This window comes from Aphelocoma coerulescens, chromosome 1 (assembly GCF_041296385.1).
Source record: "Aphelocoma coerulescens isolate FSJ_1873_10779 chromosome 1, UR_Acoe_1.0, whole genome shotgun sequence".
NCBI lineage: Eukaryota > Metazoa > Chordata > Aves > Passeriformes > Corvidae > Aphelocoma > Aphelocoma coerulescens.
In genome coordinates this window covers 64,096,112-64,236,519 of record NC_091013.1, presented here as the reverse complement: position 1 = coordinate 64,236,519, position 140,408 = coordinate 64,096,112, and the positions used below count along the sequence as shown (strand labels likewise).

The following is a 140,408-nucleotide window of genomic DNA, read 5'->3' as shown; positions in this document are numbered from 1 at the left end:
CACCACACTGAGTGCCACGTCCAGTCTTTCCTTAAACACCTCCAGGGACACTGACTCCACCACCTCCCTGCGCAGCCCATTCCAATGTCTAGTGATCCTTTCTGAGAAGACATTCCCCCTTATGTCCAACCTAAACCTCCCCTGGTACAGCCTGAGGCTTTGTCCTCTCATCCTGCCGCTGGTTTCCAGGGAGAAGAGATCGACCCCACCTGGCCACACCCTCCTTTCAGGCAGTTTTAGAAATGATAAGGTCTACCCTGAGCCACTTTTCTCCAGGCTGAACAACCCCAGCTCCCTCAGCTGCCCCTCCTCATAGGACTTGTGCTCAAGACCCTTCATCAGATCCATTGCCCTTTCCTGGACACACTTCAGCACCTCAATATCCTTCCCAAAGTGTGGGGTCCAGAACTGGACATAGCACCTGAAGTGCAGCTTCACCAGTGCTGAGTCCAGGGGCACAATCACTGCCCTGCTCCTGCTGGCCACACTGTTGCTGATACAGGCCAGGATGCCATTGGCCTTCTCAGGCACCTGGGCACAGCTGGCTCATGTTCAGACACTGTTGACCAGCACACCCCCAGGTCCTTTGCTGCTGGGTCACTTTCCAGCTACTCTGCCCCTGGTAGCACTGCAGGGAGTGTTGTGGCCGAAGTGTAGGACCCACACTTGGTCTGGTTGAAGCTCCAGGCAGAGGCAGTCCCGCTGCACTCCCAGACAGGGACTACCCCATCCACAGCTCTCCCAGGGACACCAGTAGTCAGTCTGGAAGCTGACTCATTCCTTCCATTCCCCAGAGCTTTCGTTCCTGAGGCAGCAGAGGCCATTAGCTTTGGTTTGTTTTTAGTTTTTGTGAACTTAAATCTTTTATCCTAACTAAAGCACATCAGAATTAAAGAGGTTGAAAAGAACTGGAGGTAGTCACTGCAATAGTCTCAACTGAGGTCCTGAACTATTATTTCACTATTTTGTTGCCGTTTAAATAGTTAATTTCAGTCCCCCTTGTCCTACCCCTCTCCAGCTTCCCCACAGATTAACTGGTACAGTGCAGTTTCTGTCACTCCAAACTGGTAGCTTCCTCATCCCTCTCAGAGTTAGTCCAGCATATGTGTTCTACCACACATGATCTCCAGAAAGCCACTCTGGTTACAAGTGTGATAAACTTACTCTGTTGCTACACAAAACTAAGCTGATTAATCTGTTTCAGACCAAGCAGTTTCTGTAACAGAGAGGGAAAATGGTCTTGCTGTTTAAGATATGCCAAAGAACAGCAAAAAACCTATGGCCAGTGCCTGTTATTCAGCCACAAGTGACAGAAACACAAGCTTTTAACTACAGCAACTGTAGGTACAAAAATGCTACTAGCAAGGATTTTCTTGTTATTTTCTAAGTCCGTGAGAGACTTTTCTCTCTCACAGAAGAGGTAGCAGGGAATGTAAACAACCAAGCCACCTGCAACCTTGAAAAGTCTTGTTTATGGTGTAGTAGAAAAATATTTTGACAATGGCTGTTTTAGGATTTTAGCCAATCACCCCCAAGGGGTGGCTGGTCCTTTGTCCAATTAAGACTATGAAGAAAAAAGTCTATAAAAGAGTTTGTAAAATAATTAAATGGATCAATCTTGCTGCACAATTCCTGCCTGCTGGATCTTCTCCTCCTCCCTATGGCTGCAGGACATGGTGATATACCCTAGGAACCAGGCCTGCGGTAATAAGCAACTTTAGTGTGCCTTGGCCAAATAACCACTAACATGGGACAGCTCAATGCCAGCAACAGCTTTCCTTTGTTAATCACCTTGAAGTATTTGAAACTTCCCACCACTGTTTGAAAATCAGAAACTGAAAGCAATTCTAGAGTCATCACACTTTACATTTTAATACTTTTAATAGGCTTGAAAATGTAAAACATATACTTTGCTTACATAGTGTACAAAAGTATTTACAGATTTTTTTAATGAAAGCACAGAAACAGTTGTAAGGGAAAACACTGCACATCAGCGTAACCCTATATATAGAAAACATTGTACCTTAGGACAGAAAGTGCCTTGTGCATTTAAAAAATCCATTTGTGAACTAAAAATTACTAATTCTAAGTGATTATAGCAATTTTGAAATCACAATGAAAGTGGAATGCATGATTCTATGAAAAATGTGTAAAAGATTAACACAAGGCCACAAAAATCCAAAGCTATGCATCCTCCTTTGCTGCCCTCTGTAAACACAGAGGATCCATCCTACAACTTGCATCTCACACATTCCTTTTTCCTGGAATTCAACGGCAGCACTTAATAATAATCTTGATGTAACTGTTTAGTTAATGGCCCTGAAGTTTTGATATACCTTTAAGCCTAAAGGTAACATTTATAGAAGCTGTGTTTGATTTCTACATCAAGTGTTTCCTTGCATGTAAGAGCAACTTGAGCCTCTTCGGTATATGAAAAGCGTTCACTAGTTCTGAACTTGGGTATCTTTTTAGAGAAGGAAAGCAGTATTTATAGTAGATTAACTCTTGGGGCCGTTGGCTCTTGTCACACAGGCACCTATGTGACAGAGCCTGACTGCTCAGTGTAAGACTTGCACCTTTCAGATGACACCTAACAGCCAGTAACCAGTAGTTCTTCCCAAGGACTGAAGAGGCATGGGAAGTTTCTCTGCAAGATCAGCAGATGGGCATGAACTTGTTTGAACTTCATTCCTACTTGCAATTTACATATGAATATGTTGAAGAATCACTTATGCTGAAATCAAGAATTATACATTGGAAGAAAAAAAAAAAACCCAAAAACTTTCTTTAAGCTATGCAAAGCTGTCAACTGTAGCAACCACACTTGCTAATGAAGCTGGATTATTCCCAGCAAATTATGCAGACATCTCAGGACTTAGAACACAGGAAAGCTTCAAAACCAGAAGCAGATTTTATACTGCAGTAGTTATTCTGCCAACCTGAAAACCAGCAAAGATGTCTTGTGACACTTCCAGTTAACTGGAAGCTTTAAGCTGTTACAATCAAATTGTGTACATTTCTGAAAGCAGGAAAAGCCCAGCTCCTTGGTTCTGCTTATCTTCCCTTACAAAAATATTTTTTCCTTTTTAGAAATCTTTTTTCTTTCCTTCCTTTACAGAAATCTATGGAAATACAGAAGAAAAAACCTGTTTACATAACACTGTGCTTTGAGACTCAGATGCACGAAGTTGCAATAAAGATCTTTACATTCAAGAACATCGAAACAGTTGACAGAAGGTATTCCACCATGTTTGGTTCAGTCTGAAAAACAGTGCACATCATCCACTGAATCGTGTGCACAAGCCATGGTTACAGGAGCCAGTTTGCCTTGAAATCACTTCCAGGTTCTTCTCACTCAGTCTTGCAGTGACCTCTTCCTTTGGCCAGCAGTTCAGACAATAATGAGCAAGTACTCAAGACAAATTGCACATTGCTCAGACAGTACATTAACAGAATTCTGTACACAGCTCAGCATGTCAGGCATCCAATTTCTTCAGCTGTTCATATGTCAGAAAGAACTGACACAGCTGTTAAGGAAAACTGCTTCCTGTTCAAGCAGTGAAAACTGGTCACTTCACTACTGAAGGTCAGCTGCATCTGTGTGAAACTGTGTTCCACTCCTTGTTCCTTCCTATGCCATGCTGCATACTTTTTTACACAATACTAGGCAGAACAATGAAACTTGCTTTAAGGCTGGTGATACAACTCACTATCCTATCCCTTTTCCTCAGGATCTTAAACCCAGGACTGAGGAGGCAGGACAATGCTGCAAAAGCACTTAAGAGTCTTTACACACTTAGCTTTGATGGGCTAAAGAATGTTTGTTTATTGTAAAAAAATTACTACCAACCCACTTCCCAGGGCTCTGATCAGCTGGCTCTTGAAACAAAGCCAAAATTGTGAGACTAAGATAAACACAAAGATTGCATCAGTAACTGCTTACAGTTTCCTCAGTTCTGGAAATAGCCACCATTCCTAACTCACCTGGTCAATTCTGTTTAAAACCAGGCTCAACACAAAGGAAATTGGTAGGTATAAAATTGGAAGAACAGAAGATTATTTTGCAAGATCATATTTTTTTATTCACCCTGTGTGAATCATAAATTCAAGCAGCTGACTAAAAAAAAATCCAAAAAACTGACAACTGCACAATTTTCCATTCATAAAAAAAAAGGGAATATCTGTGCTGATATGACATTTCCCACACTGAGTAATTCTGTAAAAAACAATACTTGCTGTTGTATGGCTAACTTAGTTTTGCACACCTGTGGAAAGGATACAATAATATTCCAAGGACCAAGTCTTAACCAGTTTGGCCAAAACCCTTTATACAGAGCAAAAAAGCCTTCATTCTTCCATGTCTAGAAAAACAAACAAACAAACCAACCCACAAGACAAGAATACACTTACGTAATTCTATTTTAGTGAGAAATTCAGACAGCATCTCAGCTAATAAGACAAGGGGGTAGCTTAGTCCTGTAACCTTAATTTAAACTTATTCTCTGACAGGACAAAAACCGCATTTCACTAGATAAAACCAAGATTAGTAATGCCTGCAGCATTACCTGGCAGGTAAAGCTGCAGTCTGTATCACTCAGTACTCAACATAGATTGATCCAAATTGCATTTCTGGACTTGCCCCCACTCCCCCCCCTCCAAAAAAACACCAAACCAAAACACCACACCAAAAAAACCAAACACAACCCCAAAAAAGCCTTGCAAAGTGCTGCCTGTAAACCTGCAGTTCACATTTGGCAGCCCCTTGAAATTTGCTGCATGTAAACCTGTAGCTAACATTAAGCAGTCCCTTGAGATATTTCAGTCTGCTTTATGGACCTCACAATTTCACTGGACAATGTGACTTGGACTGCTCAGTTAACAGTTGGACACCAATAGCTTACTATCCATTCTTCTCCATGTAGAAGGCCATCATGGTCCCACCTCATACCAAATTTAGAGACTTAAGAAACCAAATCAAAGTTATCAAAATCAGAGGCTGACCTTGCCTCTGGCTGCACTAGCCCTTCCATTATGCAGTAAGCAACACAGAAAACCATCTGTTCCAGACGATCTTGTTCCTCAAGGACTGACCTATGAAATGATAATATCCTGTCAGCCTGACATAGTATAAAGCTGAGCAAGAGAGAGTGCTGCTGAGAGCCTTCCTCTCCTCATCCAAGGCCCCAAAGGAAGTAAGGTTTTGCAGGAGACACTAACTTTCTTCCTGCCTTTCTGTCAAGATAGTTGATACTTTTCACACCGAGTGCATTACTGACAGCATAGTCCTTTTGAGCATTATGGAAAAAAGCATATTGAAGTTCTTAGGGAAAACAGAACAATTTTGGGCTCTACAGCAAAACCACTGCTGGTGGCAGCAGTTTCCATTTATGATGGAATTTTATTTTCCATTTATGAACTACTTACCTGTAACAAGCAATCCAAAGTGCCCTTGTAGACTGAGTGTCCCCCATGTTGTTGGCTTTTCTGATTCATCATGCGTGTTCTTACAACATCAACTGGGTTGGATGCAAGGGCTCCAGCTAACCCACAAAGAAAACTGGAACTAATAAAAGAAGGGTTTAATGAAATCTGATCTAACACACAGAGATGCACAAGAATTTCCCCTTCCCAGGAAACACACAATAATAATGACTGTTTAATGCTTTTAGAAAGAATTAAATCAGCTAATGGATGCAGAAAGTTACTTTTCATTTACTATAAAAGCATAATTTTGAAGATTTGCTATACAGCCCTTATATACAGTATGCTTGAAAAGATGTTTGTGCCCCTGGGGATAATATCTGACAAACTTTCATCTAACCTTAATTTGCACAGTTGAATGATTCAGTCCACCCACAAAACAAGTTTCCATATTTCAAAAGAACATTAAATCCAAATGCTAAATAAAATTAGCTTCCATGCTACCATTTGAGATATTACATTAAAAATTATAAACACATCAAAAGTATATTTACATCTAGACATATTTACATGATAGCAAAATCAAAATACTCATCTCCCCTATTGCAAGAACTAACCAATGAGCTATACAACCAGTTAAAAAAACTTACAGGAAGTGAGTATATACTGTATCTCCCATATATCCAGACATAATTATGTGCTTTTTGGTAAGGTCATACACTGGCAGTTCCACTCCAACAACAATAGCAGCCCTCTGTGCTGTCAATGATACTCCCTGGCAAAAGAAAGGATATAGCTGAAGTTTAAAGTCAACCTGTGTGCACTGTTAGAAAAGCCAAGCTCTTAAAATACAAAGCAAAACACCACAAATGCGTTAAGAACATTGCAAATTCAAGTGAGGCTAATTAGTACAAGTCTTAGAAGCATGAGCTCCAAAACCACAAATTTGAAATAACAGATAAATCACTTCTCCACACAAAATGGCAACTTCAGATCCTTTATTTTCTATCTCTGCTTAACATCTCAATTCTTGCATCAACAGTCAGCTAAAACCTCAAAACCAGTGTTCCTTTGCTGCTAGCTGAAAAACCGACAAAGTAAGAAGGATGAACAGAAAACTGGAGATCAAGAAACTTTGTGAGAAAAGCACACTAATAGAAAAGCATTCCTATTTTCCAGCTGTTTCAAAACAAGTGTCCATTTTGGGTCTTCAGTTGTTATGCAGTCATTGACTGTAACTGGCCCAAGAGACAACCTGTAAGACTGAGTAAGAGAATTCCTGAGCTAGAGGGGATGCTCTTTATCTCCTCTGCTTCCAAGTGTTCTTTAGGATATGTTTTAAAACAGACAGAGCATACAGTTAGAGAGGTGTCATGCCATTGAGAGGTTCAACAAAGGGTTGTTGAACTATTCCTAGAGACAGTCATCCTAATTGAAGCCTACATTTGTCTTCCCTCTCCTAAGTGGCAGCTAATCCATGCACACAAGACTTCACCAAAAAGCACTAAGACACCAGCAGTGAAGCAGTCATGACAAGTGACAGACATCATTACATCCTCCATATTTCAGCTGAGAACACTGTAGGAATACATGAAATTCTGAGCAAGGAAGTGTAGTTGAAGTGTAAGACACAGTCCAAAAAATACTTGCCTTCCATAATCCTTTAGTGCCTTCCTTTTGGTAGATCTGTATGAAGTTACCCATCATTCCTCCTTGAATCATATTACCTTGGGCTTGCATTCTGATCTGAGATTCATTTGAAGACACAATTAAAACATAAATACAACCAATAAAATAATAAAACTATATTAAACTACTAAGTTACAACTGCAAGTAGTGAAGTCAATTTCTCTTTGAATACAAAGCAAGAGCTGACATTATCAGAACCATGGTGCAATCTTTTTGCCTTAACTATCCAAATGCAGCTGCTAATTTTGAACAAGTATGTGGTACAATTCTTAGCTGCATTAAGTCACTTCTATTTCTGTATTGGGTACACTCCTCCATTTAGATAAGACTGGCAGATGGGTTCTGCAGGATGTTCTTTGCAGTGCTCTCACAGGAACATACTGACATGAAAGGTTAAAAAGATTAATGTTTCAGCCACTGAGAACCACAGTTTTCAACCCTGTAGATTTATAAGAACATCCTTAGGAACCTGCCAAGGTAACTTCCAAATACAAGTTGTCAACAACCAACTTGCCACGGGGACATAATTTTAGGAAGTAACTAATTGAAGCCACACTTGAAATAGCAGCTTATGTTTGAAAAGCCACTACATAACCACACTAGCACTATGAAGGATTAAGCTTTTTAGTAGCTTCAGAAAAACAGAGAGGGTTTTCTTGACTTCCTTTTCATTAGGAGCAGCTGTGTAAGTCACAAGCTCCAGTTTTGTAAGATTAATACCATCAACCCTTCCAAGTAGCCTACTATCATTAAGCTAACAGATTCTTGAAGAGGTGGTTGTTTCACTAATTCACTTTAAATGACTGATGCTGGAATGCCATTTCCTTGGAACACAGATTTGCAAAGCCTCTCTACAGTGTTAAGGAATCATACAGTACAAGTAGCATTCACTGGAACTTCCCTCTGAATTGATCTTCACCTATTTTGAGCTCTAGAAACATCCTAGTGTAATAGTGTTACCAAGAAGTACAGATGAAATATGCAGTGTGGCTTCCACACAAACACTACAGCAGGAAAGTTATTCTCTCCCCACATTCAGAAAACTGTGGATCCAACTACCTCCCCAACCTTCACTTTCCTCATGCGTACTTCCAAATAATTAGTACGGACCAGAAGGAGGTTCCAAGAATTCAGGATGTTACTGATTTTTTAGAAGTTAAGAGATAAGAATAAATATGGTTACAAAACAAATCCTGTATTCATCAGGAGACTGTTTTTATTTCAGGAGAGAACAAAAACTAAAAAGACAAGCTCTACATAATTACCTTTAAGACATCTGTAGGGTTGGCAATAGAGGACGAGATTACTCCCGAAAGAATGCCACACAGAACATTCATCATGAGGGTTTCATCTATTTCACAAACAAAGAGTTTAGCTGCAGATTTACAAAGCATAAGATGCATATGACAGGATGATGCCTCCCCTCATTTAACCTGAGAGTGCCAGTTACAGAAGCCATAAAACCTGTTCTGACGAGTTATCCTTGCTGACTCACTTTGTTGTAACTGGTATAAGCAATGTTTTCTCAGTAGCCTTGTTCAAATGCTACAGTAAGATACCAAATGGAAACAGTCAGCTTCAAGCAAATCAGTCCTCAATTAAATGGAAAATAACCACTCACCTTCTGGATGCTCAACAAACATTCTTTTTAAGCTCTGGTAAGTGCCTATTTTTATAGTTCCATATGAAGCTTGCCGTAGCATTGCAGGTGCAATCCTGTGAAAAACAAGCAGCAATAATGTTTATGCTCAAGATCTCAAAAACTCATGAGAAAATTCTTCCTGGTGCAGAAATATCTAGCAGAGAAAGGTTTGTTCATTTAAATCAACAATTTAAACTCACTGCAAACAAAACAAGCTTTAGAGCTTTTTAGGTTTTGGTTTAAATAGAGCCTGCAAGAACATGAATGAACTGTGAAGGGATTACTGTTAGACCATGCTTCAACTTATGATCTATAAAATAGCTTGCAGGCATGTCTGAAATGTAATTCCTCCACCATCCTGCATGTTTTGAAGAAAAGCGTGCTCATTTATAAACAAAGGTTAATTCAGTTTTAATTCTGAGAGATGGAACAACCATAGCAGCACTGTAGAGAATAACCTTATGATTAGCTATTTTGTTTCAAGTAGGTTTTGTTGTATGATGGGGGTTTTTTTTAAACATGAAATGCTATTGCAGTGTGCAACACTGAAGGTGTCTAAGCTTGGTCTTCCAACTTCCAGATTAAGGCTAGTCAAATACCTTGTAATCCTGAAACCCAAAAATTCACATACAATGGGCTTATACTTATCCACAGACTGTTCAAAAGCCATTGCTGCAGCCCAGTTAATCTTACCCACAGTATAAGGCTTTCAATCCTTCTTCTCTGCATATTCTGACCAGTGCATGAACCATTCCACGGTAGCGGATCTCTTTGTATTTGGCATCATTAACTTGACCTTGAACCTGGAGACGTGTTTTGGTCAGATCAATGGGGAAAGTACCTTAAAGGAAAATGAGTGAGAAAATTAATGAAGTACCTACCTAATCAAAGACAACAGAGCACATCATACAAGAACCAGGAACATTGATTATATATCATAACATATACAAGTACTCCCATAGGAAAGAAGTCCTTCTTACCAAGACTCTCTTTTAAAGAACTTATTCACCTTCTATCACCTTGGTTCTTCTAAAGGCCTGTCAGAGGCCCTGCCTACTTCTGGTGTTTACATTTCACATTCACTGTATTTTCAAGCAACATGGCATTGCCTGGTTATAATCAGCCACACTGAACAGGACTCTGCAATCCCACTCAGGTACTGAGTTTGCATGTGTATTCTGCCAACACCTTTAAAGAGGATGTCACTGAAGGCAAATAAATTCTATAGGACCCGCTACACAGACTCTGGCCTAGTATCTTAAAAAGCAGTAGCAGCAGTACCTATTTCTGTTACTGCTTTCCTGTAGCCCACTGCTATGTTATGTTCAGTTCATACTCTCCATACTCCCCTTATGAAAAGATTCAGAAAGTATATCCATCCAAGAAAAGGACCACCTCAACATCCATACTCACCTAAGCATGAACAGCAGTCAGGATTAACTACACCTGTTCAAATGAGGCTTACCAGACAAGCAAAGCTTTCGTAAATTGTTTGTCTTCCTTACAAAGCTTTTGGCATTATTGGCCATATTCAGTCAAGTCAAATAAGAGAGGTTTCAAAATCAAGTTTGCACAAGTTTCGTATCTAGAAATCCTTCCCATCCCTGGAATCATTCAAAGTCAGACTTGACAAGGCTTTGAGCAACCTGATTTAATTAAAGATGTCCCTGCTCAAAGCAGGGGGGTTGGACCAGATGACCTTCCAACCCAAATTATTCTATGAAAACAAAATAGTAGTTTTAAGTGTAACTTTATATTGCATCTACTTTTCTAGACAGGCCTTGCATGCAAGCCCACCACATGCCAAATCATCTTCTGCTTCAATGAAAACTTCCTTTATTTTCATGTACATGCATTTCAGATACGACTTTATAAGGACGTTGATATTTTAGGGTTGCCTTTAGAGCAGGCCTAGAACATCAGATGCACTGTCTCACTACAGCAATTATTCTGTGTTGCTCACTATTGAAATTAAGTGTTCAAATCTAAGCAGCCACTTACACTCAAGAAAAGGTAATTAAACTGCAACATAGATACTCAGGAAAGCTAAGAGAAAAATTTGCAAGTTAAGAGCTTAACTTGCCTACTGCAGCAAAGCAGAAGCTGTATCTACTTACAACCACTGTCTAGGAACACATCAAACAAACACCAAATAATAAAGCACAAAGGCAAAATATGTATAAAAGCAAGACTCACCAGGGATGAGAGTTTACAGACACAAGTGTTCTGACATTGCAACAGAGATCAGAGCAACTCTTCAGTCAGCATTAAACAAAAAATTCTATGCAATAGACCACTATATACTACTGTGTCACTGGCAGCATGGAACCAAACTTGTTTTACATAGAGACTATCCAAGTCAAGAAAATCACATCAACAGTTAAAGCAAATGCTTACCACATTCTGCAGTGATTGATGCTAAACCTCCATAGATAAAGGGCTTCCAGTTCAGTGCTGGCATTACTGGTTCCTCTTTCTGTGAAAGAGGAATATTTAACACTTATATAAGTACATGTCATATATATACATGCTAACACCTAGGAAAAACTTGGTGCCTGGTCCATTTAAAATGGGCCTTTCAAACATGCTAAGAGTAAAAAAATATTTAATACCTTTGACAATCAGAAGAAAGACAGGAGTACCATAGAAAGGAATCTGGGTTCAAATCAGTGTCTACTCTGTATTTTGGCCACCACTCTCCTCACCATGAAAGGTTAAAGCAGTTTGTCTCCCAGGCACAATTTAAGGAGCACTGCAGTGAATAACCTCCAAGGATTTTCACCAAGCTAAACTAGTTTGACTACATCCTGCAGTTGAATGGAACTTTTAGGACAGTCATTACAAAACTTCCTTTCTTCCAGTTACCGACATTAATTAGCATGAGCTACGCTGGTACACTTGGACAGAAAATAAGGGTGCATACACCATTTTGCTTCCATTAAGACTTATTTCTGCCACCAGGGTTCACAATATTCATTCTTGTGAATGTTACATGAAAATTGTGTCAATTAAGTGAATTTGACAAAGTGACCACAATTCACAATATACTATGGCATATGCTTTGCAGCATGTTACAGTAATCCAATTATATTAGAAAAGAGGTAAGAACTTCAAACTAATCCAGCCAATACAAGATTGCCCTTCCCAAAACCAAGCAGGTCTCTCCATAGCTTATTTTTCCCCTTCTTCACAATATAAATACTTTTCATTCCCCAGTTTCTGTAACATCCCCCTAAACATTGCATTCTAGTCATTTTTTGCCCATTAATTTTATGGGAAAATTTTACTTGAAAGTACTTCGCTTGGCACTTACACTCCCTGTTATTCTCCTGTGTTTAATCACCCAGAGTGCCCAACTGGAAAATATCACAAATACACCAGTTACTTAGCCCTGCCTTTTGTACAGGTGAACCTTCTTCAGTCATTTCCTCTAGAAATGCCAATAATCCAGCACCTAAATGAAGTTTCAGAGTTGCAGACACTCAGCAGGGCTGAATAGTTTCTGCAGCCCTAGTTTTCCTTTTATTGTCTTTACTTAATGATGAGCTACCTGGTATTCTGACACACAAGGAAACAAAAGAAGCTAAAAATCACATAGTTCCATATACTCAACACCTACATGCACAGAAGTCCATTTACGTTTTTAGACTGCTGCAAAGAACACCATTGATGGAGAAAAAAAATGCACAACAAAAAAATCCAAGGAAAAGGCAAAAAGGACACCCCACTATACTGCCAAGAAGAGTGAAGTACAGAGCTCTGGGCACACAGGCTTAGACCATGCCAGCTTTTCAACACAAATGAGGCAGAGCCACATGGATATGACACTGTATGAGAGGGAGGCCAGTTCCAGCTCCAAGTGCCTCATAATCCTGTTCTGCCATGATTAATGGCACATCATTTAATTAACAGAGACAAAGCTAAGCTCAGTTTGCCCACTATCAGCCACACACCTGATCGTTGCTCCTGAGAAACTCATCAAAACTTACAGTTAAGACCCCCCAACATATCAAAACAAATTTTCATCTATCACAAATACCGTAACAGTAATAAAACTATAATATATCATTTTTCTGTTTGTTTCATATTTCACTCTAGGCAATGAAGGCCTTTTCTATGTAATTCTGAACATGGCCAAATAGAGTTTTCAGTTTGCACACAGATTTACAAATATTAGTTGAAGCTTCAGTATATACATAGGATATCCTAATGCAAAAATTTTATAGCACACTCTTCCTTTGACAGATCCCAAGGTGAAGGTCAAGGTCTGTACATCTGAAAGGCTTTCAAGTCTCATCTCCTGCCAGTATGCCAAACTAACAGTATGAATCTTTCCACTTCTAATCTCCAGCCCTCCTTCTAGATTTCCATACTTTAGGAAGAAGTATGAAGAAGAAGAAAAAATGAGAGCAAAGAGGGAAAGTTTTTCTCAGAAAAAAAAACAAAACAATCAAAAAGACACACCAGCCAGTAATTTCGCCCCATGATCTCAGCTGTCTCATTTTCTGCTCATATTCTGAATTCTTGGTTTGCTTCTTACTCAGAACTTCTTCCCTGTATCAATAAAAATAGTTAGCGTCTCCTCAGAACAGTTCTGTGTCAATTAAGTGGCAAACTAGTCAAAAAGAGAATCCAGCCATCATTATAGAAAAAGTTGATGTTTCCACTTTTACTAGAAAAATATTGCTTTTACGAAATATACATTGTTGTACTCTGAACATCAGTGATGACAGAGGGGATGCTTGACCTTAAAGAACATTGGGTTTAATTATTACAGAGATTCATCTATGCACTTTCTGCAGAGGTCAGAAGAGACTCTTCTTTCTTTTAACCACAGCGTGACCAGAGCAAACCCAAAAGCCCAGGTTCCATAAAAGAACGAATCACTTAAATAGCCCGATAGTTCCCTGATGGGGAACAGGCTTGAAAAGTCACACATCGAATCGTATATTGGTGAAAAATATCGCTAGTGTATTAAGCACACAGTATACTCGAGTTCATAGTGGTTTTAACTATTTAAAACGGATTCGGGTCTAGGAAGGCAACAACAACTGTATAAACTACACATGAAAGATGGGCTCCCACCCCCCCAAGACCTGAGAGCAGCAGCGGCCGCCACCTCCCCACTCACCACAGAGCCCTACCCGAGTCCCGCCGTGCCGCTCCCACTGCTCCCAAACCCCAGCGTCGCTTTCCGCGGCCGCGACGGCTTTTGGGGAACGCGGGGCTCCGCCCCGGGGCGGGCTGGCCCGAGGGGCCGAGCCAGGAGTGGGGTGTGGAAGGGGTGGGTGTAGAGCTGCGGTTGGTTTGAAGGGCCCTTCGAGCAGGCTGTAATTACCTGGGAAAAGATTAACCACGCTGACCTTGCAGTCAGAGGTCTCCCCTCGCCGCTGGCCTTGGGAAGCAGCTGGGCTGGTGGGGCAGGCTGGCATTTTCCATTAGCATTCCTGCCCCAGCAGAGTGGAGCGGCTGTCGGGTGTTTCAGCGCTTCCCGGTTAACGAGCAGGTCGCTCGCCCCGCAGGGTTTCTCCCCATCATTACCTATAAGGACCTTGATTTTGCCCCTCGGTTTACGATCCTATGGGCGCCAGCGACAACTCAGCAGTACCTGGGCTAAGCTTTCCTCAGGCAGCTCAGGAAACTACTACGCAGCTACCTGCTGCGTGGAGGAGCAGAAAGGGGCTTAAATAGCTACTTTGCTCTTTAAAACACCCTCTTGAATATTTTTGGCAGAACGGTTACACAGGTGACTCAGTAGTAGTAGTATTACACAGTTCTGTGCCATTCTAATTGTTTCTTTGCATTACCAGTGCAGAAATCATGGATTCAGCACATAACCTTTACATTGCTTTGTAAACACATATCCAGTGCCTGTCCAGAAGGAAAGGGGCTGTCCAGAAGGAAAGGGGCTATCCAAAAGGGCAGGTTTCAGCCGCTATACAGGTGTCAGTGAACACTGGATGAGAACCAGAACTAGTCTGGTCCAGAGCCCAGGGCTCCCTGTGAAATAGTTGGAATCAGCTCTTTTGCTGCCCCTAAAGGCAGAGTGTTCTGGCAACTCGGTGCTTTCTGTTCCTGACTGAAGAGCTGCCAGGAGTGCTTGTAAGGACCTACCCCACGGTGCAGCCCTGCTGCCGCTGTCAGTCCGCTGCCTTGCAAGCGAATGGCATGCCTTACCCCGGAAAGGGCAAAACTCCTGCGGGATCGCTCCCTCGCTAATCTCAGGGCAAGGCTGGAGGCTGAAAGCCTTTATTTAAGCTTACGGGATGGTAGAGAAAGGGGGTAACACCCGCTCAGTTCTCATTAAGAAGCTGGATGTGGCTTTGCATGCAACCCTCGATAAAGCATAAGGAATCCAAAATCTGGGTTCCAATGTGCTGTAAGTGCTTCATACAATGAAAAGAGTTCTCTAAAGGAATCCAAGTCCATTACAGACTTCCCAGAAATTTTGACATTACAGCTGTTAAAGGATGGGCAGCCCACAAAGCTCATGCTCTAATCACAGTGTTGCAAAGTTGTCTTTTCAGGTGGGCCATACAGAAGGTAGCTACAAACTCCCACCTCAGAACTGGTATTCATGTTCTGACCCCCTCCTGCAACTCCTAGTAACTGGCTAGTACTTTACAGGTTTTATGTCTACAACAAGTAGTAGTACGAGCTTACTTGACATAAGCTTTGAATGGCTCCTTTCATTTTGCAGCGATCATTTGGACTGATTCTAACATTGAGTGATTTTGCACTTTGATGCAGCCACTTAGGTTTTCTGACTTCTCAAATTTCTGCCTCCTTTTAAGAAGGACTTTAGTTCCACTCTGATCTTGAGTTGAGCAGCTCCTTCTGCAGGCAGATGGGGTTTATTGTCTCTGATGAAAGTCAGTTCCTGCTCACTTGTTTTATCTTGCACCCAATCACATTTCTTAAGTATCTGCTAGTTCTCAACTGTGTACTTCTGAAAACAGAGGAATTCAGGTTAACTTTTGTTACTGCTGGTGACTTTTGCATGGGTCCTCTAAAAAACGTGTGCTGTTGTATTCTCACCCCAATTCGTACTACGTATGAGATACGTAATGCTTTTGTCAACAGCCAGTGGACTACTTCTGGCAAGCTGTCTCGAGCCTGGCATCTGCGTCACAGCAGCACTGACTTAGGTACTCAGCATCTTTCCACATGTCTCTGAACAATCCATGTGCTACTGATTACACAGTCTTACAACAGCTTTTCCAAGCGCCAGTTCTTTCCCAATGGGCTGTGTAGGGCTACAGTTTAATTAATTAATTCCCAGACTCCTGAACTTACTGCTCCTGAATTTCCTCACACATTTTTTGTTTCTTTTTTTTTTTAAGCAAAAGAAGACTGCCCTCAAACCATTTTACCAGGGACCTCTGCTTTCTGTGCATTCATTCCTGTTTCACTATTTCCACTGTTGCTTAAAATGGAAAATCATTTCACTTCTGGTCTCTCCAGTGGTGAACACAGTTTTGCCAAGTCTCCTGCTGCTTAAATGAATGGTTAGTGAAGAGACACAGATGGCTACAGGTATTGTTCAAACTGCCTTGCCGTTTTGTCACTAGCTGTAACCACTGTATAGTTACCTTTTTTCCTTGGAAGCTTTCACAATTATTAGTTGCATAATTGATTTGCATTTTTCATGTTCCATTGGCTGCATGCTGAAAGCAAGCCTAGGATATGGGAGTCAAGAGCTCCCTGCCTTGGCACAGCCTCCTCACCTTTGGTGTTTGCATTTTCTCTCTGAAGAGCATTTGATCTGACCCTCAATCATACAGCAGATGACTTTGTTGGAAAAACAGACACTCTGACACAGATCCGTGCCGTAATCAAATCTCTCCTGATGGGAGAGAGTTTTTAAAGTCCTTGCCAGGAGTTAATTTGAGAGACAAATGGAGACTTTCAGCTTTCACTGCTGCTAGAGAGTTGTGTATTAAGTCTTATCAGAGAAACAGAGTCACTAGCGTGACCCAGACACAGCACAGAGCAGAGAATGCAGGAGAAAGACCAATTATCAAGATTTACACAGCCTTTTAAAGATAATTTAACCAATGGTTACTAAAAATGTATATTATTTTCACTTTCCTACCAATTATTCAGTAACACAACCAGGAACTGTGGAATTCTCTATCCAATCATTACACACTACTTTTACTGCAGAACATGGAGTAGTAGAAGAAGAAGAAGGAGGTTTGGAGAACAACAACAATCCTCCATTTTGGTATTTCTTGCTCTTATCTATTTACAAAGAGAAGCCCAAAACCTCTAGATTTTTCACCCTGTGACAATCTTACATAGTAGTCTATCACCTAATTCACGCCACTGTATTTTCTAGTTCTTGTCTAATCGTAGGCAGTTTTTTCCAAGGTTGGAGGTCAAAACAGTGTTGTTCAGGGGGGTAAAACCCCTTCAAAATAGGCAGAGAAATATTCTCAGCACTCTGGGTTCCTACACACTCACTGCACTATTGGCATGTGTAAAAATGTAAGACATAATAAATAGTAACTTCTGTTGTGTTTGCCAGGGGCAAAGCCTCAGCTTGGAGCACCTCATCCAGCTATGTATGGTGCATGTCAGGAGGGCTGTAGAGAAGAGTTAGGAAAATAAGGCTAGGAATACAAATCTGTAAGGAAAAATTGAAAGAAATAGACTTCCAAAAAAAAAAAAAATTGAAGAATGAGGATAACATAATCTTCAAGACTGAAAGTTATCCATAAAGAGGAACTCAATTATCTGTTCTCTACCATTTCTATTATACATTGAACAGACTTTCTAATGGTGTGGATAGTACTAGATGAGACTGACTGTGGAGTTTTCAGTACCTTCATCATCACCACAAACTTTTAAGAACTGTTAAGCTGCTGTTTTTGAGACATAATTATGATCTGGATTACCCAGCCCAAGCATTGGGATGGACTCAAGGATCTTTCCAACCCTTTTTTTTCCTGTAATTATTCAATAACATTTCCTCCTCCAGCTGCTAGCATATGTCATGTACAATGACAAAACAATTGAAGTTTCTAACTTAGTAACAAACACTACTGTGCAGAGGTCAAGGAGAAAGGAAAGTGAAATCAGGAGTAACAGTAAATGTTATTTTGTACCCTTTTTTAATAAATATTTTTTTATAATCTGATTTGGGCTCTGGCATTGGCAGGAGCCAAAGGTCTTTACCGTGTCATTGTTTTGTGGATATAAAAGGGTCATGTTATTTGTTTTTAATGGGTAAAGGGTGAAGGAACAGAGGGCAGGTCCAGGCTTTGAGGGTGAAGTAACTTAGGACAGTTCTAGGCTTTGAGTGGATGAGAGTCACACAGGATAAGGTCCCAGCAAGGCAGTTCTAGTAAATACAAACTTGTAAACTAAACAAAATTTTCTGAAAGTGTTGCAATCTTGCAGCAGGTCCTGGGAAATTGATTTCTCTTCTTTTCTGAGACTCCATACAGAGGTAATAACTCCTATGGACGTCACAGTGTTGGGTTTGATGTCATTTGAATGAGCAAATGAAAAGCTGCTAAAGTTGCTCAGATAGGAAGGCACTATAGGAGGCTTTTCACTACTACAAAATACTTTCCAACATCAACAGGTGATCTTCCAGATCCTTGCTAAATAAAGATCAGTCACAGTTGCTTCACAGAGGCTTTTGTCCAACATGGCACTGCACTAAACAAAGTAGCAACTGGAAGAAACAATGCCAGTTTAAACGCTGGTAGATGAAACACAAAGGAGAGCAAACATTTTTATATGTCCTACTAAAAACAAGGCAGAATATGGTATAAGATACAGCCTAATCTTTTCCACAAGGGAGATGATTCAATGTTGAATGAATGACAGAGAGGTTGACATGACACCAAATAACATCTCACATATGGTATGTTTTCTGCCACTTTCAGTACCCCCCTTACTGGCAGTACTCAATATCCAGGGATAGTAGGGAGCATCTGTTGGGGGAAACATATATTTGTGGTGGCATCTGCTGGGGAAAATACATATTTGGACTAGATTATCCTGTGAAAGTGGAGTTGCAGTTGAAGTAGTTCTACAGTACCAGAAATGTGACTCAAACAAGACAATGGTCAGAGAGATGTCCTGGCAGGTGAGCCCAAGCCACGTCCTTCACAGTGCAGGATTTAGGCTGATCAGAACACAGCACTGCCTACACAGAAAAATTTCAAGCTTTCAGTGCTATTACTTCTTAAAGGAGCCCCACTATTCTCTTTCCTGATTCTCAAGTTTTGATGATTTTCTTCTAGTGTTTACAGAATGCCTTGCATTAAATCATTACCCAAATAATCCAGCTTTTCTTCTGGTTACCCCAGCCTGGCTTTGGGTAACCTAGCTTTTGGTATCAGCACTTGAATACCATTTCCTTCCTTTTAAATTTAAAAATGTACTTTATAAAATTTTGTAAAATTAAGCATTTAAGTAACTTTTTATTTTCTTAATTAAAAGTTCTGAAAAGGCAGGATGCTTTCTGGAGAAGTATTCTCTTGCTTTGCAGGCCTGCTGATCCACAGGATGACAACACCAGAAGTAACACCATGTTTGGCTGAGATGAGCTGACTGCTGTTAACCTTGGGCAAGATGGGTTATTCTGCACAGCAGGGGAAAACAGCTGTAGGATTTTGTCCTTGTGGTAGTTGTCTGTCACAAAAAACACATCCTGAACAAGTCTCTCAGGACCTTTAATATGCAGTGGGATTCCTTGCTGATGCTGCAAAGCAGTGGTCATGGGTAGGAACACACATCTCCACTGGCTCCTAGTAACAAAGCCTGGCAGAGTGGGAAAACAATTGTTTTCCAGAGGCTAAAGAAGCACAGCCTGCAGTGACAGACGTCCTGGGTTTCCACGAATCATGGCAGCTGACACGTTCATGTCCCTCTATTTCCCACAGCTATCCTTCCCTACACTTGGTTCAGTGGATGCCAGATTTTGGATGGCTCATGCCTTAGGAGGCAGCACCAGGGAGCAGAGCAATGTGCCTCACAGCTGTAACAAAGGGCTTTGTTCTGCAGCAAGGCAGCACTGATGTAGCAGCTCCCTGCCACAAAGGCAGATGCTCACTTACCTTCCAACATTCCCCTCCCATTCCCAGATGCAGTTCTGGCCCTTTGCTCAGTCTGGTGATTGCTCTCATCTGACTCATGAGTGGGTTCAACTCACTAACTACAGAATGCACCCACCAAGCCCCAGGCTTCTGCCAGCTGATGGAGCTGAACTTCCTTCCCACTGACAGCAGCACCAATGTAACAGAAGCAGCGGGAGTGCATGACTTGAAGTGGCTTCATCCTGTTGGAAGCGTTGAAATATTAGAATGTCTCAGCATCTCAGAGGATTTAGCCACAAGTACCTGGGAGAGCAAAAACTCTTGAGGGGTTGCAGTATGCATCCTGCCTTTAACACCCACTCCATCCTAATTCCTCTGGCCTCCTGTCTTGCTCGAAGCAAGAGCAGGAGGTGGCACTAATGCCTGGACTTCACACAGTGTGCTAACAACTTTTTCTGACCTTCAAGGCCAGAGAACAGAGGCAAGGCAGAGCCACCTTGCAGCCTGCAGGCTGCCAGCTGGATCATTTGTAAATCCTCATTGAAGAACTTTGGATGGACTCCTACAATACAGCTAAAAATGCAGAGTCTAATTCATGCCAAAGCCGGGTTGGCCTTGTTTCAGCTCTAGGGCCATGGGGAATCCAGTCCTGCCTAATCAAAGAACCAGCCTACAAACTTCCTTGCTTTTCATTTCAAATGCAAAGCCAGAAAGAAGACAGGGAGAGACAAAAAAAGCAATTAAAAGGAACAAAGATGAACAAGAGAAGATAGTGCAAATGAAGGCTGAGACAAAGAGACCTGAGGAGAACAGGCCTGTATAAATTGTGCAGAAGGTTTTACTGGTGCTAGACTGTCTGAAATGACAAGAGGGTTTTTTGTAAGTGAAAAAAGTAAGTGATGCTTTGAAAACAGATGGGCTGCCACTTCAGTAATAGTTGCCACGAGGCCTAAGACATCTAGGTAGCTTGTTCCAGAGAAAAGCTTTACAGGTGAAAGCTACGCTTTCAGGATTCTGAGAGAAGAAATGTTCCAAGGAAGGTGTCTGGAGATTGAGTGATTGTTTCCACCTTTGGAGGAGGTGTTGAGGGATCCTGGAAGATCACAGCACTATGCAGTCACACATCAGGACACCCAGCATGGCCATCCTTCCAGGCTGCTTGGAGCACAGGACTTAGCAATAGATGATATGCTTCCCCCTGGATGGAGTTAAACTTTGTGGGTTTGTAATATCTGTAAATTTTATAGGAAACTAGCCCACCTCCTGTAGATCTTACACATCCTGGATTTTATGTGATTTCAAAAGATCCACTGTTTTTATTATTTCTATATCTTAAATTAGAGTCCCTACCTGAAAGGCTTCTATAATGGAGGTAATTGTATGTGTATGAAAATGAGGTAACTATAGAAGCTACACAACTTTTTCCCAGATGTATCTCAGCAATATATAAATGACAGCACTTTCTTCTGATGTTGATTTTCACTGCAGACTCCATTGTAACATTGAATTTTGGAGATTATAAACAGGCTATTCTGTATTTCTAAAACCTTGAAGTACAAAAGCAGTTCCAGAAATAGGGTAACCCCAGAAAATGGCTTTTGATCAGTAAGTATACAGCATCTGAAAGCAATGGGAGAGGTGAAAGAGTGAGTACAGTAGAGATGATCTTACTCACTCCATACAATCCAGCACAAGGTAGAGGCATTTAAATGGTGTAGTTAAAGACTCGATGGGGAAAATAACAATGGTGTGCAGACTCCTGCAGCTCCATCTGGTTTATCTGAACAGAGCTCATTCAATTAGCTCAGTAAGTCTCTAATCAGCAAAAACGATCTTAGTTTAAGCAGTGCCCACGTCACCAGTGCAGAAGGAATTAGCTCCCAAACAGAGCTCACCTGACCATGTTAGCACATAGTTATGTGTCTGTCTTTTCCATGTAAAAGTTAACACGCCTGACTTCATGGGTTTCAAGTATCAGATTAGTTGTGTCCCAAAAGCCCTCTAAACTTAGCCAAACACAGGCTTCTGGATACGAGCTCAGAAACAGTTCTAAGAATTTTCTTAAACTCTGCATTGTGCTGTAATCCCCTAACAATTGTGATAGGAGACAGAGCTGCTGCAGCAGCAGAGACCCTCAAAACTTCCTTTACATGCTGCAGGAAGACAGCATTAGGAATGAATTCTAGGCATGCTGTCAGAAGTGCAGGACTTCTTGCAGCAGAAAAATCAGAATCAGGACTCTTAAAATCAAAGCTGTTCTGCCAGTGCCACAGATTTTTTGTTTTGCTGTTTTGTATTAGAAACAATGAGCAACATTTTTGCATTTTCATAATAAACATTCTTGGTCAAAAAATCAGTTTACCCAGAAAGCTCAACTGAATAGCTTTTTGTTTTTTTCTTGTTAAATCTTCTAAACCCACTGCAAAATACATCAGTTTTCTGGAAAACAATTGTTCAGACAGGCCACAGCATTCTTGCTCCCATCCACTCTCTCAACAGTTCCAGCAACCCCAGAGTGCATTTCCAAGGTTTGGAGGTATTTGCCATTTGCTGAAAAGTGGCAATGGCATCAGGCCCTGGAGTTTCTCACTGACATTCAGTTCTTTCTCCTTTATTTTCCCTGTTTTGTTTACTTCAAATGCACTGAAATAAATGGCCATATAGATGTTAATGAATTACAGGCTCATTAATCAGACCTAGGTTTGCCTCCAAGTTTCAGCTGATCTCTCTTAGCCTTGTGAGCAATGTACTATGAAAATTCTTGAAAAGCCAGAAATTCAGTCTCAGAGGGTGGTGGTGGGAGGCAAATTATTATTTTGTAATGTTATCAGGCCATTACTTTTTTGTAGCAAAAATGGGGGGAAAAGCCTTGAATGAAAATCAAGAGCAAAATGTTCTTGCAAGGGGACCGAGTGCTCATCCTAAACCAAGGGTCTGATCTTCCAATATTAGGCTAGATACAGTAATGTCAAAATACTCTATGTGCACTAGCACTTAAGGTGCTGCTGCAAAAGATGCGGCTGAATTTATGAAGCAGATGATCCTCTCTAGTGTACATTGCACCTAAAGACATCTTGTGACACTGACAGTCGGGATAGCACTGTAAATACAGAGATGTGTGTTCCAGCAGTGCTCTGAGCTCACAGAGACTCTGCTCTGCTGATTCAAGTTGACTGTGGCCATTGGGGTGAGGAGTCAATGGTGCAAGGCACAGCTGTAGTCACTCCAAATTTTTGGTGACTGAGATTGGCTGGTTTTACTCATACATAAACATTGATCCAGCTTGGCTCCAGTATGTCTCAATTTTAAAATCTTCTGGAGCATTGACTAAAATGTTTTCCATCGCAGAACACCCACACAAATATAGATACTCTCCACCCCACTCCCAACCTTACTTCATATTTGAAGAGGTGCTTGCAAACATGAACCTTAAAAAGTACAGCCGAAAGGGCAGTCAGGAGCTCTGTGGGACAAGAGCTCCTGGACAAGGTAAAAAGATTATAATAAATCTCCTCTGTCAGAACTGCATCTTAGTTCTCACTGCCTCTGTTTTTAAACCCAGATTTGAATGTCTGAACTTTCCCCCAAGTAGCACATGACAGAGCCAGATTGTGCCAGGTTCCAAAACCAGCTCCCAGAGACCTTTCCTGACCACAGACAGGAGCCAGTGCAGGCAGTGTGACCTTACTGAGGGGTCACTCTGCACCCATGTATTAAAATATAATTATTTTCTTTTCTGCCTTTCATTTCTGCAATTACATTAATGTTTCATTTCCTCTTAATATTCACTATTAACATAAGAATTGGTGTTTGAACTAAGTCAGAACAAAGCTATGATGTCACTTGCCAGAGCATGGAAAATAAAACATTGCATTGAAAATCACAGCGCTTGTCTTACAAACTACATGATTAAAAAATGTAACAACTACAGCCATGTCAATACTACTACTGTATCACACACCAGGCAAAACCAGAACACATGTATTCAACAGTCTTTAGCTCTCAGATATCTACTGGACATTTGTATTAAAATACTAAAGTACTTTCTCCATGAGTTCAATATGCACCTCCAGGTATGCAGTATATACAGTCTGTAAATTTCATATTTTTCATATAAAAATTATTATATTAGCTAACAGTAGTTAACATTGTGTGCATTTTTATATAATTTTTAATCTTGGAGATATATATATAGATGATAATATATTGTTTAAATGTTGTGGTGATATGACAAGTCTGTCTTTCTCCTCTCTGTGCCTTTCTGGTAAATTCGTGGCTATTCCTTGTTACATTTTTTAAGCTACTAGGTCCTTCACATTAATGGTATAAAAGAGCAAATAAAGGACTTCAGAACTCTGAATATGACTGAAATTGCACTGACTGTGAAAAAAGGCTGTAACAGCGCCTGAAGCTGTTCACATCTCTGCAACTAGGCTTGAACAAGGGGGTGCAATTCTTACATGCTTTGTAATACTCAGCCTTTTTCCTGGAGGCCTTAAAGGGATCTCATCCCATAGACTGCACTTCTGAGCTGTTAGCAATGACTCTTCAGGGTATTTCTTTGTGGTCTGTTACTGCCCACATGTATATATTATGAATAAAGGGACTGAAACCAAAAAATGGAAATCCAAATTGAGTGCCAAGAACAAGACCTGAGCATCACAGGAAGCTCCTGCCTCTGCTGGGAATCAGAAAAGTACTTTGATTCCTAAAAACGTACTTACAGACTTAGCCCTGAACACCCTAGAAAGCAGCATGGCTCCAGCAGGGCTGGGGCATGGGACTTCCCCACTGCCAGTCCAAAACCCAGCCCTTTTTCATGCTTCTCTTTCAAGGTTAACATTTTGTAACTTGGGCCAAACTTCAGCATCAGCGCCACTGAAATATTATTATCATGGCAAGATCTCAGGTTCTCACTATACATCTTGAATACCCATGATCTCCACAGTTTTGTTTCCCTACCTATTGAAATAAGTAATAATTTGTTACGACTGCATTACACCACAAGAGAAGCTATGAATGAAGAAACATTTGGTCAATATAGCTACCAACCGTCATGATTGTGTTCAGGAATGGAGAATATAATCAGAAATCAGAGAAATTATGAAAGGAATTTTCCTGGTCCTTAATTTTCAGTGGGCTACAAAAATCAGAAGGCTCAGCCTTTATATTTGCACTTTTTATGTGAAATACTAAAAAAAAAAAAAAATTGCAAATAAAAATCATGTCCTAAGCCTCTGTCTGCCTAGGTCAGACTCCAGGTAGTAAAGACACCCACAAATGATCAGGTTGTTCCTCAGGGAGGCAGCTTGCTTATAAACAGGACTGCATGCAGAAACTGAAATGGTGCCTTTTGTGTTCAGCAGCGGCAGACCTGTTCAATGAACTAATGGAGAAATTGCTATTTTTCTGTCTGTGTTTCTTGTGCGAAGCATGCGAGTGAGGGCTTTGGATGAAGGCCAAGTCTTTAAATAGCACTGGCCACCAGCAGAAATCCAAAGCAGTGGATAATAAACTCAGATTAACAGAAAGAAAGAAAAACTATCCCCATTTCCATGGCATTGCTCTTATGTGCCTGGCTGGAGCTCACCCCTTTGCCTTGCCCCAGAGGAGTTTGAAGCAGAAGCCAATTTCTACTCTGCTGTTTAGGGGCCCAGCACAGCTCTGGGCACCACCAACACATCACACCCTGCACACTCTCACCCTGTGTCTGCAACACCCACTCTCCCCAAAAGCAGCTTCTCTCTAGGATGTTCAGCACAAACCCATTCGTGAATAGTGAGAAAACGCACCAAAAAGATGAGCAGAGTAATTTGCATATATCTGATGTTCAGCTTAGGGCATCTGTTGCATGGTTTCCATATTCATGCTGTTCTCAGAGGAGAATCATTTGCTTTGTGCTGTAAGAGCTACGCCCCCGCACCTCTCTCATTCCTCTGCATTCACTTGCTCCCGTATGTATTAATTTTTTCAGTGGGATTTCTTCCTGGTTTCCTATCCCCACAGAGCAGTAGTGATTTGTTCTACCAAGCCTTGCAGTAGGTGGATAAACATTACTAGCCTCATTTCACACATGGAGAATCTGAGACAAGAGGGTTATGCACGGACTGCCATTGCAGAGAGGAGGGGCTGTAAGCACCAGTTTTGACACACAGGAATTTCTGTGTTGCCTCACAGGTGTGTACTGTGCTCCCACACACGCTCTTGAGCTTCTCAAAGCTGAAGGGCAGCAGGACCTTTTAGGAAAAACAAGCCCAAACTTAACAGGCACTGTGTGCACCATGGTCACAGTGGTTGTTATTTACAGCAGAAAAATATGTGTGCTCCACTTTGGATGTGCATCAATGTCTTTTCTACGTCCCGATGCACTTTGCTTGTACACATGTACATGTTTGTGGGTGGAGATGTTCATGTATGTCAGGATGTCCCAGACAGGAAACTTGCTGTGGTTTAATGCCTGATGAGCCACAGCTGGAGGAACACAGGATTGGACCACATTGCAGAACAACTTAGAAATGAGACACACAGAGGGGGCCTGTGGCTGCACAAGGGAGCGTGGAGGGTGGATGTGATTTCGTGGCACTGCTGAAATGAGGCAGCCTGACCTCACAGCACCTCTGCAATCCTTCGCTTACTCAGGGATATCCAACACTGCCTTGGCTGGGTATTTGAGCACAGTCATTAAACATTAAGGAAGCTGGTGGCAGCTAAACCATCTGTCACATGTGAGGAGGGTTTTACTTGCTCTTTCAAATGTCAAAACCAGGTCAGAACCGTAAGACAGCAGAATCAGATGAGAAGAAATCCTCAGGGCAGCAGTTAATGTAATTGGCATAGCTGGGAGCTAGTGAGGCAGAATGGGCAGCAGTCCTCCCTCACCTCAGCATGGCCCACAGTTTGTCAGGGGCTATTTCAGGGCAGAGAAAGAGCCAGAGATGATTCCCTAGCCTCCTTAGGACTTTCTTTACCCCTCAATGTTTCTAGAAATGTTCTCCCCTAAGGCTGTATATGACTGACAATTAATAAAGGGCATTCAAGGATACAGAGATATCTTCCAAACTCCTTCCTGAAAAACATACAAATCTATGCAGAGGATGGCAACATCTCAGTGTTAAATTTCCTGAACTCCAGCAGTCCTTGGCTGTAGGGCTTCTTCCTGAGCCAGGAGGGCTTAGTAGCCCTTTCTGCAATTTTTTAAAATTGCTTTTGCAATAATCTAAACTTTTGGCATCCACCCTCAAGCAATAAGTTTCATAGGGTAACTACACACAGGGTGTTAAAAGGAGCCTTCTTTTGACTCTTCTGAACTGTCGCCTCATCATTTTCTTGATGTTCCCATATTTCCTGTCTACTGATAGACAGTGAATAGTCAGTCTCTTTTAATTTTCTCAGCTCTGCTGCTGATTTCAAAGCTTGCCGTCACACCCACTGTAGATACAAAAATGCTGCTAGCAAGGATTTTCTTGCTATTTTCTAAGTCCGTGAGAGACTTTTCTCTCACGCAGAAGAGGTAGCAGGGAATGTAAACAACCCAGACACCTGCAACCTTGAAAAGTCTTGTTTATGGTATAGTAGAAAAATATTTTGACAATGGATGTTTTAGGATTTTAGCCAATCACCCCCAAGGGGTGGCTGGTCCTTTGTCCAATTAGACTATGAAGAAAAAAGTCTATAAAAGAGTTTGTAAAATAATTAAATAGATCAATCTTGCTGCACAATTCCTGCCTGCTGGATCTTCTCCTCCTCCTCCTCCCTATGGCTGCGGGACATGGTGATATACCCTAGGAACCAGGCCTGCGGTAATACACCCACCACCAAAGATATCTCCTTTTAAAGTTGCTGTGTCCTATTCCAGATTCATATTTTGCTCCTTGCCTCTCTTCTTGGTACTGGTCCTACTTTCATCATACCTTTTTGACTCTGGGAGGCCAGGCCTGCACATGGCTTTTGACATTTGGGCATACAGCAATTATATACAAAATGTATGTGTGTATGTCTATGTCTATGTCTATGTCTATGTGCATATATATATATATTTACTCTGTGTGTATACAGACATATGGTGGGGATGTTTCTGGTTTTATTCTCTATTTCCTTCTTAAAATTTCATTAACAGTTTAGTCTTGTGATCAGCACTAAGAGCTGCTCTTATGTTTTCACAGAAGTATCTATTATCACTTCAGGCAACTCTGCCCTGAATTGTATTCATTAGCTAAATTGCTTTTTTCAATGTAAAGCTCCTGAAGAAATACATGAGATGAGCTGGTTCTTCCATTTTTCCTCTCTACCTACAGTATCACAGCCATGGAGAGAGACTTGCATGTGCCCTCTGACCCAGTGAAGGAACCAAACAGTGAGGAACACCCCAGCTCATCCTGTGTGAAAGTACTGACAAATAATATAGTTGGGGTTTTTTAATAAATACAGAAATTGTGTAGCCAAGTGTTCATGTAGAATGGGGCACACTGAGTTCCGTAAGGATCTGAGCATCAGACAAACCTCTAAATCCACACTAATATAGGTTATGATCCATCCTATATTTGCAACACTCACAGGGGAATGGTAGGACCCAGCTCCCTTTTCAGTAAACGTTTGTTCTGCAGAGGATGATGGAAATCTCCAGCACCAGGAAATCTGAAAAACAAGGTAAGCAAACATCTCCCCAGAGAAGTGCATGTCTAACTAATCCCCCTGATGAAAGAAGACTGGTTGACTGAACTCTCAAGGTCCTTTTCTACCCTTATCTTGAAGTACCTCAGATTATCAGCCATCTCACAGACAGATAAACAGATCAGTCCCTATTTCCTCAGAGCATATTTGTGGGGAGAATCGGCAAACAGCTGCTTCTCTCATCCTTCTGTTAAAATTCCCTATTTTGGAATGGCTCCTATAGTGCTGCTGTACCTTTCTAAAACAATAGAAACCAGAGCAATTCAAAATCATTCAGAAGCTGAGAGATACCTCCTAAGTGTCCAACATATCCTTTGTTACTCAAGTTCCTTCTTGATTTTCACGGCAGGGAGGAATGCAGTGGACACAAAACTCTTATCAGAAAATAATAAATATCGATCTTGAGATCTTTGAAAATGACAGCAGCTTTGTATTTCCGGCTGACATGTGTTACGATCTCAAGTTACTGGATTGCCATTTAAGAAGCTGTTTTCCAAAATGGAATCTTTTAGTCCTGTTGCCTGCTGTCCCCTACAGTATTTTAAAGTGAAGCTTTGCACAACTGAGAGACCAGAAGGTTCATCTACCATTTCCTTATAATGGGTATTAAATCCTGCCGTTTTCCTGGAGCATCTGCAGCAAAGATTGCTGTCTAAATGTAACTGTGTTACCTGCTGGTAGTGTCAAAATCCTAGGGATAACACCATTAACATGCTGAGTGCTCCGATGATTATTTCACTATTGACAAGACTGAGAGTTCACACTGTGTAACAATGACCCAAAAAGCACATAGAGATGGATTAAAATGGCAGAATTCAATTTCAGGCTTCATAACAATTCTGAAGCAAATGCCATTTTGAAAAATGGCAGCTGAGTGAGTTTAGCATGGCAGCATTAGCCCCTGTAATGGTTAAGAACTCAACAGATCCCAGCTCATCACATGTGGATGCTAATTATTTGAAGTGAATGGTATCTGTGTGCAGCATCCAGCTGGCCAGGAGCCCAGAGCAGCTGTATCAGTTACAGGCCCAAGATCGAATTTTACTTGCGCTGGTCCTGGGGCATTTCAGGTGACATGGGAATGATGCCAACAGCAATGGAAAAAGCTCTGGCCTCCTACCAAGGTGAGCAGAGCCCTGCTTGCCATCCACCGGCTCCTGTCCCGCCATCTAGTGGGGTGTCTCTACTTGGCACAGGCGTTGAGAAAGCCTTAAGTCTGGCAGGAAAACAGAGAGCTCGTTGGAGGATGTCTTCTTTGAGTCTTCTCGACAGGGATCGCTAAGTTAACTGAAGATGTCTTTGGGGTGAAGAATTGGGCAGAGGTTGGCCTTAGAAATACTGGCTAACTTTGAGGTGGTGCCTGTGTATAGAAGTTGTAACCTTGCCTCACGTTGCAGTAAAACCAGCTGCAGTGTGGGATGGAGCCATGAGCTGCCCTGCTGGGACCCTCTTCCCAAGGCTCAGCAGCTGTTTGTGCTCAGGCCTGTCCCTCGCTCCCTGCCTGTGCTGCGCTGCAGCCACGCTGTGTCCGGCCCCACATCTGGCTCATCCCAGCCCTGGTGTGGCTTTGGACATTGGTCCCACACCGCTGGCCCGGCTGGGGCCCCATGAGGCTGAGCCCTTGCTGGGGAGGACACTTCCCCTGCCTGCAGTTCCAGCTCCCTTTCCCTTATGTAGCCGGCTCGGCTGCTCCATGAGAAGTTGGTTTGAGCTCACTTAACAAAGGGATTTACTGATGATCTATCTCTGCTGTGGAGGTTAAATAGGATAAATTCCACTCCCATTCTTTGCAAAATAATTGAACCAGCCAGGCATGTACTGATAATTTTTTTTTTTTTTGGTGGATGACTTTATAAAACTTCCACTCTGCTGTAAAAGTGGATCTCTGCAGAGAGACATCCATGTTTACTGCCCACAGATTAAGCAGAGTCCCGGCAAGCACAAGAAACTAGATCCCTGCTCATCTTTGCCTGAGGTTTGGCATGGAAGAAGCCCTTTCTGCAGCACACCTCTAATCTGAGTCAAAGGACTCTACCACATTATATTAAATAGGACTAAAATAGGGACTCACTAAGGTTAAAGCTCTGGGCACTGCAGAACCTGAATACTTCTCCCTCTGTGTACATGTGATTTCCACACAGACCCATCTTGCCATGCAGGACAACATTCCTCTCTCATAACACCCCTTTTCCAAACCCTCTTGTTCATTCTGAATGGGGATATGAGGATATTATTTTTATCCTAACTGTGTGACCACTCTAAACAGGTATAAATGACAGCACATAGTTCATCTAAGAATCACGTGGTGATAAATAGGGTTAAAAAGGACCTAGAGGCAGCCTGTCCCTTTGTTGTGGGGCAGAATCAGCCATTATCTGTGTCATTAATGACAGATCTAACATGCTTTCTGATCTCCACGGGCAGGTTTCTAAATTATTCTCAAAAACCTGCAGGGACAGAGAACTAGGTAGACAGCCTATTCCTTGCTCCTCTATTGCCTGTACTGGAAAGCATTTCCAATGCATAATCTACAACTTCCTCACAGCAAACTAAATTAACTCATATTCCTTCTACTCATTCCCTCTGCTCTTGTGAACCCTTGCTGATCAGTCCATACCTTTTTCAAAGTGTGTTGCTAAAGCTGGAGTCAGTGCTCCAGGAAGTACCAGCACCACAAAACAGAGCTCAGCCCCTCATATCCACAACAGCACAAGATTCTTACACATAACATCACCCCTTATCTACTCCAATATGGTGTGGGCTTTTCTCAGAACAGGTGAAACAGACATTAGGAATTCTTTTTTCACAAATGGCTGGTCAAGCACCAGAACAGGCTGCCCAGAGATGTAGTTGAGTCACCATCCCTGGAAGTATTTAAAAGACATGTAGATGTGGCACTCAGGGACATGGTTTAGTGGTGGACTTGGCAGTGCTGGGTTAATGATTGGACTCAATGATCTTAGAGGCCTTTTTCAAATTAAATATTTCTATGACTCTATGATTCTTGTTCAGCTTTGGATCCACCAGTATCCCAGATCTTTTCTGCAGAACTGCTGCCCAGTTCTCTGTCCTGTGTCTGATCATTTCTGCTCTGCATTCACGAGCATGACATCAGACCACCCATATGGAGCACATCATCATCTCAGCATTCCCTGGCATTTGCCAGCAGCAGAAGCCTACAACAGAGCAGAGGACCAGAACCAGGATAAGGCAGCACTTCCCCAGTGCACTATTTCAGTTTCTAGTAGTGTGTGGCTCAGGGCTTGTTTGAATGTTATGCTGCATCTTTTTGGTAGATTTTCCTTTACGTTTGTTTGACTGCTCATTGACCTGCTGACCTCATCCAAATGCCTTCTAACAATTCAGGCCACTTGTCCAATGTGTCAAGATCACTTTTTAATTCCAATCTTAATCTCCAATACCCTTGTGGTCCTTCCCAACCTAACGTTACTGCCACTTTAATGAATGCACCCTCTATTCCATCATTCAGCACATCAGTGGGACACACTGGCAGCAGACACGAGGGTCAGGCACAGGCCTTTCTACACAGCCCTTTCAGTCACATGGATGCTTATAAGGTTAGCAAGTATAAAATCGGAGGTGGACAGCACCTTGCTTCATAGTTCTTAACCTGGGAATCGTAGTCCTGTTTTTCCTAGAAATGTATCAGTTGCAGTGCCGGCTGACAGCCTCACACCCCCAGGGCAGGGTTTGGGTGAGCTGACCTGGTGCAAGCAGTGCCACAGCTAAAACGGGTTTGTGGCTGCGCAGTGACCTCTGTGTCTGTTCGGAGAAGTGCAGCGGCCAGCGAGAGAAACAGAGCTCTCAGGGTCCCAGCTGCAGGGAGAGGAACTGTAAATATTGAAAAGGCCAAGGTAAGTACACCTGCATTTGTTCTGAGTGCAAGAGGGGTTGTTGCTGAAGACCTTCCTTGCATTCTAAAAGTGATGCCTTTGTCCGGGCTATCTTCATCTATCTAGTCCAGTCTAACATGGTCTATCACTTGTGAATAGATCTGACCTGATAAGCTACACTGATGATCAAAGCTCAACTCTTTCAAATACTAATCTTGGGATCTGGGATTCTGGCTTAGTACACTGCCAATGCAAATCTAAATTATGAATTTTGGCTCGAGATCCAAACCAGTCGAAGGATTGCCAAGCACTGGAAGACTGGCTATATTCATAACCTGAATATAGCCAGTCTTGAATGAATTCACCTGAAAGAATCAAACTGATGGTCTGGTTTTGTGAGATCAATTCCCAGTTAATAAGAAGGAGTAGAAAATAATGATCAAATCTTTATTGCCTGGAAACGCCCCAGGGAAAGAACTTGAAGGAAACCAGTTAAAAGCTACAATTTCCATCTGTGTTTGTTGAACGAGGGGCTACAAAGTCACAGCTCTTTGTTTCAGTCCTAAATTCCAGACAGATTTGTGAAGAAAAATTTGAGCTGATCACAGGCATATCATGCATTTTCTCTCCCAAAGCCTTTGTGCTGGGAGATGTACTGGGGAAGGGGGCACTGGGCACAGACTGTCCTGCCAGCCTCTCCGCAGTGCCAGGGCTTGCTCAGTCCTTTAATCTTCATTTTTCCCGTTTCTTTCTACCAGGAGATATATATGTGTGTGTATATATATATATATATATACTTAGGATGCTCTCCCCCACACCCAGCAAATGATGTAAAACATCACCACTATGATGCGACTTTCACAGCCTTTTACAAAGGTTAGAACTGGTGCCATCCCTTATGTCATAGCCCAGTATCACCTCTCTTCCTCCAGCCTCACTTCTGCTTTATTTCCACTGATTGCACCTTGCAGGAGACTTAGCTGAAAGCAGGATCTCCTCACTTTTCTTACAGCTCAATGGGAGTTGCCACAATGGGCTGAAAATATACTGTTTATTTAGGGAAAGAACGGTGTAGTATCAGCTGTCATCTGGCACTTTATCCAGATGCTAACACTTGATGGAAGGAACACTGCAGTAACTCACAACTATCTGAGGTGTAGCTTCCATGAAAAAAGCTTCTTGTGAGACTCTGCAGACACCTGCCCAGAAAATCCTCCTCAAATAGTATTAGAAGACTAATCAATAAAACCACGGGATTCCCATCAGTCCTTTGGGATTTACACAACACCAAAGGTGAGGTGCACTATCAGGAAAACCTGTCACATCATTTTGGGTGTCAACTGGCAACTAAAAAGGTGGAGGGAGAGAGGGAAGCTCCACATTTTTAACCTATCACTCTGAAATGTGGATCCAACTCTGGCTGGATATGAGAAGTGCTTGAAGAGGCTGCCTGGACAGAAAGAAGGTGAGGAATACTAAGGTTTTCTCAAATGTTTCTGAAAAAAAAAAAGAAAAAAAAGCATTTTCAAATCTAATTCATCACAAAGTATCAGCACATGACATAATTCTCTGTTTATATGGGATCACAGGAAAATTTCAGCGTTGGTACCTCAGTGAAGCCTATGCCAATTAAAACAGTGCTACCTTCAGCTTGATACTGATTTAACTTAACTCCACATCAAACTGGCGTTCACACAGGAGCCTTGACCCATTTAAAAGATGCATTTTTAAATGACATCTCACATTTTACACCTGCAACTCTTAATACAGACCTACAGGCAAGGCAAAGCAACCCGAAGGTCCACCTGCCTTCACACTGTGCTAAAGGGTTTCTACCCTGACTTCAGTGAATTGAGTGAGCTGATGAATTTGTAAGAGGTTTCTGGACTACTGCAAAAATATCCATTTTTCTAGCACAGTCTCTCAAAAATAAAACCAAATTGAAGCACACCTACTAACTGGATGTTTTTAGCTGCATATTACACTATGTAGAAGGAGCCAAATGTTCCCCTGTCACTTAACACACTGCTAAAGATGTAAGTTGCTCTGTTTCTACTGTGGTTTGTAAAAAGAGGGGATATCTTTTATCAGGCCAGCTGCCACTGAGAAAAAGAAACAGATAAGCTTTTGGGCAGAAGCCCCTTCTTCGGGCCTGAAAGAGCAGCAGTAGTCTTGAAGGTAAAACCAGCAGAAAATTACTTATAAATTTAATTAGATTATGTAAGCAGCTAGACCATCTGACAAAAAAGGACACTGATATCTGGAGCAAAGGAAGGAAGAGCAAGGGAGGAGGAGATAAAAAGGGAGCTCTGCTGGCACACACAAAGAAAGCAATGAGCAGTTTACTGCCTCAGGATAGTGAGGGACAGGGAATTGTGTCCTGTGCCCTGATGTCTCTGCCAAGTCCAGGATCATTAGCAGCACTACGAGCTTCAGGTCCCATGGTGTCTTTTGAAGGTATTTTATCAATGCCTCTTAAGAATCAGAGTTCAAGTGAGGTCTAGATTTGTTTCAGCTGTGACAGGCTTCTGCAGAAAAGTATGTCCAAAGGGGGAAAAAGAGGTCTAGGCATTACTATCCTTCTGTCTTTCATCTCGACCCTCACTGCTGGGCTAAATCTCACTTATCCTTGGAAAAATAAGAAAAATATACCTGCCCCAGCCAGCCCTTTCACAAGTGCAGAGGCGGTGTCTCTGAACATACCCAACTCAATTTCCCTGAGGGAGTAATAACAGCAAGAGTCTAACAACTTCCTAATTATTTCCCTGTTTTGAAAACATCACTTATTTGGAGGAGGTCCAGCACCCAGTAGAGCAAATGCATGTCCATGTACACCCAGTAGGGCGAATGACTGTCCGTGTCCCCGTGTCACGGCCCTTGCAAGGTCCAGAGCCCCGCAGCAGTGCTTCCCTGGGGCACTTGGGAAAAGCTGGGAGCGCTTCTCCTTGGAAGGTCAGTGTGTGGATTTACGAGGCTGCCTGTGTTAAATGGCAAGCTAGTTTGGAAAATGTGGGTGCAAAGATACTTTGTAATACAACACAAGGAAAAGAGAGTGGATATGCATAATTGCCTCCCTAGAAAAAACTACTGAGGAGGAAGAAGGGGTGCATAGATGTGCCTGATGCCTTAGGACCTAAGGTATCATGCCCAAAAGCTGTACCATCTTGCACCAACTGGCAAAAAGAAAGTGAAAGTGTGATCATCCCAGCTCGGTGACTCTGAGTAATGAGAAATGGGCTAGTGATGACACATCCCAGACACCTCATAAGAAGTTAGACAAAAAGAAAAGTGTTACTGAGAGCTTAAAAGATTAGAAGAAAGAGGAAAATTAGTGTTGAAACCCATGAAATGGAACCACAGGCAATGAGGGAGAGGCACCAGCCCTGCACTGGCACGGGGCAGGACTGGTTGCTCTCCAGAGGTCCCTGCCAGCCCTGACCTCCTCTGAGTTGGGAAAGATGAAACTCTGCTCCCCATTTTGCGAGTTGAACATGAGTCAGCAGTGCCCTGGCAGCCAGGAGGGCCAACCCTGTCCTGGGGTGCCTCAGGCACAGCATCGCCAGCCGGGCAAGGGAGGGGATTGTCCTGCTGTGCTCTGCACTGGGGCAGCCTCACCTCCAGTCCCATGTGCAGTTTTGGGCACCACGATATAAGAAAGACATTTAGGAGCTATTAGGTTGTCCAAAGGAGGGCCCCAAGGATCATGAAGGCCCCTGAGGGGAAGACGTACGAGGAGCGGCTGAGGTCACTTGGTCCGTTCAGCCTGGAGGAGACTGAAGGGAGGCCTCCGTGCAGTTACAGCTCCCTGGGAGGGGCAGTGCCGCTGCTGCTGTCGCTGCCGGTGTCGGTGCTGCTGTCGCTGTCGCTGCCGGTGCCGCCCCAGCCCGCGCTCCGAGAGCCCCGCGCTCCGAGAGCCCCGCGCTCCGAGAGCCCCGCGCTCCGAGAGCCCCGCGCTCCGAGAGCCCCGCGCTCCGAGAGCCCCGCGCTCCGAGAGCCCCGCGCTCCGAGAGCCCCTCGCGCGGCGGTTCCGGGCGCGGCCGCGCGGAGGCGCCGCTGGCGGCGGGGCGGGGCGGTGCGCAGTGCGCGTGCGCGGTGACGCGCGGGGCCGTGCCCGCTATATGAGCCCCGGCAGGCGCTGACTCGGCCCTTTCCGCCCCGCTCCCGCCCCGCGCCCGGGTCGCTGCGCTGACACCCCGCGCCCCCGCCGCCCCCCGCCGCCGCCATGATCATCTACCGGGACTGCATCAGCCGTAAGGGCGCGGGGGGGGGGGCGCGGCGCGGCCGGGAGGGGCGGCCGGGCTGCCGCTCGGAGCGGGGGGGGAAGCGCGGCCCGGGCCCGGGCGCTGGGCCCGGCGGTGCCGCCGCGCATGTGCGGGGCTGGGCCGAGGCGGGGGGGGCGCGGGGCCCGGGGGCGGGAGCGGCGGGGGGAAGGTGGTGGGTGCCGGGAGGTGGAGGCTGACGTGTGTGTATGTGTGTGTGTGTGTCTGTCTGTCCCCCACAGAGGATGAGATGTTCTCGGACATCTACAAGATCCGGGAGGTGGCGGACGGCCTGTGCCTGGAAGTGGAGGGGAAGGTGAGTGCCCGCCCCGAGGGAGGGAGGAAGGGACGCCGCGGTGACTCACGGCCGGTGGGGAGTGGGGGTGGCATCCCTGCGAAGGGCCCGAGGAGGGAGGGAGAGAAGGGAAGACCAGTGCCTGGTGCTGCCGCGGGTGGTGCCTAAGAGAGCCCGGGTCAGCTAGGGTAGAGTGTGATGGAGTTTGGGTTAGGCACGGGAGGGGGAGTCATGCTTGGGAGGCATAGAATCATGGAATGGTTTGGGTTGGAATGGACTTTGAAGATCATCCAGTTCCAACCTCCCTGCCATGGGCAGGGATACCTTCTACTAGATCAGGTTGCTCAAAGCCCCATCCAACCTGGCCTTGAGCACTTCTAGAGATGGGGCATCCACAGCTTCTTTGGGCAACCTCTGCCAGTGCCTCCCATGTAAAGAATTTCTTCCTGATAGCTAATCTAAACCTGCTCTCTTTCGATTTGAAGCCATTCCCCCTTCTCCCATCCCTGGGAAAATCAGTACTCAAGCTGCAGCCAGGTTCCTTGCACTGAACTGTGTCTCTGGAGTTATGCCCTGCTGTCAGGTCATAGGTGTGTAAGAGCAGTAGCGTTAAGGTTTTTTGCAGAGCCGTTAAGTTTTTTGATGTCTCTAAATCTAGATGGTCACCAGGACAGAGGGTCAAATTGATGACTCTCTAATTGGTGGCAATGCCTCTGCTGAAGGTCCTGAGGGAGATGGAACAGAAGCCACGGTCATAACTGGTGTTGACATAGTAATTAACCACCACCTTCAGGAGACCAGCTTCACAAAAGAATCCTACAAGAAGTACATCAAGGATTACATGAAAGCGTAAGTGTCGGAAGGCTTTTCCTTTCAGTGGGATGGAGTGGGTTTACGTGCTTGAGATTATAAAAACAGCATTGGGTTTATTCATAGTAGGTGTTAGTTCTGATACAGGTGTGAAATTGGCTGTGAACTTCAGTAATGTCTTAATGCTTGGCAGAACTGAAGCCCTGAAGAATGAGTGCTGGAATATCTATATTTATCTTGGCTGAGGTAGAGGACTTAGTTACGTGCTTTGGATCTTACTTGTAACCTTGCTGTTTTCTTTTGTATTTCTCCATGCCAAACCTTCATGTGGAAGGGACTGAGGTGATAAAAAAAAGTTTCCTGAAGCTTTTCTAGCATGACAGTGTAAACGTCTAAAAAACATGTGCAAATGGGACTTTTTGCTAGTTCAAGGTGTAATTTCTGTTGCTTTCTGTTCAGTGGGATTAATACTGATGGTGAAAATGCTTCGTGACACAGATGGGTGACACTCTTGGTGCTGTGGAAGAGGCTTGCTGATTTTTGCTGATTTTTGCCTTTTTTATTAGCCTAGTAGTATAATGAGCTTTATAGGAGTGGCAGGCACTGTTTTGTGATTTCACTTGCAAAATTTAATTAAAATTTGGGGGCTTTGAGAAGGAGTGGGAGGAAAGGCAGCAAAATCAAAGTTTGATAGGTAGCAACTCTTACTGCTATGACACCCCGCCAGACAGTGAAGTTATTTAACTAAACATGTTTTCAGAGCTTTTTTTTTTCCCCCTTCCAGAATCAAAGCCAGACTTGAGGAGCACAAGCCAGAGAGAGTAAAGCCTTTCATGACAGGGGCTGCAGAACAAATAAAACACATCCTTGCCAACTTCAAAAACTACCAGGTAACTTATGTTTCCTTAACAGCAGTGTTGATAGCTGTGATTGGTTCATTTGCTGTACTGATTTGAATAATTTTGGGGGCTCCTGTTGTGAGGATGCTAACCTGACCTTTTCTGAGAGTATTAGGGGCCCTGAGAGTCAGGGAGGAGAAACAGCCAAAGACTTTTAGGTGTTTGGGGATCTCATTTCAGCTGGTAATGCTTGTAGTTAGCTACATTTGTTGTTAGGGCAATTTAGGGACTCTGGAGTTAGACTTGAAAGGTGGATACTTTGGCCCTTGCTGTGTCTTCCTCTTTTCACAGCAGCATGGTAAAATTAGAGAATCACAGAATGCTTTGGGTTGAAAAGCAGCATTGAGTTCCAATCCCTTGCCATGTGCAGGGACACCTTCCACTAGATCAGTTTGCTCAAAGCCCCATCCAACCTGGCCCATGAGCACTTCCAGAGATGGGGCATCCACAGCTTCTCTGGTCAGCCTGTGCCAATGTCTCACCACCCTCACAGTAAATTATTTCTTCCTAATATGTAATCTAAATCTGCCCTCTTTTGAGTTCAAAGCCAATCCCTATTGTCCTATTGCAGCATGCCCCTGTCAAAAGTCCCTCCAGATTTTTTTTGTAGCCCCTTTAGGTACTAGAAGCTGCTGTAAGATCTCCCTGGAGTCTCCAGGGGTGAACAGCCCCAACTCTCTCAGCCTCTCCTCATAAGGGAGGTGCTCCAGGCCTCTGACCATCTTAGTTGCCCATCTGGGCTTGGTCCAGCACATCTTTCTTATGTTGGGGTCCCAGCTCCAGAGCTAGATGCAGCACTCCAGGTGAGGGCTCAGCAGAGCAGAACAGCTGTCACCTCCCTTGGCCTGCTGGTCACTCCTCTTCTGATACATTTGGGTTTCTGGGGTGCAAGCTCACAGGGCTGGGTTACGCTGAGTTGTTGTCAACCAACACCCCAAGTCTTTCTCCTGAGAGCTGCTCTCAATCTGTTCTCAAGCCCAGCCTGTATTTGTGTGCGGGATTGCCCTCAACCAGGTGTAGGATCTTGCACTTGGCCTTTTGAACTTCACAAGGTTCCCTTGGACCCACCTCTCCAGCCTGTCTAGGTTCCTCTGGGTGGCATCCCTTTCTTCTGGTGTGTCATCCATGGTGGTATGGAGATGGACAAGCTGCAGAGAAGGAAACTCCTTGTGGCTGGTCAAAGACTTTTAAAAGGAAGACTCTTAAACTGAGCTTGGTGGTGTTGAATTGTTCATGTGTAAAAAGGCATTTTCTCCTGATAATAGCTGACTAAATGTCTCAGTAACACATTCCTCTGAAGTTCTTTGTAGGAGAGAACATGAATCCAGATGGAATGGTGGCTCTCCTGGATTTCCGTGAGGACGGTGTGACCCCATATATGATTTTCTTTAAGGATGGCTTAGAAATTGAGAAATGTGTAAGTACTGACCTGACCTGGGTGAATGTGCCCAAGTACATGGTGAGCTCCTTCATCACTTGTTCTCCTGTACCCCTGTTAAAGTTGAGCAGTAGCTGCCAGTTAAAAAACAGTGTAAGCACAGCATGATGGGTGCTTCATACTATATAAAGGGCCTGAAACTTATGAGTACTATTCAGTTGTACTGAAAGGGGATGTAGTGTCACTGCAGTGACTCATGGTGACTTAATGGCTAAGAAATGCAGAAGGGATTGCCCTGGTGAGATGTGTGTAGTTGGGAATGGGTTTAAACTATTAGCTTAAAGAGCAGGTCCTCTGAAATGGAGCACTTCTACTTTGGATCCCTTTTGTGGGGGTTAATTGTGAAGTACCTTGCATGGCCATGTCCCATCTTCTTTCACTTAATCTGATGGCCTTCTACAAGAACTGTCAGTTTAAATATTGCTCTAAATTTGGGAACACAGTAATATGTGACCAAGTACTTAACCTTACTCTCTCTGGAATCTCCAACTACCTGAACTCAGGACAGCTCCTGTGGTTTGCTTTATCTACTCTGTATTGGAATGTGGTTGCCACAAGACAGTATTGGGGTCCCAACACTTGTGGGTTTTTGGCTTGTTTGGAGACCTGTGGAATTCACTGCACTGTGGGATCACCAGTTGCTTTGCCCAGTCATTGTGGACTTGTGAAGTCTGTTTACAGACAGCTAAATTTATCTGTAAAGGCTCTTACAGGCTTTCTGGTATGCAAATCATCTAAAGATGAGCTAGATTCTGGTGTGGAGCAGTAGCCCAACTAAATGAATACTTTAACTGGCAGACAGACACAGCACCTCCCACAGCCTGATGGAGGGGTGATGTCTGTCCTGGCCCTGGAAGAGGTGATCACCTGGAAGGTACCTCCTGGGAGCAGAAGCTTCTGTGCATCTCCTCTACAGGGGCATACCTTTTGGATGTGTTGTTTGGGTAACTCCATCTCCTTCAAGGTGGAGTGAAAGAACAGTAGCAGGGTGTTCCCATGTGCAGTAAAACCTCCTTCAGCTTCTTGGTGCAGCTGTTTTCAGAGGCAGCATGTACATTGTAAGCTCTGGTACTTGTTTTGGATGTGCTCTTACTTGAGAGGAAATCTGAACCTTGGTGTGTCAAGCAGGAAGGGTGTGAATGAGTTTTCCACATGGCTTGCTCAGCAGCTGGTGGGTGCCAGTTGCTCTGTACAATTGTAAAAATGATCAGCATCCTCTGATAGACCATGGGCACTTTTCCTGTTGCTCCCTGGTTTGCACTAAGATGCAAAAATAACTTCCTTGCGCTTTCTGCCTGCCTGACTGTGGCAGCCCAGATTGAATTAGGGAATACATGAATAAGTTACAGAAACTTACTGTGACTGTCATGACCTTCAGCTAACACTTGCCACTCTTGTTTCAGTAACAAATCAAACAGTATGGTTTTGGATCACTTGTCTTCATAGCTGGCTGCTGTTTCTTCTTCATCGGCACAACACCAGGAATCGGCAATGTCTAACAACTGGACTGATGTCATCTTGAGCTTTATTCACTTATTTTGACCCTGATTTGGAGTGGAGGCATTGTTAAAAAAAAAAACGAAAAAAACATCTATCATGTAGGTTGTCTAAAATAAAACTCATTTAAACCCATTCTAGGTGATGTCTGTTGGTTTTATGTGTCTCTCAAGGTGACTCGAAGGAGAGGTTGCACCAAGGATTGGGTGCTGTCAGTAGCACAGCTGGTGCTGGTGCACTACAACTGGACTGTTTCCAGACAGATTTCACTGTTTGCCTGTGGCACTGGAGTGCAAAAGTAGGTTGAAGTCAGTAAGGCAAAGTCCAAGAAATGTCATAATGGAGTGGACCACCTTTATCTTTTGGGATTGTGCAGAGACTTACCTCTGGAAGAGATAAGAAATTAATAATGAAAACATCTCAGAATGGAATATGTGCCACTCAAGCTGAGGGCTGGCTGAGCTGCTTTGTCAGACAAGTGTACTTGAGTCTCTCTGGAGTTGTAGTATGTCTCCAAGATCAAGGGAGGAGGCTGAATAGGGACACTGTGGAGAAAAGGTGAAATGGCTGTTTTCCAACACAGCCTGGCTGTGGTACTTTGTATTTGAGAGCTGTTGAGGGAGCATATTAACTAGAATTTAGTCAAGTAGCAGGATTTTTCTGTGCTTGGCCTCTTGGAGAGAGATGTTGGAATGGCCTAGCTGTGCCCTAGACTTCCTGCAAACTGGTTGAATGTCCGTGCTTGAGAAGTGAATGTAACTTGCTGTTCCTGCCGTGTTCCTTGTTAGGGAATGCATCTGTTTGACAGACCTGGAGCAAACACTGTTGCTTCTCTGGTTCTCTCTGAGATGCAACAGTAACAGGTTCCTTGCGCTTTCTGCCTGTCTGACCTGGTGGCAGTTTGGATTGAATAAAGGAACACAAATTTCCTCAGAGCCCCACCTGGTGCAAGTAAGTGGGTGTCTGTTGCTGCTGTGTGCCTGACCAGGGATGTTGCCTTGGACTGGTAATCATTAACTTTCTTCCCGCTGCAGTGATAGCAGAGACATAGGTTAAGGTGCCTGAAAGGGGAGGGCATGGCCCACGTGCCAACTGTTTATCTCCTACAGAGTTTCTTCGTCTTCGCTGTCCTGTGTCAGTTTTTGGCCCCTGGTGCTGGAGGGTGGAGGTGGGGGTCTGCAGGGGTGAGATAGATGTGGCAGCAGGCTGGGAGGAGTGAGAGACTGTGGAGGAGGGAATGGAGTATGCCCTAGTTATCTCTGAGGTTCCTGTCTGGTTAAATACACCCTCTTTTAGTTCTGTGGGAACTTCATTTATATAAATATATAATTTTTTTAAGCTTTTCCAAGTAAGAATTTTGGATCAGCTGAGCTTCTGGATGAGGTACAATTTTGGTGTAACCTGTTTCAGTGGGGCTGAAAGGCAGGGAGGCAGGTTCAAAGCCTGGATAAAGTCACTGAGGCAACTCTTGCTTTCCTTGCAGAGGATGTAAATGGGGCCAGGTGAGGATGTTATCTTCTCTTTTCTGTTGCATCTTCATTAAAGATGGGAGCATTAAAGGAGAGGGAGAGGAAACACTTAGTTGAGGCTTTTGCTTCTCAGTTGAGTAAAGTTAGTCTGGGCAGGGCAGCGCTGGTATGGCTGTGCTGCCCCTCATAGCCCTGGCTCCCACTTCCTGTGAGTCAAAGTTTAAAACTGGAGCTGATAGGTGGGAGTGAAAATGGCTCCTGCCCCTGCCTGCCTGGTTCTGCCGAGGCTGGGAGCCCTGGGCACCAGCCTGGAGCAAATTGCCACGTGGCACCTGTGTACAGATGAGGTGCTGCTGTGAAAAGCAGGTGCTTCAAAGCACCGTGAGCACAGCCTTGCTGCTTGGTTGAATGGCAGATTGTGTGTCATGCTGTCTGTACTCCAGGCTCATTGGGATATTTAATTGGTGTGCAGACATTCCTAACTAGGGGGTTCTGTGCTCCAAGCAGGTGTTCTTTTCTGCATGGCAGAGCCTCTGGTGGGAAGGCTCCATTCAGCCTGCTGTGAGGAAGTGTCAGCTCAAAGGCTCTGGAGTTGTGGGATTTTGTTTGTTTCTTCAGTGAGCTGCAAGAGAAATGTTCGTTCTGTACTCACTGCACTTCCCAAAAATGCATTGCTGCCTTCAGTTTCTCAGGGAAGAGGACAATTCTTGCTGCTGTGCAGCATCAAGTCTGTCAGATGCACCAGGGAGGGTGTGGCAGGGAAGGACTGCAGCAGTGACAAGTGGTTGTCGCAGCTGCGCTGCTTTGGTAGCTGCCTGCTGTGGCGTGCCTGGTAAATGCACTTGTCCACAGTCCATGGCACAGCTCTGTGTTGGGAAGGAAGTCAGCGTATTTCCTCTTTATGTAATTCCTCCCCTTCTGGCCCATCTTCATCTAAAGCAGCTGTTTCCTTCCTGGGCCTGAAAAGCTGAAGTGATTTGGAAAGGAAACTTCATACATCAGACAACAGCTTTGGCATTATTAAATTGATAAAATCCCCCATGGTAACAAATTACCCTGGTGCTGCTTCGAACACAGCCCGAACTGAAGGACAGCTTTAAAACTTAGCCCCGCCTTGTTTTAAAACATAGGCTTATCAGGCCTGCATCTCCCATTCCTGGAAAGATACTTTCAGTGGCTTTGGGAAGGATCCAAATAGCATTTCCCCTGAGCCTCATGGAGTAGGTTAAGCAGCTGGGTGAAAACCTTTCTTCTGCTGGCTCGGGCTGCTCAGCTTCTCAGGCTGCTCCTGCACTTGCTATGAGCTGGATGCTGATTTGTGGGTGGCCCCCACGTACTTCCTTGCTGGGGAAGGAAGGCTGATTTGCTTACAAAGAGAAGAACCTGCCTTTTTAGTTTCATACCTCTGTGGCTAAAGGAGTGATGCCTTGAGGCTGAAGGAAGCAGCTGCTGTGCTGGGCACGTGTCCCATGGTCCCCTTGACCTTTTGCCCTCCCACCCCACTGTTCACCCTCAATGTCTTCTTTTTGTCTTACAGTTTTGCTACCCCATCTACAAATCCACAAAAAAGCCCCGAACACTTTCCATGGGCCAGTGACTGATGTTAATGTCTGAATGCTGCTACAGCAGTGTTTTGCTCCTTGGCCATCTGCTTTGAGGAGAAAGGGTGCAGACCTGGGGGTGTTCATGTGGAGGGAACATCTCGTGTGCTGCAAGAGACACTGGTGACCCCACTGCTCCTCTGGGGGCAAAGCCCACTTAGCTTTGCCCACTGAACATGGGCGGGAGGTGAATGCCAGAGCCCAAGTGGATGATGGTCCTGGAGCCTTGTGCAGCCCTCAGCTTTGGCACAAGGAGGGAGAACCCGCAAAGGGAAAATTCTAAATGAAAGTCTGTAGGAAACACAGTTGGGTTTGATTGGTGTTGGGGGCTTTTCTTGTGAATTTATTTTTTAACTCAGTTTAGCTCACGGCCAGGAGCCAATTACAGTAAGCTTAGGACATGGTTGTTGTCCAACAAGTAAAGTGAGACTAATTTTTTTTTTTTTAAAAGTGGAAAAAAATTTAAAAGCTGCACTTTGCTTTCTTCCCTAAGCAAGTCTCTGGCTGTTGAGCTGGCACAGGCCAGCCCACTGCAATCCTGGCAGTGTTCTCAGTGACAGCTGTTCAGGGAGGATGCTTTCATTAAAGAGCAATAGTATCTGCCTCAAGATACCCTCTGCTTTCTCACACTCTGCTGCTCGCTTGGAGCAGATAGGATGCCCCCCTCCGCTCCTGTGAGCCTCCATCTGTGCTTCTCCATAGCCACTTCCCTGGGGTGTCGCTGCCACTGCAAGCTGGGATGTTTTGCTCCGGACCAGAAAACCTCTGTGTCACTGCAGCCTGCAGTGAGAGAGCAGCAGTTAAACACCGTGCTCATTAGCTCAGGGATAAACGTCTTGGTAGGAGGAAAAAACCCTAGCCAAGCCTGGAAGTTTTTGCCCTAAACAGTACAAAATCCACTCCCAAGAGCACAGTCTTGCTTGTCCGCAGTCCCTGTGCCTTGGCTGCCTTTTGGTTGAAGCTGCAGATGGAAGCTGTTGTGTAAAGATCACAGCCAAGTTCCTGTGTCCGGGGCTGGTGGCTTGAGGGAGCATTTTTGGGTGCCAGCAAATGCCGGCAACTCTGCACGTGTGTTCTGCAGGAGTGGGTGGGATGTTGCTGAGCATGCACGTGGCTGCTGGGCATTTCGATCCACTAGAGCTGCATTCATCACCTTCCCCTTCAGGCAGAAAGGAGCCAAACACCCTTGGAGACCTTTTGAAGACCATTTTGGTTGTGTGATGCCAGTGTGGCAGCAGCTGGACACAGTGATAAAAATGCTGAACCATTGTTTCTCTGCAGCCCACCCTTTATCCTGGGAGCTAACAGCTGGTATTCACTTCCCCATCTGTGTGACCAGCAGCAGCAGGAAGGAAACACGGCTGGCATTTCAGAGAGCAAACCTCTTTCTTTCTATCCTCAGCAAGATGCAGGTGTGCTGGCACAAAGCAGTCCAGCTGTTGTTTTTATAATAGGGAATGTCCATGAACGTAGATGTCCAGAAAGTTTTTTAAAGATTAGCTTCCCACATTCTTTGTAACAGAGAGTCGAGAAATGGCCACGTAAAGCTGGCTGCTCCCGCCCTCCTCACAATGGATGTTCAGCTAACAAAACCCCACTATTGCTACTGGAATAGCCTGGTTCAAGGGCTGAGCTTTATCTGCTCTAGCTACAGCTGTGTCTGCGCCCGAGCCGGGCGCTCTCGGCCCCTCCCGTGGCAGCAGGGAGGGATGATTTCGCTGCCCCTACAGCTGTGTGGTTGCTGCGGCCATAGAACTGGCTGCAGCTGCCGGTGCTTCCTCGGGCTGCCCACAAAAAGGTGTTTCAGGGAGTCAGCTCTGCCCTTCACCCACCGGCGGCAGGTGCCCCAGCCCGCCAGCCACCCCCGGCAACGCGTGCTGTCCTGGTCCCTCTGTGTCCTGGTTTTCAGCCGTGCTCGTTTCTGAGTTAATTTCTTCTCGGTAGCTGGTACAGTGCTGTGTCTTGAATTCGGAATCCGAGCGGTGTTGATAACACACTGATGTTTTGGTTTTCTGCTATGGCGTGTTTACCCTAGGTCAAGGACGTTTTTCCACTGTCTCATGCTCTGCCAGGGAAGAGGGACACGAAACTGGGAGGGAGCACAGCTGGGACAGGTGACCCGGGCTTACCAGGGTTATTCCACACCACAGAATGCCATGCCCAGTATATAAACAGGGAGGGACTTACCCATAAGGGGGGCCGACCTGGCTTCAGGAAGGGGGGGGGGTCTAGCATCAGTCAGAGGATGGTGAGGGTGGTGGTATTGGCCACCACTTGTTTTTCTGTTTTTATTAGAATTTTTATATTTTTTTACCGTTACTACTATATTTTACTAATTTTCAGTTATTAAACTGTTCTTTCTCAACATACAAGTTTTACTTTGATTCTCCTCCCCATTTCCCTGGGGTGGGGGGAAAGAGAAGGAGATTGAGTGAATGGGGGGATCTCTAAAGGGGTGGCTGTCACCTTGTGTCTGCTCAGGTCCATGCTGGTACTGCCTGAGCTTCCTGAGTATGAGATTTCCAACGATTCACACTGGTCATTTGGGAGAAGCAATGCTGGAGAGTGGATCGCTTTTAATCTCATTTCATGGCATTTAGCACACAGAAACTTCCTCTGAAGCCTGTGGGACCCACTCACCAAGCAGTGTTTTGACCACTAATATTCAAGAACATTTGCCTGAGCAGAGTTCAGCAGTGAGTAGAGACAGCAGCACATGGGAAGACTGGCAGGGAATCATTGTTCATCACTGCTGTGAGTCCAGAGTTTAAATTAATCCAAATGTGGGGGCCAGCCTCCTTCTTCCTCTCTCCTGGCAGATGGCAATCCTGCCAACAGCACTTGCGTAAGGGCCTCGTGCAGAACAAGCGCAGCAGAGCTGGAGAGGTTTTGCTGGTTATTAAGTGATAGATCCAAAAGAGGTTCTTCCAAATGCTCAGTCATTACAGCCTTGCATGAATTTAGCCTAGTCCTGCAGTGCCCTGGGTCACTGCAGAAGGGAGAATATGGGCCCCATAGCAGTGTGTTTATCCTGCTGCTTCTGTCTCTAGGATGGTTTGTACTGCAAGATCCCATGGCTTGGCTGCAGGCTGGATGATGACCTGCCAAGGGCACCTAAAAACTTCTGTCTTTACCATGTGCTCCCACGAGGCAGAAGCCAGCAGAGCACTTGAATGCACAGCACAGGTCCTGCTACCAGCACAGGAGAGCATCTTTCATGCTCTAGATCAGCATCTCTGTGGGCTCATTATTCACTGCTCTCATGCCACTTGGATTTTGTGGCAGCTTTTGAGGCTAGAATTCCAATTGCACCCTAACATGCTAGAAAGCCTCCAAAATCACGTAGGAAGCAGGTGAAAAAGTACTTCACAAGCTGCCTGGCTTCTGGACTCTCCACTGGTTACCTTTTCTTAGTTTACTCTGATACAGCATTTCCTAGTTCCATTTTCAAAATGGTATTTCCTCACTGTCCTGCTCCTCATTTTTTAAACTAGTGTTATTCCACAGAAGACTGCAAGCAAACCAGTACACCTTGGCATTCTTCAACCTTTCTGCTTGCTTGCTGGTTGAAAACTCCATTGCTTGATTACTTCTAGCACTCTACACATTTTTAATGATCCCCATAAAAAAAGCAGCCCTTTGTAAAGACCATAAACCCCATAAAAATGGAGTGCTCTGCACATTTTCCATTACTCCTGAGTAGAGGTTATTTACCCTGTCCAAAGGCACTCTGCAGATCAATAGAACACCTCCTTTACTTAGATGTTCAGGCATTTCATGCTGACTATGTCCCTCTGACATAATCAGACAAACTGTGAAGCAGCTCACATTAAACCAGAAATACAAGGAGATCCAAAACTTTCCTGCTAAACTAATCCTGCTGGGGATCCCACTCAAAGGAACCATTTCCCTCTGAAATGGCACAGTCATTTTCACCTGTGGTAAGGAATTACACCACTATTCAATCAGGATTGCATGGCATCCGCCTGCATGGTTTTAGAGGACCATGTGAGGACCAACACAAGGGAGAAACTGACCTACACTTGCGGGGTGCTTCAGCTGCTGAAAGAGGACACGGATCCCACAGAAGAGCCCAGCTCATGAAAGGCAAGAGCTCTCATCCTACACGGCTCTGAACACAAGTGCACAGAGGACTCGAGCAGCACGAGGACAGCAGGGTGAGCAGGCCCTGGCTACTGCCTGGGAGCACATCGTGTTCCACAGCAAGACACAAAGGCTGACTTCCTGCATTCCTCTCAGCACCCTCAGAGGGCTCCTGCAGCCATCTGCAAGCTGGGTCTGCTCGTAGAGCCTGAGGAGACACGAGTCAGCAGCAGTATTTATGAAAGCACACACATCACCCTGCCCCCAGAATGGGATCTGCTCTTCAAAACTCAGCAGTCCATCTCCTGGGAACTGGACACTTCATGCCACAGGATGCTGAGCAGCAGCCCGAAGTGTAGCTGTAGAGAGGTACCTACAGAAATAACTCTAGAAAAAAAATTGAGCAAAATTGTGTGACTTATGTATAAGAGTTGTTTCACAAACCTCTGGAAACAATTTGACCACTCCCCAAGCTGTTCATTGCTTCCAAGTGGACCAATAATGGAATGTTTGCTGCTCACAGCAGACCTCCTGTTTCATTAGGGTGAGCAGAAATGATGCACACACCTGAAGGACATGAGGGAATGTGAAAGCTGAACTATCAAACCTCACCTTTTGCTTCATTTACAGGTACACTAATGAGGTTTTCCCACTCTGTGTTCTTTGCTGTTTCTTTAACATAAAATGAATATAATTAAATTTGAAAATACAATTAAATAGTCACCTTCCTGCTCCCTCCTAAAAAGGATGTTGAAGGGACAACCCTTGCATGTGTGCATTTCAAAAATGGGGGAACAGAGACACCGATACATTTAGCAATCTTTCCCAAATCACAGAGGAACCCAGTGGCAAAGCCAGCAATAGAATCATGCTTTGAAAAAACACTTCAGACCAATGTCACCTAAATCACAACATCTTCAGTCAATAATGTAGAACATTGTGTGGTACAAATTAAAATAATGCTTTTATTGATATGCTTAAACAAAACTTAGTTATCAGCAGACAAACCAAACAAAAGATAAAACTATTCCTTGCTGTACCTAACAGACATTTCATTTTTTTCTTAGTAATCACATGGAGGGGACTGACATCTTCCCACTGAATTTATGGATTTTTAACTGCATTAGTTTGTTCCCAGGGAGTCTAAGGATCGTGACGATCACCATGGTTGTGGCTGATTTTCCTAAAGCCTGATCCCAAGAGGAGCATCATGTCCGTTCCATCCAAACACTGCACAAAGGGTTGTGCACCTTTACAGACTTCCAGATGAAGACCTGAGAGATCCCAACAGAACTGAGGGTATAAACCTGGTTATACTGGAATGCAAACCCACAAAGTTATGGGTTCCTCTAAGATACATTTTCCATCAAAGTTACCAAGGCTTGGAAAAGCCACAAAGCTACCAAGAAAAAGTGAGAGAAGAACTCAAAAGATTTCTAATAAAGATAAATCTAATACAAGTTTATTCTATAAACTTTTCCAGTCAAAAGACAAAGCATATTTAGAAACATACAAGAAATATTCCTTGGGGAAAAAAGCTACAGAAAATTACAAAGTATCAGCTGCTTTAATTTATCTTTATCCTTGCAGAATTGCACTGTGCTCAGTCCTGTCTGTAAACACCACAGTTCCCTCAGTGCAATTACTCTTATTTCATCAATGTTTTTATTAATCACTTTTTTCTTCTCCTTGGTAATGTCTGTATTCTGGCTTCAGCTCCCATGTGTTTTTGTGGGTCCCCTTCACATTGTAGATGCCTATTTCTCTCAAAATTTCTTTCAAGTATATCTGAAAGAAAGCAAAAATTCAAATTTAACAGGCAGGCAAATGCCACAGTTCCTACACACCTGCTCAATCACATGGACTCAGTTCCTAGGGGGCAGACAGCCCCGCTGGCTGATGGGTGCTAACTGGTGTGGGAAGGACTCTGGGATAGACTTCAACCCTCAGGCACCAGCAGGGATTAGGGCAAGCCCCAGGGATGCAGCAGGGAGCACCCGAGCCCTAGGGGTGATGAGAAGCAAGTATGGTGAGATGGATGCTCCAGGGGCTGCTGAAATGAAGTTACCAGCACCTCTTGGGAAGTATTATCTCACACATCTTCCTCCTGCTGGAATTCCTACAGTTGAGCTAAAAGCTCTTGACCTTTCTTCTTGCTTGGGCTGGGATTATCTTGAAACTCCTTGTCTTATTCAGACTTTGCCAAAGCCTCAAGCTGTTGGTTTTCATGCCATTTTCCAAAGCTTTAAGCTTTTATTATGGCCTCATTTTTAGAGGAGCGCTGAGTATGTGTCTGAGAATTTTCTAATACATTAAAATATTAAGGCTTGGAAGAGAAAAATAAAAACCAAAACAAGTAGAGCTATTATACCAGTAGTATAATCTTTGACAAAACACAACTCACTGATATTCCCCTCCTTCACTCTTTATAATAAACACCAGTAATTTTCTTAAGAGTCACAAGAGCCTGCTTTTTGTTTAATTATTAATTGGGACTGATATGAGTGGATTGTCATGGCAACCACCGATCACAGTTTAAGAATCCCCACATTAAATTCATAATTGCTTTAGTTTGAGCAATTTAATCCTATTGGAGTGCTTATATTGAACTGGAGTTGTTGGAAAGCTTGTATTTTCTTCATCTACAGTTCCACTAAGTGCAAATATCAACATACTCTAAGCCATTAAAACCAGCAAATACGTGTTGAAGACACAGGAAAATAAGAAAGGTTGATTGCCTAAGGCCTCTTCCCTACACTTGTTCCCCCTTTGCTAAGTGGAAAGCTAGGAAATGCATAAACAAAAAGTATGTTCTCAGTCAGTAAAAGAAGTCTCTTTTAGAGAAATTTATCCTTACTCTCCCTCTCAGCTACACATCAAAATTATACAAAGCAGTCCAACAGGTATGAAAGGTGACCATCACAGATGTGTATCTGAACCAGTTCCTTAGGGTGTTTCCTTTCAGCTGAGCAGCTGGGCACAGGAGCAGGGAGTTCCCTGTGCAGGGATGGCTCCTCAGCCTTGGGCGGCGCTGGATGCAAAGCCCAGCAGGTGGCAGCAGGAGATCACCGACATCCTCTCGCAAACCTCGTCTGTTGCAGAGATGCCGTCATCGTTTCCGTCAGGTACCCGGGACACACGTCCGCCACCACAGCGATGCACCACGCACCGTGTAAAAGGTGCTGGGAGCAGCTGAGAAAGCCATTCCTGCATGGCTGTGTGTAGATGTGCACACCTGCATATCCACTGCCTGGTTTGCACGCAAGGCAGTGCCACCGACAGACACTTCAAAGCATGGCAGAGTGGGTGGGAGAAACACCTGGCTGCAAGGTTGAATTCTGCTCTAGACCACATGGACAGAGAAATGGAAAAAATCCCCCATAACTGCACTCGGTGCCACGAGGTATATTCATGTGCAGCTCCTGGGCTGGCAGATCTAGTCTGTACCTGGGAAGCTGGGTCACAAGGTGTGATGCTGCTGCTGAGCTCAGGCAGAGTGGAACCACTGTGGCTGAACTGTCCACAGCACCCACCCAAACCCACCCACCCAGCTATACGATGGCTATTTTAAATTTCAGTTACTTGTCAGACCTAATTACCCAGGCAGTTCTGCTTCTCTCAGGGCAAAACTTCCAAGAGCATAATGAAATGGAACAAAACTAACCCAAACAGAATAGCAAGGCAAGGTCTGTGCCACAGGTAAGGGCATTTCAAGCTGGAACCGTGAACTGCAGCAGCTGAGGATTTGCAACATATCCCATTTTCCCCCTCTCTGCTGTGGGGGGCAACCAGGCAGCAGAGGTGTTAGGGAGGGCAGCTGAGACCATTAACCCCAAAACATCACTGTGTGTGCACAGACAACACCGAACTGCTGGAGTTTTTAGACAGTTATGAATCACGGATAATCCCACTGTGCTGTACTGTACCTGAGAGAAAGTGGCTTGAAGAGATGAGTTCAAGGGATGTTATGATTTTTCCTGCAGGATCAATTCTCCTTCTAGAAACCAGGACTTCTCACCTGCACCAGGCTGGCCCATATATCGTGAAGCATAGTGCTCTGATAGCATACCATGGAGAGGAACACCACACTACTCCCAGTGATGCCACATACTGAATTTTAGAGTCTGGTGATTGCTAATCAGGGGGCCACAATTTTTTCTCAGAGAGGGATCCAGTATGTTTATGTACATATAATTCTAGCACAGAAGCTCATCTGTAGGTGATCTGTTTGTATATTTAAAGCATCCTCTGCTGTGTTCCACCTTCCCTCATGATTTTTTCCATAAAAAAATGAAGTGTTATGGAATTCTAGGATAAAAATTTCTGAGAAGTTAACTTACCAGCTCTGAAAATCCTTCTGAAACTTTGAGGGGGAAATAAACCCCTCAACTGTATTTAGGATAACCATTACTTAAAACTAAAATAGAAGAAAAAATGCAAACAATCTACTCAATTTTTTAAAAATACAGTTCATCTTAGACCACTGGTTCCATACTGGTTCCATTCTTCACAAATATTTGGTTGCTTACAGAGAGTTGTATTATGTTCACAGCCATGAAGCCCAAGTCTAGAATTACTCCAATGTTTCCAGGGACCATTCAGTACTTTCATCTGGGTAGGTGGCAAAAGATTTGCCTACTACTGCAAATTGTTATTTCATTAGAATGAAAAACAAATAAACCCAGGTTTCCCTAATACAGCAGTAATTTACATTCAGAAAAGACTTGTTTTGTGATTTCATGACACAAATAAAGATGGCAGCAATTTCTTGTGTAACATGCAACATATTCTGTAGCAAGGGTTTAATTTACTGTTTACATTTACCATTACGTAAGAAAAATACCTTTATTTATTTGTAATTTCAAGTTCTCCAGTGGCTTAAGTGGGAGTTGTGGGTGACTACTGCAAGCTGATGTCATGGTAGATGAGATAAATCTGTACAGACTTGCATTCAAAGTGATCGGGGTAGTGACTGCCACACTTCTCTTACTAAAAAAAAAACCACCTAAAATTTTCTTGCCACTTCCTCCGTATCTTCCCCCTATTCCTTCTTCCTCCTTCTCAGCTCCCATGACCCACACACCTTCTCTGCCACAGAGATAAGGAGCTGACTCATGAGATAAATGAATGGAAGACACGAATATGTTACTCAACTTTCAAGTTTCTTTCAAGGCACTAGAACACAGTGAACCTACATGGATTTGAATTGGGTAACATCTTTGTGCAGCTTCTAACCAAACAGATTGTTCACTTATACAAATGCTCTGACACTGATACACTTAATTCTAAATGTGAAGTGAGCAAAACTAGTAAGCATCTTCATTTTCCCCCCCTTTTTTACAGTATTTTTTCCATAATCCAGCTGTTACTGTTCTTTCTTCTGCCTTAGCTCTAACAATTTATGACTTGTTGCTCCTTTAGACTCAAACATAATTAAGTCCCCTTAAGTCTTCTGAAATCTGCAGCTGGGTTGAGGACAGATATTGAAGTTGGCAGTGAAAAACATCAAAAACACCAAAGGTCTTTCACATGTCCCTGTCTCCCTTCCACTCTTGCCAGGTCTGCTCAAGGAAAGCTTCAACAGGGAAAGAAGGGAAAGAACTGGAAAGTTATGGTTCATACATGAGGAGGCTGACAGCCACTGCAAGGTAACAAAATCATCACATATGCAGATGTCTTGGTGCTTTTTTTGTTTGTGTATCAAAACACTGTTTAAAAGAAAACCCCAAATAAACCCTAAATATCAACCACCTAAACTCTTAACCTAAAAATTATCCTATTTACAAAGGAAATTCAGTGATTTTGAAGGCATTGACACAATGCCTGAACTCCTAACATGGATAATCCCTGTATTTAATACTAACTACATGGAATATAGGAAAAGAGTTACCCCTGTTGCTGTGCCAAAATAAAGTTCAGAAGCTGAGGGAAAGGCCAACCACACACTTACACAAGCTCTCTACTGCCAAGAGAACTAGGCTTCAGTGAGGACAGAAGTAGCAGGGGAGACAGGAGAGCATTGCAGAATTTGGTTCCTAGTATTAAAGCAAACCTAAATAAAAGAGACCATTTAGGTTATTTAAACCATCTCTGTCAGGAAAAAGCACACTCACGGCAATGTTCAGTATCCCACCTTGTCCTACAATGCTCAACTTAAAACATGGTGATTTCAGTTTGTTGTAAAACATATTCAGAGAGGAGTTTCTAAGGCATATAATATATACTAAACTATTTTTTGGATATGTAAAATACACACAGTAGTAACAACTGAAAATGGTTGTATTTACAAGACTTCCAGTACATACCACAGGCTGTTTGGTTATGTCCACCAGGTCTTTAATGTTGTAATACTGATGTTTCTCAAAGGCTGAAAAAAGCATGTCCAACACTTGCTGTTTATCAGCTCGAGCTCGTTTCCCATCTTCCTTCTTCTTCTTCTCATATTCAATCTGTTACAAAACATGTTTTAAAGACATTCATATGTAATGCTGTATAATTCTCAGTGCTGAATATTAAGCCACGAAAAACCCTCTTCTATTTAATAAAACACTGTTCAATGACTCAGTGCTTTTTCATCTGGAAAATTTTCTTTTGAACATTCAAATGTTCTTTTATGAACATAAACTAAGCACTCTGTCCTCAGCACAATAACCTTCTCAGATGTGTGTGTCTGCTTTAAGCAGAAAAAAAAAAGCAGAAACAGAGCCTGCAGGTACCCAAACCTGAAAGGAGAATTAATAATAGTACAGGAACCCAAACTGAGATGGTATTCTCACTCTACCTCTGTTGATACCAGCTTCTGAGGTACAATGACAAATGTCTAACAACCTCCAAATTGCCATGCTCAGGAAAATCCACAGGCCAGCATGGCTACATCCACAATCATAACTAGCACCTCCCCAAAGGATGCTCCCAATGGCCTTTGGACACTGCTTCATTTTCTCCAGAAACAGCACTCAAGGCATCAACTCCATAAATATACAACCAATCTTCAAAGACACACTTTGAGGATGTGGATGGTTTCCCTTCAGGAGAAACCAAAGTAGCATACATGAAGTTACACTAGTCCCAAAAACCCAAACCTTCTAAGCAGTCAGAGGCTTCTTGTTTCCACACATCATCCTACTTCAAACTGTACATTAAAAGTTACTTAACCACTACAATCTGCACCCGATGACTATATATTTTTGCAGAAACTTTTATCACCTCCAAAAATACTTCCTCTGATTCATCATCAGAAGCAAGATTTGCACAGACCAGCACACCCCAAACAAACCCCAATTCCCACAGAGCACCAACCACAACACCTGCCAGCATATCACCCCATCCACCCCCAATACCACCCTCGAACAGAAGACCATCCAGCTCCTTGGAACCAACAAAAGTGATCCAGAAGGTAATATAAGTCATGTAATCATCAAGTGCTTTCAGGCAAACTGCGTGGGTGAATCCACAGCGGCACAATGTACAGCAGAAAAGATGCATGTGACCAATAAGGGACACGTGCCTGGCTGTAAGTGGGATAATTCTGTATGGTAGCTGTTCTGCTTCTGATGGCTCAAACCTGACCCTCAAAAGGAAGACCTTCAGATAAAAAGCCTAGAAATGAAAATGCACAGTTCTACTGGATACTAAAGATCTTATTTTTAAGAAGAAAGATCGGTTTTATGGCATAATTTATTTCTTCCCATCTATCCTTGCCAGCTAACTGCCTCCTACTCTTGGAGTGAAAATATCCTGTCTCTTGGTAGCTGTCCCAAAGTGGCTAAAGACTATTACCACCTTTGCCATAGCTCCCAGGTCTCCAGCCAGCCAACTACTTCTTTCAAATTCTGAAATGGATGTACATCATTAAACTGGATGCAGAGCAATTGTTCCCAACCTGTAGCTTGAAGTCTCTTGCTTCTGCTTTAAAGCTACAAAGGGCGTGCACAACCAAATACTTGCCTGCTTTTCTAACTCCATGTAGTGTTATAAAAGCTACAATCTCACCACACAAAGCCATCACACAATTGATTTTTACCCACTAACACAGTTTAGCGTAATTATTTAAGTCTTTAGCCACTGCATTTAAAGAAGAACAAATCTTCAAAACAGTAAAAGCTTTGCAACATAGCAAACTGTAACATCAAGCAAACCAGCTTGACAGTACATCATCTTGGTTGCCATGATCTACAGCAGAACTGCTGCACCACAGACATGAGAGTAGGAACATACGACACTGGCCTTCCTATAAACAACAGCATGTCCAAAACATCTGCTTCTTCTGCAAGTCCAACAGACAATTATTATAAAAATTCCATGGGAATATTCTAATATTCTTAATTAATTAATATATAAAATCAATTCACATAGAAAACTGAATATCAAACCCACCCTTTATTGGAAAGTTATTTGCAGCTGGTATCCCAGTTGCCCACTCTCTAATTAGCAACACTCCAGAATTTCCCTCTAACTTCAGCAACAGCTTCCAGTGTTGTCTAAAAACAGAGCACATTGTGAAGTGCTAAAAACAAGAAAAAGCCTGGTGTCTTCTGTTGTTGATTTCTTCTTTTTGGTCTTGTGAATACACTGCTCATAGCAAGTTACAATGCAGCCTTTCACTTTTTTTCCCTCCTATTTTCTTTGCAAACAGGATCTTTTATGTAGTAGGCATAAAGCACTTTTTAATAGTAATAGAATGTAATAGAATGCACCTACACTGTAAACTAATTGGATTTCTTTAAAGTTGTGTGGTTTTTTAATTTAAAAAGCATTCAAATACTCCTTGATTTCAAGGAAGGACCATTTTAGAACAAGCTGTTTAGCATAGAAGTTGTGAGTTTATCCCCGGAAGACTTTATACTGAGATCAGTTTCTCTTTGTTTACCTTCCCAGGATGCTGCTAAGCTTGCTGAAAAGCTTCCAAAAATGCCTTCTTGAAGGTATCATTAATACTGAAGCTGATATAACTGCTTTGGTAGACAGCTAGCACAGAAGTGATAGAGAAGTGAGAATAAATCCAAAGGGTCATCTGAAGATGCTTGAAAGTACTCTTAAAGGTTTTCTTGTCTCCTGAAGCATGGGTACCAGCCTCTACAGTATAGGACAGTGGGAAGAGAGGACCACAAAGAAACCACTGAAAGAAGCCTCTGAAGGGGCTGAACCAGAACCAGAACCACTGAAATATTTTTCTGCTGTATTATGAAAAATAATTAAGTCACAGAAAGGTTCTAGCTGCAAGAATATTAATCTTGCAACTTTGTAAACACATTTAATATTTACAGATATAATGGAGGTCCCTTTCCCAGAGAAGAAAAGCTTAAGTTACAATCTTAGCATACATTGTAATGGAATTGCAATTTCTTCTAATAAAAATGTAGGTTTAATATAATTTCTTGCAAAAATAACCTAATCAGTTTCCCAGTCCTTGAGTTCAAACAAGCTATTGCTATTTCCCATCCACATGTAATTTATTTCCCTCCTCCTTCCTGTTGTATGTTCATTTATAAGTACATGGAGAAGCTACACTTAAGCCCCATTTTATATTCTTTCCTTTAAGAAATGTTAAACCTTTCTGTCTTATTTAGTAGATACTCATTCTTCTCTCAGAAACTGCCCACATGATGACCAAATGTATTAGCATATATGATAGTTTGTACATTATTATTTCTTTCTTGTGAAAATCCTGTCTTCAACACAGCAGCCATATGATTACATGCAATGCAGCAGGTTCTAAGAAACCAGTTGCTGCTTGAAAACAGCAGAAAAATTCAACATGGACTTTTTCTCCCAGTAATATATCCTTTCAGCCATCTAACCTGAACCTTAATAAAATACTTATTCCAGAACTAAAGAAGGAGAATACCAGCAGCATCATAAAACAATATACTCATACAAAATTGCATCTGCATAGCAGGATACATCAGTATGATTGTTTTGGTTAAACATCATTCCCTCAGCTGCAATAGTTATATTGGTATGACCATCGATGTATAGAGCAGACTTTGAACAGTAACTACTACAAAACAGTCCCATGAGAGAGAAACTATTGTTTCTGGTTCTGTGGCAATAGACTGACTTTCATAATAATGCTTAAATATCATCCAGTATATTGTCACTTGTTTTATGTAAATAAAATCTTAATAAAAAGTGTGAAAGTTTAAATGACTAACACAGTGATTCATTTTCAGTATGACTTAATGTTCCTCACATTCAGCAGTAATAGCAATTCTATATGCATATGCACAAACTACTCAAAGAGGATCTTTAAGGAAAAGGACATTATAGTTTACATGTACATCAACTGATCTGGAACAGCAGTGTGGGTGTAATATTGACAGTGCCAATGATGCCAATAACATGTACTGTGAAGGTATAAAACTGAGAAAAATTATCAGCTGTTATCATTTTCCACTTGTTGCCAGTTCCTCCAAAGGACTGGAAACTAATGATTCTTTTCAAGTCCTTTACCCTCCTGCAGATGGTAAGTTATTTGGCTCAAAAGACTGCTTCCACATCTCATAGCACAAAGTCAGAACTGCCTTTCATCCACAAATGTCAAAATTACATAAAAAAAAAAGATTAGAGGAAGAATGTAAAAAAGCCATTAAAAAGGGTTGGGTGAAGGTGGTCTGCCCTCCATCAGATAACACAAGACACTTAACAGTTGGCAGACCTTAGCCCCAAGGGTGATATTGGTCTTGAGACAGAAAGAAGATCCCCAGAAGATAAAATCAAGGAGAAAGCAGATGACATAGAGCATTTCCAAAGACACTGGCCAACTGTGAGCGAAAGAGCTGCTGGACAGCAGCAGAGCAGTCCTGGAGTCCTAAGCCCAATTCCTCCTGAAGAAAAGGAGGGAAAATACTAAAAGCTACTTACATTATATTGATGATTAGCCACTGGTTTATAGTTCGTGGTTACAGCTTTGTCCAGCTGCTGTGATAACCTTACAGGTTTAGAAGATTCTTCTATCTGTAATCTACAAAAAAGAAAACAAGAACAAAAAGTTCAAACACACTTGAAGTGAATTCCAAAAATCTGCAAGTATGAACCAGCTGTTACCAAAGGCCAGCTGCAAACAATCCACAAGGCAGAACAGATGCACTCTTCTGGATTAAGTTCTTCCTACTCATTTTTGCTTAAGGACACTAAACTATTAGGGTGCTATATGCTACAGAAGATACTGAAATGCTGAAAATCAAGCTACTGTGAAGAGAAGATACTAAAAACAAAGCCTGAACACAAATTTCACTGCAAAAGCCTAATGCTCAGGTTGAAAAAAAGCCGTTGCTCTTAAAAAAGATCAAACCCCACCCAAATGAACCCAGAATCTCACAGTTTACTCAGCTGAGGGATGAAAAAGCTTTTTGTCCACCTCTGCTGACCCCATGACCTCCTCTTAGATATTCAAATGTAAAAACATAAAATTCCATGACCTTTCTTTTGGCATTACAGTACAGTAAGAGATTACAAGTAACAGTTTTAAGAGCACTTTTAAAGATGTGAAGACAGAAAAATCCACCCAGCTTCAAATCCATGTGCAATCAAGACTCTGTCACACAGACAACAAGTGACCTTCAGTTCTCTTTGGGAAAGACTCTGAGAAGGTCAGAGGTTGAGGACATCTTGTCAAGCTCATCCCTATGTAATTTAAAGCTTCTGTATGATGACGTAGAGAGAGTGTTCCATTTACTTCAGATTTAGCACTCAAGAATTTCTACTTGAAATGAAGATGCAAGAAACCAAGCTCTAGAAAAGCACAGGACAATGACCCTTCAGACAAAATGGATTTATGGCACATACAATTAATTATGCTGTTAAATATGTTAATTATCAGTGAAGCTGTTTTGTTTCCAAAGGGATATCTCATAGGCAGAGGAGTCAATTTCCACTAAACACAGTACAACACAGCCCAATAAACATACAGTGATGCTTGCATCTTTCCAAACAAAAATTAACATGGTGACATTAATGCAAATAGTAACTGCATGTTTACTAGTGTAAAACATAAAAATGGTAAACTGGCAGTTCTTTAAAAACAACTGTAAATGTTTGAGATCACTGATTTATTTTTGTAAAGATATCATGTATGACCAAAAAGATAAAGTTTAAATTCAGCATGTTTCTGATTTAACACCTGAACAACCTAAATAAATTACATTTGAAGGAAGTATTAAATTAAGAAATAAATTCTCTAGTTGTAGCAACTGGAAGGAAAGCAAATCATCCTTCATAGCTGGTATTGCTGGACAGTAGGTGGGGGCAGTTTTTTCTCATACATAGACATAAACTTGTTTCCTCTTGAATCTTTGCAGACTTGTCATTTGTTCTGCAGTTTTAACCACTCTTAAGCAACCACTGCCTCATATTCTACATTTTTATATCAATGCTGCCTTCTGTCCAAATCTAGCATGTTTCTTTCTTAGCTTGAAGGAAAATCAATTGGAAGGGAAATGAACAGTGAACATTTTTTGCTTATCACAGGAGTTTATCTTTTGGCCTTCAACCTAATTAAATGACTTTAAAGATTTTCTTGATCTGGTTACCAAAGGTCTTCTAAACTCACATTTCACAAAGAGGCATAGGCCAAAACTAAATCACTATCTTTTCTACAAATCTTTTTCTCTACTTCTCCATTGCCTAATCTTTTTCTTTTTGGTCTCAATAACTTTTAAAATTTTTGAATAGTTTGGCTTTAATTTTTACATAGTTTGGCTTTAATTATTTTTTTTCCAGTTCATAGTGTTTCCTATTGGTTTGATCTGGGGAATTTTCCAGTCCTCCCTCTCCTGTATTCTAGCTATTTTTCATCTCACTTCTCCCCCCATTTTTCCTTTACATAAAGGAGATTTCCTGCTCAACCTGTTTACTGATACTGCTCCTGCTTATGAGACAGGGGCTCCTTGAGACGACCTGGGAATTCTTGTCACTCTCTTCCCCTCCAAGGCCACTGCACCAACTTCGTGTGCACCAGATTTAGTTACTTGATTTGCAATGCTGTTCCAGAGTCCTTCTCACTACAGCTACAGCACAGAGGCATAACAATACTTAAATACATCAGATGGTGTCATGTTTTCAGGCAGTGCCAGGCATTCAGCAGTGGCATTTCTTCATGATTAATCCTCCTTCCACTGGGCTTTATATTCATTACTCTTTACAACATAAATTTACAATATCCTTCATTTCTTCAGGTAAACAGCCAAAGAACATTAGCTCTTCAATGATGAATTGTCAGTCTTGGACTTCAGACACCACTCATGTTCAAGGTCTCTGCCTGGTCTAGCATTCTAAAATTACAATAGAGGAAATTTCAACCCCATTCAGTGCAGCTTCCTTTAATTAATTCCTCTTTGGACAAAAGTACACCAGCAATTTATTTCTTAACATTTTTCACTCACCATGCAGGATATGCATTTCAGCTCTTTTATGTCAACCTGCCAATTTCCAAACCAGTAAAAAACCAAATGTGTAAGACAGCTAATACACTTCTCAGAGGCCTCCCTCCAAAGGTTGATGGCAGTGAAGTTACATTTAACAAGTAAAGTTCTCCAGCACAAAATCTTGAAAGCAAAGAAAAACTTACTGCCTGCTTAGGAAACAGAATGGAAGATTACCAAGTGAATTGGAAAGGGACTATCTAAGTTTGTTTGTGAAATGGCAGAAGACTTCAGAAAGACCTATACATACCAAATAACAAATCCATCAGCTACAAATGTATCTCTCTGAAATTTCAGAGGTATTTGTGTTGTACTTTGAGATTTCTTGGCAAAGGTTTCCAAATTACAACCACAGATCTCACAGATCTCAGATGGTCTTTAGAAAACTGGCTTTACAGTAAAATGTTAACTTTTTTTTTGTTTCTACTGCTGTAGTGAGAGCTAAAAATACACTACATCCCTGATACTACTTTTTAGTGCAAATAATTACAGCAATGGCCACATGCCAATATGGAAATTTATATGGGAAGCATGGTGACTCAGGAGGCAAACCTTTTTATTAATAGCATTTATTCTACACATGCATCTTGCTCTTCTCCCTAATGGCTGCCCTTCTCATTTATTTTTCTGCAGCTTTCATGATTACACAGAGAATGACAGAGCCTCAGGTTACCTTCCTTCCACCGGGCTTCCATGTGGAATATTGTCACAAAATCCTATGTGGAACAACAGCTGCTGCACATCTGGAGTTGGCCTCCCAAAACCACATGAATAAAGAGACTTACAAACACGGCATAAACACCAAATTAGCAAATGGTTCACGTGGGTATGAAGCACTGAAGTTTCCTTAGTGCATTACAAAGGGTAAAGACAAACAGCCCATAATCATTTTGTCCAGATGATTTGTTGGTATTTGCAGGGAAAATACAGCATTTGGGTTTTTTTCAACGTCTGTCATATTCAGAAAGCAGTATGTCTGGGGGAATATAATTGACTTTTTAATTTTGCAGGGCTGGTGTCTGAAAAAATTTGATGAAATATATAAATTTATACATTCCAGTAATTATACACTCAAAAACACATAACAAAAGCAATAAACTGGGCATTATTAAACTAGCCTTTTAGATTGATGTTTGAACATGTTACAGATATAATTACTTTTAAGTGTTCATTTCTTAAAAAGAATTTAAAAAGCAGTATTAACCAAGAATGTCAGGCAGTGTTTTATGCAGAGTTTTATCAGAGTGGACCTGCTGAATCTTAATTGAAACTGCTGGTAGGAATAAAGAAAAAAATCAATAGATATTCTGAGCCACTGGTGATACTGATTTAAAGGAGAAGTGGTTTTTACCTACTACTCTTTATTATGATTTGCAGGAATTAGAAGACTTAAGTTATGGCTCAGAACCATACACAACTCTCCAAAAATTAAATTTTCCACTGAACTCTTGTTGAAATAGCTAGAGCCACAATTCATGCTAATATCTGGCCTAAAAAAATAAAGAGAGAATGCAGATATTTTTTCCCCAAAACTGCCAGTGAATTAGCAACAGAGCAGCCACCAGCCTGCACACTGTGGTTTTCTCTTCCACCCCCAAGATCAAATATAGCTCTTCTGCCTTGAAATACAGCAAGCAACCAGCACGGCATTGAATTCATCATGGTCGTTTCCCAGCAAAACACATTTCATACCACAGCTTTGATTTGACATTGTGCTTACAGTTGAATAAGGGGAAAAAACCATTCAAACAGACTGGAAATAATTCCATAGGACTTGTCAACATGTAGCAAGCTCATACAGGGAGACAGATAAAGACAGTATGTACATTCCTAGGAAGAGATGTTCATTGTTTTTTAAACACATGTAATTTTCAGCAATAAAAAATAAACCAAAGACCTTTAGAACTGATAATCTACTGTGATTAATCTCTTGTCACAAAACAAATGTTTCAAAGATTTGAAGCAAGTATTAATCAGAAACACTGCTAGGGCTTGAATTCTTTGCATTTCTAAAGAAATTATTTTACAGATGAGAGAGGAAAGTTTCAATTCCTTTTTGTGCCTGGCTATATGTACACAGTGCACCAGTAAGTAAAGAGTCAGCCTTACTGTCAGTCAACAGTAACAGCCTTACTGTTGCAAAAAAGGAAAAGTTGGGTTGCTTCTCTCTCTGCAGTATCATCCAGCAGAGATGCACTGGAAGAGAGCAGGCCCACTGCCCAAAGCTTTGGCAGGGAAGAAACACAAATTCTCCATCTCTGCACAGTTTTGTAGCTTTTTTCTGACTGCTCACAGAAGTTCCCAGTCAAATACTAGGGAACTGAAAGCCAAGGACTAATGGTCTCATAGTTCCTTACTCAGTAATTCTGTACTAAAACCAGTTTCATGATAACTGGTATCGGTCACAAAGTTTTTTCTTTGCTTCCTTATTTTGCTAAGTATCCCAAACATGACAGAAGTAGGTACATCCTGAAAAAATCTCATCGAAAACAAACTAATAAAATAAATGTAACAATATAGCCTCCCACCTACTCCTCTTGTGTTCATTTGGACTTCTGCACCTTGCTGAGGTTCAGGTAGCATCTCTTTTGACTTTTCTTCCAAGCAAGAATATCAGTAATATAAGAAGCAAGCAGATGATCAAAAAGAGATTAACATTCTTATAAGCTACTGAAATTTTAAAAGTTTTTGTAATTCTGTGAGAACTAAGGGAATTCAGCACCCTGTGGTGCACATCCTGCTAAAACAACTCGATGGCAGTGCTCAAGCACAAACAACATAGGATATTACCAGAATGGCCACACCAGTAAAAACACACACTATCTAATAATAAAAATGACAATCTGTTGCTACACAAAACAATCTGTCATATATTCTCAAAGATAAGAACAACATGCAAATTCTGCACGTTTTGTTTCATTGCAAGGCGCCCTACTGTCTCACGTTCCATGGAGGCGGATGACAGCCTCCATTGCACGGATGAATCCACTGTTCTTCACTCAGTGTTACTCCAGCACAGTCAAAGCAAAGTGAGTCTGTCCCCATTTATAAAGACTAGACAGGCAGACAGAGAAGAGCATGAGCTGCATGGAAATGGCATTAAGAAGTGCATTTGCTGGCGTTAAATAACAAAATGTTTCAGATTATTAATACAGAATATGATTTATAACTATTTTTAAGTCCTGAAACCCTGGCATTTCAAGAAAAGTGCTGCAATTATTATGTGTTCAGATATTAGATTTTTCTGAAGTTGACATCTTCAACTATATATGCTGAAGGATAAGCAATGAATCATATGAATATATGATAATTTCATGTCTAATACTCAGACAGGCACCACAGCCGCAACTGAAGACTCCAATTCTACATATCTTCCCCCAGTACAGAACATCAGATGATACAAATGGCAGTTCAACAATAAGTAACAATTTCCTATGCATTTTATTTTCTGGATTGACAAAAAGTGAATAATTGATTAAAACCAATCCAAGTTTTCCTGAGTTTAGTATTGCAAATGACTAAAACCTTCTGGGCTAAGCTTGTGAGAACAAATAATGTAAAGATAAAATAGGACCTATTTTAGCATTCTAGGAGTGATATAATTGAATTATTTTCTCTATTTATTTGATGCACAACTTTAAACATGTTAAGTGAAGCCCTAACGCAATTAGCATGTAGAAAATTTTACCATCTGCTTGACATCACAGATATTTTTAATGAAGCTCACATGTGTCTACAGATATTTCTGCTGGAAGCATTCTGACACTGATAAAGTCAGGCTCTGGCAGTGCCTCGTTCACAATGGGGACAAGGTGGAAGAGTTTTATCTGAGGCTAAGCTCAAAAAGGAATCGTACCTTCATACCATAGAGGTATCGTCTATGACTGTTACATGAGGTTAGAAGTAGCCTATCCATTAATGTGGCTGACAAAGTTTGTTTCTTGTCCCTGCCTCCATGAGGTTTGTCTGTCCAGGTCTGGGTCTCTGTATGTTGTTTGCTGCTTCTCCCTTTTACTCAGCATCCCCTTTTGCAGTGAAAAGGGTCCATGACCAAATATCCTTAAATGCAGATTCCCATTCACCCTTGTGAGCAAGGCAACCTCTGCACCCTCCTTGTCCTTTCAGGAGGACTTGGGTCAGGACTTGGGTCACAGCACCACCCCCTTGCCAGGTAAAATGATGCTCTCAGTACTCCTTAGGCTGTTGATTGATAGAAAGTCATAAAACCAACCACAGAATCACAGAATCATTTCAGTTGGAAAAGGTCATCAATTTCAACCATTAACCCATCACTGCCAAAGTCACCACTAAACCATGTCCCAAAGCATCCCTACAGATCTTTTAAAAGCCTCCAGGGATGGTGACTCAATCATTACCCTTGGCAGCCTGTTCCAATGCTTGACATCCACTTCAGCGAGAAAATGTTTCCTAAAATCCAATCTAAACATCCCCAGGTATAGCTTGAGGTTGTTTGCTCTTGTCCTACCATTTATTGCAAAGAAACGAACACTTCCTTATTACAATTCACGTATTCTGGAAGAGCAGGGAAGTTTGCAGCTTTGCAGTTGTTAAAAATGTCAGGATTTTGCAGTCCTTTCCAACCTATGGTCATCATATTCAATCAATTAGTGCCCAGAACGGAAAAAAACCTCCATTATTGGTTCCTACCATACTTCCAATATTTTCTTATTAATACACATACCATGAACATTTCTCATCTGCCCAGTTTCCTGCCCAACACAAGTGATAACATCAAGTTTGAGAACAAGCAATAGCAGAACTAAAGCGGATGGTCTTCCCTGAGGACCAAGTCAGGGTAAAAGTGCATCCATGCACGCTCAGTTACATGCTGTAGCTCTATATGGGACACTTTATCTTAATTTCTAAGTGGATAAAACACATTAGATTTTTATACCAGGGCGCTTATACTTGTGCTTTATTCCAGTGACAGAAAGGTCTAAAACTAGGGTGAAGTAAAACCTGGATGTCCTTTCGTGTTGTCTGGAGTGTGTAAGGGTACCTTGACCACAGGCATGAGACAAGGTTTGAGACTGGGAGAGTGATAAGGTACATCAACAAAAAATTAGGCAACATGCCAGGAGAAATGGGAATGCAGGTGAGATTTTGGAGAGAGAGCTGTAAAGAGCCATGCAAATGTATGTGACACACATCAGTCCCACATGGAAAAAGAGAGGGAGGCAACACAGAGTCTGCAAGAGAAGGACTAAACAATAGGAATGGCTGGATAGGCAGCAGTCTGGTGGACATACTCCTGAAAAACAGCAAGCAAGGGGAAAAAACATAGGTTGAAAAGTCTTTGGGTCAGTTCAGCTAAGACACACAGGTGACAACCCACAGGCCTCTGCCTCTGAGCCAACCCTTTGACACTGCAGTCGATACAGCACAGAGAGATGGCAGCATCTGAAATAGCGGTAGGGATGAGTAACCACAGAGCGGTTCCTGGCTCCGGGGGAAGCACCAGCCGCCTCACAAGCCCATTACTAATACTAGAGAAGGCGATCTAGGAAAAGTGACTCATTAGCAAACTAAGCAAGACAGAAAAAGCCCAGCCCTTTAATTTTAACATGAATATTATCTCCTGAATTAAAGCCAGATAAAGTCTCCTTTTTCACTTCCATTTTCAAAAATGCAATTTCCTTTCCTGCTCTTATTTCCCTCAGTCCTCAAATTTCTCCAGAACAAAAGGATTTATTTGCTAGACACTATTTCAATTTAGATTTTAGAAGAGGAATTCTAAATTCTGAACTATTATTTTTCAAAGTAAAACAAGTAGACCTGTCTCAAAATTACATAATCTTCGTTTTCCTGCCAAAACTAATCTGGTATGCTTGTAGCTGTTTACAACTGAACGGTAGAAGTAATAGGGATTTTTAGGTCCAGGCAACAGAAAGCCAAATAGTTCTTGTCAATCTGAAGATGCAGAAATCATGTACACTTTGGTAATGGGGACAAGAAAAGAAGATTTTAAAAAGTAGTTTGTTAGACAGAAAAGGTACATCTTTATCATGCCCTGAAAGGCCTAGGTCTTGAATTACTGGTAAAAGCAAGGATGATTTACAAGCTCAGTCAATTCACTCCACAATGAAACTGCTCACAGCTAAGGAGGTAGAAAGAAAGAGGCAGACTCTTGGCTACAATCCTCAAATAAAAAAAAAAAAAAAAAAATCCCTACAGCACCTCAGCTACATCTCTCCAATATGAACCTCTCCTCCCCTTCTGCAAAATGTCTTTATCAAGTTACAGCTGCCAGCACTCTGCCTCCAAATACATGTTGCCATCTCTAAAACTCCAATTCCCAGATACTTCACCACTCTGCTGATTGCTCTACAAACAGCCACGGCATCTGGCTCAATTGGGGATCTTCCAGTTAAAATTTACTGTAAACAATTTAACAGTTTGTGGCAATCTGGAAAACATTTGGACTGCTTCCCTAGAAAACCTGGCTGGCTCAAATCCTCAAGGTTTTTCTCTGTCTCTTCCTTCCTTAGTGTGCAGACCCTAAAATGCCAGATAGCAGAACACCTTTCAGAGGACCTGCCCCTCCCTTCAGTTCAAATACGCTTGGAAACAACCGTCAAGGAACTGCTGCAAAGGGCACTGAAAGGCAGCTGCTGCGAGAATGTACTGCACATGCCCATGTGTTAATGACTATATACTGCCTTTGGCTTAGAGGGGAATCATGCACAGTTCAGCTGCTGTTCAATAGTTTAAACATATGGTTGCACTAAACTGCAGAATTAGCTCACACTGAACTGCTGAATTAACCCACCCAACACTCTTTCCTGCAAGCAAAGAGAACGAAATTAGCTTTAACTGAACTCTGAAATCACGCTTAATCCAAACAAAATCAGCATTAAGTTAAAAAGAAGAGCTGTGCAGGTTCAGCAATCCTAGAAACCCTGACATTTATTGCTATAAAACCCAAAGCAAATGCAGGAAGAAACCTGTCTTTCTCCTCAGTCCATGCAAAAAAGCAGTCTTGCTCATCCCCCGTGGAAAATTTAGCAGTTTCTCCTGCAAGCCACAGGAAAAAAAAGGTTACACAGAGCAGACTGAAAGATATATCAGTCAAACCACAAAACTGGTGATTTTTTAAAACTTTTATCATCATTCTTTCAGCCAGTTGTATTTCCTTTGCCAGTTGCACAGAACTACTGCTCTGCTGTATTTGCTTCATAGTTTTAACTACATTTTACCTCCTCCTATTTTGCAAAACAAGTGCTCCTCCAGCTCCCTCTCCAAATACATTACATACTTGCCCACCTCCACTGGAAAATCACTGCTGGATGTCCCCCACCTGTTCGAGTGGGAACTGTGCTCCCACAAGCAGAACAAGAGGATACGCAGCTGCAGCAAAGCCAGAGGCAGAAACAAGCTGTGCAGCAGGAGCCCAGCAAGCAGGAATAGGGCTGGGAGCTGCCGGGCTGCTCTGCAGCTGGGAGGCGATGGCAATGGCAAAAAGAGCCACCAAAGGGCCACCGGCCACAGGACTCTACTCCCGCTCGCCAGGTTGTAAAGGAAGGTTTTATAGCAGCCCTGCACCATTCAATTTGGTTCAAGTCACCTTCCTCAAGATCTGGTCTTTGAAATATTGATGCAGAGGGCAAACCTGAGTGTTCTTTTCTTACAAAGCCTGAACTTGGCTTCTGTGCATCATCTTCAGGGTGGTGCTTATCAAAGCCACAGCTGTATCACCATTAGCCCTGATAAAAGCTCTTAGTAAAGTCAAAATACGTTCAGGATCAGGAGACTGTGACTCAAAACTCAGCTTCAAGCTCTGCTATAGCTTTAAACCAACAATTCTCAAAGTTATTTCAACATTATTTCAACATTATTTCTTTAAAAAGCACACTGATAACCACAAGGCACAACAAGGACATGGCTAGGTTTTAAGGCAACTGAGTCCAGAAAGTGTAAGATTTCATTTTGCATTTGAAAAATATAACTTAAAAAATAACTCCGCCTTTGTTTAGAAGAAAAAACCAACATAAGCTTAGCAGTTCAGAACATCATCTTCAGTACATTCCCTAGAGAGCTTACTTGCTAAGAAATAAACTTAGCTCCATGCACTTTGAGCTCTGCTACATTAGTATTTTCTTAATTAGAGATTTTCAGAAGACTGCCTCTTATTTGTGAACACAAAGAAACTCACCCAGACTTTGTGAAGCCATACCTATTCTGTTATTAAATAAAAAGCCCCAAAGATTTAATTATAGATTTGTCTGGCATGACAAATTGCAAAAACAGTTAGTGGCTGAAGCACAAACATTGTCTAGCTTCCCCAACAGGAAGCTGGATAACTGGGTTTTCCATAAGATATGTGTGAAAGCAGACTCCATTCATGTGTAATTTGGCTGTCTTCCACAGGGAAGAAAAAAAAAAAGGTCTTGAAAGAAGTTTCAGGACCATTGTATTTTAAAGCTTGCTTTTTAGTTTTTCTTAATTACACTTAAGGCTGCAATTTAAAAAAATACATATATACAAGAAGAAATGCTCCACACAAATTTCACTGGTTTGTCATGAACTGAATTTGTTAGTGTGGAACCATTATTACTGGGAAAAGTATCAGTTTTCCAAAAACTTCTATAGCCTTTAATTCATTGTGCATGTATTTCTCAACTGGCAGTGTAAAGCAGTGTGTATCAGTGCACTGGATGTGACTGGGATGGGCTGAGCCTTCCCCACAGCAGCTCCTGAAGTGCCTGAGCAGCACGCCCACAGCACCAAGGCTGACTCTCCAACACCCGCAGGGGCCGGGAGGCTGGGAGTGAGCAAGTGGTTGGGAAGGGACACAGCCATGACAGCTGACCCCAGCTGACCAAAGGGATATCCTGTACCATAAGGTCCCATACTCAGCAATAAAAGTTAAAGAGAAAGGAGAATGACATTTCTTACTAAGGAGTTCTCTTCTGAAGCAGCTGCTATGTGTAATGGGGCCCAGCTTCCCATAAAGTGGCCGGACATCTCCTGCTGATGGGAAGTAGAAATTAAATCTATACTTTTGCTTTGCTTCCACAGACAACCTTTGCATTCTTTCATTAAACTGCCTATAACTCGACCCACCATGTTTTCCACATTCTTTTTTTCCACTGCCCTGATGAGGAGGGAGAGTGTGAAAGCAGTTGGGTGGACATCTGGCACCCAACCAAGGTTAACCCACCACACTTAAAAATGCTAAAAAATTTGTAGCTTTATAAAAAGTTACCGTTAGTATTAGAGATATTTAGAGCTGTAAATGTTTTAAAAACACTTAACATCAATGGGAGAACTTGTCTGGACTCAACAACACACACTGCTGTTGGCAGAAAATACACATCAGTCAATAAGGGCCAGCTCAGAATGATGTGAACTGCTAGGTATCTGCTCTTTCTTCAGTGGCATACATGGTACACTTCTAGGAACAATCATGGGATATCACATATACTTAATATTTTACTACACCTTCTAGTGGAACGTGTCCCTGCTTATGGCAGGGGTTTGGAACCACATGATCCTTAAGGTCCCTTCCAACCCAAGCCATTCTTTGATTAGATGAGAAAGGAAGTATTCTTTTCCCCACTGACATAATACGTTCCTTTTCATTTACATAATCACCTTGAAAGGCACCTTGAAAATTAATTTTTGTTATTATTTACTGACTTTGTACAAAAATAAAGTTATAAGCATCTCTAGGGGAAGAGAAAAACAAACCATCTTTTGTGAAAGTTGTGACATTTGACAGCTTGGGAGCTGGTTTAAATTCCATGGGAGATAAATTTTTACATTCTAGCTGGAAGTCTAGAGGACATGAAGACACTCTAGAGAAAAGAACTGGAAAACAGAATCACTTAAAAAGCCCCCCAAAAAACAGCTGTAGCAAATATTTAATTTTTAAAATGTAGAGAACAGTCAAGCAATTACTCAGAAAGGTAAGAAGCCTAACAGGTTTTTTTCCAAACAGATGCTTTTAAATCACGTTATTTCTGCAATAATTTTTGTACTACTTGCTCTAGCCCACTAAATCCTTTAATTTAATAACTCCACAACATTTTGGAGGATTCACACATCCTTCACTGCAGCACAAAATGAAACATAAATTACCTACCACTTTCTTTATTGCTAGGAGCTGCAAACATTTTGTGGAAAGTGGGGAGAAGAAAACTGCCCCTGCAAGCCTGTTTCTCCAGCTATACAGAGCCTCAAGACTTCTATAACAATTCAGCACTTCAGGTCAAGTACTTCTTGCTTTAGGGACTACAGAATCTCTGAGCTAAAGAAGACAGGTACTACACACTGTATTCTCTTCTGCATTTGTCTTAGCAGAAGCAGAGCACAAACAGTTTATCTGGCCTCCATAATTTTGGAAAATCCTCCATTCTGAAGAAACAAGGAAACTTCTTTTTCACAACGGGAAAAATGCCAAATTACGCAAAATGCTGTTATAATTAATTTAAAATTCCTCTCCACTTGACAAATGAAGAAAATAATTCTCCATTGTTTCTCCTCAAGTGCAAATTCTATTAATGGCTGCATGAAAACTGGGTTTACAAAGGACACTGGCAGCACACTGCTTGTAGTGCTAAAAGGGTAATGAAAAACAATAATATATAAAAATATCAAATAACAAACAACATAGTATTGTGCATTGAAACAATGTGCCTGTATAAGAGGTGTTCTGTTATGACACACCCCATGTAACACATGAAATAAACGCTTTATTGCCATGAAATACAAACAACCTGAAATGGGACATCTCCCTTTGCACATGTTCCATGACAGACGGTACTGGAATGGTATTTGCTGCAAACCAGATTAAATCAGTTTTAGAGACTGAATTCCATCAAAGAACAGATTGCACCATCTGCTTCTACTAATATACATTAGAGAATGTGTATTTTCCATAGCTGCATATTTACTCTGTAATCAGAAGGCTATGAGACAAATAGGTATAGCTTAGTTACAGGATGGCTGAAAAGCATCATCATTTGTGAATGTCAAGGGCGTAAACAAAAAAGCACTTAGGGTATTGAAGGCTGTGCAATGAAGTAAGGAAACAAAATTAGGCGAAAGAAAATTTAAGCAGCACACTGGGACACTAGCAGTCATTGCAGTGATGAGAGAAATACAAATGCAAAAAGCATAGATGTAGTAAAGTTTCTTACTAATAACATGTAGAAAAAAAAAGAAATTATCTTTCAACTGAAACATAAGTACGGCTGTCTGGAAATCTGAATTTTTATTACATGGTTTTTTGCGCTTTCAAGAAAGAAACCCAAATTTGAATTAGGAGGTAAGCCAACATTTGAAGTTTTCATGGAACAGAAATCCTTCAAAATTTGTTTTGGAAATCCAAACATGAAGTTCCCAACACAAAATACACTTTCCCAGTATCCTCAGCAGCTGTTGACTGAAATTAATGCAATTCCTTTCATTTCACGACTGCCATTTTTATGGCTTGCTGTGGTGACAAAAATGACAAAATCTACCTTAGACTCCAGCTCAGAGGCTGCCGAAGCATCTGCAGGACCTTCTCTCTGACAGTGCAGCCAGGTAAGCTGCTCAGAATGCCAGAGCTCTGCACTCCCAGGCCAGCCAGCTCCCCACACCACCCATGGTCAGTACGGCCAGCCACGTGATTTTAGAGCCACTGACATCTCACACACAAGACCCCTTCCTGTAAGCACCTGAAAAGTCAGGCTGACACATTGGTGTGACATTTTGTAGCACACTGATATAATGGCATCGCAAAAATGAACCTGAGGAAAATCCTTGAGAAGCCAGGGTGAGATTTCACCATTATTATTCAATGTATCCTCAGTAGCAAGGATGATTATTTCTACAAGAGTAAGATACTGTGGGGTATGCCCAGCCCTTGCCCTGGAGGGATCTCTGCTGAGACAAGAGATTTCGCAATCGCCCAGCAGGACTCCCTGAAAAGGCAGCCACTTCTTGGGTCATGGTGAGGAAAGGTGGACCCACAATCCTTTGGAAGACACTATGCAGATCTTTCTGTAACCCATTGGTCCCCCACTGTATCCCTATAAAAGGAAGCCCCCTGGCTCTGTGGGAAAGAGAGCTCGTCCCTGGCTTTCCCCTTCGCCATAGGGGACCAACAATAAAGCTACCTCTGTGTGGAACCAGCCACACGGGCCTTCTCGTCTCTCTGGTCTGGTTTGGCCTGGAGGTGCCCTGCAGAGCTGAGCTGGAATCACGAGCTGACAATCACTAAAGAGCTGACAGCCTCTGCAAGGGCCCCTCTGCCAGCAGCTGAGGGAAGACACCGGACCTCGGGAAGGTGATTCCTTTTGGGACCATCTCCCCGGACCAGTCACCTCTTCGTGGGTCAGAGCCGCTGACCCCTGCCCCAGCTGTAATAACTGGAGCCCGAACAGCCTTGATACCAATTGCAATTAATGAACAGTATTTCATTTAAATTGTGGTGTTCTCTTTGAAAGGACAGTAAAAGAAATAAGAATTATTGGGGCACTAATTTTCCCCAGTAAAAAAGCATAGAGGTATGGAGCAAATTATATTCTAAGGGAAAAAAAAAAAAAAGAGTACAACTCTTCAGGGCCAAAACTGAAAAAAATGCGATAAGAAGATATGATTGAGGTGTATGAATTCATTTGGTCCAGGAAGATAACAAGGAGGGAACAACTCTATGATGTGAATACCAGAAGTAGCAGGCATTACATTATAGGAAAATCCACAGCAAACTGAGGAAAACAGTTCTTCACACATCTTGTAAATAAATGGTGGAACTTCTTGATGCAGAGTATTATGAACGTTAAAAGTGCATATGGGTTCCCAAAAAGTAACTTTATTGATGGGTGCTTAACACCAGGACAACCCAGCAGTCCTTGAGACATGACCTGCTGGGACTTGGGGATTGTGCTGAGAAAGTGTCATCAGGTGTCTGTGATTTACCAAAATATGAATATTGATCTAATATCGATATCCAACTGAGACAGACAAAAACCCTCTAACAGTTTAGAGTTAGAAAGTGTATGTTTTATTTGGTGCTAGGCACTGCGTGGGATAGCTCCATAAGATGCAGGCCCCAATCCAAGCAAACACAAAGCTTTTTATTTACAAAAGTTATGAATATCCAAAATACAAATGCATATTCATAACGTTAACACCTCCCATTCTCCACTTCTTATGGAAATGAGCTTAAATGCCATTAAGCATGCATAGTGTGTGTTCTGAATGGAGTCAGTGGTCTTGAATTGGGTCAGTGGTCTTAAAAAGATGAAGTATGCTCATCTTCCTCATTTTTACCTTTTTGCCTTTCTGAACTTTAACAATCCTAACTACTTTAATGACCTCTAAGTTTCCTCTTGCGTGACTTTTGAACGGGTTCCCACCAAGGGAGGAAATTGGTAATTGTCCTTGTTCCCTACACAAACTTAGCAATGTTTCTATTCCTCGTTCTAAGCACAGCTAAGCAAATATACAAATGACAGATCATCAGTTATTCGGTAATCAGTTACTAACATCTTAAAACCCATTTCAGGTCCAGCTCTCTTAACTATTTCAATTAACTCTAGCTGGGCCCAAATTCCTTCAGATTCTAACTAATTTCAACACAGCTAGCCTATAACTAAAATCATTATGTTTCTTCTAAATCTATGTTTCACCTGCCCTGTTCCAAAAGTCTTCTCTAAGGCATTACTGGTAACACTTTGTAACAATTAGCAAGACCGTTTTTGTCCTGTCCTGACACACAATCTTAATTTCAGACATTAAACATGTTATATGCATCAAATATAACATTATGTGCATCACAGGACAAGCAGAGTGTGCTGGATTTAGCAGGAAAACTGAGGAGACAAGCATTCCCTCCTTCTCCTGAGCAGAGCGAGGCACTGAGCCGTGCCCTCCTGCCAGTATCCAAAGAGAGCAGTCGCAATCTCCACTGCGTCACTAAGCACAGCTCCATGCAGGTCTGAAGATTTGGATGTGCCAAGCACTCACTCCAGCTCAACAAAATTGAGACTCCAGGACGAAAAACACATCAGACACTGTTGTGATTTTTTCTCACTCACTTGAAATGACAGTCTGAGAAATACTAATTACTGGGACAGTAATCATGTTTCATAAACAGCTACTGCAGATAAAAAAAAAGTAATTTTAATGTCATGCTAAATGTGTGTGGATTTAATTAGCTTCTGCTCAAAGCTACCTCTTAAGAGAAGGATGGGATCCAATGCAAGGACACAAAGGCATATATTGCTGCAATCCCATTGGTGGAAGTAAGTCTAAGATACAGAAGAAAACTGAAAGGGAGACTTTCTGGGTTGACAAAGTATTATTTCAAAACCAAGACTTTTGACTTCAGAGTCCTGCAGGGGAAGAAGCATCTCATATGACCTATATAGACAAAGGAAAATAAGATGAACCTGGTCTTTGCCTGAAACTGGTAAGTGACCATGCTACAGAATTTCTGTCAGGACATGCAGAAGAGCACCATCAGTTCACTTGTGAAAGCAGGACTGGTCAGCTCTTTCATACCTCTATTTCCCCACTCTAAGTCACAGCATAGAATCGACCGCTCAAAATGCAAAGGCTTTTATGAACCTTGGGTACAGGCATATTACACAGAATGTTAAAAAACCCCAGTAGGCTGTGCCGTGACCATGTGAATAAACACAGAGGTGCTGTGTTTATTCACATATTCACATATAAGCTAAACAGTTAAGCCAAAACCAGACAGAAGAGGAAAAAAGTGAAACATTTATTCCCGCTGGCCAATGAAACTGCAGAGAAATCAAATTACTTCTTCAAGATGGACATACATGACAAAGCTGGATATTTACACCCATGACAGAAAAGAACTACAAGAATAAAAAGAGAGTTAAAAAAAAAAAAGTTTGTGAGTTAATGTATTATTTAGAATGAAGTAACATAGTCATGACTTGAGGACAGTCTCAAGCAGGGAACCCTATGCATCCATACAGACATTCAGATAGGCCCACCTCCTAAAGCTAGAGAAAATGAAGAATGAAAATATACAAACACATGAAAGATAATTGGAAGGGTTTTGGAAGAGTTTTTTGAGTTATTGAGAAGTCACAATTATATAAATAAAAAAGGATTTCTTCAAAAATAGATAAAGGCACAACAGAGAGGAAAAAAAATAACCAACAAATAAAAAGGAGAGGCCCATGAACAGCCTAAGATATTAATTTTCTGTACTTAGGAGAGGGACATCAGATCTTGGGGTTTTATCTACTTGGGGTTCTTAGATAAATATATTCATTTGTAGGTGGACATAGTGAAACTACTATTGCATCTAATGTCCATCCAAAAGTCAAAATAGGGCATCCTTAAGGATATTTCAATGAGGAATAGAAACTGGATGGATTCAAGTATTTCTTTCTTGTAATCTTGAAGGGTGTTTTGTGGGGTTTTTTGTTGATTTTTTATAATGTCTAGAGCATCATCTTCCTTGAAGATGGGCTACTAGCTGCTTGGTTTGAGTCACTTACTTTGACAGAGTTGCTTCTAAAAAGCTCCTATTTGCTTCAGCAAGTAGCTGTATCTGAGCAAGAATTATTTTGTCATCTAGCTTTTAAATCCTCTAAAACTGATTTTTCTTTCCGTTCTTCATTAATATTGCAATGACCTAAAAGTACTTCTGCATTTTGCCAAAACTTCAACAATTTTTTTCTTTAACTTTAGAAAAATTCTGAACAAAACCAAAGCAAAACATTATGTTTTAAAAAGTAAGGAAGATGCCTATACTCTGATTTATCTTATCAGAAAGCAAAAAAAGCAGGGTGCACTAAATGCCTGTCCCTGAGAGCTCAGAGCAGATGATTCTTTTTAGCCTCAATTCCTTTCACCTTTCACAGGGGACTTTCAATTCACACACGAAACTGAAGTGAAAGCCAGGTTTAATTTATTTTATTCTGACATTAACTTAATCCAGGGCACTTGCTTGTGTTCATAGTAATTAATAAAGAGAAGAGATATAACTGTCAAGCCAGTGTGAGAAGCCAGGTTATCTGAAAAGCACTTGGGAGACAGAACAACACTTAATCATTCTGAAGGCAGCACTGCAGAATGGGTGATCGCCACCTTTAATTTTATTTCAGGGAAAAACCCCTCAGTATTACGGCAGTATAATCTTTGCTTACACAGTAGAAGCAGACCCATGAGAAGAGGAAAAAAGAATTGGAAAAGCAAACCAAGTACTATATGATCACAAAATACAGCTAACACATGGGATTCTGCACCATCGTTCATGGGATAACTGCTGTACCTGGTGGAAGTCTTCCTCAATTTGACAGGATTTAGGGATCAGGCCCTAAAAGCTCCTAGTAACTACTTGGTTGGTGTAGCATGACATGAATTCACAACATTGTTTGATTTCTGCCTTTTAAATTTTGCTAAATAAATGCCTTGTGCATCAGTCACTTCTTATACAGACACAGAAGTACATCCAAAGGCCCCTGTCAACATCAAAGCTGACCATGTAGCATGGTGCTTCCGCTGCTTCCAAAAAGGACGCTGGTCTTTCTGAACTTAGTAAGAGCTTGTGTACTTGCTTTTTAGCAAGTTTCAGATATCTGTACCAAGTATTACTTCTATTTTGCACTCACCAGATTTCCTAAATCCTAGACTTGAATTCTGTGTTTATTCTTCTATTAAAATCATGGCACGTGTGACACGTGGGCAAATACGCTTATAACTCCTCTTCATCTTCTCTGGATGATACATAGGATACTTGTGCTTCACTCACTAGCTTCTGAAATGAATCTGCCCATAATCTTCAAATTACTTCATGCATAATTAGGCAATTCCTGATTTTCATTACTCATGTTTATTGCTGCAGTATTTACACAGCACCAACCATACAGCTGCCCATGTACAGACTGGAACACATCACTAATTACATACGTTTCTATTCCTCTACAAGTGAGGCTATGGTTTTCAAGGGCCATGTTCCAGGCTCATCACCCAGATGTTCAGGGACCAGAAAGTCCCTGAGGTGTATAAACTCATTTCAATTTACTGACCTTTTCAGAGAAATAAAGCCACTAATAAAGCATGTTTGCCATTTTACTTCCTAACTTGTGTATCTACAGCTAAAATATGACAGCTTGGATTCACTGAAGCTGGTAATGTTTTACCTGAATCCTTTTAAAGTATTTTTTTTGAAATTATATCAGAAGAAATGACAGTTTGAAATCTTTGTTGGAAAATAGTAACAATAGATCATTTTATGATTTGTTTGCTCTTTTCTCATCAATTTAGATGAATGACTGTGCCTGTTTAGACCAAGCAGCTGCTTTTCAAGCAGCTTTCACAAGTCTTACTTTCCTTCATACAGCTGAAGTCTCATGATATACACAGAAGACAAAAGTACAATACTATTTATTGTCCTCTGTTTAGCCAGTTTCTAGACTTCCACAAATGCTGTGCTTAAGTAATCGAAGCATGTGAAATATTTCTTTCAGCTGTACTATGCACACTTATAAGCATGAAGTAGAGTGTAATAGAAAACAACTTCTTAGATTTTTAAGAGCCTGTAAGGCAATTAAACCAAATAACTGCCATATTCCAATCTATGTTCTGCCAAGTTTCATAATGTAAGTACAGACGATGCAGCAGCTAATATATTTCACTGAATACACAAAACAATAGCTCACTTTCCATAAGCATTGGCTCTTAGGCATGTCAGGAACAAAAATCTATATGCTCACTGTGGCTAATGCATCTTTACTCACCTAGCACTTCACTTACATACAGCTTAATGAAATAATAAAAATATCTAAAGGCTATATAATAAACCACCTCCACAGAGTACAAACTAATATCCAAGTGACAACTCAAAGTTAGTTTTTTATTTTTTAAAGCAGCAAAAGGATGTATTAATTGATAATTCTTTCTGTACCAGACCACGAAAATCTAAGACTTCAGGACAGAGAAGAAGGAAAAAATACTGGGTAAGACTTCAATGAAATGTCTTAAATCTGGCAGATCTATTTGCTAGCTTTGTCCTTGCTAGGATACCACAAATTGTGGAAAGCACTTTTTATCCCCAGAGTGGATACTACATTGGATATTTGTCTTCTAGTATGAAAATGGGCTAAAAAGAGTTAAAAGAAGAAATAGCAATAAAAACAGCTTTAATAATCTACTCCAGTTGGGTGATTTAAGCATCAATTTATAAAACCTACACCATTACTCCTACTCCAATATGTGGCAGCGTAACTACGCTGTAGGTGTTTCTCTCCAAGTTGTCCTGAGTACCTCTCATGGTCGATATTGCTGTAACAAAGTGCCTTTCATGCTAGTTTAAATTTGTGGTATGAAGACAGGGAAATGAAGTTTAGGTGCACAGTTAGAAATTTAAAACAGATGCTTTAATTCTGCTACAATTTATTGGGAAATATTAATATGATTCAGTTTCACAGCATGCGTGAATATAATCCTCAAGAGATTTAATTAGGTGTATTTTATCATAAATTGCATCCCCATAGACATATGCTCCTCCTGCGTCCTGCTGATAATAACAAAGACCAACTGACACTTAAGAGCACATCTGAAGTGTGGTTTTCTGACGACTCTAGGTACAGTAAGAGAATAAAAAACCAGTGCTCAATATAAGTGTCAGTGGTTTTCCCCGTTGCCTTACCATACTGACTTAGAGGGCAGTTTATTTTATACAGCACAAATTAACCACATGAAGTTCTATGTTTCGTCAATCTACAAAATATATCTTTTGCTTCCAATACCAGAAACACAGCATATGAAAAAATTCTGTTTGCTGTACCCATAGCTGTGCTTCATATGAGCCTACAAAATATTCTCGTTTTGAAAATCATCATGTTGATCAATTAACCTCTTAATAACTGAGTCTTTTCTGCAATACAGTGATTTTTTAATGCTCTAAGCATTTTGATCATAGTTTCATACTTTCTGTATGTAGTACTTATTCCCTGAATTTTACTTCAGAAAAAGAGTACTTTTCATGGACTTTGTTGAAAAGTTGTCAACATGAGCCACCAACTGCAGAATAGTTAAAACAATCTTGATTTTTCTAAGCAGTTCCCAAAGTCAAAACAGAAGCCAATGTCTGAGTTGAAATTAGAATTCAAAATAAAGAAATTATTTGAAATCTAATTTGAAAATTATGTACGGGTGGTTTGGTTAAGGTTTTTTTAATTTTAGTTTGAAATGTATTATATAAATACAGATCTAAAGCATAACTCTCTCAGATATTACCATTTAACATCCTCAGGTATGCATCCACATAACGATGCTGATTTCCACATAGTCTGCTATTTTTATCACATATTTTTATACTCCCACCTACACTCACATACAGTGAAACTTCTCTTTCAAGATGACTTCACAATTTAGAATATATCCCAGAATGCCGGGATTTTCTTCTCTTTTTTTATGTAAAGAAATCTGGCCATGGGTATTTTTGTGCTCCTGTTTCTCCTGTCTGTTTTCCAGTTAGAAAAAAAATGGAATGAACTGTGATACAGACAATGTTCAACCTTGTAACAGGTTTTGAACACAGGGCTTTCTTAAATCTCAGAAACAGCTGTAGTTAACACTGCTGGAGAGCTAGGATCTTTTAATATATGACACGGGAACTTTTCAAAATTAGCTTAGCAGACAGAATGTGTGTCTCATTACTTCTAGGCCAAATTAAACATCTTTTTCCTTAAATCTGAGCCATTTTGAAAGTGATTTTTTCACCTCCTTCTGGTTTTAGATCTGAAGTGTTTGCATTGTCATAGTCATGACTGTCTAAGGATTAACAAGTGCCTGAGTTCCTGGGAAGATAAGGACTTGTGCTAGGCTATTTTTTTACATTTAGATTCTTCACCTTAAAGGTGTTGTCACGTTCCTGACTGACTAGAGTTAACCTGAGTTAACACTGTTCAACCAATTCTGAAGAAGAACAGAAGCCTGTGTGTCTCCACCGTCTGCAGACTGGAATAATGAAGTCAGAACCTTATGTTATAAACAGAAATGTAAAATCCCCACTTTCCCCATGCCTATTATTGGGAATGCAGCACAAAACCTCAGAACTGAATACAATCGAAGAGCAGAAGGAACAGAGGAAAGCTCTCTGGTGAGCTGTTTCTTTGTCTAATTCATTACTACTACTTCTTTATCTTCCTCCTTGGCAAGGTCTCAGTCAGCACTCAAGCACACAGACACAGTCTGAGGGAACAGCAGGGCAGTAATTCACATTTGTGTTACAAGTCGAAGGGTACAGTTCCTCCTGATTCTGCCACTATCATTAAGAAAAGAGTTAGTCAGATATTCCTGCAAAAATACGGACCTGCTCAAAGACCCAACATAGAGACTTCATTGGCATTAACTTTGGTTAGGACCCAGTCTGTTCACACTTTTCTCAGTTACTGTTTCAGTGTGTCCAAGACCTGCAAGATGGTACTGTACCTGTTAATTTCTAGCAGGTCTTTTTGGACTTGCAGGATTAATTCTGTGAACTGTCTGTCAGGATGGACTAATACATTAATAAAGCATGAGGTTTGCTATCTTTGGCATTTGGAAAATCAAACATAAATTATCAATAGAATACACTGTATGAGTTGAGCACAGATTTAAATTTCTTTATATTTTTAAGTTGCTGCTGAAGACAACTCCTGGATAAACTTTCAACTTCACCTGAGTCAGAAAGGGCCACCCTAAACCTCTACCAGCAAATATTTGACAGTGCTTGACAACACCAGAAGCATCCAGCATGCTTAAAGTTTGAGTGAGAAAAGTACCCTGGATGAGAGAAGGGAAGGAAAGCAGGGGATGGAAGAAGATATACACAGTGATCAACTGAAAAAAAAGTCAGTCTGTCCTCCAAAACACCCCAAATCCAGTCAGTCTGCTGCTGCAGGTTTCACTACTGCCCTCCTACACTTTCTAAACCTAACTTCTGGTCTTTGCACACAGTGGTTTCTAAACTGTTCAGAGATGGCTCAACTATAAATGGCTTTTGATAGCTTATGTTACAACACCCTAGCAGAGACAATGGATCCCAAAGAGAAGAAAATTAAAGAATTTTGATAGAGCAGCTGACATATATACAATACACTTGGATATCAATAGGATATTAATTCAGGCATGCAGAGTCACTTTTAGTGCAGAACATTATCAGCCTTGTGGTGTGCCAGAAACTTGGGTGAAGATGAGCACATTTTTTAAATCATTTCCATTTAGTGGTTTTGCTATATTGATTACACTCTGTTGGAAACTTTAATTTCAAATACCAGCATATAATCTCTCTAAATCTCACTACTTTATGCTATACCTTGCTTTCAAATTTGCAGCTTGCAAGCACCTGAAACAGGAGAAGCTGACAACTCTCAGGTGATGCACTATCTATGTTGATTTTGTGTTTGGACATTTCAGGCTTCTTGTGAGGCACTGGGAAAGCACAGAGCAGTCACCTGGAACACAGCAATCCAAGGGAAAACAGATCTTTACAACTCCTGTGTAAGAGGCTCTCTGGGCTGTGAGCCCACATTGCCAGCTCATGTCCAGTTTTTCACCTACCAATATTCTCAAGTCCTTCTCTACCAGACTGCTCTCAATCACCTACTTTGCATTGATACCACGAATTGCCCTGCCCAGGTGCAGGACCCTGCATATTATCATACATTTATGTGTTCTACATAAGACATACTACAGAACAAACTTTTACAAAATTATCAACTAAAGTAACAATGATCCTAAACCCTAATGGTCACAGGCATTTGTCACAAGGCTGCCTCAGTTTCAGCTTTCTGCCAGGGCCAGCAGGGGAGGAACTGAGCAGCAGAGTCCATAAGCACTCTTCATGTTTTCCTATTGGAGTACATCACAGCATTCAAGGCACAAGGTTAGCTCAGAAAAAAACTTCTCATTTCAATCTCAGGTATGGATAAAACACATCAGTCATATAACAGTTTCCCTGTACTATTCAACAAACATACAGCCAGATTTGATTTGTAATACTCTTTCTACTAGTGCAGAAGCATTTGTGTTGAGCCCTAATGGTGGTACTGGCTTAGTGTACAGTGCAAAATTTTCAGTGAAGTATCACAGATACCAAAATGACAATGATTAAATCCCAGCCAAATCTACTGACGGCAAACAAAGGAGGCAACAGTCTAGCAAAAACAACAGACTTCAGGAATTGTGCAATCATTGTATACAAGGTTCAGTTAAAAAGCGTATTCCATTAAAAAGCACAAAGCAGCTTGCAAATTTCAAACTCAATGCAGTCTTGAAAGGAAGGAATATTTTCACGATTTACACATCACTAGAACTGACATCTAAGTCACATTCTGTAGATAAAACACCATTTCAAAGAGAAACCACCTCATTCTCTCACAATCATGTCAGTCTTGCAATGGTAACAAAATTAAAATAGCAGCATATATTTTTCTTAAGGCCATAAACAGATATATCTTTATTTAAATGAAGGCATGGAAAGAACAAAGAATTTGAGAGCCATTGTTTTTATATGAAATTGTTAAATTTGTGCATGCACATGAATGTATTTAAGAAATATTTCAGGCAGTGGTCCTTTGTATTAATTTCTCCTTCTTTCAAGCTGTGGGAAGTAACAGTCTGTAGAAGAGCTTTTGTAAAAAATATTACAGAAAATGATTCGCACTTGATTTGAAATGTAAGTAAGTCCCCTATGATTTTAAAGTTTCTTCACTCTATTTGCAACTTCAGTATAATTTGTTGGCTTCTAATACTGGCAATCCCATTTTTTTCTCTCCAGATGTTTCAAGAGAAAAAAAAAGTGAGTTTACATAGACTAGATTAATGAATTTCAAAGAATTTTACATTATATCTCTCATTTAAAGCAAAAGAAAGTGATTTACTATTCTTTTCCATTTTATGGCATTAATTTGAATTCAACTCCTAGGCCTTTTTAAAAACATCCCTGACTCAAGCATTAGCAGGTGGCTGCAAAATATCCTCTCTTTTGGAAAACATTTCAGGATTGTGCCTGAGTACTAACTGATTGTTTTAGTGCTACAGTATCTTGTATTAATGTCTGAGGCATTTAGAGAATGAGTCTTCCATAAAATGCAATGCTGTGATTAATTTCTAAAGCTGGCATCTTTTCCACCCACAGAGGCTTTGAGAAGCACAGGAGATACCTTCACTGCCTTCCCTCTTGGTGTAGCTGGTCCTATGGCACTCTAGGAGTTAAGCTCCCACTGGAATACTGCCATATCTTCAGGAATTAAATCACCCACTGATCACAGGGAAACCCAACTTGAGAAGCTCTGGAGTCCTACAGACAGACATTCCTTCAAAAAAGAACCAGAAACAGAGGATGGATGGTTGTCATCTATGAATTTCCTTGCACTTGGTGACATCCCAAGTAACAGGTGCTATTTGGAGGGACGCATATGTACCCTGCCACCTTTCAGACCGTTGTTTCAGTGCCTTCTTGAAGCTTCATGAATTTCAGAAATGTTTTGATAAGCCAGGAAATCAATACATCAGCAACAGAACTTGCCACCTGATGATTCTAATCTTTGATTCTGCACCAGGTAACTTTTAGCACCCAATGATACCATAGAATTTTTTGAGCTCCTTGGCAGCAGGGAACTGTTGGATGATACCAGTCTACTGATCTGTTACAAACTCAAAATATCATCAGTAGTATGTGAACAAAGTGGCTTAAAATAGAAGATGTGGTATGGTGCTGACATTCTACATATTGTGAAAATTTGAGCTTGTCAGCCTGGTATTGCCAAAGCAGTTTTGCAGAACCCAGAACACTGGCAGTGATCAACATGACTACAGCATTTGGAATGGTGGCCAAGAAGAGATCCATGAACTTCAGTGAGTTCTGCTCTGCAGTGGAGAAAATCATGACACTGATGTGGAAATGACCTTTTTTACTTACATCAGTAACACCAGATCAGTCATGGTAGTTAAAACTGAGCTCTCAGATTTTCACCCACTATAGTGTGACTTTCATATTACAGATGGAAAAGAAGATGAAAAGGAATGTCCTACCCTGTGAAGAGGAAGGATGTTCCTATGTACTAAACAAGTCCCTCACTGAAATCTGGAAAGCACCTTCACAGCAGAATCTGCTGTAATTATAATCTTTGTAATTATTGTTGCCCTGGTAAACAGTAAGGTTAAAAGACCTCCAGCACTGTACGACACCAAGGACTCTGGTTTCAAGGGAAGGAATCTGTGCTGCTGACATTAAGGACTAGAATTATAAATATCCAGAACTTCTGGTGCTGAGCACTGGTACTGAGTGAGGCTTTTTTCCAGCCTTGAAGAAGCTGGCTACAACTGAAGCCTGAACATACTCCAGGATGACTATTTTTAGCCTCACTGCTTTCAGCAGATAGAAAGGAAATGGATGCTATTTTGCCAATTACCATAAAGGCAAACTAGATATGTTCTTAAATGCAATGCTTCTGTTTCATGAACTTTGTGTCAAAAAAACCCAAGAGAATGACAACTCTACAATTACAACTACTGATTTCCTTCCCCAAGGTATAAGGAAAAATTCATGGAGTATTTGCCATAAACTCTTCTTAAATATTCATCACAAAACATTTCTCTTCTTTCTGAAAATGACCTTCATTCTAGGCTTCTATCAATAACATACCTTTCTAAAAAGGCACAGAATACATTCCCTGTGCTCTCTATTCAGAAACTATTTCAGTTCCAGAGAAATGCAGGGGAATCTGGACACAATCTTGGGCAACCAGCTCTAGGTGGCCCTGATTGAGCAGGGGTGTTTGGACCAGATGAACCCAGAGGTCCCTTCCCACCTCAACCATTCTGTGACTCTCACCTAGAAATGATGATATTTAAAAAACAGAAATAAGGCAAATTTCATGTCATGCTGTAATGAAGCCATTTTAAGGTAAAACAAAAGGAGAATCGTAAGTTAGCCAGCAAAGCCTACTTTTTTCATCCTCTGTCTCCAAGCATTTATAAAAAAAAGGAAACTGAGATCCAGTGATCAGATAAATGGTCTCTCCCCAAATTTAAGAAAGTATCAGTTTCCATAACCAGTATAGTTCATCTGCTAGAAAGTGTATTAAAAAAAAAGAAGAAAAGAATGTTTTACACCTCTTTCCCCCCCCCCCTACACAACCCTCTCAGATTAGCCCATATACACTTGGCTGCTAGAAGCTGAAGACAGCAATGGGGTAAGAACATACTAACCTTCTGCATCCAGCTTCAGATTTAAAAGAAACACAATAAAATACCTGCTGCATTTTCAACAGTAGGCTATGCCTTATTTATTAGCATTATTATAATGGCTGGAAGCAGCGACCAAAATTACAACCTTTTTCATATCACTGAACATAAAAGCATGGTAATATAAAAGACCTATTAAAATCCAGTCTCAGAACAGCACTTGTAAGAACAACAAAAAATGACAGACAAAATGAAAAGGACAAGAGACAGAGAAAAGATCCTGAGATCACAAAAAAATATATAGCAAACAAACAAAAGCAACATCCCAACCTCTGCAATGAGGAATAACAACTCCTCTGTGCTGCTGAGCTCATCTCACTTAAACCTTGTTTTTCTTACTTGCTTCTCTCCACTACTCTGTTAAAAAAATGTGAAAAATGGATCAAAAATGGACAAAGATATTGAAGTACTAGTGTGCCTGTTACTTTGCAGTCCAATTGTTCACAATTAAGAGTGTTACTTGCTTGATTTGTAAAAACTGGTGGGTGTCCAGGAACACAAGAATAATATAAACACATATCAGAACAGTACAGCTTAACCTATATGAACATGATTAACATTAATTTTCTACAAACGATATAACTCCTCAGGAAAACTTGTGATTGGAAATACTTTAGCATATGAAAAAAATTTTTTTTTTGTACTCGATGAATAACTCAAAACATCTTGGGAATGTATTTTTGTACTATGCTGAATCTTACTTCAAGCCAGAGAAATTGATCTTCAATACTTGAAAAATCAAGGTCGCATTGACTGACACACAGATGCAATCTCAGCACTGCATAAAATTGGCTTCCCACCTCAAACAAACTGTGCAGCATTTGTGCAGCATGTCAGCCTTTGTGGAAAATGCACAAATGTATGCATACATATTTATTTTGGAAAGGAATTCTTAGCCAACTAAGCATATCTACAAGAATACATATGAAGTGGCATGGCGGTAAAATTACTCATTTTCTTCTGCTAGTAAGGAGTATTTGGGGGGGGACCCCAACAAAAAAACCCCAACAACAACAAAAAAAAAACCAACTCAAACCCCTGGCATTATGCTCATTTTCAGCAATATACTGAACTGTCAGTCAGTCAATACTCTCTCAGTACTTTAGAAAAGGTGAGCAACTCATCTGCACTAATTTAATTTCACTTGCTTGACCTAGACCACCAACCCTCAGGACTTCTAGAGGCCTCCGTAATATGGTTGTAAAGAAATGTGACTTTTCAAATGTGGAAATTCATTAATTATTCTAGAATGTTTTACAACCCATTACTCCTGAAAGCCTATTATGCACATTTCTTCCAGCAGCTTTTTCTAAGGGCTTTCATTATACTCTGTAGGAAACTCTTATAAGAAAATGCAAGAAGATACACAAGCTGTCATACTGGCAATCACTATTTTCAGTAATGATACTTCAAGACGTATTTTTAAATTACTTAAGAGAGCTACAGGGATTACCAGCCTTGCTGCATTGTTAAATGTTGGCCCTCCTAGCCTTTTGGTAATCCTAGGACTCCTTTCTTTTCTTCACTTGGTGTACACTTTACGAGACTTCAGTAATTCAGATTAGGTATAGCCAAACCAGAGTCTTCCAAAATCCATTTTGAAAGGTGATCAGCATTTCAGCATCACATTTGAAAATGAAACAAGGGCTCTGGATTGATCACTTTTTGCCTGCCATTCTCCACTGTTGTAGAAGTGCTACCAAACACTTTAAACAGTTCATCAATTGCTTGAGCTGCCCTTCACATGCGCCTTCAAAACCCCCTCTGAGAACCGCGAGGCTGGTGCCCAGCCAGCCCAGTGCAGAGGACCTCAGCAGTCCTGGAGACCTTTCTGTAGCCACTCAACTTGACAAGGTCAGTCTGAATCAGAGCTTTGCAGAAGTCGCTCTCAGAGATTTTTTTTCTTCTTAACTTTACCTTAAAATGAAATGTATTAAGATAATGATGTGCTCCAAATAATTTTGAAAATATTTTTTTTTTCTGTGAGGAAATGGAGAAGCAGAAATGGGAAAGGGGGCCTGAGAAAGAATTGCGGAAGAGAGTTTGCTATGATCAGAGGAATGAAGAGAATGCATGTGAGGACCAGTGCAAGGACAGAAACAGGTAATTTGGCAGAAAAAATCTGAGATGGGGTGCATGCCAGTCCTCCATTTTCCCTCTTTTGTGAATAGCAAACACCCCTTAGGAGTATCAAAATCTTATTCTCATCTCTTCTCAAGTCATCTGGAGCCTGAAGGGATCCTGAATGTCTGGGGAACTCCACTCTTCCTGTGCCCCATGTTTCCCATGTTTTCAGACAAGCCCCTCGGAAGATCTCTCTCTTTGGTAGGGTCATTAATCCCAAGGTGGTTAAACACTGGGATAATGAAATTAAAATCTCTTAAGCCTCAGAAAGATAAAATTAAGGCACAGGTAATGTATCTTCATGGTGGAAAGTTAACTCCAGTACAAAAATAGTCTAGTTCATACGGGACTGGCTAGGGAGGATGTGGAGCCTGCATAAGGCAGTCTGATAGAAGAGAAAGGCAGCCTACCTGGATGACATGGATGGTGGGGCCACAAGCCTGGTGCAAATACAGAGTGTGCTGCACAATGAGCCATGTGTGTGACCCCACCTGTGACACACACACTGCTACAACAGTTCACGTGTGCTCCCATTGTCTGACAGGCTCCATGGGGCAGGAAGAGAACTATCGTAGAGCAGTGTAGGCACAGTATTTTCTGTGACCACTGCACAGCAAAGCTGACTGCAGTTAGGAATGGTCTGCCTACTTTTATTCCCCCACACAGACCAAATATTTTTAAATGGGATCATGAGATCCACTCCCACAAGACAGAAATCATGACAGGTGCTTGGAAACCACATATTATTTTCCAGCTAGCTGCAATAACTGCAAATGTACAGCCAATCATTAAGGTGCTACAAAGAAGAAATACACTGCTAATAAGAAATTGTAGGAAGTTCAATAGCACAAAGCTTTACTAGTGCAGGATAGCAGGAGTTTCATGGTAGTTGTCTCCCTCCTAGGATGTGAAGTTCAGGAAAATTGAAAAAATTTAAATAAATCTTCCAACGACAAAACTTGCAAAACAGAAAACACCAAGCAAAAGTCATACAACCTCTGTTTTACCTGAGTAGTTATCCCTAGACACACATTTGTACCTTGTATTCAACATGTGAACATCAGCCATCTCCTTTCTATAATCAAATCAAAAGCTTCTCCTTGGGGAAAAAACCCTCAGGACTACGACATTTGTTAACACTTTCATGCACACATGCCACCAGTTTCTGTACTTTCACCATCCATCCTTAAACCCATATGTCAGGCTTATCTCCCACTTAACTGCTGGCAAGCACATCACAAGACCATAGCTTTGTCCTCACACTGAAACTCTACAGAGCAGCAGGGAAATCAATGCCACGCCATGCACCCATCAGCCGATCTCCTTGACCCAGATGCAGATGGTAAAATAGACAGGCTCCGTATCTGCATTTAATGCCAGGAAGTATATAATCCCTTTTGGTTACTGACAGCTCTCAGAAAAAAGTGATTACAGCTTTTCAGAGTGTGCAGCTTCATTTTCTAGATCTTAAACGTTTGAAGCAACTGCATTTATCTTTTAATTTTATTTCCTTCCCAACTCAACTTAGCACTATAGCTCTTAAAGCCTACACAATAGACTTGATGTTTTATCAATATTATAAATTCCCACTTTGAAGAGTCTCTCTCATATAAAGCACAACAATAAATAGAAATATGAACAAAATGTTTTAATATAACACAACTCTATAATGTATGTGTTTTATCTTTAATGCTGTCACCGTTTTTATGTGCAAATATAGACTGGAGCACTTTGAGGGTGGGAGAGCATAAGGGGAGTGAAAAGTTAGATCCTACTACTCAAATACCAGCTACAGTATCTGGACATAAACCAATTTCTTCTAAGGCTGTGACTGCTAGATGTGCTAAATCTCATGCTGATTCCCAACAGATCAGACTATTTTTTTTGACTTCTTGGCAGAAAGCAAAAAATTTTTAACAACATTTAAAGTTAGAAAGTAGGAAAACACAGCCTGACAATTTTTCTAGGGGAAAGAAAAAGCAATGGTACCATTGTTTGCACCTGTCAGTGTTTTTAAGACACAAAATCTGCTTTTGTGTTTGTACTTCTGTTGCTCCTATAGGAGTAGAACATGACAAAATTGAAGACCAGGAGGCGCTACATCCATGCATGCGTGACAGAAAGTAGAATGCTGAAAAATTCAAAGTTTGGGTAGTACTTAATTAAAGCTATCAGTTCTGTTTCAGTCTCCTGCTGTGGCCTTACCAGAAGAAGCTTATCTGATCAACTATGTACAAAATGCAAAAAAGCACTGGGATCAGGAAACTTGTGATTAGACCAGTTATGAAGCAAATACATCTTACATTCATGTATATTTAAAATTACCAGATTGAAATGAGTCCTTTTCTCTAACATTACATTTGCCTCGTACTCCATTTCCCACTGATGACAAAAACCATGATAGCAATCACAGAACTCCATCTGAACTGAAGCAGTTCACTGTACAGGAACAAACTTAAGGTACTGATTTGCCAACAGCTAGAACATAAAATGTCAAAACTGAATGAACTCAGTAAGGAAATACTGGAGCAATTTAGATGACAGAGAAGGTTAATAAAATATAAGATAGTGAAAATGTATATCATACATAGAAACCAGATCAGGCAATGGAGAAAAACATCACTTTGCATTTTCTGTGGTTTTTTTTATAATTCTAAAACCAGTCACAGACTATTCTCTTCGTGACATTTCCTGCTTTGAATTTCTCTATTTACAACAAACTCACAGTACAAAAGGGTGATTTAATGAAAACACACATGCTTAAAATATATAAAAGATGCACTCAATATAAGGTACAATTCAATCCCAAATCTGATTACTAGAAAACATCATCAAGTTAATTACCCATAAGATATATGAATCACATGGTAAATTCTAGATGTATTCACTTAAATTTTCAGAAGTCACTTAAATTTTCAGAAGTCACTAAATGATCATGTTCGATGTGTGTGTTGTGGTTTCCATGCCACTTATGGTATTTTCAGTCACTACCTTTTCTAAGAGGCATGCCAGTTCAGGTCCAGCACTTCTCCAGAAACTCTTTCCTATTTTGGACATTTTAAATGTCTTTTCAGAGTTCTTTTTTGTCTAACACGGCACAGTGTTAAGTGGAATTAAACTTGGGTGATCCACAGAAACTCGTACTCAAGATGTGTGTCCTGAGCAGTCCAATGTAATCCCTTAAGTCCTCAGGAAATTCAGCTTCAATTACATTTGAAAAGGTACATGTGCTCAAGTAAGAGCTTTGCATATGATGGGATGCAGAAGTCTGCATCATCCCACCAGACAAAACCAGAGGGAGATCCAACTCCCACAGCAGCCTTCATTCCCTCCCTACAGTAAATCCACCCCAAAAGCAAGATCAGTTCTGATTCTGTGTAAACCTGGTGTAAGACCACGATAATACTAAAATCATCCTTCCCTAGTAAGGCAATAATAAAAGCATTGAAGTCAGATATCACATATAATTTGTCATGAAATACTCCTACCTTTTCAGTTTCATATAATTTTCACTAGCTGCAGGTCTGCATTCAGCACGTTGCACCACTATTCCTTCCAAGGCAAGTTTATCTAGAATGAAAAGAAAACAAAGCAAACCTGGACATTAAAGTAAGATCCACCAAGATGGTCAACATTTGAATTATTTTTCACTAATCAAGAATTTACTAAATATAACATAATTCTAAGTTCTCAAATCAAGTTCTAAAATCTTTGCTATTTAGACACCCAAGAAATAAGCAGGAAAAACATGTTTGCATGTTTGCATAGCTGGTATACCCTCGACTTTCTTGTTTTGCCTTCAGATGTTTTATGTATTAAGAATGAAACAGAGATCAAAGTTTAAATAAGAGATTGCAACTCCTTTCTCTAGATGTTGCACTCAGATTATCTAGGAACCGTTTTCTCTAAATGGGTAATTAATACAGTCAGTGACTATGAAAAAAAATCTACAGAGAGAACCCAATAAGCAAAGTATCCAAAATTAGTGGAAGATAAAACAAAAGTTAATTTTATTCTTATTCTCAGGAAAAGAGTACCTCATTTTCCTCTTGCTACAATTTAAAAAAAAGTTCACTAAAGGAACGCAATGCAAAAAAGTAATAATACAACATATGGTAACACTCAGTGAAAAGAAGTAAAAGCTTCCAGTTAGTAATCTAGGACACCACATACAGGTATTTAGGTAATACTCCTCTCTGTACATTCACCCCTGTGATGCAGTCACTTTGTTACCCTACGTGACCACCTTTTGCCTAAAGCAATGATGACTAACAGAGCAGCATCAGCCTACACTATAAAGGTCAGTAAAACCCAAAAAATTAAACACAACTTGATGCAGAAATGAAGAGAGAAGTGATGGTGGGCAAACACCTGCAGTTCCACTACAATATTCTAGTGCATAATGTGTGGATTTGGGAGGAGTGCATGGTAATTTAGCCATCTCTTTTAGGCGTAACCAGTGCACTATGTGTTAAACACCTCTGGAACAGCCTTGCATTACAAGAAAGGATGAGTTTTAAAGGCTTGATTAGCTCTCAGTTAAAATGTCCTTCCAAGGGCACTACACTGTCATTGTCACCTTCTGCTGGCAATGTCACAGAAGATGACAGAAATGCTTAGAAACACTGACGCCCAAGCAAGCCAAGGTACTCTGCGACACCTCTGGTATTCCTATCACCTTACAGACTGAAATATTACTACATCTGCACATGTAAGTCTGCTCGCTCTGAATAATGGCAAGAACAATGACTTGGACATCATGTATTTTAAAATTATTTAATCTAAAATTTCTTGGATTGATTCAAAATCCTTGAAAGCAGTAAGAATGCCACATTTTTTTCAGATAGGTTTGAATGAAACAGAAAATTTGTATTAAAACACTTCTGATTTTGTGGATTCCCACGTTAATGGTCAAAAGAGACAACTTGGCAAATTTGCTTAATGTCCTGTGTATCACAGACAGAAAAATTTTATTGTCTTTCTTCTTTACAGAACATAGTAACTTATTTGTGGCTGAAGTGGTACTAAAATTGCTGCTTAATTTCTAATAAGAATTTGGCTTCAGCTTCTAGCAGCTGGTTCTTCTTATGACTTTCTATACTATAGTAAAGAGCCTTTCAGTACCTCGTGTTTTCTCCCTTTGAAAGTACTTATACATTGTAATCAAGTTGCTTCTCAATCATCTTTTCAATAAATGAACCAATTTAAGCTCATGCATTATCTCATCACAAGACATTTATGCCATACTTAAATCAGTTTGGGGTTTCTTATTTGCATCCTGTTCAATCTTAAAATGGTGTTTTAAGATTCCAGAGACCAGAAACCAGACATAATATTATTGTACTGATTTTATGAAAACCATACATGGAGGTAAAATAACAGATACAGGAGCTGGAATTTCTCTCACCTCACTTAAGCCATTTCAAGGTTATTCAGCAGAATCTCTGAATTCAGCTGAGAGAGGGAGGAAGGGAGACTGTCAGAAAAAGAAATGGTCCCATCTCTTTTAGAATTCAATGATTTTCTGGTGGTTTTTGGTCGTGGGGTTTATTTTGGGGGAGGGGGCATACGGTATCTGTGTCCTATGACTGCTTCATGTTTAGATGGTTAAAACTGGGTTAAGATCAATTTGTCTCTAAAAACCGAGTTCTGGAGGTCTGTGGAGCTGGCTGGCTATTGTATTACTAACACAACTATTCTGAGTCTTTTCTAAGCCTCACATTTTATCTATGTGCTCTGCATTGCCTGTTCCAAGCCTTTGGCTTGGTGAAAATGCATTGTCTTTAAAACAGATTCCGTGAATTAAGTGATCCCAGTCACACCATGACAGTCCTGTCATAGTTATTCACTGTCTGACCTGCATTTGTGTCAATCACAACATATTTTATAAGCAGTGATTCTCACCACTGTCCTCCTTGCTAATCCTGGAGGCAGCCCTTCAAACTACAATTCAAGTGGCTTCCTACTACTAATTCCTTTCCGATACAACTGTCAGTCAGTTTTTAATCTTGTTGTGTGCTTGCTTTTTTTCTTAGACATAAATCAGAAATCACAAGGATCTAGACTATGTGCTATATGAAACGCTAAGAAGGTTGCAAATGTGCTGTTACCTTAAACTCACAATCTTCAAAATTAAGTTTGTTTCACCAGAAAACCTTTACATAAAGCCATGTTTGCTAGCATTCATTACATTTCCAATCTTATCTACCTCTTGAATTCCATAACAATTTTTCTGCTCACTTCTATGGTACAGGTTTCAAGGCTAGCTAACCTATATTTATCTGAACCATCCAACCCAGCTGCCTAAACACTGAAATGTCACTATCAATCTCCCTGCACCTTGCACAATTTTCAAACTATTTTTAAGTTTTGAGGATCAGGGTCAGTAAAGCAGAGAGTTCCCACCCACCAGCTATTTAGGAAATGAACATGCCAATTAAACATGTTTATCCTTAATATTACCACAGAATCACACAATGGTTTGGGTTGGAAGGGACCTTAAAAATCACACAGTTCCAACTCCCCCGTCATGGTCAGGAACACGTTCCATTAGACCAGGTTGCTCAAAGCCCCATCCAACCTGGCCTTTAACACTCTAAGGGTTAGGGAATCCACAGCTTCTCTGGTATCTCATCTTTGATGTCTTGGTTAAATACCCTCTTTTAATTACCACTGATCCAGATTTGACTTCTGCAGTCAAATCCAGACAAAATGTTCCAATCGCTTCACAGTACAAGGCTGTGCACAGTCTCCCAAACACGGCCTTGCAGCTAAGCTTGTTTGCTGTCTAAGAACATCCACTGTCCAAAACCCAAGGTTTATGTCCCACTTTCCCTGGACTCTCCTAGGGATTTTAACACAACCTGAGAGTCTAGCAGAATACACAAAGATATACGCAAACCTCCGGATGCAGGACTGTAGTGAGGGAACACAGTTTTTATTCCCTTTGCAGCCTAATTAGACCTCATTGACCAAACTCAAATTCAGAGACTTGGGTCTGCCTTTGTTGCAGGACCAGAGATGCAATGAGATGATATCCAAAATGTTAATAACTGCCTTGATATTTCCATTGGCCTAGAAGGTAATGGATGAATAAGGCATGAAAGTGGTAGTTTCCTGTTAAAAACACCTACTCAAAAGAGATAGTAAAAAATAAATAAATAGGTCTGAAAGACTAACCAAGATCAGTGATGAGAAGGGAAAATAAGACATTTTCCCAAGTGTCTTACACTCAGTTGCCCAACATGTGTTGGCAGGTAAAAAGTACCCTGTTAGAGCAGCTCTGGACAGGCTTATCTACATAATCCATAGCTTCATCATTAGCTGCCAAATGCATGCTCACCCTCACCTCCCTGCTTGAATGCCCTGGTGCCAATTCATAAAGTAATTTCAATTGTTCTCTCAGTGAGATAATAGATATGGTGGGGTGACACGGATTCCGGCTTGGAATCCTGCTGACAATCATTATCAAAGAACAGAATATGGCAGAAACATTTAAGCCAATGTTGATAGGCAGGAGAGAAATTTACTGGAATTGTGCAGTAGATGGTCTGATAGGGGTTGGATTGTTGTAGTTTTCAGAGAGGGAGATTGACTGGCTTGGAGGTTTTAATGGATTAATCTTCTAGTCTGACTGCACTCAGCTTCAATTTCCAGCCACTGTCTTGTTGGACCATTGACTGCTAAGCTAAAGAGCCTGCTAGGAAAGCATTTCTGCCCATCCCAGCACTTAGGTGGTCTCCACCTTTATCAAGCCTAATAAGAATAAATCATGTTTTCTTGAGCCTTCCATTATGCCAATTTTTCAGCTTCTTAATTGTTCTTACTGGCCTGAGAAAGTCCAGCTCATGAATGTCTCTCCTGACACATTGTCTCTCACAGTCAGACTTGCAGCATGTGCTTACCAACTCCTCCGCCTTGTGAGCGGTGCCAAGGAAAAAAGGAGATGAAGACCACACTCAGGATGTATGGTCCCCAAGCAGCAGGAAAAAGTGCAGTAAGATGAAAGTGCAGTAAGGACAGGCTGTGGGCACATATATCTCCAGCTCCTCAGCTGTCAGAAGATGAGCTGTTGCTTCCCAGCTGTCATGGTTTAACACCAGCCAGCGAACAAGCCCCACACAGCCACTCACTCACTGCCCCACCAGCAGGATCAGGGAGTGAATTGAAGGGTAAAAACTGGAAAACTCATGGGTTGGGATAAAGACAGGGCCCTATCACATATACCAGTCACTTGGGAAGACAAATGCCATCAACTCCAAATGTCCCCTCTCTTCCTCCTTTTTCCCCCCACTTTACATACTGAGCATGATGTCACATGGTCTGGAATGTCCCTTTGGTCAGTTTGGGTCACCTGTCCTCTCTGTGTCTCCTCCCAACCTCCCATGCACCCTGAGCCTCCTCACCAGTGTGGCAGTACAAAAAGCAGAAAAGGCCTTGGCTTTGTGTAATCTCTGCTCAGCAATAACAAAATCATCTCTGTATTATCAACCCTGTGTTCAGCACAAATCCAAAACACAGCCCCATACCAGCCACTGTGAAGAAAGTTAACTCTACCCCAGCCAAAATCAGCACAGCAGCATCCAAGTCAGAAGCCCTGGTAGCTCACACTGCTCATTCAAACCGCTGTGCAGCTTCCCGCGTTTTTGCATGTGTTGGCTGGCCAAGGTACAGCCCCCTCCTTCACTAGACCTCAGCTCTACTCTTACAGACCAAAGGCATTTTCTGGCACCTCTCTTGCCTCAAAGCTGGTACCCTTCTCAGACCACCCTTTCCCGGCAGCTGTGCAGCTAAGAACAGGATCACCAGGTCTTCACTTGGCATTCCCTTATTTAGGCATCCAGTGATACAGCCAACTTCATTTTACTGACCACTGCAGAGAACGATGACCTCATGCTCAGCTGTCAATGATGTATTATACATAGATCAGAGCCTCTGCACTAACTCTCCTGCAAACATAAGTACTGCAAGCTCTCTACAGCATATTCCTGGGCATGTAAACTTTGTATCTGGTGATAACAAAATGTTATCCTAACCAACTGTCCAAATGGTTCTGCATCAGCAATGTATCGCCCTACTGACTGTACTCTCATCTGTATCATCTCCAAAACCATCAGCAACTGCCTCCTTGATCACTCACTAGAAAAAACAGCACCAAGAACCAAATCACAGCAACATCTGAATGACAATTCTCTGCTTAACATTTGCCAGTTTGAAGCCTGCAGATAAGTTCTGTATAGCTAAATGACAGAGAAACCAATATGGTAAATATCCTACTACAAAATAACAAATGAAACATACTGAAGGATTTAACAGAAAAAAGCAACACCTGCTTTGCTGAACAAATCCTAATTTTTAAAAAAAGGGGGAAAATATTGGCAACACCCATTTATTCTCCACCCACATTGATTAGTATTATATTGCTCTCCCTTAATTTTTAACCGATTGATTTCCAAGTCATATATTTTATCATTTTTCATATTTAAATACCTGGCTCATCCAAATTCATCCTTCAAATATTGGCACAGCATTTGCTTTTCCAGTCTTGCAGAACTGCAGCGCTCAAAAATTATTAAAAATATCAACAGCAACTTTGATAGTTTCTTAGACAGCCCTTAAGAAACTCCTGAATGCAAATTGTACAGACTTGCTGATCAGAAAATCTTTAATTTTAATTACTATGTAAAGCTTGTCTTCAACAGCTGTTAATCAACATCTGGAGGTATTATTGAAATGGGAATTTCTATGCTACCAACACCATGAGACAGGAGCTCCTGAATGGTCTAATTGTCCAACAACCTGGCCAATTTTCTGTTATGACACTAAATGACTAGCAAACTGCCTCGATAACCCTAACAGCATGGCTTCCTAATACACTTCTAAATTTCTCTCCCTCTTATAGCTGAGAATTTTCCTCATATTGTTTTGTACTCGAATAAAAAATGCAGCTGGTGTCTGTAACCCAGGTTATTTTCACTGATAACAGACTGTCAGTGAAGCTGATGTTCTCTGGATAGGCAAGTAAGCTGAACCAGTGGTAAAGCACTAACTTTTCCATGGTGTGTTCTGGTCCTGAATCCTCAGCTCTGTGGCATGCTCAAGCTTCCAGACCAGGAGATTCAGGAAGAGGGTGGAAGTTGAGTGGGAGTCAGGTTATTTTCCAAAAGGAAACATGTAGGGCAGGATGAGGGGCAGATGCCTAGCCCCCTCCTCCTCAGTTTTGTTTTCCTGTGTAGCTGACGGACACCAGCACTGCATTTTCACTGTCTCCAGGACAGCTTCTTTGAGCAAGAACCTCTGTGGATAGCCCTTCTGTTGTAACCCAAAGGGTGAGTAACTTGGAAAGGGAGTACTATAGCCACTCTCTTAAGTGTGCACAAGGATGCTCAGTGTATTTTCTGACTTAATCTGAAACCAAAACAATATCCTTTCAATTGCTGGATTCCAGCAGTATTCCTCACTTCCATGGCAATCCCAGGATACAGGGTGACACTAATAATTTGTGAAACAAATTCAGGATTGCTACCTACCCACATTGGAAAGCACAACAGTTCAGCTGGATAGGGCAGAAACAGTTCACTTACAACACAGGAAAGCACCCAGCAGCAAGTTACTCTGTCTCAATCCAAGTGGGAAGCAGGAAGATCTGGGATGCACTTGGCACATCTCAGCTATCACACATTAGTACACAACACAAAAGACTCTCAGAGCACAAAAATGGTCAAAGTCTCTAACTTGATTGCAAGAAATACTTCCGTATCTTTGCCAAAATGAACTTCCAGTACATGGACAAAAGGACAGAAAAAAGGAAATCCAGCATACCTATACCTTCAAAAAACAGTGATTTAAATGAAATCACCCCACTAAAATTACATGCACTACAATACCATATGTATCATCAAGTGCACATGAAGAATGAGGGCTTTTTGGGAAAGACTTGCAGTATGGCACAGAAAGTGGAAAACTTTCACCAAGAAATGCCAGGCTTTAATTTTGTGCTACAAATGACTGTCAGCTGCAGTGAAATAAAGCTACATGGCTTTGTGGGGATGAAAATTTTACAGCAGCTCTAAATTTTTCAAGTCTCAAAGGTTTAAGTGTAAATATTCATGAACTCCACAGAGTATATTTTCCACACCAAATCCATTTTGAATATTTTATCCTACAAACCACTAAAATGATTCTGCATGATCTTTCAAAGAATACTTACTTGTTCACAAAAGTGGAAAATAGCAACTGCAAGTGTTAGAACGTCGAGAAGATGATGAAAACTTAAGTGAACACATACTGTTCTGTAAATCCTGTCTATTAAAATGCAGACAGCTTAACTGGACATGGAAAATTTCTTATCTTTTACAAATCCCTTCTCTCCCTGGAAATCCCTACTCACTTGTACCAGGATGCTTCTAGTTCAGCTTCGAAGTATTTCAAGTTCACTGTGTGAGACAGAAGCACCACCAATCATTCTCTTAAGGTTTAACAGACAATAAAATGGTTCCATATTTTAGCTATGCACGATCTAAGCACATTACGTGAATTTTCCATCACTTGACAATAAACTAAATGTGAATGGATGTCTCCTGTAATGGAAACAAAAATCTTACTTGAAACTAATTAGCTTTTTCATTTTCTCAATTACTAATTCAATAGCTTGAACTTGAATAACTTAGTAATTAATGAAAGGAGTTAATCTTGAAAAAAAGTCCAAATGTTTAAAAATTAAGAACTGATTGAAATCTCTTTGACTGAAGTTATGTTAGACACATCCATGGCATCAAAGAGTTAAAAATAAAACTGTTACTAATTCCTGGTAAATCAAACCTAGTTAATAATACCTGCTTAATATATCACATACAGCAGCAGAAAAATTTAGCGTATCAGTGCTAGGGATAGGATACCTTGGCAAGGAGAAGAGTGAGAGAAAAACATTTATTTCCACTAGAGTCAGTTATCAAATAATAAAATATTATAGTGATTACTCCATGGTATCAATAAACAACCTTAGAGACAGTGGAAGCAGTAGGAATGTTTAGAAATAGAGCAGAAGAATTTACAGAAAATAATCTGCCTTTCCACTGCTAGTCAGGCAAAGAAGGACACATCTACCTGTAAAGTGAAAAATACATCTTGAAAAAGATAGAACCTCCTCCTCTCCAGGTCTAGCCCAAGGAAAGCCTTTGCTCCCACCTGTGCTGGGGAATGCATGCAGTGGCTCCCATCTGTCCACTCCCCAAGGAAATGCCCATAGAGATGTGTGGAAAGCTTTTCCTTTCCTGCTTCAAATTGCAAATGTTTAAAGCAGAAATCTTTTGGGGAGGCTCAAACCACAGGAGAGAAGACAGCCATTTGATTCCAGTGTGCTGTGCCGATGTTTCCGCCTCCCTGTACCCCAGTGTTGCTAAGCTATGGTGTTATGTGATGTTCAAAGCTATCTGTAGGCACACAAGCCCTTTGTTCCACAGGACAGCTGAGTTTTTCTATCGAGAAAGAACAAACTGATGCTAGAGCGTCTTGGTGACTTAAAACCCATCACCAATATAAATGGTAAATCCTCCCTGTAAAACAGCTATGTCTATGTCTTTTGTCTATGGCACACAAAGGCAAAAAGCAAAACCTAATCACGCTGCTGCTCCTGTGTTGGTGAGGATACTCCCTTTGACTGCAAATAAAAGCTTTTGCCACAAACTTAAAACAGTCAGACCAACAAGTCCTTAGCACCACTTCCAGGGTATCTTCTGTGGAAACACCCTACTGCTGCACATGTGCCCAATAAATGAGTGACATGCATGTGCACACATTCCACAGATGACACCCCCCCTTGTACACACAGGCACACCTTTCCTCCCTGTGTTGTCCTGCTGTATGCATCAGGTACTGTAATCAGTACTAAAAACAATGTGAAAAAACAGGCTTTGTGAAAACAAAAATCCTTGAAACATAAATGAAGCTGTTTAACACCATAAGCACTAAATATGATTTGGCCAGCTGACACTACAAATACATCTGCAAGTATTAAAAATAAGTTGCCATTTAGTATAGCAGTATGTATTTCTGTGCAGAACCACCTAAGCTATGCAAACTACTTAGACTTACGGGAAAGAAACAACACAAACAGTTGTTATACGCTTCTTCCCTTACACAGTTAAATGCAAATTCTCCCTTACAGTCATATTCCTGCTATCTCCCTGCACACACAGCTGATACGCCACCTACTGCAAACCCAACCGACAGTCGGAGCAATGCGAGCAGCATTTCCATTCCAACATTGAGCTGGAGCTGAATAAAGGTGCTTTTTAATAAGAAACATCCTCTTTGCAAGCTGACAAGAGCAAAGCAGGATAGCTGGCTTTCTGTCCCAGCATCAATAATGGAGAGAAAAGCAAGCAGAAGAGAAAACGAATGCGAAGAAAAAACCAGCAACTCTGAAAGCTCCGAGCTAGACAAGGACTATAAAACATCTCTGATTACTCTGAATGTCGGTGGTTATCTATATATCACACAAAAACAGACACTAACCAAGTATCCAGATTCTTTTCTGGAGGGGATCATAAATGGAAGAATAATGTGCCCATATGATGCAGATGGTCATTACTTCATAGACAGAGATGGACTCCTTTTCAGACACATCCTCAACTTCCTACGGAACGGAGAACTTCTTCTACCAGAGGGGTTTCGAGAAAATCAACTTTTGGCACAAGAAGCCGAATTTTTCCAGCTTAAAGTACTCTCAGAGGCAGTGAAATCAAGGTGGGAGAAGGAACAGCTAGCATCTCGAGAGACTACTTTCCTGGAAATAACTGACAGCCACGACCGTTCACAAGGACTTAGAATCTTTTGTAATGCTCCTGAATTCATTGCAAAAATAAAATCCAGAATTGTACTGGTGTCCAAAAGCAGGCTGGATGGATTTCCAGAGGAGTTTTCAGTATCTTCAAATATTATTCAATTCAAGTACTTCATAAAGTCTGAAAATGGTACACGATTGGTACTGAAGGAGGACAACACCTTTGTCTGCACCCTGGAAACTCTTAAATTTGAGGCTATAATGACGGCTTTAAAATGTGGGTTTAGACTGCTGACCAGTCTGGATTGTTCAAGAGGGTCGATTGTTCACAGTGATGCACTGCATTTTATCAAGTAATCACAGAGGCAAAGGAAACGAGCACGCAGCCAGTAAACCTCCTTGAGCTGCAGCCTCCTGGCATCACAAATAATGCATCTAACTAGCCCTGTACCACAGAGCTCAGCTGCTAATCAACTGATGTGAGCTAATGGTATGTAAATCTCATAATGACATCTATCTCTGGCTTACCTAAGCTGAATGAAAATTTTATGCCTGAATTTAACAAAAACTATCTACTAACATTGTAAACACAGATGGAATGCTTTATGCTCTTTGTAATATGTTTTCTCAATGCTTTCTTTCAACCAGAGAGTCTAGATGAATTTTTGTGTACCTGTGTGATGAATGTGCATATACCTAACTGCTCTGCTGAACAGCAATGAGAGTATTTTCACGTAATAAGCAGGCTTAAAATATGTTTTGCTTATAACAAATTCAGAATGAATTTTAACTGGAATAAATGATTTTGACTGTTCATTAGTGTTTATGGTAATCTATTGTACTGAATTTGCAAAAAACAAGATTGCAAGAGAGTTTAAAATTAACCGACTTGATTTTTAAGATTATTGACTTCTCAACTCACTTAACCCCAAATTTATACCACGTTGCTACACTAATAGCAATTGCCAGAAACATGTAAACCAACAAAATAATGCTGGGGGAGATTCGTTTTATTACAGGAAACGAGTTCAATATGCACAGAAATGTTAAATTTCCTAATAGTACGTACATATCAAATAGCTAATAAAAGTATTTGACATAAAGTTTAGTGTAACAGGTTTCCAATAATGGCATCCTACAATGCTACAGTCAGTATTTCCTAGCAATCATTTGTGCTCATAAGGACAGGGAGTGAACACAGACCTTGCTTTGCACAGTGGCTTCTAAATGCAGTGACTACTACCAGTTCTGAACAGACCACCTGCTGGCATTAAAGACAATTCACTCTACATAATGGAATAAATACCTTCATTCTCCTCATCTCCACTATTTATCAAATCTTTTAATTTACATTTTAAACTAATAGTTTCTATACAACAACTGTAACTAATTTAACCACAAGCATTACAAACCAGTCACTTCACAAAAGTGAACTGAAAAATCATCATAAAAGGCAAAAAGAAGCTCACTAACTCTAAGTTTAAGCTTTGTCATTGAAATCAATCAACATTCACAGCTGATATGAACCCAAAATTCAAGTAAAATGCTTATAAAAAAAGAGAAAAAACAACTAAGTAGTTCTCCCAAAACATTGATTTTGTACACGAAAAAAATAATGTCAACAAAATGCAGTACAATCCATACTAGAAGTGATAACCAAGGAAAACAGCTAACACAAGACAGGCTGAGAACAGTTGTGGCTTGGATTTTAGAGGGAACAAATCAATCCTTAGTAACAAAGGCTGGGAATACAAATGCAAGGTCCACTTATCCCTCAACATTAAACTCTTTTTCAGTTTTAACATACAACAGGTGGTGTTAACTAGGTCCCTTGCTAGAGATGACTTAATACAGGGATGCTACTTCTCCAGACCAGGCAGCAGTGACTGAAACATATTCCAATTTTATCAAGTGGGGAAATTCAACCTCTCCAGAATACTCCACCAGAATTAATCCACTGTCTATAAATGATGAAGTTTTCTATCTAGTCCTCATGTTGCAGACTTACAATTGATAAAACTTGTGTTTCTATAAAAGATGTGGTTTTAAGTGAAGCTTTTCCAGGCTCTAATGTTTAAAAATCGGATCACTTTACATTTCAGGCATACAAGCTAAAGAATTGCCCATATATCCCAAAACTTCTCTGAATTTGTCCAAATGCATTAACTATCTACACACAAAAGATACATAGTAAAATACTATTATTTACATATGCCACCAGCACGTGTCATCTTTTCTCCTCCCCCTCCAAGCTATTTTCAAATTGATGTATTAAAAAAAATCCTCATTAACCACTAATCTTGTGCTTATAAGAATCTGTAGGACTTCTGTGAAAAGCAAATGTGAAAGCTTCCCTAAAAGAAATACAAAATCCTGTTGATCTTCTAGGATAAGAACTAGAAACTCAATCACACAGAACAATTACATGAAAAGCCCTTTGTAGACACAATTCTCTACACGAGCAAGAAAAAGTGACAAGACAATCTAAAAAAGCTCCATAACAAATGCACAAGTTTTAAAGCAGCATGCCCACAGTGCTGTCAAATACACAGCCTGCATCAGCACAAAGTCTGGAGGAGGCTGTTGTTCCTAGGATGTCAAATCATCCATTTGCACTTAAATGCTTTTGCTTATAACCTTCATTTGCCCTGGATCTTTGACTAAGATTTAAAATGTCATTGCAGGTGGAAAGAAGGAAAGCGAAAATCAATTTTTATTTGAAACAATTAACATATGTTAATTAAAATATGTTGTGGCTGCTCACCTTTCAGTTGGGCTCTTAGGATGCCAAAAACTAAGGAATCAATTGTTAGCACTTCCCTATCAGAAAGCAGCACCAGTTTTTTATCAGAGCATGACTTTCACTCATGAAAAATCAGTAGAGAATTTGATGGGTCTGCATTTAATGTAAAAAATAATTTCAAAATATAAGTTATTCATAAGTTGATAATCACAGGTAACATGGAAACCATCTGAAGCATCTTCTAAGAATATTCTATAGCTATTCATGAAAGATTTATTTGCCAGGCTTTTGGTTCAGAGTATCTACTGCCCTCTCAACTTATGAAGGAGAACTTGAAATCTTCCTTTTTAAAGTGAAAAATGTACCTCTCTAATCATTGTTAAAATAAATATCTGTGTTGTTTGGTTGGTTTATTGCGGGTTGGTTTGCTTGTTTGTTTAAAGTTCAATGATTCATTACCTTATATATTTTTAACTGGATTTTTTATGTATTTCTGTGTAAGTTACACTGACATCTATGGCATACATGTAAAGTCATCTGCTGCAACACTAACTTCAATCTTGTTTCTTTTCCCTTTTTCATGAGCAGCGATGCATTTCTGCAAGTGTCAGGGTTTGAAATTTTTACATGCTGCCTCTGATCGAAGGCACCTCAGCTCTTTGAATTACACAGCAGAAAGGAACATAGAGGTAAAAAAATTAATTCCCTTCCTTGTTCACACTAAACAAATCCACAACTGTCTTGAATCATGCCGTATCAGCTACAATTAGACATTCAAACTAGTTGCAAACTTGAGCAATTTTTCAGGGCAAGAGTGTCTTGCTTTGGTATATGAACAAAAAGACCACATAAAACCTCAATACTGTGAATGATGTTTCCTTTGTACTCCATAAACCCACTAAATATAACGTAAATATGTTTTGCATGTGTTCAGTCAGTCAGATACTTGCATTCCACCACAGTAGGATGTGCCAGAAAAGGTACCCAGTTATATGTCAGCTGCCTTTTTTGTCTTTTCTTTAAGGCTGGAAATTTCAGTAACTACTATGACAATACAAAAGCTGCAGAATCAAGTGCTTGAGTCAGAAGTACCCACAGTTGTTCTAACAACCTTACTTAGTATACGATGTGCATGCAAAATATTTCTATTCTGCTTTCTCTCATTAAGAATTGGATCACAACAAACTTATCAGAACTGCCCTACAAGTATCAGGAAATAATTACAATTACCATAATTTCTCTGATGATCTTCAACTGCTCCAGTAAGAGTAAGAAGGAACTTCCTCCCCTTTCCCCAAGGACGCACTTAACCTGCTCCCAGGCTTGGTCAGCTCCATTTGCCTCCCTGCCTGTTTTCTCAGGTGAAAAAAGGGGTCACCAAGCAGAAATGACAGAGGCAACTGAAGGCAGGACTAACTTCCATAGACTACAAAAAAATATCCTTGCCCCTATTAATTTCTTGAATGACTGCCCATGGAAAAATATAAATAACTGCCAAATTGACTGAAATACTGACACTTGGATGCCCACTTTTTCCCTTTGGTGGGAGAAGCCAAGGACTCTTTATCACACTTGGCAGTACACTGGCATAGGTACCAACTATATGGATTTCTATATGAGAAGAGAACTTAAAAGTGGCTGCACCATGTCAGACTAAGGCCTGTTTTAGCCCAGTTTTCCCTGCTGACTGCAAACTGTTTCTAAACCCAGAGACTTTGCATGTCTGGGAGAATCCCCATTTTCGATCCTTTGACCCTCACATCCTTTCTCTTACCTTGTTCTCTCCTCCCATCATACAACTACTTTCCATTTGTGTTCCACTGTATCCCTTCCTTTCACAAGCGAGTTGTGGGGCTTTGTCAGGGATGCCTAGGAAAGAACATATAACTGGGAACAACATACACAATGCTCCCTCAAAGTATTTCTTCAGTCTCTAACCACCTACTGCCCAATGACTTCTAGAGTCAGATGTGGTTTCTGGAGGTAGTCTTGATGGCGTGAAATACATAGGCTGCACAATAAAGTCAAATTGCAGCTCCAGCTCTGTACCTTCAGTACTGACTCACCCACTGACCAGTGTTCCACAGCATCATAATTGCACTATTGATATTTTCAAACACTCCTGTCTGATTTTTTATTTTTTGCATTTGTACCTATAACAACTGTTCAAGTGACAACAGGTCGCTTCTTTTCTACAGTAGGTAAAAATTACATCAACATTTGCAGAAAATCAGTGGCATCATTATTTTCATCTCTTAAAAGCATTACAAGGTTTCCACTCAGTAAGATGAGAACAGGTTAAGAAAATTATCTTCTTCCTCCACTCCTCATTAGTATATAAGCAGAATAAGGGTGAGGGCAGGCAACAAATAATACAATTTAATAAGAGCAGTGTCTAATCCATTCATTTATTTGTGTAGAAGGGTCATGTTGCCCTAATGCTGCTGACTGATGAATCAGGATTGGGGATGAAGAGGACAAGTTAACTTGGGTCTATGACAACATATTTACTATTTTCCTAGGCTAGATCATCTTTGCTAAATAACTATTACATAAACCTAACTTTGTCTGCTGCCTTACAACACAGGGTAGATTGACAGGAAAGTGATAGCTAGTTAAAGAAATGAAGGAATCTTTATACGAAGAGAGAGGCTTGCATAATATAGTGGGTTGAAACAAAATCCCTAGGTAAGGCACAATAAATTTAGGATCAGAAAAAAAGGGTTTTATTTACTTTGGAATAGACATTCTGTAACTCCAATGGACTGGTATATCACAGAAACATTGTCTCAAAACACTGGCTCTGTAAATCATCATCATTCCCAAAAAAATGCCAGAAAACAAGCAGCATGGCAAGGACTGGGCAAGGTAGGAGGAAGATGTATGACACCTGAGGAACATGGATGAGCAAGCACTCGGAAAAAGAAACTGCAGTTGCCTTTCTTTCTGAAATTGCGTAATATTCTGTAGAACTAGACAGTTGATTCCTTTTCCCAAAAATATGTGTAGTAGGAGTACCACACACAGCTAATGCAACAGTCTCCCAAGAAGCTGTTTCTATCTGTGCTGTTCAAAAGCTGGTACAATAATTATAGCTGTAAACAGCAGCTACTCATTTAAAACACTATTACGACATGATGATATGCAAGCTCAACATGCTAAGATTTCAAAATCAAGTCGTTAGAAGATGACTCCTATAAATTGAGTCATTCTGAATGTCTTCTCCTGATAATGCTAAAAATTACCACAATATTGCCTTGTTCATTGGTGGTGTGACTTTGGGGGACATAACCTTGATTTACAGACAGTTCATGAAAGCCATCATCTTTCTGGGCATTAAAGGGGGATTCCACTAGTTCTACCCAAAGCATTATTTCAGTTTTTTGAAAAGCTAGATCTCTATGCTTTTCCAGGATACATCTTTTTTTTTTTGCCTTTGACCCTACCAAACTTTAAGCAGCAGCTTTGTTCCAGGTATGGAAAGCTTGCTCAAAATGAAGCACAAGGTTTTCTTGCTCACAGCTCCTGAAGAAAGATTTGGCATCCTGTGTAAAGGGGGTGACACTTTACCAGCCACAGAAGCACATGAAGGAGATGAGAGTTCAGATTTAAACACCCAAGGCTGCTTGCTGGGGAAATGCCCCAGGAAAATGAAGTTCCAAGGGGCTTGCTAGAGTCTAGAGTCTGATGCTTAGGGAAGTTTGCAATGCTGGACTCCCCCAGCTGTAAGGATGGGGAGGGAGAAGTGTGGTGAGAGAGGCTATGAGCACTATGAGACGAAAAGAAAGGGACTCAGTGTCACTCAGTGCCAGCTGAGGGTCTTGGGTTTGTGGTGAAGACAGATGCCCACACAGTGCAACACTGAGGTTATACAAGTAATGTCTAGTAATCCTGAAACTAGTAGATAAATAATGGGGAAAAAATTTTACAAAATTCTCCTTTTGCCTTTCATATGCCAGCTTTCAAAGAGGCAATTTTCCTTATTGTAGCAGAAGTCAGAGGAATTAACTTTTTAAAAAATTGTTAATAGCAAGCTTCAAGCTACAAATCTGCTGCAGCTCCACAGAAAGCTATTTGTTAGCTCCTAGGAGGTTCTTGATTTTGTACCATAGTGAACAGGTGAAGTGAAAAAAAGAAAAGAACAGGTCAGAGCTGGGTACAGACCCTCTCAATTAGGAAGAAAAAATAAGCAAACAAACTAGCAGCGAACAGGCTAAGCATGGAAAATGTAAACAGAACAAGCAACTGTAACAACAAACCCAGTCATTTATTGCCTCTCTACTACTTTGGCAAGTACTAGGGATAAAGCAGTACATTTTCTCAATGCTGAAACTGGTAATCTCAGAGGAGACAAATTAAAGGTCCTGCCAGCCAGGTTGATAAGAAGAAGCTAAAGAGAGGAAAAGGTACTCTCAGGTTAGAAGTCTTATCAATACTAACATTATCTAAGGCCTGCAGCCCTGCCAGGTCTTGTGACATTTCCAACACATCTTCTAAAATGAACAGCAAATAAAGTTCTTTCCCATCAGGGCAGAAATCTAACACGTAGGCTATCTTATGCCTTCCCATATGAAGTCCTCTTCCATAACCCTTCTGCCACACTAAGATTACAATTTCTGGGTTTGCCCCCAGAGTACAGCACAGAAATCCCTAAGACAACCTGCATGAGTAGGACAATATGCTGTAGCACAGCTACACAGTGCTCCTGCTCCTATATCACCACTGCTATTGGCAAGATGCTGGGGCTGGAAAAGCCTGATAACTCAGGAATAGCACAAAATGAGCTTTGCTAGACTGTTTCCAGACTCAAGCATACAGAAAGCTCAGGTCCTCCGACTGCACTACTGCCTCCAGTGCTCTGGTAGCTGCAGTTACCAAAGGCAAAGATAAATGACTACACACAAACCTTGGAAGAGCTGTTCTCGCCTTTGCTATAATTGCTTTCCCCCCAAAAAAGTTACCTCCATGGTTAAAAAGAAGAAACTTTAACTAACTATCCCTGGTGGAAGCTGTGTAACAACAGTATAGAACTGGTGAAAAAAAAAAAAAAGGCAAGGGGGAGAAAAGGGCAGATAGAGCCTGAGTGTAACAGTTCTGGATCAGACTAAAGGTCTGCTTTGCTCAGCATCATGACTCCAGTAAAGTGGTCACAAGTGGACATCTAAGAAGAAACGTAAGGACAGCACAGCCATGTATGATTCTCCTACTGGATTTTCCTACTGGGTATGCATCCCATCCACGTGGCTTTTGTGGTTTGAGGCCTCTCAAATCAGATGTCCTCTCAGTCCCCTTAAGTGGATTTTGGTTGATGAGAAGCTCAACATAACCCAGAATGAGCTCACAGCCCAGAAAGTTAATCATATCCTGAGCTGCATAAAAAGAGAAGTGGTCAGCAGATCAATGACGGTGATTCTGCCCCTCTCCACTCTCTTGAAACCAGCATAAGAAGGACATAGACCTGTTGGACAGATCCAGAGAAGGGCCACAAAGGTGATCAGAGGGCTGGAGCACCTCTCCTACAAAGACAGGCTGAGAGAGTTGGGATTGCTCAGCCCGGAGAAGAGAAGGCTCCAGGGAGACCTTAGAGCACCTTCCAGTACCTAAAGGGGACTACAGGAGAGACAAGGGCATGTAATGATAGGACAAGGGACAAAGGCTTTAAAGAGAAAAAGGGCAGATTTAGATTATATATTAGGAAGAAATTCTTTACTGTGAGGATGGTAAGACACTGAAACAAGCTGCACAGAAAAGCTGTGGATACCCCATCCCTGGAAGTGTTCCAGGCCAGACTGGATGGGGCCCTGAGCAGCACAGTCTAGTGGAAGGTGTCCCTGCACATGGCGGGGGGGTTGGAGCCAGACAGTCTTTAAAGCCTTTAAGGCAACCCAAATTATTCTATCATTCTATGATCCTTCATATCCCTTTGGTCTCCTCTAAGGTTGTGTCAGCCTTTAGCAAATACCACCTTCACATCCACATCTTCTGTCAAGGAATTCAATTACATTCTGAGTGCAGAACTCCCTCATTTTATTTACTTTGAAACTGACTCCTGCAAGCCTTACATATGCTTCATGTTAGTCTTGTACTGGTCAAGACAGCACACATTTGATTTTCCTCTGCCCCTTTGATCCATCATTCAAGGCTCTGAATCTGCAGTACTCCGAAAGTCTGAACCCATCAAACGTGATCATACTGGTACGTGGGTGAATTGCAAAAATCAGCAAAATACCTCATAGAAGACAAACACAGTTGTGAAGTCATGATCTGCAATGCCCGGCATGGTTAAGATTCCTGGGATTCCTCAAGAGTCATAAGGAAAACCAAGAACTCTGGTACAAGCCAAAAGCACACTTCTGCTTAGTTCAGTACTTCAACAAACTGGACATGGACATCGCAGAAGGACAAAACATTGTCATGGGATTAACTCCCACTGTTTTGTATCAGGTTCTGTTCTCAGGAGAGAAACTGTATGACAATAAATACATTAGTTTGCTCAGACATAAATGCCACTATTCATACAATATACTAAAATAAATAGACAGATTCTAAGGACACCAAGGACATTTATGCAAATTCTCAAAAAAAATTCACTCCAGTTAGTGCTGACCTACATTAAGTCTGTATCCTTTTGCTATGCTACCACTGCACCTTCCCTGTTCTTCCACAATATTTATTATAACTAGTATCATAGGCCTTGACTACATATACCTTAAAGAAGGAATCATTGCTTCTTTGTGTGTTTCAACAGCTACAAATGGAGTCTCACACTGATTATGGCTCCTGGAAAGCTACTGGGAAGCTTGTATTTTAAGATGTGCTGTATTTATCTGCCAGCAAACCCAGTTATATTTCCAAGACAAAACCTGTTTCTGTGGCTTGAAAATGGCAGAATCTGTGTCTAAATTATCTTCTACACTGAGTTGCAAGCTAGTATTTAAAAATTTAAAATTTATTGGTTTATTCCTCCTGACAATCATTTTTCAGTTAGAGTTTCGCCTTTGAAGTGTAATTAATATATGTAAACTGCTTGAAAGAGGATAAAATCAAATGTGCATTTAGCAGCTTTATACTGTCCCATGTTATACTGTAAGAACTCTCTGTCTTTAACAAAAAATTGCTGATTTTATCACATGGAGTTCAGTGGTTATCATCACGCTTACAATGAATTTCAAATACTCCAACACATGTATAATCAACATGTGAATCCTTTTTTTTTACTGTAGTATCAAGAAATTAAGGAAGTGGTATCTACAAACAGTTCAAATGTATATTTGTTCCTGCAGTCACACACATAGACTCACAATTGGTAAAATTTTAATAACAAGTTCACCCTACATTGTCTGTCTACATGTTCAAAGCTTAAGCAACATTATGTACTCAGTTGCTGCCCATGCAACTTCCATATAATGCACTTCCACAAGGACAGCACCTAATTGCATTTGCTCATACATGAGAATGCATTTCTTTACTGTATCATTCTCAGCAGACTACAGGCTCTCAACAGGCTCAGAGCAGCAGCTTCTGAGTATTTTTATTGGGGGGGAGCAGGTCACACTTTATATTGGCACAAATGCTTGGTTTTCACAGCTTCTGTCACCACTGACAGCACTTACAGGTAGGTGAAAGCAATGCCATAAACAAACAAGAGCTACATACACATATTTGGATTTAAATCGGTTGCTCATCCTCATATAGGACCTAGCAAAGCCAATCCTCATTTCTCTTTTCCTTTATCTGAGTGTGTTATTTGCCATGCACCTTTCACTTTTAGCATAAACCAGCCTTCAGGCACTAAACAACACTGGTTGAATCACCAAGCACTGTTTATCACAAGCTCTAAACAAACAGGATTTCTGTATGGAAAAACTGATCTAAAATGACAAAATGCAAAGGGAACTCAAATTTAGTTTAAGTAAACTTGTCACACATATGTCTTGATTCCTGAATATTTTGACTGTAACCATCATTTGAGATATTATGGATACTAAAGATTTTACATGGTCTCAACCAACAGGGACACTTTATAGAAGGAAAATCCATGAGGTCCTGTTAAGTAAAACATCACATCTGGTTCTGGAACTCTCTGAGCTGTGAATCATTAAAGGCTGGAAGAAGCTGGAACAGCTTGCCCAGAGAGGAGGCAGATGCTCAAGGTTAGGCTGGACAGGGATCTGAGCAACCTGTTTTGGTTGAAGACAGCCCTGCTCATTGCAGGGGTGTTGGACTAGGTGAGCTTTAAAGGCCCCTTTCAAACCAAACTGTTCTATGATTCTATGAGAAGGATCTTGGAGAGATGCCATTGTGCTCTTACACTGTTCTTACACTCATCTCAAGGCATCTGCTATCGAGCACCACTGAGGACAGGACACCAGCCAGATGACCTTCGGTCTGATCCAGCATAACTCACAGTTTCTCTCAAACAGCATCATGTAGAATAGCAACACCGGTACTATCATGGCTTTTCCAAGTGGTTTGCAACTATCCCAACAATAAATGTGATTAAAAAGGTCACACATAACACTAATGATTTACAACATAACAAATTCTAAAGTTTCACAGCACCTTACCAATGTAAAAATTTTTTAAGGATGTAAATCAAATTGTTTCTGAATGTCATATCTCATTTCATTTCTTTAATTACTAACTATGAATAAACCTTACATATTTTAATTAAAATAAATAATACCCAAGTAATAAAAAAAAGTAATACCCAAAAGGATCTTGCTACACTAACAAGCTAAATAAATACAAAAAAGACATAATCTTTGCTGCAAAAGTACTTGCTGTAGGCCAAGAAACAGGAGATTAACAGAAAAATCTAAATAACTAAATAACCTGAATTACTGGAGAGGTAGTTTGGAAAAGGTCATCTGAGTTCCACAATGATTTTGAGAAAAAAGTGAATAAGCAAATAGTGTAACTGATGGCTGACAGTCCTCCTTTATATGCCCCAGAGTAACCAACTACCATCACTCAGAGAGTGAGCCCACAACCAGTTTTATCCATCAAATGGGTTTAGCACTCAATCTTGTCAGCATATTTAAGCAGCCCACAGCATACAGTAAATTCATTCTTCTGGCCAAAGCAAAAATACAAACAACTAAACACGTGGCCATCTTACACAACATTCACAGAACAAGCAGGAGGCACCAAGAATGAAGAGCACACAATTCAACCATTCAAACACAAACCAAAATAAAATAAACCACAAAAGACAGGCAAAACCAACCCTTACAGCCAGAAAAACAACTAAATGGAAGTATCAAAATTCTGATTCATTTTAGCAGTTAAAATCTCAACATCTGATTTCCACGAGACATCGCACAGCAGTGAGTTTCAGTTTTCAAGTATAAAACACCGGTTTCTAGGAAGCAGCCCTTCTTTTAAGACTTCACCACGATTCACACAGAATCAGAGCAAACAGGCTTTACCAATTAACTGAGAAGAATTGCAAACTACACCATGGATTCAGTACAAGTCTGCAGACTGTAACATTCCTAACACCAGTCTTCTGACATGCTTAGGCCACTGTAATAGAAGGAATCTCCATTTTAAAAAGAATTCCTTACTATATACATATACATATACATATACTGTATACATAAAACAAAACCCAAACCCTACTTCTAGCCAGACATAAACTATACACTTTTGACAATATTTGATGCTGAAATGCAATTCAAAGAAGTCAGATATTGGAAAAAGCAGACATCTCCATGTTTAAGCATCCAAAAAGACATTTTGAACACCCACTAGCATTAGACTTATGTTTAGGAAACGCTTTTAAAAAAAGTAGGAGTTTGAAACTCTTTCACATCTTTCACATGAGCCATCTCCTATCTGTGCTTTTACCACTTACAAGTGCTACTCCAGTCCCAGTACTCTCTGTGTGCATCAGGGATAAACCTACTTTTTATGGACTATTTTTATGACTGCTTAGTTTATGCAATCAGAATCAAATACCAAAAGATCTGGAAATGTGTTACAAACTTTCCCACTGAAAGAAAAGAATTCAAACTAAAAGTAGACAAAAAATGAACCAAAACAAAAAAAAATTTAAGAAATAAATTTAAAAATCTAAAACAACATTCCAAAGAATATTACATTTCTAAACCTCTCCCTCATAATTTTATTCCCCTCCTTTTAAATAAAAAAAAAATTAATAATTTAAACTTTTGGTCACCGCAGATAAACAGTTTATGAAGTTATTTTTTAATGTTATGATATTCTACTAAATATAACAACAAAGACACTTTTTTTTTAATCTACTGATTTCTTAAGAAGAAAAACTGAAAATCTGCAGTATAAGTAACTTCTTAAATGCTTCAAGGAAAGTGGCTGTACTCACCAGCACTGCCGCTCTCTGATTTTTCTTCTGATTGGTTTTCTGGAAAAAAAAAAAAAACAGAAAAGGAATCACAATGTTTCTGTGCTGATTATTTGAAATTACATCTAAAATTTGGGTCACAAAGTAAAGAATGATAAATTATGTTAAAATCACAATCACTGGATTTGATTAATGTTTATAAATTTACCTTCTGAGGAATAACTTGCTACCAGGAGCAACAACAAAAAAAAACTCCATTAGCACCCAAACTCACAACTTAAATGAGAGAACTCTATTATATCTCTGACTGAGCTCTGCAAGAACAAACTACACATTTATACAAAATCAGTAGTAGGATTATGTTCAAGCAATATACATTATTCATTTATCTCACTGGTCAGTCTAGACAAACAAATATTTTTTGTATATTACAAACATAATCAAAGTTCTGCAAAAGAATGTTCTCAACTGGCATTAGGGAAATTTTTGGCCTTGACCAACCTCTTCTCTACCCTTACTATAGGCCATGGAAGAATTTATTTCCTCAAGCTTTTTCCTGTCTGATTATTTGTCCTCAAATGGTACTATTGTCCATTGGTATTTTTTTGTCAAGTATTTGTACTTGTCAAATACAACAAATACATAGAATCAGAAACATCTCCTCTTCCATGTAGCAGAGAATCATAAGTATGTATGGAAAAGAAACAGACACAGTGTTGCAAAGTGACTTGCAAAAAAAATGAGCACTCTGGTGAATGACAGAGTCAGATTCAGAAACAGCTTTCTGCAAGAAATTCCGATCCCACTTTTTCAGAAATGGCTGCCAGTAGATGCATTGTGGTAATTTGAGCTGTAACCTTTACCAAGTCCTATAAAATGAAACCCCGACATTAATTTGTCAGTATTATATTTGACTGTTCCTCCTATATTTCTCCTTTATATGCATCCTCTGCTGCAAAAAATAAAAAAAACCATTTTCACTTCCCTGAAACACAGTTAGAAATGGTAAAACATACTTGTCCTTTGCTTTCAACTCAGGCAAGTTACAGCTGTCATTACAGGCTATTTACTTATAGGCAAGAGTGAATTACTGCTCTAAGTCAGAGAGTAATTTTCGAGTTCAGTTAGGTTGATAATTTCTGCCATTTACAGGCTGGGTACTAACAGAACTGAAAACATGAAATATTTTAGAAAACCTTTTTCTTGACACCGATTCTTGCTGGCTTTGAAGGCTTCTGTCCCTCTTTTCTCACTGAGATGGCTTGAGAGCCTGAGGACTAAATGCAAACATAAAAACCAGTATCTTAGAATTCCTTCTTTCTTTACACCAGGTTACTGTCATTAGTCTTAGCAGCTGAATGCACCTGCTTTCTCTATGAGAAACAATCATTATATGGCCCTTTCCCAGCTATGAGTATTTGCAAAGTGGGTGGAGACCCCTGCCAACTTTTAGACATACATCCAGGATAGCCGGTTTGCAGAAAACCAAGTACTTTCTTGTTGACATTATTTTTGGGCATATTTGGCACATTTACAGCATAATGTAAAATAAATGCCCAACCAATACCCTAACTCAACTGTAACTTAATGAAGGAAACACACAAGAAGCAGAGAGGATGTAATGAAGAACATACAAACATACAAAGATATGAATGCCTGTCTGGACTGAGAAGTGAGATGCAACTGGATTTAAAGCTGTCCAATTTTCAACTCAGTTCAATGGAACACCAGAGCTACCTCGCTGAAACTATTGCCAAAGACATCACACTTGAACATTGCTAAGAGCATCTCTGAATCCAGAAGCAGTAAATGTTCCTCATGTCTACAAGGAAAGTGTGTGTGTTTGTATCTGCCCTCAACAGTGGAGACAAAAAACCAGACAAAATTACATCTTGCAAAAAAGTGGAATTTTTCCTCCTCATTGTTAGACAACTCAGTTTTGTTATGATTAGGTCACAAGTCTATGCTTTAAAAATCTTCTCAGTACTAATATCATGGAGAAGGTAAAGGAAGTTGTACTATGTCTACTTAATATATTTCATTAATGCAGACTGCTCAGCCTCCTCTACAACATGCAAGAGTTGATAAACGTCTGATAAACGTCAACAGACTGGGGTTGGTTAGTTGGGGTTTTTGTAGTTAGTGGGTTTTTTGCTGTTGTTGTGGTAGTGGGGTGGTGGTGGGGTGGTGGTTTTTTACACATACATCAGTGAGATCAGTAAAAAAAGGTATTTTAAATCAATGAAATATGCAAAAAGACTATTTCCATCACACTAAGCCCATTCTAACAGACCATATATTCTGTGTGTTATATCCTCAATTTTAAAAATTTGTACAGGAATTAACAGGAATCTGTAGTTCAAATAACAGAAATGAAAATAAAATTAGCTTATCCCTGCCAGCCAGCTGAACCTGATATTTTTTTAATCCACCAACAAGCATATGAAGTAATTAAATAAATACAATTTCCATTTTTTTGAGATGGAGAAGGGGTATGATACAAGCAACTGCAATTGTTTTCTAAATGGACTGTATGTCACAATAATACACACACAATTTTGAGCCACCAAAATGGTATCTGTAATTAAACTAGCTTGAGTCACACATTCTCCTTTTCTGATCAAGGGTTTCATCTTTATGATGCTCAAAAATATTTGGAAATTTGCATAAATGCCATAGATTTGAATGGCTGCTGTTGCTTTCAGTTCTTTTGATCATGAGGCTGCTGATAGGTTATCTGCTTCTGCTAACAGTCCAGAGAGACTAAAGCACATAACAGAACAAAGAAGCATTAGGTTAGATCCCAAAACCTTCTGGAGACTGGAATATGCGGTTAAGTGACAGCCCAAACAGAGACAATTGGAAACTACTGCTAAAGCAGGCAGATATATGGCAATATTCCTCAGCAGGCTGCACTAAGATGGCAGAACAGTGAGGGTGTTTATTTCCTAAATAACAATTTGATGAGGAATTTCAGAATTCAAACATTTATCTAAGAGAATTGGAAACAGTATTACAAAGCATCAAGATTCTGAGCACACTGTATTTTACTGAAAATAATTAAGTGTAATTAAAGAAGTAACTGCTTTAATGAAAGATTTTTATTAGGGTTTGTTCCCTTCACACTTCTTTAATGGCTGGATATAGATGATATTTAAGAATACATATACACAATACAGAATGAAATACAGAATAAAAACCTCTGAATATTCATTTTCACTGCAATACAATTGCACATTGTATGTTATATGGCAGGTGTGATTCATGTACAAACTCAGAAAAGGTGCTTTCATATATGAGAAGCTGTATAAAGTAAAAAAACCCAACAATTCAAAACAATGGGAGAATTTTCAAGCAATGTAGGAATAAAGGAGCTGTTCTTGGGTATATAAGCAGAGTTACATGTATTATTGAACAAGAACACAAAAAAAAATTGAGTGTTACTAATTGAATTTCTGAAGGAGAGAAGGCTCAGGAAACTGAAGAAAAACAAAGTATTAAAAGCCAGCAATGTTCTGTGAAGCATGAAATGGTGAGACAATCCATGCATGAATGCTGCTCAGAAGCAAAGCTCTGGTATGTGCTCTGTCAATGGAATTCTCTGAACACTTTTTACTTTCAGTAAGATGGAAAGAGCATGAAAGAATTTAAAGACGCAAAAACAGACGTTACGGCAATCCCACTTATGAAGGGGGGGTTGTGAAGATATATTCAAAATTTAAATAAAATGAATCATCTCATCCAACTTTACAGGAATATCTTATACTTTATTTGTGTCTGCAGTGTAAAATCTTCTCCTCCACCCATCAGTTCTTTACAGACTGGGATGCAATTGCCTGCCAAGGTCTGCATTTTCACAAGTCATATTAGTAGCACATTTTTCCAAAAACCAGTTCAGTAAGAAACTTCTATCGTTATCTCTAACAAAGCTGCAATTTTATTTATATTGAGATCCAGCAAACCTAAACTACCTGCTGACAGAAAAATTAAGTATCGGGCAATTACAGCAGTAAGGGAAATAATGTATAATCACAATCAGAAAAGTTTGCTGTTAAATGTTTAACAAAAGTGTCTTCCCATTCCTTCAACCAAGAAAGAAACTTACATTACAGCATTATCTTAAGAGTGTCTGCCAGTGGGAAGCTCAGAAAACAATTTTAACCAAATATATCCTATGTATCAGGCCCACAAATTGCCCCTAGATAGTTTCTAGCTATATGCATGTAAGAAAAATTCATTTTGTTCTATAAGACATATTAAAATATATGCAAAATCCTCTGCTTTTCACCCGCCAAAAAAATTACAGCTATGATAGCTGATGACAAAGATAAGATAAAATGACTGGAAGCACAAATAGCATTGTTGCATAGCAACTGTTGATGTACATATGGTGATGTTTATGGAACAGAATGTAGTTCATATTTAATGCAGAAATAATACCAAAACCAGCCTAGACAGCAAGACCTAGACAGCAAGAGACAAGTGTGCTTTGGATCCCTCTGCAGACACGAGGAAGCCATGCTTTGCTACACTCATGTTCAGGAGCGCCACCACAGGCCTCAGTGATTTGCCCAGCAATGAAGACAATGCAAAGTCCACATGTGCAACAGCCTTGCAAAGGAAGCAGGGAGATACTTTGCAACTATCACTTTCAGAGTACTTGGTATTATTTACTGGGGCTATTTCAAAACACAGAAAAAGGAAAAGAAAAAATAAATGGGAAACATCCCAGAGGTAATCCAAACAAAAGATGCAGCATGTGTGAAAGCCAGCATAAGCCAGATTTTTAACAGTACTGGGATGTGAGCCACTTTACCCAGCTTTGTACTAGCTCAGATACACACTGCAGAAGAGAAAGAAACTGCAATTCATTAGACTTTGGACACAATAAATTGCACCTTAGAAGAGCCTACTGCTGTCCATTAACTAATATGGGACCACCAGAGATGCAGACGTTTACAATGAAAGAACTAAAGGATTTCTTCCAATACTACAAGTAGGAGAAGCAAGTTCAGTTAAGACAAAGCAAAATAAAACCCACAGAGAATCCATTCAGAAGACCAGAAATTCCATCATGCAGAAAATATTAAATTACTTGTCAAATTTGATCTTTTTTCTTGCTCTAAATGACCTGATGAATCAATGTGAAGTGCTGAATTATCCAGAATGTGTAAACTCCCTACAGCATCTTCCAAGACCACAGCACATTTCAGAAAGGCCATCAAAAAGACAGTCACTACAGCATAAGGATCCCAGGGTTAAAGGACTACACAGAGAATAGATCTTCGGGAATTCAATGTGCTCAAAAAAAAGGGAGGAGAGGGAACAAATCACAAACCCACAATCAAAAAAACCCCACCCTGTACAAAACAAACCCAACTGCTTTATGCAATTTATTCCATTTTATTTAAGTCAGTCTTCAAGAAGAGTATTGACTGAGAGCAATAGTGCATGAAGCACTTTTTTATCCGTATTTCATTTGCCTAATTCCTCAGTTGCACCCTTCTAGATGCATGACACCTGCAGTTCCATACCAGCTTAATTTTTGCCCCACGGTTCAAACTGACATATTGCTTGTGTTACATGGTGCAGTTTAAAAAAGGAAAAGGAACAAGATGCTTTTCAGAAAAAAATATCCTTATTATAATATGAAGACAAATACTGGTCTGTGAACCTAAGAATGAGTGAATTTCAATGTCCTATGACTGCCTTACTGGGGATTGACTGATGTGCAAAGATTAAGTTTTTATTGAGTGTTTTTCCATGGTCAATACAGTGCTTTTTCCTTGGGGATCTTCTGGCATCAGAGTAGCAGCCTTTCTTTCAGCTGGGACATCTCTACAGTCCACTCTTCAGACACCAGTTTTCACACTAGCCATAATTCACTTTGAAATTTGTTGAAATTGGACAAAGAGCTCAAAACATATCTACACATTTAAGCACACGAGTGTCACCTCAGAAACATGGTGCCTGTAAGGAATCTGACTGGAATTTGGCATATTTGTGCCACGTTCATTTTTAAAAGCAATAAAAAAAGTCAGGCAAGAAAAGCGCAATAAAGTACATTTTTGATTGTACTGTCAACACCAACTAAACACAACTGCAAAAGATTTTAGCCATTTTGCATTTAAGTGAGTTTCAGGAAAACTCATTGACTGCATGTTATGCTTGCTAATCTCAAGCAAAAACAGTTTTGACAGGGTCTATGCTTATTCAGTGCTTCATTCCAATCATTTCTCATGTCACTAACTACCCTTTCCTCACAGTTATTATATTAACTTCTACCCAGTAGATCCATGGTCCTCAAATAACTTTTTCTAGTTGCTAAAAAATGCAACATTTTTAATTGATTAAATAAAAAAATGGACAGAGGAAAAATCAGCATTCTTATCAAACTATATTCACAGCAGAGACCAATTCAAGGAGAAAAAAACAAATACTAGTTCATACAAAAAATGCATGGGAACAAAACCCCTTTTTTATTCAGTGAAAACTCTAAAGGAGAATATATACAATGTACTGCACTCTGTATTGTAGTCCATGTTCCCTCTGTTCTCCTCAGCAGACCCAGAGCTGAAATATCCATTATAACCCTGAAGAACTCACATCAGCTGCTCAATCACACCAAGTAAACAGGCAGACACAAAAAAATTACAGCAGCGTTATCTATGCAGAAAAAACCAAAACAGTCAAACCTGACTTCTGAGTATTCTGTCTTTTACACCATTGAGTTTATTGAAACCAGACATACTGGAATTGTAACAACTTTAATTCTTACTTACCTACTGAAGTTTCTGTGAACACTGTTAAGGTCTGTCCTCCCACACTCTGCAGAAGAAATGGATGTTCCCTTGGTGCACTGACTGAAGCAGGCTTTCCTCCAATATCATTGATGTTGGCAAGCTCTTCATTCAAAGTAAATGACACCTAACAGTCATAATTGCCACAGTGTTACTAAACAGACTCAATTACACTGTTTCACAAGTTATGGGGAAACAAAAAGAGAGAAAACACAAGTAGCACAGAACATTTCTATTTCAAAAATAAAGAGTGATATAAGAGTCCTTCCACACTGATCTCTCATTGAAATACAGAATTCAAAGCTTTAATGTATGTAATAAAATTTACTCAACTTTTAAAAAGTTGTAAATTACTTCCTCTTGAAGTCAGAGAACAATTTGATTTTACTTATTAAAATATAAGGCATAACAGGTTTTCAGCCATTGCTCAATATGAGCACTTAAAAATGATTTACACATCCAGCTGAGTTCCAGAAAAAGTGTTGAAGTACCACAAGTGTTACTAGCCTGGGACTCATGAATTGCATACAGCCCAGAAGAGGCTTAAACACAGCTCCTTTGCCATGTTCATATTGTATGCTCAATACAGAAGCTAAGGAAGGGGAGACTGGACAACCAGAATCCCTATACACAGACCACAGCGAGGAACTTGGAGAGGGATACTTCACACCAGCACTGTGTGCTTTTCCTGTGCATCCTCCTTAGCCTTTTGTACTAACACATCTCAAAATGTTTGAAGAGAAGGTCACTACTGCTTTCAGATGGGTAAACAAAGTGAGGGAACAGAGAGACCTGATGCAAGTCCCACAGGCATCTATGGGCAGAGCTACTAACAGAATTCTCCTCATTCTGTGGTACAACATTTCACTAGAGGTATAACAAAAAATATGTGACATTAGAAACCAGCACATTCTAAACAATTTTTAGAATCCAAAACATAAACTTTAGCAATTACTTACTTCTGTTCTTCCTTGATTTCTGAAAAAGAAAATATTTAATATTTAACAAATATATAAATATTTTAAAATATTTCACAAAGTTTCCATAACATAATTCCTCCAGTTTAGCTTTCCAGATAAAAAAAGCAAATTCAAATTCTAGTTTTGTTATTCATCTTCACTCCTGAGCTGCTCAATTTTTTGTCATGCTGATGCCCAAGAATAAATGGGAAAAGTCAGCATGTGAGAACAGAAGCAGCAAAACAACACATGTAAATAAAAGAAAATTCTGCAGTGAGGTTTCCGTAAGCCTACAAAATCAAGCAACATGTAATGGGACAGAGCAACTCCCCAGTATAATTTTGTACAATTTATATTCCTAATCACTACACAAGCAAATACTGTTCATATACCAGAGAAATATGCACATTGTTGGGAAGAAACAGGATTATGTCTTGTAACAGGTGCAACATATTCTTATTTTACTGCAGGTAACATCTAAGAAATGCAACCAGTAAATGTAGAGTAAAGGCTTACTTGACAATCCTTAGTTTTCCCACTTCGCCTCTTCCTGAAGCTTTACTCCACTGTTGTGACAAGTATTTGGGGACCTAGGAAGAGACAACAGATTTCAATTAAAGCAGATTTTAAAATTCTATACAAATTGTCTATGTGTAAATATTTTAAACGCTTTTAACCCAATTGCTTCAGAATAAAGTATGAGCTTAATATAGTAGACAATAAAGAGCCATAGATAGTTTTGGTTGGAAGGAGCCTTAAGTCATCTAGTCCAAGCCCCCTGCAATGATGAAGGACATCTGCAATTAGATCAGGCTGCTCAGAGCCCCATCCAACCTGACCTAGAATGTTTCCAAGGATGCCACATCCACAACTTGTCTGGGCAACCTCTGCCAGTGCCTCACCACCCTCATCATAAAACACTTCTTCCTTACATCTAGTCTAAATCCATCCTCCCTTCACTTAAAACCATTACTCCTTGTCCAACTGCTATAGGCCCTGCTAAAAAGTCTGTCCCCATCTTTCTCATCAGCCCCCTTGAGGCACTGGAAGGCATCTATAAGGTCTCCCTGGAGCCTTTTCCTCTCCAGGCTGAGCAGACCCAGCTCTCTTGATCTGGCTTCAGAGAAGAGGTGCTCCAGCTCTCTAATGATCTTCATGGCCTCCTCTGCACCTGCTGCAGCAGGTCCACGTCCTTCTGATGCTGGGGGCTCCAGAGCAGGACACAGCAATCCAGGGCGGGTCTCACCAGAGAAGCAGAGCAGAGGGACAGAATCCCCACCCTTGACATAATGCCCACACTGTTGCAGCCCTGGACAGAATTGGCTTTCTGGGCTGCAAGTGCACATTGCCAGCTCATGTCCAGTCTCTCATCTATCAGCACTCCCAAGTCCTTGTCCTCACAGCTGCTCTCAGTCCTTTCCTCCCTCACCTTACACTGATGCTGGGGGATGCCCCAACCCAGGTGCAGCACCTTGTGCTTGGCCTTGTTGAACTTTATGAAGTTAATGTGAGCCCACTTCTTGAGCTGCTATATACATATACATATACATATACATATACATTCTGTTAGGAAGAGCAAAGAGAATAATGTAGCACAAAAATAACACCAACGTAGAGTCTCAAATAACTTCAATTTCAAATACTACTAATCCAATCAGAAAAGGGAGAAAAAGATCAGCATCATATTCTTAAACTAAGGAGTCTCAGTATTTTATAGGTAAAACTGTACTTTTAAATATTTATTAGAAATTATCATTTCTCTGAGAAAAAAACACATCAACAAACCAACCACAGTGATGAGAAGTTAGGTGATTTCAAATTAGAGACCAAAAAGTGCTGTGAAGGGAAAGCTTAGAGCCTGGGAACCTCAGACATGTTGAGCAGCAGACCACAGCCTACTGCCACCAGATGTTCACTCCTCCAACAGCAGAACCACCCTAGGCAGATCTGCCTCCCATCACTCATTCCCAGCTCTTCACTGCACTGGGTAAAGTCTTTGTGCAGCTGGTCAGTATATATAAAGAGCAGACTGATCTAGCTAGGAGGAATGGGTGACTTCTACATTTTAGCTGTGCTGATTTTGTGTTTAGCAGGTGGGAAAACCAAAGCAGCTCCCCAGCCCATTTTCCTGAACAGCTGCACAAAGCAGTGGTTAGTCCCGGGACAGGAACAAGACCTGCATAATGTGAGGATTAAAAGTACTGCAGTGATGTTAACTCACCTACACACTAATTCCTTCAGTTCCAAAGGTTGTGGTATCTGCAGCACTGGGTGACCTGGGCTCAAAATGGACAATAAAGGCCTCTGGGAAGCAGCGCACTCTTCAGAACTTTGCGGTTCTTTACTGGCACAGCAAATTTTGTCCTGGCTCACACACTCCCACAGCTACTGAAAACATCTGTGCCCATGTAGAAAAACGGTGTGAGGCACAGGCAGTAAGAAAGAGAAATGCACTGAGCTATGCCTGTTCCAAGAACTTGCTGACAAAGAGCAACCCCCTAACTTCCTAAAGCTCAAATTAAATTAACACTAACTTTGCATTTATCTATTCTTCAAGAATTCCAGATGATCTCTTGGAACTGGTGCTTAGTTAGCACTTACCTTTAGACTCACAGCACCCCACATAGTACATGTGGAATAACTGCAAAATCCCGATGTCCTCCAACTGCTCAGACAAACTAAACGGCAGTCCAAGTTCCCATAAAGTTCAGTTTTGGTCAAGAATACCACAAAAGCACCACAGAAAGCCATGAATTGGCACAATCTATTGATATATATTTTTTCAAAGTGACAACTTTCTACAGCAGATTCCATGCCAGATCAGATATAGTTTTCTTTTAAAGTCAAGACAAATGCTATGACATGCTTCCACTGACTCAACAGAAATATTATGATGTGCTTGCACCAAATCTGTATTTATACTGCCAGCTAATAAGGTAGATGCACATTCAGTGTGAGTGGACAAGGAGTGAAGGGCTCTCATGGCGTTAAAATCGCTGACTAGCTATATAATACATTCAGACTGGAAATTCAGTTAGATTAAGAGGTTGCAGATCAATCACACTCTTTTCAGTTGCATGGGAAAGTCTCAAAGAGTGCATTCAATCATCCTTCTGCTGGCCTACCTGCAGTCAAGGGCTGTGCAAAGAAAGACAAAGGGTTATGAAGGGCTGTGATCAAAGGATTACTTCCAGCTATCCACAGGTACTTCAGGTAAAACCAGGTGCTACTCACAAACCCACACGCTAATGACATAAACAATCAGGAAAGATTAAATAAAGTCTTAAATGCTGTAGACATCTTATTTTGCACCTTTCTTTTAACTTTAGCATTAGAAATATTAACGTAGGGAAAACAGTCAAAGTCTCAACACTCCTTAAAGAATACACAGAAAACAAGAGCAATGTGTCTTTACAGGGCAGAATTTTCAAAGATCCCACAGCAGGATTTTGAAAAATACATACCCACAGAAAGAGTGACCTGTGGACAGAGTGCCTGCCCAACTGAAAGGCTACTGAACACAGCCTTTCAGGACAAGTGGCCTTTATTCTGGGATTTGTAGGTAAGAACATTCTTCTCTCCAAAAGAGAAAAAACACAATTTAATCACTAGAACAAATCTGATGCACTACGGAGCATCACTTTAAGACCTCTTCCCACTGCTGTTCTTCTCTTGCTACTCACGTCACACAACCGCCCAGGCTGCAGTACACGAGGCACCCTGCAGGCCGTGTAGGACACGAGGGCCCTTGCTCCACTCATCTTTCAGCTCGGGCACAGCTTCCTGCCCACCTTTAGAAGGGAACGCACAAGCAGCCCCTATGTGTAACAAACTACTTCCACTTTTCTGTAAGAAATTAAATTAGCTCTTTCTCTACACAGGAATCCATATGCAGTGCACACAACAGAAGTTAAGGCTGATGTCAGGTTCTATGTTTTAACTCTTCTTTGAACATACAAAAACATAATTAAATAAAGATATGATCTTTCTAGCTATAGAACAATGCAGCAGATAAAATAAAAAAAACCTGACCAACACACAGAGGGAACAAGAAATTAACCATTCTAATGGCTAACACTAAATGGGCTTCACTTTACCACAAGTACAAAACCAAATGTTCTTATTATTTCTCTACCTTAGCTTTCTCTGAAAACACAGAAATAAAAATCCAGTTGCTTTCTCGATTTGTACTGGAGCAACTCTCTCTCTTTATGGCACCTCCTTTTGCTGCTCATGCTTCTGCAATACTCATCACTATGTTTTTTTATTGCCTGTTAAGTAGTCTCTCTGGAATACTTCCTGTGCTAGCACAATGCATGCTAAAAGGAAATCAAATAAGCCAGATTTTTTATTCCATCAGAACTTAACACTCTCTCCCTCAAAGGAAGGATAAATTCAGCCTCATTGTCCTAGTAGTGAAGATAAAAAGTACAGGTACTATGCACTGTCTTGCCTCTGAGTGTGCTGGCAGTCCTGCTAACAGGGGTGGTTGTTTCCAAGTTCAAGTCTGAAGGAAATCAGAGGATAAAATCCTGCATATCCCATGTTATGGTCTACCAGTGTTAGCATCTTTTCAATATTTACTTACTATCATTAATATACAAGAAGACAGACATAAGTTCAGAACATGTGATGAAGGACGACATCAACATTTACTTGGAAGAATAATACTTAAGCTTTCCTTTCAGTCCTGTTTTCTCGTTAAACAGAGTGGCACCAACTGTCAGCACACATGTGCTTGAAAATTCCTTGCTTCAGGAAACATCAACCTGTATCAGAATAAGGACAAGCAAGTTCAGTGTCCTATCTCCAAATGCAGCCAATGGCAGTTACTTCAGGAAGAACGTAGGAAGAAAATGTATTTCCCCAGCATGCTCTTCTAATTTGTAGGATGTTTTAGCAGACATGGGGCACGGCAGCATATTGATTTTTAATCTCAGTTCAATTTTCTTGCCTGACTTTGACTAATGGTGTTTGAGCTTCTGTGAAGTTTTGACATTCACAACTTCTTATTGCAAGAAGTTCCAAAATTTAACTACATATTGTGAAAAATGGTACCTGCTTTGCTTGCACTGAGCCCCATCAATGAATTAATCTGACACACTCTAACTCTTGTGTTTGAACTGACTCTTTCCTATTCACCTCTGCCTACTCACTTCTTCCTTACCCACCCATGACATTACTCATTGCTTCAGATCTCTACAAGATTTACAAATGAATTCTCTTGCCAGTCTAAGAGGTAATAATGTATTTAGGAGTTCCCTCAACATTCCATCATTCCTTGTTGCCAAGACCAAACCTGGTGCTCTCCTCTGCACTGCTCCCAGGTCCACTGTACGCTTTCCACAGCAGGGGGGATGAGACCACAGCTACACAGAGCATTTCGGATAGAGGCAACATGATGGTACAATACTATTTTGTCTTTTGTTTTCTGTATCTTTTGTAATCGTGTCCAATGTTGACTCTGCTCATTTGACAAGACGTTCTTATAGGGTTATCCCCATGTACTGAAAAAACCACTCCTGAATGACAACAACCAGCAGAAACCCAGCTGCTGTGAACATATAATTAGGATAGTTTTTCTCTATGCATACCAGATTAGACCTTTCAACTCTTAATTTCAGCCGCCATTTTATCATCCTGTCACTCAGTGTGTCATGATCTACTTCTGCAGCTTTCTGCTGCCAGCATTCATTGACAGTGCCCTGGATAAGCTACTACAATTAGAGCACTGCACAGTGTTCATTCTGGTTTCGTCACACCAGTCACTCAGGTGTCTGTACAGAAGAGGAAGCCAGATGCAGCGACCTGCCCACCAAAATTTCTGCACAGCAAAGCAAGTCTGAATCCCCAGTTATTTTTAAGGGCCTCAGTAAGAAGTTTAGGTAGTTGAAGTATGATGGTGTTACACCCCCCTCACCACCCAGGACTGGTACTTGGGTAAAGCCCTGGCCCCCCAGGTTTTTTCAAGTCAATAGTCTGAACCTATTCTTGAAGGAGGAAGGGGAGGAAGCAACTGTTTCTCCCACGACAGAATAAATACAGGTCTAGAAAAAGAGGAGCACACCCAGAGGGGACATGCTTCCCCCTCAGCTTCAAGTCTCCTCTTTCTGAAACAACGTGTGGTGCTGGCAGCAAAATGTCTTGACAGCAAGACACTCACTCTGGGGACTAGAGCAGTGCCAGCATGTTAGTGGTGGTACCAGACTGTCGTACACAGTGTGGCCCTGCTCCAAACAGGTTTGATTTGACACTCTTGCTACCTTTTCACAGCCCCTCCACTACAGCTGTATTTCACTAGCACCAAAGGGAGCTGTAATGTAAATGTAAAGACACTGGCGTTCACTTTCCTTGTTGGATGTGGACGGTTTTTTAATCAGGATGTGAATCTGGGCACACTCAAAACATTTCCAACTCTCAAAGTTTTGGGGAAATAGAAGTTATACTGCCATGTTTGTTGCTTGTCACAAACCACTAGCAAGGACAAGGAGATGTTTTACTGGGAGGGTGGTGAGACATTGGCACAGGCTGCCCAGGGAGGTTGTCGATGCCTCATCCCTGGAAATGTTCAAAGCCAGGCTGGATAAGGCCTTGAGCAACCTGGTCTAGTGGGAGATGTCCCTGCCCACCGCAAGGGGGTTGGGACTGAATGATCTTTAAGGTTCATTCCAACCCCTCAACACTGATTCTGTGATACCTCCCGGCAGCCCAACTTTCCCCGCGGTGTCTCCTTTACTCAGGAGGCATCCGGGCCTAGCCCCGCGCTGTCCCCGAGAAGGGGAACAGGCACAGTGGCTGTCCCGGGCCACAGGGCGAGCCTGACGCGGGCACCCCCGGCCTCACGGTGCCCATCCGTGCGGAGGGGCCCGGCTGCCACAGGCCGCGCTGGGCCGGGCCCGGGGGCGCGGCGGCGGCTCCTCACCTTCACCAGCCACATGCCCGTGTTCTGCTTGGCGCCGGTGAGGTCCAGCTCGCCCTTGTCGCTCATGGCGGGGCAGCGGCCGGGCCGGGCCGGGCGGCGGACGAGACGAGCAAGCGGCGAGCGCGGCAGCGAAGCACACCCGGCACACGGCGGCCCGTGAGGGACAAACCTCCTCCGCTCTCATTGCACGGCGGGGCGGGCCTTCGCTGCGTCAGCGCCGCGAGTTCGGGTCCCCACCCCGGCGGGGCCGTGGGAAGGGGTGGGAGTCGATGGCGGCCGCAGAAAGTTCTGGTATCACAGAATATCCGGGGTTCGAAGGCACGCATAAGGATCGTCGAGTCCAGCTCCCGGCCCTGCACAGGACATCCCCAAGAGTCACACCATGTGCCTCAGAGCATTGTCCAAATACTTCTTGAACTCTGTCATGCTTGGTGCTGTGATCACTTCCCTGGGGAGCCTGTTCCAGTGCTCAACCACCCTCTGGGTGAAGAACCTTTTCCTGATACCCAACCTAAACCTCCCCTGACACAGCTTCAGGCCATTCCCTCGGATCCTGTCAGTGGTCACCACAGAGAAGAGATCAGGGCCTGCCCCTCCTCTTCCCCTCCAGAAGAAATTGTAACTGCAGTGAGGTCTCTGCAGTCTCCTCCAGGCTGAACAGACCGGGTGACCGCAGCTGCTCCTCATACGCTTTCCCTTCAAGGCCCTTCACCATCGTCATTGCCCTCCTTAGAACACTCTCTAACAGCTTAATGTCTTTTCTATATTGTGGCACCCAAAACTGCACACAGGACTCAAGGTGAGGCAGCACCAGCGCAGACCAGAGCAGGAAGTTATTCCCTCCCTGTACCAGAAGAGTTATCCCAGCATGCTGAAGAAAGCAGCATGCAAATGATCCAGGGGAACTGGAGGAGCAACCTGGAGAGAGGAGGCACTACCATGACAGTGCTCTTCTGTGTGAGAGGGAAATAGTGGGTAGAGGAGCAGCTCCCAGGAAAGGGGTCAGAGCATCACAGTATGCCCAAAGGCCACGAAAGTGAGGAAAACACAGCTGGTGAACCATTTACTGGGAATAAAAAGTACAGAATTAAGCTTACCTTTCCAGAAAGGGAACTCATGAGGAAGTGTTGGAACAGGCTAGTCCGAAGATAGGATTGCATCTCAGTGAAAATGTCATATGTCAGGAGAGAGAAAGCGCCTGCTTTGAGATGGGGGTATTTTGTCTTAGAAAAACCTAAGTCCATGTTTTATGACTGTCCCTATTCCTGGGGAAAATTTCCCCCTTTGCAGTTTAGCCTTGTTATTTCTCTTCTATCCATTGTGGGCACAAGAAAGACATGGACATGCTGGATACACTGGAACAGGTTGCCCAGAGAAGTTGTGGATGCCCCATCCCTGGCAGTGTTCAAGGCCAGGCTGGATGGGGCTCTGAGCAACCTGGTCTAGTGGAAGGTGTCCCTGCACATGGCAGGGGGGTTGGAACTAGGTGATCTTTAAAGTCCTTTCCAATCCAAACCACTCTATGATTCTGTGGCATGGAAAGCATTTTATTATTTTCCTCTCTTCTTTACTTTATCCTTTTACTGAGATGTAGCCCTTTGATTTGCCTCCTCTTATACTAAATAGCTTCAGTTTGTTCAATTCTGTCTTACAGGTCTATTTTCTAGACCTCTGGTTATGTCCATTGCTCTCTGAATTTCCCCCAATACAAGTTTACATCCTCTTTGAAGTCTGGTTGCTCAACAGTGAAGGTTATACTCCATCTGAGACTGTACCAGCAGCAAGCAGAGGGGTTTTTCTGGTACAATATGCAAGAAATTCCTCATCTGACTTGCAAAAGATGATCTCAGTATTACATCTCAGAGATGATAGTTACAGGCAAGCATCTAGGCAACCAACGAGGACAGTGCTTTTATGCATATCTGAAACAATAACAGCTAACACTGAACTATTAGGATGATTAGGATTAATTACATTTAAAATAAATTACATTTTAAAATTACTTTTGTTTTTATATTGGAACAGTGTTTGTCTGCAGAACTCAGCTGGAAGGATGGATTGATCTTATATTGTTAGTCAACTTCCACTGAAAATTACACAGACACACTAGAGGCTCCTCAAATGCTAATAAAAATGGACATGGATGCATTTCAACAATTGTAAGACCAGCCCATTTTCTGGGACTGTGCCAGCCCCAAATATTGTAGGTCTAAGACCCTTTGATTTTGTTTACCTGGAAAAAGGGTGGATCTACACAGACAAATGTCACCTTACAGTCTGCTTTGGATCCTGCTCATAGAATCATAGAACAGTTTGGGTTGAAAGGAACCTTAAAGACCATTTAGTTCCAAACACTTGCCACTAGATCACGGTGCTCAGGGTTCCATCCAACATGGCCTTGAACACTTCCAGGGATAAGGCCTCCAGAACTTCTCTGGACAAGTCCAGTGTTTCACTACCCTCACTTAGAAACATTTCTTTCTGATGTCCAATCTAAGCACACCTTCCTGAAGTTTAAAACCATTGCACCTTGTCCTTTCACTACAGGCCCTGGATAAAACGTGTCTCTCCAACTTTCTTGTAAGCCCCTTTAATGTACTGATAGGCCACAATAAGGTCTCCCTGAGGCTTCTACTTCTCCAGGCTGAACATCCCCAAATCTTCAGCCTGTCTTCATAGGAGAGGTGCTCCAGCCCTCTAACCATTTCAGTCTCTTTCCTCTGGATCTGCTCCAACGGATCAGTGTCTGCTTTGCACTGGGAACTCCAGGGCTGGATGCATTACTCCAGGAGGGATCTCAAATGTTCCCCTAGGATAAACATTGAATTAACAAAAATGTTTTCTCTCTGCCACCACTCCCAGCTCCGTCTGTGTACTCAGATCTCACCACCACCATGTTTCAAAAAGAAGAAAGCAGTGGAATGGATGTTTCCAACAGGGGTGACATTTGCAGCAAAGCAGCATCATGGGGGCTCAGATGAGCCTGTGCTCCAGCAAATGGGCCATGGAAGGAGAGGAGCTCCACTTGCAAACAGCCCAGCAGCAGGCAACAGGAGCATGGCTGACCACGTCAGGACTCCTTAGAGAGGGAATCCATGAGGAGTCATCACTCATATTCCAGGGGTAAGCGACAATAGCAAAAACCTCTGTAAAAGCCTGACAATTGGGGTGGCTCAGCTGGCAACCCAGAGGGGAAGGCAGCCAGGCAGAGATCTCTTCTGGCTTTCTCCAAGCAGCCTTTCCATACCAGTTTCCATGGAAACTGAATTAAATGGACAACAAGCAGGAATAGGAGTGCATTTTCATTAATTCCTCATTTAAAATCTCAGCCTTGTGTTTGCCAGGGACACATTTAGTGCCATGGAGGAGGATCCAGGGGCCAGCTGCTGAGCCACAGAGCTGTGTGTTAGTCACCCATTTTCTTCTTGCTTGCAAGGAAACAGATGTGTCTGAGAAGAGAGGTGGCCAAATTCAGACTTGCACAACCTTTCTCTCTTTATTTTCCCCTTGTCCAGCTAGGTGAGCTGAAGAGTCGGCAGTGTCATCAGCAGCCACACAAAGTTTTTCTTCATCCGTTTTAGGAATGGGCTAATCCATACAGCCTGATGCTGCTGGGTGAAAACCAGTGCAGCAGAAGATGCAAAAGGCCTGATGCTGCCCTGTTGAAGCTGATGGGAGTTTTGCCATTGGGAACCCATGTGCTTTCCTCAAAGCCCAGCAAGAACCAGGGAAGATGTGCTCCTGGGAGCTGGTGGTCCCACAAGATGTAAGTGATGGACACCATCAGAGAGGTTTCCACATGCTGGAGGAGCTGAGTGCTGCCCACATCTGGACTGTCCCTGAGTTCAGCTGTGTACACTGGAGCTGTGCTAGGCCTCCCTGGGGTCAAAATATTTGGGTCTGGAGCCAGAGCTGAGAACTGCTGCGAGGCACAGAGGGAAACTCCTGCAAAGCCTGATTTTGATTTGGGAGCATTGAGCCAAGAAAACTATTCCACCAACAGCTGATGTGCTAACTTCACTCATCCCTGTCTGTCAACCTCCTCACTAACAAAGTAAGGTGAGCAGGGAACTCAGGTTGGAAGAGGAAAACTAATGGAGAGATTGTTACAGAGTTGCTTGTCCTACTCTATAGCAAGTACAACCCAGCATCATCAGAGCTCTGCCGGCCAGCAAGGATCTCTCCTATATTCTGAATACCTGAATTTTCAACCAGGAAAGACCTCATGGACTCACAAGGGTGCAAGAATTAAATCTCAAAGCTACCATTAGTGCTCGGACTGCTTGAGTAAGAGAAAGGCAAACTTTTGCCATCTTCAACTGTGGTGCATCATTCTCTTGCTTGCGGTGCAGTTGGTCTGTGTAAGATGGAAAAAAGAGAAGTATTCTGCAAAGACAGAAAGAACATCTGGGTTGATCATGATCATTTATTTTGGAATAAGACAAAATAAATTCTGTGTAACTTATTCCCAAAACAGACCCTGGACCATCAAGCTGCATATCTATTTCCTGAAGCAACAAAGAATTCTCAGTGTGTCTTTTTAAGGCAAAAATATATGTTGCAGTCTTTGTGTTTTCAAACTGCTTTTGAGCAACATGTTAATAACAGACTTGTTTACTCCAAGCTGTTCTGTTGCAGAGAGTGGGAAAACATCAAGCTCAGGGCTGAGCTCCTATTTCAGAACAATCCTAGGCAGTATGAAATCTTCAACATGGCACTTCTGCCATAAAACACAACACAATAAAGCCGTTCTGAACAGAGGGCAGCCTTCATTCATTAATTAATTGCTTTTAATTCTTCCTATATATTTCCAGCCACACATTTTTATGTATGCTATGTATTGGAGAACACTTAGTTTTCAGGGTGGTGGCACTGTATCTCTGCTTATGGTTCCAACCTATACCATGTCTTCCACCACATTAACAGTGTGCAGCAAATTTGACTGTAGGTAGCTTGGACTCTTGCTTGTTAGGATTTTCACCACATCAAGGAAGGAGTGGGAGGGGGGGAAGAGAGAAAATTGAAAGATGCAGCTGCAAATTTTTTTCAAAGGAAGAAAACACTTGTCAGAGAATTTCAGATACCTGGTTTGAACCTAATTTAAAATAATTTCTTTTAAAATTTCTTTTAAAATAAAATTGGCATTATCTCTTTAACTCAAGGTACTTTTTGTGCCTCTCAGGCATAAAAAAAGTATTATCTAGCATTTTTCATCAGTGTCTCTCAAGAAGGAGCTTTAAGCATGCAACTTTTTCAACCTAGTAATAGTACAAAGGTAATGTGTAAGGTCTCAGCAACTTGTTGCTTTCTAAAGTGCCCTTTCATTGTAGATGTATGGAAAATGCTACATAGAGCTGAGTGTTACCTGTTCTCCTGCAGTCCTTGACATTTTTTCTGATCCTCTTCTCTGGTGATGTACTACCTCAGCACAAAAGGTCAGCAGCATCTACAGTCACTCATCTCCTGGGCTTTCCACTAATGAGTTGGTGAAGAGCAAGGCATTTTCTGTCCAGCTATCAAAAAAGTTGTTTTCAATGGATTTATTTCCCTTGTGTTATAATTAAACAAACTTGATTCTATGCCACTGATATTCCCGTTATTTTGTAGGTATAGGCAATGCACAGTCACCAAGGTATGTTATTGATGCATAAATTATCTCCTAATGAACTCTTATTTTGCAGAGGGAGCTTCCCAATGAGACTAGGAGAAGGCTGTGTGACTAAATGGAGCATAAACATTAGTGACCAGAAGAACAAATCTACGTGGCTCCTAAAGAAAAGCAGGACACATCTGTTGGGAAGCCTGCCAGCCTGAAAGCATAGGCAGGTGTATATAATTTTGAGATTGTACGTACATAAAAGTGCTGCTATCATTAAAGGAAGCAAACCACCTGCATTTACATCCAGCCTCATGTCCCAGGCTCGTACCTAGTTGCAGCTCAGCTGCAGCAGCGCCTCACAACAAACTCTCACTGAGATAATTAACTGGAAACATCAGAGGTGGCTGCTTCATTACTGCTGTGTGCTGCCTGCAGGTTTCCACCAAAGTTTTTCCACCTAGTGGCCTTTGCTGACAGTCCTCTTTTTTCCTATGTGCCGATTGTTGGCACTTCTCTAACACAGTGCTAATGATATAATAAATATGATTATGCAAGGGTGGTTTGTCTCCTTGCAGCATAAGCTAACAATGCTATTACAGACCAGAGCAAAATACATTCTTTTTGCCACAAAGAACAGCTTTCCCACTGAATTGAGATGAATAAACTGGAATGAGTAGATAGTGTTACAGACCTACAACTGGATCACATTTTACTGGACTTCTATTAATGGATGAGGTTAAATAAGGCATGAAATTTTGCCTTCTAGCTAATTGTTGTGGCTTAAACATGAAAAAAAGAAAGAACAGAAATGACATTTCAGTCACTGGGAGGAAAATAAGCAGAAAAGGAACCAAGGGAAACAGAAAATAAAGCCAGTTAGATTAAGAAGATCCAATGAGAACGAGGGGGCCAAATGGTCATGAGAGGGGCAGAGACCACAGCCCTGATGGCCTCATGTTGCTTCCTTTTATCTTCTGGCAGATGACACATGGGGCTGGGGGAAAGAAATACAATTATTCTAGGATTATTTATTATCAGAGGCCATTTCTTGATAGCCTGCTTCTTGCTGAAATCTGCAGACTTATCGCAGAGAACACTTTCTTCCGGAGACTGAGCATTTGGCAGCATCAGCCCTCAAATCAGCACTTGCAGCTTGCAGGATATGTCCACCTCCCTCCCGAAGCTCACCCCCCATTTCACACGCACTTGTCATTTCTAGAGTTCCCACGTGATCAGGTCAACTCTTCATTTCACATACTCTTGAGGATGAGTCACTGAAGCTTTTTCTAACAAAGCTGAATGCTAACCTCTTTCCTAAAGTTACCAGAAGAAAAAAACTTAAATAATAGGAAATTTCTGACTGCACTGAGATTTCCTTTCAGAGCCTGCAATATTTTCACAGGCATTGTCAACATCATCTCGTTACTTCTCCCTGCCCTTATGGCTCACAGGATCTTTCCTTCTTTTACCCTCTGGCTTACAGTGGCTTTGTTGCTGTTCTGTGAATTCAAGCTGTTGGGCTTCATTTTGTCATGAACTTAGTTGCCCTCCTTTTTACCATGCATAGTTGTCCTCACTTCACTTATCTTTCTGGTTGTTACAGCTTTTTCAAGGCCTTACTATTTTGTTCTTATTCTTATGCATACACCTTCTTCTTTTCTGTTGTGCACCATCAGTGCTACCCTAAACACGTATAATGTTATCCTTTCAGTTTCCTATTATCGGAGCATTTGCCTAATCTGCCCTTCCCTAGTCTGGGGCTCAGAGCCCCTCAGCAGTGTCTTGATTTTCTGCACAGCTCTTCAAGAAAGTGTATTCCCCCTCTGCCTGCCTTGCCTTGCCCTGTGGGTTTGGTTCAGGCCTGCACAACGTATTATGTAGCTATTTCTCAGTGAGCAAAAGGAACATAATCCTTTTAAGAACACCCCAATATGAGCCACAACATGTTTTCCTACCTTCAATATCTCTGCCTCTAATTTACTGATTTTCTGTTGTAGATTTGCTATCATTGCTGACTCTGACTCAGCCATCTCACAAAAAACCACCAAAGAACAACTCTGGCCACAGCTGAGCTTCTCACTCATCTTGCTGCGCCTGTGTTCCTCACCAGCACCTCTGATGGCACTGACTCCCACTGAAGATCCTAACACTTTCGATCAGGAGTGAAGACAGCAATGACTTGAAGGCAGCCATAGGCTTTGTCCTGATTTGCTGGCATGTTAATCTAAGCAATAACAACTCCCTAACAGCCTGATGGTTAAATTACCCGGACTTTCTTTGTTCACATGGAGAACTTTGGGCGTGAAAGAGAAGGTGTCTTTCTGACAATGCTGGAAATAACAAAGTCTGATTTCTCTTCCACTTGAATCTCATTTGACTGACTTTGAGTCCTTACTTTGGCTAAGATAGGCTTTTCCCTCATCATTAATCTTAAGTATTAACACAATGTTAACAGCTGTGTAATACTTTTCAACATGTAGAGGGTTGAAACCAAAAAAGGGAAATATGTAAGGCTTTTCTCACCATGTGGAGAGATGAGTAGCAGACCTGAGATTAAATTTCTTTGTTTTGTTTTCCTTGCCCTTTTTTTCTGATCTCAGTGACATATCAATCATGCTTCTGCTGAAGAAATCCCAGACATAAGAAGTCACTTGTGTCTGCCAGCTCATCATGGACGTTCAAGGCATAAAGAATCCTTTACAGAAAGGAGCCCACTGCTATATTAGAAAGGAGAGCAACACGTAATCATTGAGATGACTGCTCAATAAAACTCAACTCTTGAAAATCAAGGCAGGTCTTGCAGAGTGTCCTTGCACCTTGATGACTTGTAAGTTTGGCATGGCATCCATTTTGAGCACTTGTTGTCAAGTCATTTTTCCCTCTTGTAAAACACTATTGATGGAACCACAATTATGGTTTTGATGAGGGACTTTGAACTGGCCTATTGGAGTAGCAGGCGATTTCACACCAAGAGAAGCGAATGTACAAAGAATGGGTAGCAATTTCCTTTGAGTATGATATGTACTTAGCTGAGATGCCTGTGCAGAACAAAAGGCCTGGATATTAAACCATCTGCTGAGTGACAGTGCAAATTACTCTGACAGCCATTAAGAGGTGCTTCAGTCAAGCACCCATAACTGTATAACTCTTCATTAGAAAACTTGCTGATATTTTGAAAACATTGTGATACTTCACTAGTCTCAGAAATCCTTGACAACCTGTCAAAGGTAAGAGTCAGTGTCTTAAGTCTCCACACTAGTAATTACTCCTCTAACCTGCTAGGGAAAGTGCCATATATTCACCTTCCTCTTAGGAGATGTGAAGTCTCTGGCAGCTAATAACATCTTCTTAAGGTATTTAGAGCAATTGTCCATTCTGATCTTCTCCAGTAATGTAGTTTCTGTAAACTGCTTTTGAGAGTGCCAGGAGAGTGCTGGCTGGTAGCAGATTTCCACTCTCCCACTGTTGTTAGTGTGTACTTGTAAACAGTGACCCAGAATAGAAATGTGACTGTTGTTTGAACAGCCAGTATTTGCTATGAAGAAAGTGGCTCAACAAGTAGGGGCAGATCCCACAGTCACTGCTCAAGTGATTCGTGTCCCTGCACACAAGTGGTGCTGTCAAGTTCAATAAGTCTGTCTGTGCAAGGCTGGAGGATCAGACTCATTGTCTTCCCATCATCCATGGCATGGGGACAAGGATGTGGATGGCTTTTGCATTGCTGATCCTCTGTATATTTGTGCACATATTTGGAATCTACTCTCAGTGGGTGAGAGTGTGCAAGGGAAAAATGCA

At 41.2% G+C, this 140,408-nt stretch overlaps 4 protein-coding genes and 2 non-coding genes across 6 annotated transcripts; 4 read left to right on the top strand and 2 right to left on the bottom strand.

The window, feature by feature from the left end:
• Nucleotides 1-1,853: 1,853 nt before the first annotated feature.
• SLC25A30 (solute carrier family 25 member 30) lies at nucleotides 1,854-13,996 on the bottom strand. Its single transcript, XM_069010304.1, has 11 exons — nucleotides 13,897-13,996; nucleotides 13,217-13,306; nucleotides 11,150-11,228; nucleotides 9,446-9,593; nucleotides 8,732-8,826; nucleotides 8,376-8,461; nucleotides 7,072-7,167; nucleotides 6,072-6,196; nucleotides 5,425-5,563; nucleotides 4,281-4,361; nucleotides 1,854-3,518 (listed from the first exon to the last, which is right to left on the bottom strand). Exons 2-11 carry the CDS (start codon nucleotides 13,235-13,237, stop codon nucleotides 3,477-3,479), a joined length of 912 nt encoding a protein of 303 aa, XP_068866405.1. The 5' UTR covers nucleotides 13,238-13,306; nucleotides 13,897-13,996; the 3' UTR covers nucleotides 1,854-3,476.
• Nucleotides 13,997-36,473: 22,477 nt separating this feature from the next.
• On the top strand, nucleotides 36,474-41,663 carry TPT1 (tumor protein, translationally-controlled 1). The gene is made up of 6 exons (XM_069010291.1): nucleotides 36,474-36,580; nucleotides 36,832-36,905; nucleotides 37,543-37,733; nucleotides 38,479-38,584; nucleotides 39,894-40,010; nucleotides 41,435-41,663. Exons 1-6 carry the CDS (start codon nucleotides 36,553-36,555, stop codon nucleotides 41,435-41,437), a joined length of 519 nt encoding a protein of 172 aa, XP_068866392.1. The 5' UTR covers nucleotides 36,474-36,552; the 3' UTR covers nucleotides 41,438-41,663.
• On the top strand, nucleotides 41,240-41,369 carry LOC138120206 (small nucleolar RNA SNORA31). The gene has a single exon (XR_011155780.1). It is a non-coding gene; the product is annotated as a small nucleolar RNA SNORA31 (small nucleolar RNA).
• Nucleotides 41,664-42,319: 656 nt separating the features above from the next.
• Nucleotides 42,320-42,454, top strand: LOC138120211 (small nucleolar RNA SNORA31). Its single transcript, XR_011155783.1, has one exon. It is a non-coding gene; the product is annotated as a small nucleolar RNA SNORA31 (small nucleolar RNA).
• A 7,214-nt stretch (nucleotides 42,455-49,668) lies between these two features.
• On the bottom strand, nucleotides 49,669-131,181 carry GTF2F2 (general transcription factor IIF subunit 2). Its single transcript, XM_069010284.1, has 9 exons — nucleotides 131,015-131,181; nucleotides 124,609-124,682; nucleotides 124,093-124,111; nucleotides 123,116-123,260; nucleotides 116,355-116,393; nucleotides 92,969-93,050; nucleotides 59,566-59,665; nucleotides 55,008-55,151; nucleotides 49,669-50,490 (listed from the first exon to the last, which is right to left on the bottom strand). Exons 1-9 carry the CDS (start codon nucleotides 131,078-131,080, stop codon nucleotides 50,371-50,373), a joined length of 789 nt encoding a protein of 262 aa, XP_068866385.1. The 5' UTR covers nucleotides 131,081-131,181; the 3' UTR covers nucleotides 49,669-50,370.
• KCTD4 (potassium channel tetramerization domain containing 4) lies at nucleotides 102,847-103,620 on the top strand. Its single transcript, XM_069030059.1, has one exon. The coding sequence runs from the start codon at nucleotides 102,847-102,849 to the stop codon at nucleotides 103,618-103,620; it is 774 nt and encodes a 257-aa protein (XP_068886160.1).
• Nucleotides 131,182-140,408: the final 9,227 nt, after the last annotated feature.

Excerpts from the sequence above, each read along its gene's own strand:
- SLC25A30 (XM_069010304.1), bottom strand. The coding sequence starts at position 13,237 with ATGGGGCGAAATTACTGGCTG. Across the intron at positions 8,462-8,731 it reads GTTTGTTGAGCATCCAGAAG|ATGAAACCCTCATGATGAAT; the intron begins GTGAGTGGTTAT and ends TTTGTGAAATAG. Across the intron at positions 4,362-5,424 it reads CTTTGGATTGCTTGTTACAG|ACATGGAAGAATGAAGGCTT; the intron begins GTAAGTAGTTCA and ends TTGTTTTTCTAG.
- TPT1 (XM_069010291.1), top strand. The coding sequence starts at position 36,553 with ATGATCATCTACCGGGACTGCATCAGCC. Across the intron at positions 36,581-36,831 it reads CTACCGGGACTGCATCAGCC|AGGATGAGATGTTCTCGGAC; the intron begins GTAAGGGCGCGG and ends TGTCCCCCACAG. Across the intron at positions 36,906-37,542 it reads GCCTGGAAGTGGAGGGGAAG|ATGGTCACCAGGACAGAGGG; the intron begins GTGAGTGCCCGC and ends CTCTAAATCTAG.
- KCTD4 (XM_069030059.1), top strand. The coding sequence starts at position 102,847 with ATGGAGAGAAAAGCAAGCAGAAGAGAAAACGAATGCGAAGAAAAAACC.
- GTF2F2 (XM_069010284.1), bottom strand. The coding sequence starts at position 131,080 with ATGAGCGACAAGGGCGAGCTGGACCTCACCGGCGCCAAGCAGAACACG. Across the intron at positions 59,666-92,968 it reads AATTATATGAAACTGAAAAG|ATTACAGATAGAAGAATCTT; the intron begins GTAGGAGTATTT and ends TCTTTTTTGTAG. Across the intron at positions 55,152-59,565 it reads TGGCTAATCATCAATATAAT|ATTGAATATGAGAAGAAGAA; the intron begins GTAAGTAGCTTT and ends GTTTTGTAACAG.